The sequence below is a fragment of the Neofelis nebulosa genome, chromosome 1, assembly GCF_028018385.1.
Source record: "Neofelis nebulosa isolate mNeoNeb1 chromosome 1, mNeoNeb1.pri, whole genome shotgun sequence".
NCBI lineage: Eukaryota > Metazoa > Chordata > Mammalia > Carnivora > Felidae > Neofelis > Neofelis nebulosa.
Genome location: NC_080782.1, coordinates 43,031,062 through 43,159,682, shown reverse-complemented (window position 1 = coordinate 43,159,682; position 128,621 = coordinate 43,031,062). Strand labels below are relative to the sequence as shown.

At 45.9% G+C, this 128,621-nt stretch overlaps 4 protein-coding genes across 12 annotated transcripts; 2 read left to right on the top strand and 2 right to left on the bottom strand.

Annotated features, from left to right (window-relative positions):
• The first annotated feature begins 18,245 nt into the window (after positions 1–18,245).
• On the top strand, positions 18,246–47,926 carry CSF1R (colony stimulating factor 1 receptor). Its single transcript, XM_058719963.1, has 21 exons — positions 18,246–18,461; positions 22,320–22,577; positions 23,017–23,301; positions 24,950–25,086; positions 25,736–25,895; positions 29,683–29,869; positions 32,188–32,303; positions 32,457–32,577; positions 32,671–32,858; positions 34,594–34,709; positions 39,684–39,810; positions 39,936–40,040; positions 40,529–40,639; positions 41,235–41,397; positions 43,720–43,811; positions 43,910–44,007; positions 44,927–45,049; positions 45,130–45,241; positions 45,783–45,882; positions 46,733–46,841; positions 46,940–47,926. Exons 1-21 carry the CDS (start codon positions 18,314–18,316, stop codon positions 47,129–47,131), a joined length of 3,048 nt encoding a protein of 1,015 aa, XP_058575946.1. The 5' UTR covers positions 18,246–18,313; the 3' UTR covers positions 47,132–47,926.
• A 158-nt stretch (positions 47,927–48,084) lies between these two features.
• On the bottom strand, positions 48,085–96,322 carry HMGXB3 (HMG-box containing 3). Of its 6 annotated transcripts, none has more exons than XM_058719907.1 (21): positions 95,824–96,266; positions 93,638–93,765; positions 93,045–93,183; positions 91,995–92,169; positions 87,708–88,205; positions 86,564–86,662; positions 80,224–80,355; positions 75,422–75,843; positions 73,634–73,809; positions 73,396–73,493; positions 71,094–71,192; positions 68,594–68,743; positions 64,178–64,479; positions 63,556–63,683; positions 59,060–59,191; positions 57,968–58,152; positions 54,244–54,463; positions 53,269–53,402; positions 52,330–52,446; positions 50,497–50,706; positions 48,085–49,498 (listed from the first exon to the last, which is right to left on the bottom strand). In XM_058719907.1, exons 3-21 carry the CDS (start codon positions 93,179–93,181, stop codon positions 49,031–49,033), a joined length of 3,882 nt encoding a protein of 1,293 aa, XP_058575890.1. In that variant the 5' UTR covers positions 93,182–93,183; positions 93,638–93,765; positions 95,824–96,266; the 3' UTR covers positions 48,085–49,030. The 6 variants fall into 6 exon arrangements, with proteins under 6 accessions (XP_058575890.1, XP_058575900.1, XP_058575875.1 ...); XM_058719917.1 differs by lacking the exon at positions 93,638–93,765 and having other exon boundaries at positions 75,422–75,600; positions 75,697–75,843; positions 95,824–96,265; XM_058719892.1 differs by lacking the exon at positions 93,638–93,765 and having other exon boundaries at positions 95,824–96,322.
• Positions 96,323–96,417: 95 nt separating this feature from the next.
• Positions 96,418–101,152, top strand: TIGD6 (tigger transposable element derived 6). Its single transcript, XM_058720004.1, has 2 exons — positions 96,418–96,547; positions 99,419–101,152. The coding sequence occupies exon 2, from the start codon at positions 99,502–99,504 to the stop codon at positions 101,071–101,073; it is 1,572 nt and encodes a 523-aa protein (XP_058575987.1). The 5' UTR covers positions 96,418–96,547; positions 99,419–99,501; the 3' UTR covers positions 101,074–101,152.
• SLC26A2 (solute carrier family 26 member 2) lies at positions 96,545–128,143 on the bottom strand. 4 transcript variants are annotated; one of them, XM_058719998.1, is made up of 5 exons: positions 127,883–128,143; positions 118,084–118,261; positions 116,279–117,008; positions 103,358–103,449; positions 96,545–97,343 (listed from the first exon to the last, which is right to left on the bottom strand). In XM_058719998.1, the coding sequence occupies exons 3-5, from the start codon at positions 116,981–116,983 to the stop codon at positions 97,211–97,213; spliced, it is 930 nt and encodes a 309-aa protein (XP_058575981.1). In that variant the 5' UTR covers positions 116,984–117,008; positions 118,084–118,261; positions 127,883–128,143; the 3' UTR covers positions 96,545–97,210. The 4 variants fall into 4 exon arrangements, with proteins under 4 accessions (XP_058575981.1, XP_058575968.1, XP_058575976.1 ...); XM_058719985.1 differs by lacking the exons at positions 96,545–97,343; positions 103,358–103,449 and adding exons at positions 107,743–114,775; positions 124,651–124,799; XM_058719993.1 differs by lacking the exons at positions 96,545–97,343; positions 103,358–103,449 and adding exons at positions 107,743–114,775; positions 124,651–124,745.
• Between the last annotated feature and the right edge of the window lie 478 nt (positions 128,144–128,621).

Here is a 128,621-nt window from a genome sequence, read left to right as displayed (position 1 = left end):
TGTGCTGGCTCCTGTCTCCCAGGCTTGCCACTCAGGCAGGCCCAAGGGAACCCGTGAGCTGGAATTTTCCTCCCAGACGGATGAGCCATTTGGACTGCACAATTCTTCCTCCACCCTATTCACAGCCAGGGACCTTGTTCCTGGAAAAAGAGGGAAAGACCAAAAGGAGCTATTACTCTCGGAGCTCTGCCCCTCAGCTGAAGCAGGGCTCACACCCCCCACTGGTGGCCCTCCCCTGAACTAGGGCACTGTCTCCAAAGGCCTCTTCTATTTTATTGTTCAATGTCACAACAATTAAAAATTACCTTTATAAAAGTATTTATGTAACACACGCTTGTATTTAAAAAAATCAATTATCAAAATATATGATACATGGGGCACCTGGGTGGCCCAGTCGGTTAAGCGTCAGGCTTCAGCTCGGGTCATGATCTCAAGGTTTGTGAGTTCGAGCCCCGCGTCGGGCTCTGTGCTGACGCTTGGAGCCTGGAGCCTGCTTCCGATTCTGTGTCTCCCTCTCTCTCTGCCCCTCCCCCACTCGCGCTCTCTCTCTCAAAAATAAATAAACATTGAAAAAATTTTAAAAATAAAATAAAATTTAAAAATATCCATATAATATAGAAAGTTGTTTGTGTATTTGTACTTTAGGCTCCCAGTAACATTGTAAATGCTTATTTTCTTCATTCAGCAACTCTGTGTATAGGAATTTATCTTATGGAAGTTCTGCTTCTCACTGTTAATAGTTCAGTTATATTCTTCCATGGTTTTCTCCCCTTACATCTCTACTAATATTTGTATTCTGGAGTGCCTGGGTGACTCGGTTGAGAGTCCGACTCTTGATTTTGGTTCAGATCATGCTCCCAGGGTTGTGGGATTGAGCCCCAAGCCACGTTCAGCATGGGGCCTGCTTTGGATTCTGTCTTTCCCTCTGCCACTCTCGCAGGCTCACACTCTTTCTCTTAAAAAAAAAAATAATAAAAATTTGCATTTTTTATCTGTGTAAATATATAATTACAATTTAAAAAAAAAAACTACCACTACCGTTTTACAGCTTTGTGTTTTTTGCTTAAGAACACGTCATGCTCACACTCACAGGTCAGTGGTACATGTAGGTATTAATGCATTCATTACGAGGTGTGGCTGGGTGGTTAACTGAGTCGGTTGGTTAAGTATCCGACTTCGGCTCAGGTCATGATCTCAGGGTTTATGAGTTCCAACCCCACGTCAGGCTGTCTGCTGTCAGCATAGAGACTGCTTCAGATACTCTGTCTCCCTCTCTCTGCCTCTCTCTCTCTCTCTCTCTCTCTCTCTCTCTCTCAAAAATGAACATTTAATGCATTCATTATGAGAGTTGCACATCATTTAAAGCATGTCTATGCCATAAATTATCTGACCAATCCCCTAGTGATGGACATTTAGTGTTTCCAAGTTCTAAATTATGCTGGAATGACCACTGTTCGTTCATAAAGTACATTTATATTTGCATGTTTTTGTAAGGACCTGTTTCCATAGGTTAAATTCCTAGACACAGAGTTGCTTAGTAAAGAGAATAAACATTTAAAATGTTATTGAGTCTAAAAGTTCCCTTTAAAATATGCAAAATCATAAAGCTTCCAGGAAGCTAAGAAAATCAAACATAAAAGTGATGAAAACATCATTATTTAATTCTAGCTACGGGTTCTGGCCTCCAGAAAGAAGTCTGGAGCCTCTTCTGTTTGTTGAAAAAAGCCACAAACACGTGGGAGAACAGAGTTAAAGACAGGGTGCATGGAGTGGAGACTTTCTCCCTGGTGTAATCAGAGGGTGGGGAGACCCAACAAGGCAAGAGCTTGCCTGTGAGGCTGTGCGGGATTCCCGCAGCCTGGCCTCCAGCCCGTGTCCAGAGGGCACCCACTTGGGAAACCCAGCTTGCCCTGGCTACCTGGGCCCTGCCTGGTCCCTCACTGTTCAGAGAGTATGTTCCTAACAGTGGTCCCATGTGATGCTCACCATCCGCCTGTGAGACAAGCCAAGGGCTCAGTTCCAGATGAGGAAGGCTGAAGCCCAGAGCCACCGGGTACTGGTCCAAGGTCACACACAGAGAGGTACTTGGCCTGCCAGTCTGGGATGCTTCTACTGCCTTCCTCGGGAAATTTCTTTTTTCTTCTTTTTTGTTTTTAATGTTTATTTGTTTATTTTGAGAGAAACAGAGGGCAGCAGGGGAGGGGCAGAGAGAGAGAGAGAGAGAGAGAGAGAGAAAGAATCCCAGGCAGGTCCCGTGCTCGGCACAGCAGGAACCAGACTCAGGGATCCATCTCACAAACCTCGAGATCATGACCTGAGCCAAAATCAAGAGTCAGATGCTTAACCAACAGAGGCACTCAGCACACCCCTCAGGGAGTTTCTAAGGCCACTTCCTGGACTCAGAAGGGGCAGCAGACAGGACCCTGGTGTCAGGGTCCCGGCTGCCACTTAGGATGTGACTCCTGGATTCCCCAGGTGTGTGTGTGTGGGGGGTCTTCTTGGAGTGGGGTCCCGGGGCTTCTCTGGGCTACGACAGATTCCCACAGCTCAGAATAAAATCAGTTATGGCTGCCTCAACGGCCTGCTGAGGGGGTCCCAGCCTGGGTAGGGGGTTGGCTCTTCTTAGGAGCCAGCAGTGACTTAGGGATACCACAGAAGCCAGCCTGTCTCCCTGCGCACCCCCCCCCCCCCCACCACTGCCTCAGCCCCCCGCCCTTCTCTCTGGGCCCTGGGGATGCCTTCCTTCTCGAACAGCTCCTTATACCCTCTTATGGCTCTTCTCCTCCTGACAGGGATGGGGCAGTTCCATAGTCTCTTTCTGGTTTGGGGTTTCATGGTAATCATTGCAAGGAACTAGAAGTCACAAGCATGGGGAAGTAACAGAGCTTCTGGAAAATCAGAATTCTCAAGGGTGCTTGTTCCCCTTCTGAAGGGACAAGGTGGAAGGTTCCACGCCTGACAATTTCTCTTCTTCGTTATTGACCATCCTGAAGCAAACCGTGATCTTGCCTCTCTTTAGCTCAGACATCTTTGGTGGCTCCCCATGGCCCAACAAAGTCTGGGCATCCTAGTGTGGTCTCCAAGGCCATCCCTGACCTGGTTCCAACCTCTCCTGCTACCTCTCCCACATCTGCCCTCCAAGGCCTGTCTACCCCTAGCAGACCGCAAGCTTTTCCACCTTTCAACTGCACGTAGGGTTTCCTTTTCTCCTCATCCTCGCCAACACTCACTATCTCTTGTCTTTTTGATACTAGCCACCCTGATGGGTGTGAGCTGATACCTCGTCGTGGTTGTGACTTGCATTTCCCTGATGACGAGTGATGTTGAGCATCTTTTCATGTACTTGTTGGCCATTTATACGTTTTCTTTAGAAAAATGTCTATTCATGGGGCACCTGGGTGGCTCAGTCAGTTAAGCGTCTGACTTTGTCTCAGGTCATGATCTCACGGTTCGTGGGTTTGAGCCCCACGTCAGGCTCTGTGCTGACAGCTCAGAGCCTGGAGCCTGCTTTGGGTTCTGTGTCTCCCTCTCTCTCTGCCCCTCCCCTGCTCATGCTTTGTCTCTCTCTGTCTCAAAAATATATAAAAACATTTAAAATAAACAAACATTTAAAAAATTAAAAAAAGAAAGATGTCTATTCAGTTCTTCTGTCCATTTTTTAAAAAGATTTTAGTTTTCGGTAATCTCTATACCCAATGTAGGGCCCGAACTCACAACCCGGAGATCAAGGGTCACATGCTTCCCCTACTGAGCCCTGCTTCTACCCGTTTTTAAATCAGATTCTCGGGGCGCCTGGGTGGCGCAGTCGGTTGAGCGTCCGACTTCAGCCAGGTCACGATCTCGCGGTCCGTGAGTTCGAGCCCCGCGTCAGGCTCTGGGCTGATGGCTCAGAGCCTGGAGCCTGTTTCCGATTCTGTGTCTCCCTCTCTCTCTGCCCCTCCCCCGTTCATGCTCTGTCTCTCTCTGTCCCAAAAATAAAAATAAAAAACGTTGAAAAAAAATTAAAAAAAAAAAAAAATAAATCAGATTCTCTGTTTTCTTTGCTGTTGAGTTATATGAGGTCCTCATACATTTTGGTTGTCAACCCCTTATCAGATTTATGATTCACAGGTATTTTCTCTCATTTGGTAGGTTGCTCTTTCGTTTGGTCGACTGTTTCTTTTGCTGTGCAGAAGCCTGACCTCTGCACCTTTATTGGTGCTGTCCTTACCACTGAAGATGCCCAGCCCTCAACGGCTGAAGGGCAAAGTCTTGCATGAAGTTCTGGCACAGATCAAAGTGACCTCCTCCAAGAAGCCTTCCTGATCATTCAGTTGGAAGTGGCTTTTCTTCCCAGTCTTTTGTTTGTTTGACAGCCTCAGTCTCTGGATGTCTTATGCACTCTCTCACCTCTGGGCCTGCACCTGCTGTCTCTCCCTCCTGGAATATTCCCTACTCTTCCCTGAACCCACCCTCAACTCCTAGTCAGCTTAGGCAGACTCCTTCTTGACTCCCTTCTTCAGTGCTCCCAGGAAGTCCTACAACCCCCTGAGCTTCTGGTTCCTTTCCTGGCTCTGCCAACAGGCTGTGAGCTCCAGAGGGAGGTGGAAGATGACCTCCATGGTCACCACTGTGTCCCTAGGTCCAGGCGCAGAGGGAACTCTAGATCAATAGTTGTTGAGGACACTAACCTGCATTATGGTCTCACTGGATCTGAGTTAATAACCTCTCCCCCACTTTACCTGTGAAGAAATTGAGGCCCAGGACCTGGCTGTGGTCATGCAGCTAAGAGTGGAGAATGTGATTCGCCATCTCTCTGGCTTTAAAGCCCAGGTTATCTCCTTCTAGCCTTGACCCTTTTGAGAGCCCCAGCTATTGCTGAAGGCAGGTGGTTACAAGTTTCTGGATTCAAATGCAGTTCTGCCATTTATCGGCTGTGTGACCCTGGGCAGGTCACTTACCATCTCTGAGCCTGTCTTTTCTCATCTGCGACATGGGATAATTATAGCTATCCCCAAATGTGGTTATGGGGATAAGACGAGATCATCTGTGCAGAGAATGGCACAAAGGGAGTGCCCAATGGACAGGGTGATGGAGAATGAGCCCTCTTCATGCCCCTGTGTTAGTGCAATTATTTATAGCAAATAATTTTTGGGCTCAAAGGTCCCCAGTTGGATGATGGATCGTGTCAATACAGATCAATGTTAGCACTGTCGCCTGCAGGACAGTACTGCTGCTTAGAGACGACATCTCCCAAGAAGTTGAGGGCCCTGCAGGGAGGGCGGAGCTCTGCGCCTTCTCCTTCCTGGGCCTACAGCAGGGCCAGATGCATGACGCACTCACCCAGTGAAGTGGGTTCTGAGAGTGGAGAACCCCCTCCACTCTTCACTTGTTCACCCGCTTCCTCTTTCATTCACACATCCAGCACTGACTGGGCTCCCCATCTGCTGGGCGTCAGCCAAACGCAGGACATAAACAAGACCTGGAGAAGCCCAGGCCCTGCCAGGGAGCTTGCGTTGGGGCTGGAGGTCTCGGGACAAAGTCAGTCAGTAACCTGCTTAGAACAGCACTTGTGCTGGCCAGGAGAGGGGCTGCGAACTCAAGGGCCAGAGAGAGGGTGAGACAGGCTGACAGCAGAGTGGTGAGCTCAGTCCAGACGGAGACAGAGGCAGAGCCACGTGTAGCAGTAAGAAGGGGCCAGGTGAGTTCAGCACCTGCAAGCCCAGCATGCAGTGCAGGGGGAGGGTGGGTGGAGAGAGGCAGGGAGAACGGCAGCAGATAGATCCCAGGGGTCCCATGAGCCCTGCTAGAATAGGGACCTGACCTGCACTGCCATGTTGGAATAGTGCCCCACAGTGTCGTACCCTGGATGCCGGAGCCCGTTGAATCCTCTGGTGTAGGGGTTGGGGCGGTCGAACCTCTCTGGCCTGGGGTTGTAGCACGACCAGTAGACAACTGTCCTGGGTCCCTGGCTCCTGGAGTGGGCTTCTCCACCCTGAGATGGGGGAACTTCCTAAATCCCAGGGCATGGGTTGGGGTTGAGTGGTCAGGAGGGCGGGGGACAAGTTGTACCTGCCATGAGGTCTGGAGGTGCCAGGAGCCAGGAGCCAGGTGGGGAGATGAGCTTTTGGCCCTTAGTATGTGCAAAAGTGTGACACAGCCCACACAGTGACTTCGGGATTTCCTAATCCTTGGGCTGACATGCAAACCCTTTTCAAAGTTCCTCTGCTACAGGAAGGAGTGATGTCAATCCAAGATTCCTGCCCTTCATCCTCCCGGCCGCATCACCGCAGCTTCCTGGGCATTGCCTCACTGAATCCCAGGCCAGTTTCACCCCATGTCCACTGATAGCACGTTTGCAGCTGAGGAGGCCCGGGATCACTCTGTGCAGTGTGGTGGTCATTAGCACAGGCTCTGTGGCCCAGCTGCCTGGTCCCAACCCCAGCTGTGCCGTCTGCTGGCTCTGGGACCTTGGGCAAGTGACCTAACCTCTCTGAGCCTTAGTTTCCTCCCCTGCAAAATGGGAATAATTAATAGAACCAGCCTCACGGTTGAGAGGATTAAATGAGATAAATATGCAAAGAGCCTGACATGGTGCCTGGCACATAAACAACACTCAGAAAATGTTAGGGGTCTAAATGCCATATTCCCAGGAGGGGAGAGTACTTTCCTGCTTGCAAAGTTTTGGAACACAGCGTGTATTCACTGATTCATTCATTCTTCAAACACCTAAAGTCAATGGATCATAATGGTCATGTACACGATAGGCTCAAGAAGCAGAAATACTGCACACCCCCCCCCCCCCACCGGCTGTGTGATCTTGGGAAAGTAACTTAACTTCTCTGAACTTCGGGATACTAACAACACCTACCTCTAGGGTTGAGGATTCAATGAGAAAACTTCAAAGAGCGCTTGACATGCTGCTGACACATAGTTAGCACCTTTGCTAAATCTGCTCTGCCAAATGAGGAAAGTACTAGAAAGGCCTGGGAGGCACAGGAAGGACACTTGCCTGTCTGTCAGGGATAGGGAGGCCTTCTGGAGCTAGGGAGTAGGAGGAGCCAAGGGAGTTTGCTGCATGGACAGAAACAGCAGAGCAAGCAGTTTCTTGGGATCTGGGAAAGAGGTAGGTTCTGCTGAAGTGGACTAGGTCACCCCTCGGGGCCACCCTTCTAATCCTTGGGCTGACATGCAAACCCTTTTCTTTTAAAAAAATTTTTTTTCAACGTTTTTTATTTATTTTTGGGACAGAGAGAGACAGAGCATGAACAGGGGAGGGGCAGAGAGAGAGGGAGACACAGAATCGGAAACAGGCTCCAGGCTCTGAGCCATCAGCCCAGAGCCTGACGCGGGGCTCGAACTCACGGACCGCGAGATCATGACCTGGCTGAAGTCGGACGCTTAACCGACTGCGCCACCCAGGCGCCCCTGCAAACCCTTTTCAAAGTTCCTCTGCTACAGGAAGGAGTGATGTCAATCCAAGATTCCTGCCTTTCATCCTCCCGGCCGCATCACCGCGGCTTCCTGGGCATTGCCTCACTGAATCCCAGGCCAGTTTCACCCCATGTCCACTGACAGCATGTTTGCAGGTGGGGAGGCCCGGGATCACTCTGTGCAGTGTGGTGGTCATTAGCACAGGCTCTGTGGCCCAGCTGCCTGGTCCCAACCCCAGCTGTGCCGTCTGCTGGCTCTGGGACCTTGGACAAGTGACCTAACCTCTCTGAGCCTTAGTTTCCTCCCCTGGGGCAGATCCCTTGCGGGGCCACATCCCTTCTCTACCTCAACACCCTTCACCAGAGAGGGGTCTCTGGCAGACTTGGTCAAGGGCTTTGTGAAAATGGTATGGAAGCTGGGCACCCTACCCTGAGATTAGACACAAACTTTACCGACATGTTAGGGGTTCTCAGGTTTTCTTGAGGCCATCCGTGGACTTCTGAGGGCAGTGGCCTCCGCCATGAGTGAGCATCGGAATCCCCCAAGGAGCATATTTCCTGGGCAGGTTTGTACCTCTCGTCCCTAATTCAGCAGGCCTGGGATGACCTCAGATTCTGCATTTCAACAGGCACCTCTACGATTCTGAGGCTGGAGTCCCCAGACTATACATACTTGGTGGTGCCCATCTAGAGGCTCCCATGAAGAGCCCATGGACTACAGGATGAAGTCTGGGCTGGGTTGTCAGGGGCTCTTTTCACCTGGACCTCACCCTTTCCTACTTCCACCTCTGTTCCATCCCTCTGGCTCACCCTGAGTTTTCGTCCTCTCCGCCCCCACACCAGTCCTTCTCGTGGATTCTCTTTCTGTCTGGAGGACTCCTCCAAGGCCCATTCCCCCCATGATATATGTAGCCCTTTGTACCCCTGTCACTACATGAAGGGACTCCCTCCAAACGTGTTGGACTTGAGAAAGTTAATGTCATATTGATGACCCCACATATGTTGAAGATCTGACGAGAGTGAGGACGACTGGATGTGTTTGGAGACAAGGTCCAAGGAGGAGTGCGAAAGGACCGGAGTGCTCAGCCTGGAGGAGTGGTGCCTCCAGGGAGCACGGGGCTGCCTCCACATCATGGGAGGCCGATCGAGAGACAAGGAACAAAGTTGTCTGGGGGTCCAGAAAGCAGCACCAAAAGTGACAGGAGATGCCCCCAGGAGGCAGTCTGTTCCCTGATAGGGAAGCACGGGCTATACTTTCCAACAACAGGAGGCGTGCAGGTGACCTACCAGTGGGGGTGAGGGGAATGCTATTGAGCCAGTGGCCCCAGTAGCAGAAAGCGGTGACCTTGGCTTCAGACCCTGAGAATCCCAAATCTGTCTCTGAGTCTTCCCAAAAGTAACTGTGTGATCAGAGATAAGTCACTTACCGTCTCTGACCTTCCCGCTTCTCATCTCTACAGTGGAGAACGTATGTACTTTGCTGCATCCCCGTGGCCCAAGCCTGTATGAGAAAATGGAAATGAAAGTGCCCTGTAAACAATAAATGGCCCACCCTGCCCAAGCAAGACATGAAACCCAGAAGCCAGAAATGAAAAGACCAACAGATTTTACTACGTATCAAGTAAACACTTCTGTGTACAGAGACACCAAAAAAGAAAGTTAAAACAGAAGTGGTAGACTAGTGGGAAATACTTTCAACATGAACGAGAACAGGGTTAGTAGACATCATACAGAATAAAAACAGTCCCAACAAGTCAATAAAAGACAAGAGCAAATAGAAACACGGACAAAGGATCTCTGTAGAAGAAATACACTTCAAAAAGCGTGAACGTAGCCAATTACCTCATCCGTGTCTTGGAAAGACTGTGTGTTTCCCCTCCCCCCCCCAATCTTGCAGGGTCACCTCTATCATTTATCAAGTGCCTGTAGATAGAGATCTATTTCTAGGATCTTTACTTTGTACCATTTGTCCGTCTGTGAGTCAATATCAACCTCAACATAGTGTCTTCATAGCATGTGTTGATACATAGTAGAACAAGACTTTCCATTTTTCTTTTTCATCTTCTTCGAGATTGTCTTGGCTATTCTCAGTCCTATGCTTTTATTCCCCATTTGTTTTGTTAAGGTTTAAGTAACACAGAGTAGAATCCATCTTTTCAAATCTACATTTCCTTATAGTAGTCCATTTTATTTTGTTTTGTTTGTGTTATCTCTACACCCATCCTAGGGCTCAAACTCGATTCCTGGAGATCAAGAGTTGCATTGCTCTTTGAACTGGGCCAGCGAGGCAGCCCTGTAGTGCTCCATTTGACAATGTATATAGTCATGTTACCACTACCACAATTAAGATATAGTTCCATCAGGGGTGTCTGGGTGGCTCAGATGGTTAAGTGATTGACTCTTGGTTTCCGCTTAGGTCATGATCCCAGGGTGGTGAATTCGAGCCCCGAGTCGGGTTCCTTAGCTGGCAGTTGTGGAGCCTACTTGGGATTCTCTCTCTCTCTCCCTTTCTCTCTGCGTGCCCACCTCTCCCCCCCCCCCCACTTATGCTGTCTCTGTCTCTCCCAAAATAAATAAACTTAAAAAAAAAAGATATAGTTCCATCACCCCTTATCAGATATGTCATGTGCCAATATCTTCTCCCATTCAGTAGGTTGTATTTTCGTTTTGTTGATGGTTTCCTTCTCTGGCAAAAGCTTTTTATTTTGGTGTAGTCCCAATAGTTTACTTTTGCTTCCTTTGCCCGAGGAGATGTTTCTAGAAAAATCTTTCTATGGCTGATGTCAAAGAAGTTACTGCTTGTGTTTTCTTCTAGGACTTCTATGGTTTCAGATCTCACATTTGAGGTCTTTAATCCATTTCGAGTTTATTTTCGTGTATGATGTAAGAAAATGGTCCAGTTTCATTCTTTTGCATGTTGCTGTCCAGTTTTCCCAACACCATTTGTTGAAGGACTGTCATTTCCCCATTGGATATTCTTGCCTCCTTTGTCATAGATTAATTGACGATATAAGCATGGGTTTCTTTTTGTGGCTCTCTATTCTGTTCCATTGTTCTGTGTGTCTGTTTAGTGCCAGTGCCATACTGTTTTGATAACTACAGCTTTCTAGTCTGTCTTGAATTCTGGGATTGTGATACCTCCAGCTTCATTCTTCTTTCTCACGATTGCTTTGCCTATTCAGGGTCTTTGTGGGTTCCATACAAGTTTCAATATTGTTTGCTTTAGTTCTGTTTAAAAAAATGTTGTTGGTATTCTGATAAGGGTTGCATTAAATCTGTAGAATGCTTTGGGTAGTGTGGACATTTTAACAATATTGGTTCTTCGAGTCTATGAGCATGGAATGTCTTTCCATTTGTGTCATTTTCTATTTCTTTCATCAGTGCTTTATAGTTTTCAGGGTTCATGTCTTTCACCTCCTTGCTTAGGTTTATTCCTAGGTATGTTATTATTTTTGGTGCAATTATAAGTGGGAGTGCTTTCTTGACTTCCCCTTCTGCTACTTCATTGTTAGTGTACAGAAATGCTACAGATTTCTGTCCATTAATTTTGTATCCTGTGACTTCGTGGACTTCATTTATCAGTTCTAATAATTTTTTGGTAGAGTCTTTAGGGTGTTCTATATATAATATCATGTCATCTGCAAATAGTGAAAGTTTATTTCTTCCTTACCAATCTGGATGTGTCTTATTTCTCTTTCTACTCTGACTACTGGGGCTAGGACTTGCACTACTATGTTGAATAAAAGTAATGAGAGTGACATCCTTGTCTTGTTCCTGATCTTAGAGGAAAAGCTCTCACCATTGAATATGATGCTAGCTATGGGTTTTTCATATATGGCCTTTATTATGTTGAGGTATGTTCCCACTAAACCTACTGTGTTTTTTTTTATCATGAACAGACATTGTGCATTGTCAAATGCTTTTTCTGTATCTATTGAGAGGATCATATGGTTTTTGTCTTTTCTCTTGTTAGTGTGACAGACATAGCACGTTTATTGATGTGCAAATACTGAACCACTTGTATCCTGGGAATAAATTCCACTTGATCGTGGTGAATAATTTTTTTAATGTATTGTCGGATTTGGTTTGCTAATATTTTGTTGAGGATTTTTTGCATCTGTGTTCATTAAAGACATTGGTCTGTAGTTTTATTTTCTTGTAATGTCTTTGTATAGTTATGATATTAGGGTAGTGCTGGCATAATACAATGTGTTGGAAAGTGTTCTCTCCTTTGCTACATTGTGGAAAAGTTTGTATAGAATTGGTATTATCTCTTCCTTGTTTTGTAGAATTTGCCAGCAAAAACAGCTGGTCCTAGAATTTGGTTTTTGTTTTCTAGGGGTTTGTTTTTTTTCATTGGAAAGATTTTTTTTTTTTAATTTTTTTTTTCAATGTTTTTTATTTATTTTTGGGACAGAGAGAGACAGAGCATGAACGGGGGAGGGGCAGAGAGAGAGGGAGACACAGAATCGGAAACAGGCTCCAGGCTCCGAGCCATCAGCCCAGAGCCTGACGCGGGGCTCGAACTCACGGACCGCGAGATCGTGACCTGGCTGAAGTCGGACGCTTAACCGACTGCGCCACCCAGGCGCCCCTCATTGGAAAGATTTAAATCAATACGGGGCCATTCATGTGAGATTTGGAACTTTGTGTCTTTCAAGGGATTAGTCTATTTTACATATTTATCTATTTTATCTAACCTGATGAATCTATGGGCCTAGGGTTGTTTATGCGATTTTCTTGTAACCCTGTCCATAGGGTTGGTAGTAACGTCCCGTTTTCATTCTTGATGTTAGTAATTTGTGTCTTTCTTGTTTTGTTTTGTTTTTCCCTTGTATATTTTATTGATTTTTTTCAATGGTTTTACTGCTTTTTCTCCAACAGTTTTGTTCTGGATATCACTGATTTCTGATGGTATCTTTAGTTTCTTCCTCACAGTTGCTTTGGATTTAATTTGTTCTTCTCTCTCTAGTTTCTTAAGGTAGAAGTTCAGATCACTGATTATTTTTTCATTCAATTCAAAATATTTTCTAGTTATCCTGGTGATTTCCTCTTTGATTCAAGGGTTGTTAATAAGTGTGTTACTCAATTTCCAATATTTGGGATTTCCCTGATATCTTTCTGTTAATAAATTCAAGTTAATTAATTATTTTATTTTAGAGAGAGCAAAAGAGAGCACATGTGTGAGTTGGAGAGAGAGAGAGAATTCAAGATGTGGGGCTTGATCCCAGGACCCTGGGATCACGACCTGAAATGAAATCAAGAGTTGGACGTTCAACTGGCTGAGCCACCCATACGTCCCAAAGAATTCAAGTTTAATTCTGTTATAATGCAAGAAATAATTTGTAAAGTTTAGGTATTTGTGCTTTTTTATTATTTTCTTTTTATGGCCCAGAATATAGTAATCTTGGTGAATGTTTCATGTGCCTTGAATAAGAATGTGGATTCTGCACCGGTTCAGTGGATTGTGCTATAAATATCAATTAGGTCAAATTGTTTTATAGTTTTGTTCGGGTCTATATTCTTACTATTTTTTCTCTACTTGTATTATTTATTATTGAGAGAGAAGTGTTTACCAGAGATTTGTGTATCTGTTCTCTCAGTTCTATTGGTTTTGTTTCCTCTATTTTGAAGCTCTGTTCTAAGGTGCATATACATTTAGAATTGTTATGTCATTTTGGATAATTGACTCCTTTGTCATTATGTAATGTCCTTCATTATCCTTAGAAGTATTCCTTGTTCGGAAGTCTACTTTGTCTGATATCAATACAGCACCCCAGCACTTTTGATTATTGTTTGTATGCATATCTTTTTCCATTTACTTTTATCCTACCTGTGTCTTTATATTTAAAGTGGGTTTCTTATAGAAAGCAAATAGCTGGAGTTTGCATTTTTGTCCAATCAGACAACCTAAGTCTTCAGTTTGTATATTTAGGCTGCTTACATATATGATAATAGCTTGCATGTAAGATAATAAGACAAATCTACTATCTTGTTAGATGTTTCTATTTGTTTCACCTGGTCTCTCCTTTGTACTCTTTTTCTTTCTTTGGATTAACTGAGTATATTTTATGACTCTATTATGACCCTATTTTATCTCCATATTGGCTTATAACTCACACCTTTTAAAAAATTTTAGTGGTTATCCTGGGTTTTAAAATATATACTTTTAGGGGCGTGTGGGTGGCTTAGTCAGTCTAGCCGCTGACTCTTGATGTCGGCTCAGATCATGATCTCACGGTTTGTGAGTTTGAGCCCCGCATCAGGTTCTGTGCTGACAGCGCAGAGCCTGCTTGAGATTCTCTCTCCCTCTCTCTGCCCCTCCCCTGCTCATGCTTTCTCTTTCCCTCTCAAAAATAAAATAAATAAACTGAAAAATATATATATCTTTAATTAATCACAATCTACTCTAAAATAATATTATACTGCTCCAAACATAGTATAAACATCTTACAAGAGCACATAGCATATCCTTCCCACCCATCTTTTTGTAATATTGTTGTCATACATTGCACTTTTACATATGCTATGAACATATAATACACGGCTGCTATTTTTGCTTTAAGTCAGGGGTTGGCAAACTACAGCCCAAACCTAGCCTGCCACTTGTTTTTGTAAATAAGGTATCATTGGAACACAGCTACACTCAACAGCATAGTAGGTGTTGGCTGTGGCTGCTTCTGCGTGACAATGGCAGCCTTAAGCAGTTATCACACAACCTTTATGACCCACAGAACCTAAAACATAGGCCATCTGGTTCTTTACAAAAAATTTTGCCCATGTCTGCTTTAGACAGTCTGTTATCTTTCAAGCAATTAAAAGTAAGATTAAAGTATTCTTTATGTTTACCTTTATTTTTTCATCTCCAGCACTCTTTATTTTCGTGTGCATAGCTGAGCTCTGTTTGGTATCGTATTCTTGTGGCCTGAAGAGCTTCCCTCAACATTTTCTTCTTTTGCAGCGCGGTCTCCCGGCAATGAATTCCGTTTTTGCTTTTCTAAGAAAGTCTGCATTCTTTCTTCTTCTTCCTCTTTTGTTTTAAATTGAGGTAAAATTCACATAACTTAAACATCGACTATTTCAGGGTACAATCCAGTGACGTCTCATACCCTCACAATGTTGGGCAGCCATCTCCTTTATCTAGTTCTAAGACATTCTCATCACCCTGAAAGGAAATGCTGTGCCCATCGAGCAGTCACTCCCTGTTCCCCCTGCCTCCAGTTCCTGGCAACCACCAGTCAGCGTTCTGCCTCTGTGGACTTAGGTATTCTGGATGTTCCATCTAAATATAGTCATGCAATATGCGATTTTGCGTCTGGCTTTCTTCACTGAGCATAGCGTTTGGAGATGCATTCGTGTTGTGACACGTATCAGTGCTTCATTCTCTTTTTATGGCTGAATAACCCTCCGTTGTATGGCTGTGCCTCATTTTTGTCTACCTATGAATCAACTGTTTCCACCTTTTAGTTATTACGAATAGTGCTGCATTAAACATTCGTGTGCAAGTATTATTTCCAGTACCTGTTTTTCATTCTTCTGGATCCATCTAGGACTGGGGTTGCTGGCTCATATGGTAGGTAATTCCGTGGAACTTCTTGAGGAATTATCAAACCATTGCCACAAGCAGCTGCACCATTTTGCATTCTCACCGGCAATGTGCAAGGGCTCACGTTTTTCCCCATCGTCCATTTGTTATTTTCTGATTTTTAAATTATGGACAACCTGGTTGGTGTGTGGTACTATCTCACTGCAGTTTTGATTTGCATTTCCCTTATGACTAATGATGTTGAGCATCTTTTCATGTGCTTGTTGGTCCTTTGTAGGTCTTTTTTGAAGAAATATCTACTCAACTTTTTTGCTCACTTTTAATTGAGTTGTTTGTCTTTTTGTTGATGAGTTAGAAGACATACATATATATTCTGGAAACCTAATTCTTATCATATATATAATTTGTAAATATTTTCTCCCAATCTGTGTGTTGTCTTTTTATTCTCTTAAATTTTTTTTATTAGTTTTCTTTATTTTTTGAGAGGCAGAGAGAGACAGAGTGTGAGTGAGGGAGGGGCAGAGAGAGAGGGAGACACAGAATCCAAACCAGGCTCCAGGCTCTGAGCTGTCAGCCCAGAGCCCAATGTGGAGCCTGAACTCACGAGCCGTGAGATCATGACCTGAGCCGAAGTCGGACGCTCAACGGACTGAGCCGCCCAGGTGCCTCATTTGTTCTCTTGATAATGTCCTTTGATGACCAAAATGTTTCATTTCGCTGAAGCCCAACTTACTGAATTTTTCTCTGGTTGCTTGCACATCTGACATATCTAAGAAACCATTTCCATGCTCAGGCCATGCATATTTACCCCTAGGTTTTCTTCTAAGAGTTTCATAGCTTTAGCTTTTGTATTTAAATCTTTGATCCTTTATAATTTTTCTATATGGTGCGAAGGGTCTAACTCCATTCCTTTGTATGTGGATATCCAGTTCTCTTGACACAATCTGTTGAAAAGATTGTCTTTTCCACATTAATGGCCTGGGCACCCTTGTTGAAAATCAATTAACCATAGATGTAAAGGTTTATTTCTGGACTTTCAACGTTATTCTGTTGACCTATATGCCTCTCCTTATGTCGATACTACACTGTTTTGATATCTGTAGCTTTGTAGTAAGTTTTGAAACTGGGAAGTGTGACTCCTCCAGCTTTGTTCTTTTTTAATATTGTTTTATCTACTTGGAGTCCCTTGAAATTCCACATGAATTTGAGAATCAGCTTTTCCGTTTCTGAAAAAATAGCCACTGGGCTTTCAATAGGGACTGCATTGAATTTACAGATCACTCAGGGGAGTGCTGCCACTGGAATATTAAATATTCCAATTCATGAACACAGGATGTCTTTCCATTTGTTTAGTCTTGTTTATTTCTTTCAGCAGTGTTTTGTGGTTTTCAGGGTATATGTCTTGCATCTTTTTGGTTAACGTTATTCTCAAGTATTTTTATTCATTTTGGTGTTATTCCAAATACAATTGTTTTCTAAACTTCTTTTTTAGATTGCTCACGGTTAGTGTATAGAAATACGACTGAGTTTTGGGTGTTGATCTTGTACCCTGCAACTTTGCTGAATGTATTAGTGCTAAGAGGGTTTTTTTTTTTCCTCGTAGATCCTTTAGGATTTTTCTATGCATAGGATTATGTATTTTCTATACATAGGGTTTTTCTTATAGACTCATTAGGCTTTTTCAATACATAGGATTATGTCAAATACTTCTTCCTTTTGAATTTGGATATTTATTTTTCCTTGTGATTGTTCTGCCTAGAACGTCCAGTACAGTGTTAAATGGAAGCAGTGAAAGTGGTATCCTTGTCTTGTTCCTGATTTAAAGGGAGAAGTTTTCAATCTTTCACCATTGAGTTAGCTGCGAGTTTTTCACCCATGGTTTTAATTAATCATGTTAAAGATGTTGCCTTATGTTCCTAGTTTTTTGTGTGTGTTTTTTTTAAACATAAATTTTGTCAAAGGTTTTCTTCCGCATCAATTGGGATGATAATGTGGGTTTTGTTTACTCTATCAAGGTGGTGTATTAGATCAATTTTCATGTGTTGAACTATCTTTGTATTTCTGGGATCCCACTTTAATGTGCTATTATATTTGGTTTCCTAGTATTTTGCTGAAGATGTTTGCATCTGTATTCATCAGAGATATGGGTCTGTAGTTTTTTTTTCTTGTGATGTCTTTGTCTGGCTTTAGTATAAAGGTCCTCAATGAATGAGTTGAGAAGTGTTCCTTCCTCTTCTATTTTGTGAATGAATTTGAGAAGAATTGGGGTTAATTCTTTAAATATTTTGTAGAATTCACCAGTGAATCCATCTAATCGAGGGTTTTTCTTTGTTGGGGAGTTTTTGTTTACAGATTTAGTCTCTTTGCTAGTTATAAGTCTATTCAGATTTTCTATTTCTTCTTGAGTCAGTTTTGTTTAGTATTCATGACTACTTGAGGTTCAGAACACTTTCCTGGAAAAAAAAAAGTATATATGAAATATATTACATATACCCGAGTACATGGAAAGAATGATCACTTTCCTGGATCAATGTTGTATTGGAATTTTTTTACTTTCAAGAATTAACTCTAGAACCATGTTACTTAGAAATAAGAAGGAAAATACTACAGGAATCAATTAAAAGGAGTAAAAGCAATTGACTCCAGGAAAGAAAGGGGCAGAGGAATGTTATTTTTCTGAAGAAATATAGCAACACAATTCGACTCTTTGTAAAAATAAACAAATAAACAAACAAATAATTAAGCAACGTAAAGGGAGTTCTACAACCAGGCTGCCTAGATCAAAATCCCACCTCTGCCATTCGGTAGCCATGTAACTATGGAGAAGTTTAAGATGCTTGATCTCTCCGAGCCTCAGTCTTTCCATTTGCAAAATGGGAATGGCAATACCCATCACATAAAGGTTCTACAGGAACCAGAGGAATCAGTGAATGTAAAGGGCTCAGCTGGGGAGTGTCCTGTAAATAGAAGTTTCCTGCTTCTATCATGAAGCTCTCCCAGACCAACCTAACTTTCCTTCTGGCTAAGCCAGAGCTGCCTGGCCACTCTGGAGACCCCTCCCTTTGTGCTACTGACTGTCTGCTTGACCTCGGGCATGTCTCTTCTGCCAGGATACTTGGAAGGTGGTTTCAGAAGGGCCCTAAACTTAACCAGCTCCCCCAGGCTCAGACTGGCCCTGTCCTAGACTCCAACCCCTCCCCCTGGGGGTCATGGCTTTGTTTTCTTCTAAAGACCCAAGATTTCCAAACTCTGTGGTTGCCTTGCCTAGCTAAAAGGGGAAGAAGGGGATCAGCCCAAGGAGGAGGAGGAGGAAGAGGAAAACAAGAGAAACAGCCAGTACAGCAGAGAGGAACGTATGCCCAGTGGTCCTGGTCACTACGGAGCTAGCGCTGAGACTCCAGGGCCTTGCCCACCCCTCTGCCTTGCATCATCCTGCTGCCTCCCCACTGAGGCCATGGGCCCAAGGGCTCTGCTGGTCCTGCTGGTGGCCACAGCTTGGCATGGTAAGACCAGGGACTCTGGGGGTTGGGGGGGGGGGGCAGAAATGAGTGACACAGGCGGCCCCTGTGCAAGGACTCTGTAAACCCCTGCTCCTCACGGGTGTCCCCACTCTGTGCCTGCATCTCTCCCAGCCTGGACTACAGGTTTGCAGGTATCTGCTTTGGAAAGGCAGCGGAGGAAAAGAGGGTATGGGTGGGGTGGAACCAGCCCAGCCAGGGCTGTGGATCCATTCCAGCTAAGATGTTGGCTCACCATGTGTCCTGAACAAGCCCCTGATGCTCTCAGGGCTGCTGTGTCCTCATCTATCCAAAGGCAGGTGTTGGGGGCAGTGGTGAACTAGACTAAAACGATGCTTTTCAAACTTTGCTATGCATACAGATTACCTGGGGATCTTGTCACAATGCATATCCTGACTCAGTGGGTCCCAGGTACAACGTGAGATTCTGCACTTCTAACAAGCTCCTAGGAGAGGCCAAAGCTGCTGGTCCAGACCTATGCCTAGTAGGGAGGCCCTAGAGAGCTCCTGATGGCTCTGCCAATTCTGCCAGCCCATGAGCCATGAGAGTAGGCAGGACCCAACTTGGAAAGGCCAGAGGGGGGAGGGTCATTCCTCCAGAGGCTTGGGGAAGGGGCTGGAAGGAGAGATAAGAGGTTACCCTCTCTGGCCCAGGGCTCAGGTGAGGTGAATTTGGGAGGAGATGAGGGAGGGCCTGGGTGGGGGAGGGCAGTGAGGGACTCCCTGGCCAGAACCCTCCCAGACATAGGCTGCTACCTTGCCTCCAACTCACTGGTAGAGCCACACTGGTAAGAATCTCCTTCCCAGGAGGGTGCCTAACTGGAGGCGAGGGACTGGCGGCCTGGCTTGTAGCTACAGTTCTATTTGATCACATGCTTATTTGGAGGTATCTTGGGCCAGGATAGGGCTGGAGTAGGGTGGGAAGGCAGCATCAGCTCTGGCCTCCTCACAGTTCTGGGGCTGCAGGATCCTGGGGAGGAGGTACGTCTAGTCCCCGATGAGGAGATGGCTCACCCCACTGAAGGTCTTTTTCTGGCCCAACGTCTCTGGGCTTGAGTGTGTCTGGTTGTTTTTGTTTTTTTTTAATTGAGATGTAAATTACTTGTAGTAGAATGTACAGATTCTTAAATATACAGCCTGATGAGGTTTGACAAACATATACGTTTGTGTACCCACCATCCCAATTAAGATAAAACTATTCCCCTCTCTCTAGAAATTTCCATGGGTTTTATTTCACTGCCTTGTCCTGTCTTCATGCCAAGAATTTGTCCGTGGAACCCTGTTGGGGGTGGGGAGGTTGTCCAGCCTCCAGACCCAGAAGAAGGAAAAGATGGGAGGCAGCAAGCTGGAAGCCTCAGCTTTTAGCCCAACAGACCAGTCATGAGTGAGTGGCGGGTGAGGGCTGCTGTGAGGGAGTCAAGGGCCAGGCTCTGAACACCCTAGAGATGGTTAGAGGCTCCTTAAGATCCCGGTCTGATGAGGGGGCTACGTGCCAGGCCTTGGAGTGCCATGTGTGTGTGGGTTGAGGGAGAGGAATGGAAGTTGGGGGACACCCTGGGAGCTGAGATGAGAGACAGGCACAGAAGGGGACCTTGGTCAGTGTCTGCCAAGCCCCAGCCCCCAGCCCAAGGAGGACTGGCCTGAGCAGGCTCTCCCCACTGGCCAAGCCAGCAGGGGGAAGTTAGGGACAGAAGTTGAGGGTGTCAGCCTTGCTCTGCATGAATATCCAGGACAACAGGACAAGACAAAACAGGACACATTTCTCTGACCACATTTCCAGGAAGCCGAGACAGCCACTAGAGAGACAGGGCAGGGGAGGGGAAGGGAGAAGGTGCCTATGAGACCAGGCGGGTGCAGAAGGGGACCACAGCAAGAATCACAGAATCCGAGATCGCCGATGGTACGGTCACAGACTGTGACCTTTAAAGGTTCAAAACGTTAGATATAGAGTGTCAGGACCAGAAGGGGGGTTAGAAATGTCTCCACTGAAGCAGTAGTCCAGGCCACCAGCAGTTGACTGAGACAAGGACTGTGTATTACCTCATCGAATCCTCCCAAGACCTCAGAGGTGGAAACGGACTAATCCCATTGGATGGAACAGTAGCTGAGGGTCAGAGAAGATAAGTGACCCACCCAGCATCAGGGAGAACCAAGTTTCAGACCAAGGGGGTGTGACCCCATAGTCCAAGCTCTCACCTGCAGTAAAACCCCGGGGTGGGGGTCGCCGCACTGCTGTGGCTGGAATGGGGCAGCACCAGCTCTGTTGGGATTTGGGGATACCCTGCCAGAAATGGCACCTGCCCCTCTCCCTGGTGGTCACATGGCCCAGGAGGGATAAAATACCCCCGGGTGTTGGGCTTGGCAGAATTCACCAGTTCGCTCAATTCTTCATGCTGATCAGAGGCTCAGGCAGAGAGGCAACCCGCGCCTCTGATGGGTATAAAATCAAAACAGAACTTGAGTCATCCTGAAATAATTTGACAGAGAAGATCTTTCCAATTCTGAAGTCTGTGGTGGGGATGGGGTGGAAATAACCATGTGAGGGACTTTCATGCAGGACAGTGAGACACCCTGAATTCAGCCAATTCCCTGGGGGGAGGAGTGTCCCTGTCCCTGTCCCTGTCACTAGAGTAGAGGGGTCAGATTCATGGGGAGCACCCAGTTGGTCAGTGGGAGAGCCAGGCCCTGCAACCCAGAATGTTCCAGTGTGCGGCAGGCGGCACTCCCTCTCCTGGGGGTCTCGCCCCTGGAGAGGGGACAGTAGCCAGGAGGGCCAGGAAACAGAAGTGAGAGCGTCCGTGGGGGGAAGGGCTGCAGGCTGAGCGGAAACCGGGGGCCGGGCTGGACGCCAGCAATGTGCTTCCGCCCACACAGGCTCAGGGGCGCCTGGCAGCCCCCCCAAGGCCTTGAATCAGCTCTCACTTCCCTCCTTTGCCCCTATTTTCAGCCCTGGAAAAATGCTGACACTGCAGAGGCAGAGGGCCTTCTTCCCGGAGGGCCTGATATGGGCTGCAAGTTCTCTTTTCTCCTTCAAGCAAATTTTCCTTAAAAGAGATTGGCTTCCTAGTAAACAGAGCAGTGCTGGGGTGCTGGGCTGGACTGCTGACCAATCCTTACTATTTATTTGGTGACAGGTGAGGTCCCAAAGGCTTTCCATGCATTTAAACTTCCCGGCATCCCAATAAATGGGTACAAAGTACTGCCTCCATTTTATAGGCGGGGCAACTGAGGCACAGAGCCTCTGAACCATCCCCCTGTGCTGCAGACCAGATGTCCAATGGTGGGAGCGGGCATGACAGAAGACTCTCAGAACCCTTCTAACACTGCTGGGCTGAGATCCTATGACCCTTTTCTTCTTTCCCATATAGATTAAGTCGGAGGACTTTGCCATGAACATTCCATCCGTTTGTCTTTTCCTTTGCTTGTTTGAGTCCCCTGCTTGGAGCCAGGTCCTGGGCTTGGCACAAGGGATACGGCCCGCTTTGTCCATGGGGCCGAAGGGGTCAACCCCTGGGGAGGCTGGGAAGACTGAGGCAGGAGTCTGGGGGAGACCCCGTGGGACAGCAGGTGACTAGAAGCTGAGAAAGCTCCCAGTCTCCATTTCTCAGAGGAGGGGGCTGCTGGACATCAAGCCATCCCCAAGCAGGTTTGAGGTGGGGGGGGGGGGGCTGAGCACATGACAGAGGGGACAGGGACTTGTGTAAGGTGATTCCAAATCACAGCTGAATGCTAGCACTCGCACCACCCCTGCCAGGGCACTCCCCATCTCAGAGGCCAGGATCATCAGACCAGGAAGCGTCTCCTCAGGCCTCACTTCTGTCTATTTGCCACCCCCCAACCCCAGCTCAAGGGGTCCCAGTGATACAGCCCAGCGGCCCTGAGCTGGTCGTGGAGCCAGGCACAACAGTGACCCTGCGATGTGTGGGCAACGGCAGTGTGGAATGGGACGGCCCCATCTCCCCGCACTGGAACCTGGACCTCGATCCCCCCAGCAGCATCCTGACCACGAATAATGCCACCTTCCAAAACACGGGGACCTATCACTGCACTGAGCCTGGAAACCCCCAGGGGGGCAATGCCACCATCCACCTCTATGTCAAAGGTGAGGACTCTGAACCCACCCCCAAGAGGCCTGGCCCAACAGGTCCCACTGGGAATGGGTGGGAGGGCTGGGCCCTAATATTCACAGCCATAAGAAGCCAGTTCCACGTGTACTGAGTGCCTGCCATTAACAAAAACCTGTGCAGTCCTTCCAGTTTGATGTAGTCCTCATAATAACCCTGTGAGGTAGGCTCCATGATTACAGCCATTTTCCAGAGGCTGGTGGGGTTGAGTCATTTGCCCACAGTCGCACAGCATCAAGTAATAGGGCTGAACCTGGCTCCAGTGTCCCCACTCTAAAGCACCGGCTGAGCTTCTCTGGTATTGTGTGACCTCAGGCAAACGATCAGCTTCTCTGAGCCTCCCTGTCCCCAGGGTTCAGGGACCACTCGGCCTGGTGGAGGGAGGACAGTTGTAACCCTGTATCCCCTCTGCCCCAGACCCTGCTCGGCCTTGGAAGGTGCTGGCCCAGGAAGTGACAGTGTTGGAAGGTCAGGATGCGTTGCTGCCCTGCCTGCTTACTGACCCAGCATTGGAGGCAGGCGTCTCACTGGTGCGGGTGCGTGGCCGGCCCGTCTTGCGCCAAACCAACTATTCCTTCTCGCCCTGGCATGGCTTCACCATCCACAAGGCCAAGTTCATTGAGAATCACGTCTACCAATGCAGCGCGCAAGTAGACGGCAGGACGGTAACATCGATGGGCATCTGGCTTAAAGTGCAGAAAGGTGCGTGGGGCCGGGAGGGCCAGAGAGCCGGCAGATGTACGAGCTGCGACAGGGCCCGGGCATGATGGAGAGTAACGGGGTGCCCCCTTCTTGGGCTTCTTCCTTCCAATTGTACCATGGTCGCCCATGGGGCACCTGCTGGGAAGTGACCTCAGCTCATGAGACACGCTATGCAGATGGTCTCACAAGGTGATGGAGGAGAGGGTGTGTGTGGGAGGGGAGGCTCTCTGAGAGGGTGCCATTTTATTCGAGCTGAACTATGAATGATGGGGAGCAGGTGGCTGTGCGAAGCTGTGCCTTGGCAGAGGAAACAGCAGGTACAAAGCCATGAGGTGGGAACAGGCCCTGAATGTTCCAGGAACAGAAGGAGGGCCCAAAGCGGCCCCACACCCTCAGACATGGATTTCCCACTCGGTGCCGGCCTGGTGCCAGGTGCTGGGCACATGCAGGAAGGGTGGGGAGCTGAGTGCTGGGGAGGTGGGCGTGGGCACACAGGAAGGCTCTCACTGTGGGGGTGACACTGGTGTGGTGAAATTTCACTCCTTTCCCCCTTGCCCTGGCTAGGCTGATGGACTGGATTCTGGTTTCTGGAACGACTGGTGTGAGTAACAGGCTCGACACCTGGGCTTGAGACAGGAATCAGGTCCCTGCAATGAGGGCCAGGGTAAGAGTGGCATGGTTGGCCCAAAGCCCTGGGGTTTTAAGGCCATGAAACCTGTTCAGGAAGTCACAGAACCCCACTATGTGGACAGAGGAAGTCCTTAGGTCTCTTTCCCTGCACTCCATCTGGCAGAGCCCTGGAGCCTGGTGACCTTGGATGAGTCCCTTAGTGTCTCTGGACCTTGCGAAACTGGATTCGATCTTCTTCCAATGACAGCAATAGCCATGAACTTTAATTCAACACCTGCTCTATATCAGGCACTGTCCTGGCCGCTGGGGATGTCACCTTTGGGGATTTGACATCTTTCCAGGAGAAACAGACTAGAGAGCAAATAACGTTTCAACTGGGATGAACAAGAAACCAAGCCGGAGAAAGCTGGATGTGTGTGGGGTGGGGTGAGGTGAATTCAGCTGACTGGTCACAGACGGCTTCTCTGAGCGAAAGATCTGAAGGAAGAGAGCGGCCACCCACTCGCAGCGTTGAAGGGAAAGCTCCAGGAGGGCGGGCGAGTGTACAGTGTGTGAGGTGGGAAGGCCGGTGCGGCTGCAGGGTGGTGAGCACCAGGCGGCAGGCGCTCAGCGGTCAGTAATGGGCCCGGGCTTGTATCCCGAGAGTAGTGGGAAGCCGCCCGATACTGGCCCAGGACACAGACGTGACGCAATCTACATTCTTAAGAGCTCACTTGGGCTGCTGTGAGGCATCTGGGTTGTACAGGGGTCAGAGGGGGAGTGGGGGCCTTCCAAGTGGCTGTTGCAGGAATCCAAAGCAGAAAACGGGGTGACACTGGGGAGAGGTGAGGTGATGAAGGGAAGTGGACTTCAGAGAGTCTGTACAAAAGACAGGATTTGCTCTCTGGGGCCTCAAGGCTGATCCCCCACCCCCAGGATTTGGGATGGGAGCATGGTGGGGGCCCCAGCCAGTAGCCTGGCCCTGAGCAGAGCAAAGGCTCAGGCCTGGGTGTTCATGGGTTGCTTCCCTTGGCCTCAGACATCTCCGGACCTGCGACCTTGACGTTGGAGCCTGCAGAGCTGGTGCGGATTCAAGGAGAGGCTGCCCAGATCGTGTGCTCAGCCAGCAACATTGATGTTAACTTTGACGTCTCCCTCCGTCATGGAGACACCAAGGTCAGTCCCTGGGGAGACAGCAGGGTGAAGTGTGCCCACCCTGCCAGCACACCAGGCCTGGCAGGACCGAGCCCAGCCTGGTTGGGAGCTGGCTCTCTAGACTGAGGGCATGGGCCAGGCCCAGAGAGGGGAGTGCACCCGTTGCTCATCAACAGCTGATTCAGGACCAGGATTCAGGCTCATGTCATTGAATCTTGTAGGGGAAGGGAGGTGGTACTTTACCCCCTTGACCCATGACCTTTGCCCCAGCCTGTTGACAAGAGTCAGAGGTCAGTTCATTTCTGACTTAGCAAGGGGTTCCTAGGCCACCTTGAAGCCCAGGAATATAAAGGTGAGAGGGAAGCAGAGGGAGTAAAAGGGAATGGTTTGGGGCTGCATCTAAGAGCCCCTTCCTGTCTCACTGTGCCTATATTGTGCCAAGCACAACTCTACCCCCATTTACGTGTAATAGTTCATTGTTCTTCACTACAACCCTAGGAGCAGGGGCCAGTGTTAGTGCCATTTTACAGATGAAGAAACTGAGGCTCAGAGTTCAGTCCCTTGCCCAAGAAAAAGCAGATAGTAATCTTTAAAGGCTGAGGATTTGAACCTAGAGTTTTCTAATCCCTCAACAACCCTGGTATAGCATTTCTATTCCTTCTGGCTACAGCTCACAATCTCTCAACAATCCGACTTCCATGATAACCGTTACCAAAAAGTCCTGACCCTCAACCTCGATCACGTGAGCTTCCAAGATGCTGGCAACTACTCCTGCACGGCCACCAATGCCTGGGGCAACCACTCCGCCTCCATGGTCTTCCAGGTGGTAGGTGAGCATTAGGGTGATGGGGGAGGGTTGACGGGGATCCTGAGGTGAGGGGGTGTATAAGGGGATTGGGAAGGAGGGGGCTGATGGTGGAGAATGAGGAGACGCTGTTAAGAACACCTGCGCTAGATTTCCCTTATCTTGGGCCTGGCTAGGGAGCCACACCTCTGGAGTCCTTCCCAGATCCTCCCCCAGAATCCCTCGCTTCCTCCCTGGAGCTCCTACAGCGCATTACTGCATTTTGTTTTGTGATCGGTGTCCAGGAGGGACCTACTTTGCGGCTCACTCCCTCATTCATTCCTTCATGCCTGCAACACTCACGTCAGATGGACACAGGAGCAGACAATGCTCACCCAGTGTGATCAGGCAGGAAGTACGGGGTGTCCTGGGAACACCAAGGGGGTCCCCCAATCCTGGCTTGGACAGTGTGGCCTAAGCTAGGCCCAAAAGAATGGAGGTAGGTTAGCTAGGTAGAAGGGTGGGAAAGGAAGAGGAACCACACCGCCTATGTCAGGCCCAAAGGGAAAGGGAGCGGAGGGCATTTCAGGCATCAAAAGAAGTTGACAATGGCAGGGATGTGGAGGTGTGTGACAAGTGGCCAAGGAGGCGCAGAGATGGAGGCAGTATCCAGCCAGTAAAATGGGTGGGTAGTTTGCATCATATCCGGTTGGAAGTCATTGAGAGCTTTAGAGGAGAATGGCGGGATCAGGCTGCGTGGTGGGGTGCTTCATGGCGGCCGGGAGTCCACACTCCCAGGCAGCACTCCAAGCTGACCCTGCTAACAACCAGCAGCTTGCTCCACTGCAAAATGGGATACTAACGGTATGAGCAGGAACTGCCTCAGAGGTTTGTTGTGAGAATTAAGTGAATCTGTATATATACCCTGGTACAGAGTAAATGCTGCCTAAGTGTGCACAGGAGATGTTATCTGACAAGGCCAGTCTGACGCCTTGTGCACTGGATGGGAGATCAGAGGCTGGAGAAGCAAAGGTCAAGACAGGCTGAGTCATTTGGGTCTGGCCATGACTCGTGTATTAAACGAGGGATGGAGGGGAGAGAAGCATGACAGTCACCACCATGATGGCACCTGCACTAGGCTAGATGCACAGTAGACACGACCTCTGCTGTGGACCCCACTCTGTGCTGGGAGCTGTGGGGGGTAAAGGAGGAGAGGAGCACAAAGAATTGTTCCCCAGTTAAGAGTTCTAATCCTATGTGTTTTCTAGTGTACGTCTATAGTAGTCACTCAATAAACGTTTGTGTCCATGAACACTTCTGGTCAGACAGTGTTCTGGATGCTGAGGATACAGTTGCAAAGACACAGAGACCCTTGCCCACATGAAGTTTGTGCTTTAGTTGGGAAAAGACAGCAATGAGCAAAATAAATCCTGAAAACCAAATCAATTCTATAGGGTTGCTATTTAAAATCAGGTGGTCACCCCCTCTCTCTCTGCCCCTCCCCCACTTGCGCTCTCTCAAAAATGAATAAACGTGAAAAATAATAATAAAAAAAGGGGCACCTGGGCGGCTCAGTCGGTTAAGTGTCCGGCTTTGGCTCAGGTCATGATCTCACAGTTTGTGGGTTTGAGCCCCGTGTCGGGCTCTGTGCTGACAGCTCGGAGCCTGGAGGCTGCTTCGGATTCTGTGTCTCCCTCTGTCTCTTCCTCTCCCCGACTCATGCTCTATCTCTGTCTCTCAAAAATGAATAAATGTTAAAAAATAATTTTAAATTGGGTAGTCATCAAGGAAGGTCTCACTGGGAAGCTGACACTTGAGCAATGACTTGAAGTTGGGGAAGGGGTAAGCCATGCAGATATCCTGCAGAACAGAGCTCCAGGCAGACGGCAAGCACTGTCCTTAAGGCAGGACTGTGCTCACCACGCGCAAGGCACAGGTCAGCCGGTGTGGCTGGCACAGAGTTTGGGAGGAAGAGTGGCACAAGGTGAAGTCAAAGAGGGAGGGGGCAAGGTGGCAGATTCCACAGGGCTCGGCTCGGTAAGCCAATGTAAGGACTTGGGCTTTTCCCCTTGAGAAAGATGGGGTGCCCATTGGTGGGTTTGAGTAAAGGAATGTGACACTTACTCTCACCCACTTTGTTGAGGGTGGAAATGGAGGGGGGGTGGGCAGTTAGGAGGCTACTGCAGTCACCGAAGCTAGGGGTTACGGTGGCTTGATAAGGGTGGTGCTGAAGGAGGTGAGAGGATGGATGCAGGATGGATAGATAGATGTTCTCTGTAGGAGAGAGAAGACAAAAGCCTCACCCAGGAAGCTCACAGATTAGTTGGATAGAAAAGATGACCAACCGAAGGGAGAAGCAGATGCGCAAAGCAGTGTTGATGTGGTACGTCATGAATGTGTCGTCTAGAAGGGTGGCAGGAGTCCAGAGGAGGGAGAGCTCCCTGTGGCCTGGAGTGGTGGGTGGAGACCCCCTGATGGGGAGGAGCCTTGAAGGATGAGAAGGATCTAAATAAAAAAAAGGAAGAGGACAGTGTTCCTGGTGGAGAAAGTGGCTTGAACAAATCCTCCAAGCTTGGCTGGAATGACTGCGGTGTGGTGTGTTCATGGGATGTTAGGAGACCCAGATGGGTGGGGTGGAGCATTGTGTGTGTGAGTGTGTGTGTGTGTGTGTGTGTGTGTGTGTGTGTGTAGGAAGAGGGGAGACAGCTAGATGGGCCTGAGGAGGAGAATTGATTGAAGAGAGACTTAAACGCATATCTGTATAGTGGAGGTGATGGGACCCATAGGGGCTTTGGAGCAGGTACATCACAGGGTAGAAGAGTGAATATTAGATTTCACGGAGCTGAGTAAGGAGAGGAGCCCCTGTATTTCATCTAGTCCAGAGCTTTTTGCAAAGTCTTGGGAGATTCAAGAAAGCATTTCAGGGGCTTCCATTAGAGGCATGGAGAAGCTGAGTACATGGGGATTCTTGCCATAGCTCCTCTGCCTGAGATTCAACCACGGCAACTTGATTTTAATTCACGCAAGATTTAATTAGAAGAAACTAGTCAGGACTCTTTCAGGCACAGGTAACAGAAACCAACTTAAGCTGGCCTAATCACAGGGGGATTTTCATCAGCCTTATAGCTAAAAAGCCCATGGATATGAGCTTCGGGTAAATTGGATCTAGTTGCTTCTAGTTGTCTCTCAACTCTCAGCTGTACATTTTTCTTGTGGGACCCCTAGCAGCATCAGGCTTGACAACCCGAGTGGAATTAGGGCTTCTCCTTTCTCAGAGCTCCAACAAAACTCATGGAAATAAGTGTCATGGACCCATGGGCACAAGTGCCTACCCCAAACCACTCACTGGTGTAAAGGGGGCATCACCTTGACTGGCTGGCCTGAGTCACATGCCCGCTTAGAGCTGGATGTGGAAGCCTCACTGCCTGAACTATTACCAGGAGAAGGGGAAATAGGTGAGGGCATCTGAAAAAAACAGCAGATTTTTATGTTTTTGCTACTGAAAAAGTTTCAAAAAGTTACAACAACACAAATATCGTCAATCTCTTTGTTATACAAATAAGGAGGCAGAGGTAGCAAGGAGAATAGACATTTGCCCAGGTTCTCCCAGGGACTCAGTGAAGAGAAGAGTTTGGGCTTCTATGGGGCAGTGGTAAGAAGGAAGATGTCAGAGGGAAAGTTTTGGTTAGAGGTGGGGGCTATGTGCCTGGCACATAGTAGGCACTCAGGAAGGGTCCAACTGAATGGCTGAATGAATGGGTAGATCACCAGTGAACAAACCAACTGAGACATCTTCCCACTAATGCCAGATCTTTATGTGTTACGCTTTCCAGAGAGTGCCTACTTGAACTTGACCTCTGAGCAGAGTCTCCTCCAGGAGGTGACTGTGGGTGAGAAGGTTGATCTCCAAGTCAAGGTGGAGGCCTACCCAGGCCTAGAAAGTTTTAACTGGACCTATCTGGGACCCTTCTCTGACTACCAGGACAAGCTCGATTTTGTCACCATCAAGGACACATACAGGTACCACCTATCAGCTCCCATCTGGAGAGCCCCACATCCAGAAGGGGAATGCTTCCGCCAGGAGGCAGGACACTGACTGGGTCACGTCTCAACCTTGCTGGTGACCTTGAGTAAACCCCTTCCCCTTTCTCTGTCTCACTTTCCCTGATCTTAGAACCTCAATATCGATCATCTGTGTTTGAGATTGAAATCAAATTGGCTTGCCCCTCTGTCCCACATCCTTGGGAGATCCAATGCCCTCCTCAAGAGCTCTACCATTTCTTGGGGGTGTGTACTCTCCTGCTCACTCAAGAACTCTTAATCTCATTCTCTTCTTTTGCGGCCGATCCAAATACAGAAGACCACTGCTCCATGATTTCTACTAAACACACTCGTAATAAGGACTGCACAGGGACTCTGCCACATACATGGGTTTGGGGGGTAGAGAGAATTCACATCACATGATCACGTATACATCAAAAGTTCTTGAAAGGCCTGTGGTGGCCCACTTCTGAGAATTTCTCACTAGCTATTCTTGTCCACAGGCTCAAAACTCTTCTCACAAAGTGCCATCTCACTGTATCTCCTCTTTTCTCCCATCTCTCCATTTCCAGACTCTTGCTTCTCCCGCAAACACAACATGTTAGAAGTCCCTTTTTCCTGTCTCCTTACGTCCTCAGGGTGTTACTTTCCCATCCAAAGTGGCCTCACCAGCATAGACTTCTACACAAGAGAGTCTCCTCCACGGGAGAAACACCATGGCACGTGTTAAGACGATAGCTGCTTCACCCGCTTCTGTTTGAACGAGAGTCCAGCGTTCAAGGACAGCAAGCATGCGCTGTGCGTGCAACCGCTTCCCCTCCCACACTCTTGATAGATATCTCTAATTCTAATCCATTTTTGAACTCTTTCCCTCAGGGTCCAAATGCAGCCTCGGAGTCTTTCTTGACTCAGTCCCAAACAGTATTTTTATTATAACTGACTCAGGCAAGGAAATGTTTTTACCATCCCCTGGGGTAGATAATCCTTCAGCCGTCTTCCAACTCCAGAACTCTCTGGGGTTCTCTTTCTAGCTGCTGAAGCCCAGACCTCATTAAATCCTGGACTCCTGCTTTCCAGTTGTCAGAATCAGCACAGAACGAAATGTTCAACAGAACAAAAATGTTTCCTTGTCCTTTTTCTCTTCTCAGTTTCCTTCTCATCCATTCTGGTCAGGATTTCGAGCCTCCCCTTGTCTAAAGCAGAAGTTCTGAATCTGGAGCCTATAGACCCCTGGGAGGGGGACAGTCCAGGGACAAGTGAAACACTGGTCCATAAGCAACAGGGACATTGTGGAAAGAATCCATGGAGCTCCCCCAAAACGCAGTAGCGTGGGGCCATCCAGCACAGGGCAGATAACCCGGGGCACCAAACAGCCACCAAACTTAGCTCATGTGATGGATATGTTCATAACGGTGACTTTGAGTCCGGCAAAAAGAAGTTAAATTCTTTCAGCTTACCAAGCAGATGAGTACAGGGGTTCTGGACACCAAAGTTCTGGCTGCAAGAGATTGCCCTTTGCATACCATGGGTTTTAGTCTAGTATGATTTATAATTAGATGCTATAACGTATTTTTAAACAACTTATTTATTATCTAAATTATGCATGTCCATTGCGGACAAATGCCAAAATAGGGCTTAAGAAAAGAATAAAACAAAAAATTACCTGGAATCAGCTGAGGATAACTGACATTCTTCTCATTTGCTTCCAGGTTTTTTTCTGCAGCAAAGGGCACCATTAAACTGCGTACCTACAATGACTCGGGCTCTGTGTCAAGCACCCTGAATACATGTCCCTTTAATCCTCAGGCCAAATCTGTGCATTAATTACCATCAGTGTTGCCCTCACAGAAAAGGAAACGGAGGGTCAGAGAGGGCGAGTACTTCTCTAAGATCACACAGCTAAGAAATAACAGCCCCAGGACTTGAGCCCTGGTTGCTGTAGCCCCATGGCTACATCCTGCCTCTCGTCCCTCTCACGGTCCCTCCTGGCAGGGCTGGTGCTTTAGAGATAGCAGCTAATGTGCCTTCCAGGGTCGGCACCTCACAGACATCATTTCTACTAAACCTCAGAACAAAACCACTTCATAAACGAGAGAAGAAATTAAGGGAATTGGGTTGGTTTTCCCATGTCTCAACGGCACTCAGCCTGGGGACCTGGCTCAGCCAAGGCCTTTGTGCCCTGGACGCTTTACGAAAAATAAAACAAAGCCCTTTAGGGAGGTTGTCTGAGCCCACTGTCCTGCAGGGGCCATACCAGGACTGGGGTTCATGCCAGACAGCCTGCCCCTTTCGTGCAGGTACACCTCGACCCTCTCCCTGCCTCGCCTGAAGCGCTCGGAGGCCGGTCGCTACTCCTTCTTGGCCCGAAACGCTGGAGGCCAGAATGCCCTGACCTTTGAGCTCACCCTGCGATGTGAGTGATGGAGCGGGGGCTGGGCACTAAGGTCCCTGGGGCTTGCAGGTGGGGGTGATGGAGGGATAGCAGCTCAGTGCAGGGTGGTCACACAGGGGAGTTGGGGCCTCTGGGGCTGATCCCTCCCTCTACCGCTCCTCTCTTTCTCCTCAGACCCCCCGGAGGTAAGGGTCACGATGACTCTCATCAATGGCTCAGACACACTGCTCTGTGAAGCCTCCGGGTACCCCCAGCCCAGTGTGACGTGGCTGCAGTGCAGGAGCCACACCGATAGGTAAGTGGCTCTGCTTACCTTCTTCACCCCGGGCTGCGGAGCCAAGGGGGGCTGGGCATCCCAAAGCTCTAAGCCACACTCTGCTCTTGCCAGGTGTGATGAGTCTGCAGGGCTGGTCCTAGAGGACTCACACTCTGAGGTCCTGAGCCAAGTGCCCTTCCGTGAGGTGATCGTCCATAGCCTGCTGGCCATCGGGACCTTGGAACACAACAGGACATATGAGTGTAGAGCCTTCAACAGCGTGGGGAACAGCTCCCAGACCTTCTGGCCCATCTCTATAGGTGAGCCTTTGCCCCTCCCAGCCCATGGTGGGAGGTGGGCTCGGGAAACTGCCCCAGCCCCCTGGAGGCCAGGGCCAGAGTGCCAGAGTGGAGTAGATCCCAGCCCCATCGTGTTCCACCTCTTGGGGTCTGATTCCAGGTGCCTCCTGACCAAAGGTCTCCTGAAGAGGCCAGGTGGAGGAGTCTGGACCGCATGGGACTAGACACAGGGAGGAGAAGGGCAAAGGGCAGCAAGCTGTGAGGCCCAGAAAGAAAGCAGCCTGGAGCGTGGCCTCATCTGGCCCCTCCGCTCATCTTCCAACTCACTCACTAATTCACAAGTATGGATATTTGGCATCTGCTATGTGCCCAGCACTCACTCGGGTGAGCAGTGCCTCCATGGGGCTTAGAGCCTGGTGACAGAGACAGGCAACAAGTGAACACAGTCCATCCCCACCCCAGGGCCAGCCTTGACAGCCTTCTCCATCCCTTTTTGACTCTTCTCCCTCCAGAGACACAGCCCCGTCCATTCAGGGCCACTGTCGGAGGGTGGGGCTGATGGCCAGCACTGGGCACAGACGCAGGCTGTGTCCGTTTAGAGGAAGGGGTGCCTTTCTCTGTGTCGCACAAAGGCTCCAGGTGTCTGGGTCTGAGAGGCCCAGAGCCTTAGAGACCCACAGCACCTTCCGACTTCCTACAGCCAGGTTTCAGCACCACTGTGTGGCAAGCCCCGGCGAGACCCTCTGGGCAGACGGACAGAGTTGGAGCCTCGGACTGGCTCAGAGGTGGCCCCTCAGGTGCCTTGGGGCAACTGCGACCAGGGCCAGATTCCGCGTGCAGCTGCCCGTGGCTGCTCTGTCTCACTGCTGGTGGTCATATATTAAAAAGACCATACTGACATTTCACTGAATGCTTACCCTGTGCCAGGCATTGTGCTAAGCACCTTACAGTCATTATCTCAGCGAGCTCACATGACCCCAGGAGGTTGGCACTATTTTCCTTCCCACTTGGGAGATGATGAACCTGAGGCTTAGGGAGAAGTCACACACGTTCAATGTCACACACCTCCTAAGTGGCAGAGGTGAGATCTGGCCTCAGAACCACGCTGGTGTTGATGTGGAAAATGGAAGTTACGTCCTTCAAACGCATTGAAAGAACTAAGGTTATTGGTCTGGGAAGAAGAGAGCCAGTGGCCACGAGCCAGGCTTTCAGACCCTTAGAAGGGCTGTGTGGTTCCAAAGGGCCCTCGAGGAAGCAGCAGGGAAATGCTGGGAAGGCAGAGTTCAGTCTAACCTCCAGGTCTGTCTGTCTGAGCTGCCCAAAGGCGTAGGAGCTGAACACCCATCACTAGTGTGTGTGTGTGTGTGTGTGTGTGTGTGTGTGCGCGCGCGTGCGTGCGCGTGTGGAAGCCACAGCCAGTACTAAGCCAGCCTGCTGCAGAGGCTCCTTGCACTGGCAGGAGTGGGTACTGCACGACCTGAGGGGTTCCCCAGCCACAGACGCTGTGACTTCGGGCAGGGTTTGGGGCGAGGCATGAGCAGAACTGGAGAGGCCGTCCTCCCCGCCCCTGGCTGGGGGAGGGTCTACAGGAAGGCTTTGCGAGGGTCTGGGGCTTCTGGGGGAGAAGACTGTTCAGTCAACAGGAATTTACTGAGCACCTACTGTGCTCCAGGCAGTGCAGTGGCCTGCTCTCAGTGGTGGCGGAGGGTCCTGAAGGCCCCCTCTGCCAGCTCCCTCCTCTGCTCTCCCCTTCCAGGAGCCCACACGCAGCTCCCCGACGAGCTGCTCTTCACGCCCGTGCTGCTCACTTGCATGTCCATCATGGCCTTGTTGCTGCTGCTGCTCTTGCTGCTTTTGTACAAGTATAAGCAGGTGAGCCTGGGCAGGGTGGCGGGGTGGGGAGCCAGGCCCCTGGTGGCCTGGGGGAGTGTCACCGGGTTGCAAGGATCTAACCTTTAGCCCCCGCACACCCAGTCGTTCTGTCACCCATTCAGCCAGCCGCTCTTCAGCGGGCGCCAACTGTATGCGAACGTGAGTGGCTTGGTGCCAAGTGAGCCCAAACTCAGAGCCTCTGAGGCTCTTGCCTCGTAGGGTTGACCGTCTAAAGCAAGAGATGGCTGCAAGTCAAATAACCGGAAAAGACAGGGTATGGATTACAGAGCTTAATGCCCTCAACAATGGCAGCATGTAGATAGCATCACTAACCCAATCTTACAGAGTTGGAAGCTGAGGTTCTGAGAGGTTTAGACAGTCCTCTAGTCTACAGCCAGTCAGTGGCAGAGGCTGGGTTTTAAAAAAAAAACATGTTTTTTAACCATCATGTGAAACACTGAATCATCTTATCTTTCCCTCGCAACAACCTGGAAGCAGGGAGTGTAGCAGCCAGCATTTTACAGTAAGGAAACTGGGGGTTGGCAAGGTTGAAGAATCTGCCCGAGGGTCCCAGGTGCCTCCCACATGCCAGCCCGAGGCCTCTGCCACCTTGTCTAGCTGCCTTCCTACACAAAAGATGGTGGCTGCTGCAATAGATACTGAGGCCTGTGGGAGGTCAGAGGTAGAAGGATCTCTTCTGTTGGTGAGGAAGGGAGCCTGCTTGGAGGAGGTGGTTGGCATGGGTGGGACAGACCTTGGAGAATGGGGGTGGGGGGTGTGCGGCAGGAGGAGACAAGGCTCAGGGAAAGGGTATCTCCAGGGAAGGGTAATGTGTGCAAAGGGGAGGGAGGGGGGAAAGACAAAGGCGAGTTCTGAAAATACTGGTCCCTGGAAGAGGGAGGAGGCAGGTGGGGCAGGTTGAGGGGTCCAAGAAGTTGGACCCCATCCTGTAGGCTCAGAGCCATCCGTGGGTTTGAACAAGGGAGCAATGTGATTTAGGGGTGAATAACCACCTGGTGGGCCTCCTCTGCTGCCTTCTCTTCCCCACCTCAGGGGTTTTAGTATGAGAAGAGGGCTTGGAGTAGGCAGTGTGGACAGGATATTGGGGTACCCTGGGGGCCATGGGGTCAGCTCTCATGCTCATGCCAGCACCCAGCAAATGAAGGCCTCAGGTTAAGACTTCAGGGATCTGCGTCCAGCTCCAAAACTGTTTTGCCATGAGATCTTGGCTGACTCACTGCCCACTCTGGTCCTCAGTTTCCCCACCTGTACCATGGTAATGTCTTCTTCCTTTGACATTCCAAGAGCCTCCTGAGAGTCTGGGGTTGGGAGTTGGATAGATGTGGGTCCTGTCTCTGCCAGTCTCCAGCTATTACAACTCTGGGGAAGTTGGGAGTGTCTCTGTCTCTGTTTCTCCAATGTGAAATGGGGTTAATAATGGTGGCCACCCTACCAGGCTGTGGTGAGGATTCAACAACAGAATGTAGGTAGGGGACTTAGCACGGTGCTGGGCACAGACAGAGCTCAGGACGGAGGCTGCCCGCCCTCGTCCCAGGAGGAAGCTGACTGGGGAACCTGAGTTAGCTCACGCATCTTGGGACTGGAGGGGTGTCTGAGGTTGGGCATCTCCTTGACTACACACACAGCAGGCCCTGCTCGCCCACCTCTATGGACAGGACTTAACTCACTCTTGTGGCTGCCTGTTCCTTCTCTGAGCAGCTCTGATTATTGCCAACTTCTTCCTTATATGGAGCTGAAAACTGCTCCCAGTGCCCCACAGAGCTGCCTCCTCAGCCCATGACACCCCTGCTGAGATTCCAGAGAAGGGTCCAGTTCCCTCTCCAGCCCTTTCTACCTTGAGCTGTCCAGCGCCCTTGGCCAGTGTTGGTTTGAGGGCACCTTATCTTCTCTCCATGGAACCATTTTTGGAATGTGGAAACACCTCATTTCCCATCCAGGAAACTCAGCTGCCCCCTGAGCCCATCCAAGGCCAAGAAAAGGAGGGCATCCCGTGAGACAAGACCTTGAGGGGTCAAGATGGCCTTGGCTTTGCCTCAGGGCCTTCCACCCAATTCCCCTCTGCTTTGCCCCATGGGGTTCTGAGATTTGCCTCTGCACTGAGAATTCAGCCTGGACTAAGGGGTGGCTCTAGCTGGGGGTGGGGGGAAGGGCTGTTTCTGCCTCAGGGCTGAGTCATCGCCTTTCTGGCCCCAGCCAGACCACAGGGGGGCCAAAGGGGGAGGAGGAAAGGTCAGGAGTCAGCAGGCTGGTAGGAGGGACTCAAAGAGGAAAGGATGAGGTAGGGAGGAGTGCAAGCTGGGATTCTGGAGTCAGAACCGACCTCTGGGGACTGGAGGCCTATTGGGGCCGGACAGGAGGGTCTCTAAGGTTTCCAGTGGGACATGTTGAGGTCACTACCTTCCTAAGACAGAGACCATCCACCAGCCCAGAAACAGCAGGCCTAGACAGGGAGGGCCACAGGACTTTGATGTCTCCCTGCCTATCTCAGTCGCCGCCGAGGGGCAGTGGGGGTGAGCCTGGCTTGGGCCCACCGCAAGGAATAAGAAATATGGAGCACACTGAGTGTTCAGCTTGGCTCAACGCAGCTTACAGGGGTGCTCAAGGAGCACTCCCTACTCTCTTTGGAACTACTCCCGTTAGCAAACCTGGTTGAGGCGGCCCATCCCACCTTCCCTGTAAGGGCTCTCCCTCCGAGGAGACCCTCTACATAGAAGCCCTGGGGAGCCAAGGTGGCACAGAAGCAGAGGAAGGGATAGGGATGCCTGAGGTGTGGCGGAGAGAGAGCTGTGTCTTCCTCCTGGTAGAGTCTGGGATCCAGAGATCTGTGAGATCCAGCCAGACAACCTCTTCCTCCTGTGATCCCCCTCCCTTTCCCCAGTATCCCCTGCCTGGCTGGGGGTGGGGAAGGGAGAGCAGCTCTGGGGAGGGGGCTGACTCAGGCCCAGCTGCATGGGCCAGAAGAAGGAGAAGTGGTGAGGAGGAAAAACAGCTTTGGCCACAGAAGCCCCCTGGGGACGGAAGTGGCCAGGGGAGGTCAAAGAATCCCTTCCCGGCTTTCTCTCCATGTTTTGGTTTGGGGAGGCACCCACACGCAGGGCCTGAATCCTCTGTACCTCAGGAGGTTCCTCCTTTTGTCCCGTTTCAGACTCTCCTCCCAAGTCACAGCATGGATGTTAAGTTTAGCTATAGTCTCTCTCCTGAATCAGAACCTGGAAGTTCTTCCTTATGTCTAACTGCAGTCTCGTCTCCTAAACTACCATCTGGAAGCTCTCCCTTACAGCTATCTGGAGTCTTTTCTCTTAACCTGATGCAACTTGCAGCCACAGGCTGCCTTCCTCCCCAACACCCACTCACATACCCTTTAGCTCCCCTGGGCTGGGTGACCCGAGAAGGAGTCCAGCGGCTAAGCACAGCCCAGCTGGTCCTTGTCGCCTAGGGCTGACCGGAAAGAGGTGGACTGCTGACCCAAGGCCTCAGTGTCCTCCACCGCCCAAGCCCAGCTTCCACTTTCCACCTAAAGCCCATCTTCCATCAGCACTTCTCCTGGGCACCACCCCCTGGCATGATGCCCCCAAGCAGCTGCCACCCTGGGCAGGAAAGAGAGAGGCAGTCACTCCTCCTCCTAGATCTGGCTCTGCCCTCTCCCTCTCCCTCTAGCTTAAAACAAACGCAGTGCAAAGTCTGTGTAAAGACCTGCGTCAAGCCCTCGAGGGCTTCTCATTGCAGCTAGGAGGGAATCCGCTCATCCCAGAGCTCAAGACCTTCCTGTCTCTGGAACAGCCCTCACCTCCCTCCAGCCACACGGGCACCGGCCAGTCCCTCGGACTTGCCAGGACTTTGCCCACCTGCAGGCCAATGCATCTGCTATTGACTTTACCTGCAAAGTGCTTCGTCTGCCAGTCACCTGTCTGGTTCTTCCTCAGGCCTTCCCTGCCCTACACCTTCAGTTGCACTTGGCTCTCTCTGTTCCATCACTTTGCTTTATTTTCTTCACGGCACTAGTTGAAAATGTCCTCTCTTTATTTATTTATTTATTTGTCTATTTATCTATTTATCTATTTATCTATTTATCTATTTAATTTGAGTTGAATGCCTGTCTTAGCCCCCTGAATGCAAACGCCACGGGGGCAGGGCTTTCTCTTCTTTAATTCTGAATCCGTGGCGTCTGGCACAAATAGGAGTTTGGTGAAATATTTGTCTGGAAATGTTATTCAGCCTTAGAAAGGCAGGAAATTCTGACATACGGGGGAGCCTTGAAGACATTATACTAAGTGAAATAAGCCAGTCACAAAAGGACACATACTGTGTGATTCCAACTAAATGAGGTACCTAGAGTAGGCAGATTCAAGGGATACGTGGCCCGGGGCTCAGGGGAGGTAGGAAAGGGGAGCTGCTTAATGAGTAAGGAGTTTTAGTTGTGCAAGGTGAAAAGAATTCTGGAGACTGGTTGCATAACAATGGGAATGAACATTACTGAAATGTACACTCAAATAATGAGAATGAGAAATTTGAGATGATAAATTTTCTGTTGTATGCATCTTGCCACAATTAAAAATAAACCCAGACACTATTTGGATGGGAGGATGGGGGGATGGATGCATGGACGGACGGACATACCTCAAGGTCCTCCCACCCTCCTGGCTCAAGAATTACCAAGTTATCAAAGCTGTCAAGGCTCTCAGAGGTGACCCTGATCACATCTTTCAGTACACAGGTGGGGAAAACCAAGGCTTAGAGAAAGGCAGGTCACATGGTGAGGCCAAACCAGTCAAGGACGGGGCTCTCAGTGCCTTGGACATGGGATGACCCGGGCCCTCTCACCACATCTCAGGCCACCCCTGCCTCCTCCCACCATGCCTTGGGACTGTCCACACCCCCTGCTCTTGGGGGTAAGGGATGAGATCCCACATCTGCCTGCAGGCCTGGTTGACTTTCCCCCCTCTTCCTCTGCAGAAGCCCAAGTACCAGGTGCGCTGGAAGATCATCGAGAGCTACGAGGGCAACAGCTACACCTTCATCGACCCCACCCAGCTGCCCTACAATGAGAAGTGGGAGTTCCCCCGAAACAACCTGCAGTTTGGTGAGATGAGGTCTTGGCACCCATCACGCATACATTGCAGGAGCCTATGAGCCCTTTGTCGGCGGGGACCTAAGGAGACTGTGTGTGTGTGTGTGTGTGTACATGTGTGTGTGTGTGTGTGGCAGGTAAGACTCTTGGAGCCGGTGCCTTCGGGAAGGTGGTAGAGGCCACAGCCTTTGGTCTGGGCAAGGAAGATGCCGTCCTGAAGGTGGCTGTGAAGATGCTGAAGTGTGAGTAAGGGGCAGGGGCTTTGGGAATCTGGGGGAGCGGGTAGGAGCCCATGTACCTTGGGGAGGGGCTGCCCTGCCATGAGAGACACATTTTTGGCCTATGACAGCCTGGGGGACAGGGCCTGGGATTGAGGGCAAGGACTCTTGGCTTCTTGAGTGAGCCCCAGCCTCCCCTTAGCTCCTGGGTGTGGAGGGGCTCTTTGGAGCCCCAAAGAGGCTAGGGTGCACAGAGGCCACCCTGGGCCACGGCCTGGCCACAGCTTGGCTGCCTGCCACTCGAGAGCAGCTCAGTGACAGGCCATCTCTCCTCTCTCCCTCCCTAACTCCTATCTGTGTGCCCGCATTTCTCCTCTTCCCTCTTTCGGTCACTGGTCACTCTGGGGCCCTGGGTACGCCCTGCTTGCTCTCCTGGGTGTCTCCCATCTGTCCGTGTGGCTCTGTATGTCCTGCCCTTCCCCATCTATGGGACCTGTGGCTCCATCTCCCAGCCACTGCTCATGCAGATGAGAAGGAGGCCCTCATGTCAGAACTGAAGATCATGAGTCACCTGGGCCAACACGAGAACATAGTCAACCTTCTGGGAGCCTGTACCCACGGAGGTGAGGGGTCCTGGCAGGCATCGGGGCCCATGGCCACCCCACCCCATCTTCCCATCTCCCCCAAGTTCTGGAAGGATCCCTATCTATCTCAGCATTCCTCAAATCCCCACACCAGGTGCCTGGATGGGTCAGAAGCTGTTTACGAATGATAGATAGTTCTGGGAGCTCTGATCAGTGGCTCCCAGACTTTGGTGGGTATCAGAGTCAGCCAGAGAGGGGAATAAGAGTGCAGGTCCCCAGGCCCTGCTGCAGGGAGTCTGATTCCGGGGGTCCGGAGGGAAGATCCCACCCAAAGACACTTGGACATTCACCACAGGGTCCACAGAGGTGCCCCAGGGCCTTGACCTCTACGGAACTGTCACAGATATCCTTTGAAGAAGGAATTCTACTACGGTTTTTTGAGATTCCTCTGCTTTAGACAGATGGGGTTACTGAGGCACAGGAAGCAGAAAAAGCTGCTCACAGTCAGTCAGGATTAGAACTCAGGGCTCTTGAATCCCCATTCCAGGGTGTCCTGTTGCCCTACCCCATGTCTGTTCACACGGGGGTGGGGAGGATAAGGAGTGCACTTACCCCACTCTTTTGGCTGCTCTAGGCCCTGTTCTGGTCATCACTGAGTACTGTTGCTACGGCGACCTGCTCAACTTCCTGCGAAGGCAGGCTGAGGCCATGCTGGGCCCCAGCCTGAGTGTGGGCCAGGACCCCGAGGCAGGCGCTGGCTACAAGAACATCCACCTGGAGAAGAAATATGTTCGCAGGTAGTACCCTGGCAAAGGACAGGAAAGAGGCTGGGACTGGGAGGAAGCCCCAGGGTCTGTCCCTAAAGTGAACTCAGGCTTCGGTGGCTGTGTGGCCCTCACGTTCCACGGGGAGTAGTCACCCCAGCTTCTGTGGGCTAACTCAGTTTTTCTACTACTTATTTCTGTCACCCAACAAATAATTGAGGACCTACTATGTTCTAGGAGCATGTTGGGCAAAGATGGGTGACTCATAGTCTGGTGGAGACAGGCGTTAATGGTATCGTCACTTGAATGTACGTAAAAGGTCAGCCAAGATCCGTTCAGGGCTCTAGCAAGAGATGGGCAGATCTTGGGGGTAATGGCCCTGTTTTTCCCATGCCATCAGGGGCTGCAGAGCACCTGGACAGAGTCTGTTCGTTGTTGGCTGAGAAGGGGCAAAACAGTCTGTGGCTAGGTCCCTGATCTACTTGGGCCTCGGTTTCTCCAGGCAAGCCATTGGGGGATTGAGCCTCTCAGAGACTTTCTGTCTCCGTTATTCTGTACTGCTGTGATTCCTGGAAGCCACTCGGAGACAAATGGACAAAGCCACATGGGGAACCAGAGAGAGGAAGTGGCCAGTTTCATGTCACACATGAGTCAGGGGCAGAGGCGGAGCCTGGGCTCGGATTCTGCTCCCTTGACTCCTGGTCCAGTGCTTACCTGAGCCACAGTGGTGTCCTGGAAGTCTCAGTCTTGGGGGTTGTGGGGCCTCAGGGCCAGGCTGCTGAGACAGGATCAGAACAAGAAGGGTGTACAATGAACCCCTATTTTAGCCACTTTCAGCTGCCAAGCCTGGGGAGGCAAAAGGGGAAGGAGGCCATTTAACTCCATCCAGAATCCTCGAATAGGAGGGCTGGCAGGATCTGCTTCCTCTTCTGATTCTCTGACACCCCTCTGAAAGGGCGGCTCACACTGGGCCTCTGCAGGCTGGAACCTCAGGCCAGGTCAAATAAAAATGAGAACTAAAGTGAAGTATTAACTTCTTATCTTCAAATGTGCAGATGGGGAAAGGATTCATACAGTGGGGTCACTTCAAGGGCAAATGGCATGGGAACCAATCCTGCCAACGGGTTCCCAGGCTAGAAGTATAGTTTCTAGACCAGGGGAGGGGATGGTTTTGCCACGGTCAGAGCATAGATAAGACACTCCCTGGGGCGCCTGGGTGGCGCAGTCGGTTAAGCGTCCGACTTCAGCCAGGTCACGATCTCGCGGTCCGTGAGTTCGAGCCCCGCGTCAGGCTCTGGGCTGATGGCTCGGAGCCTGGAGCCTGTTTCCGATTCTGTGTCTCCCTCTCTCTCTGCCCCTCCCCCGTTCATGCTCTGTCTCTCTCTCTGTCCCAAAAATAAATAAAAAAACGTTGAAAAAAAAAATTAAAAAAAAAAAAGACACTCCCTTCTCTTTCTGGGAACACTAGAGTATGGGCATGGTCAAGGTGCGCATCTCCATCGCAGAGGGGACAGGAAAGGGAGACGGCCAGAAATCACACCTGTTAGAATACTAGAAACAGTAGTGGCTATTCAATCTAGAGAAGTGCTTCTTCAACCTACCTACGACTGAAAGCCTATGCTCACAGCCATCACCTAAGAGCTGTTAGAGACACAGCTCGGGCCCGCCAGACCTGCTGAATCAGAATCAGCATTTAGATGAGACTGCCCAGGTGACTCCTACACTCATGAATTACAGTTTAGGAAGCCCTCCTCTAGACCAGAGGCCTCCGCTCAGGCTGCACACAGGAACTGCCTGGAGAGGTTTCAAAGTGTGAATGACTGGGTTTCACCCCTAATTTCTGAGGTGTTCTGGGCATGGGGAGAGTTGACAACTCCCCAGGTGGTTGAATGTGAAGCTGGCCAGTGGTGAGAGCCACTGTCCAGGCGGGGAAGGCTCAAAGAAGGGGCCCTAGAATATCCTCAAATCCCTGCAGGGCTGTTATGGGAAAAGGGAGCCTACTTCTGTGTGGCCCTTAAGGGCAGAGCAAGGACCAGCAGGAGGAAAATCCCAGGGGCAGACTGGCATTAGGAAAAGTGCAGAACTTTGTAATAGGCAGAGAGCTGCCCAAAGACAGAACAAATTGTAAGCTTCCTCCCTGGGATGGCCAAGCAGGGATCAATGATCGCTTACACAGAATGTGGTGGCAGTTGGGGTTGGGGGGGTTCCTTGTCAGAAAGGGATGTTCGAGTTGACCTTGAGGTCCCTGCCCTTCCCTGCTGATTGGAGAGGACACGGGGAGCTGGAGGCCAAGGCCCGTGGTGGTTAGTATAGCAATGGGGACCTACCCACCCCCACATCCTTTTTCCTATATAGAGACAGCGGTTTCTCCAGTCAGGGTGTAGACACCTATGTGGAGATGAGGCCTGTCTCCACTTCTTCTTCAAACGACTCCTTCTCTGAAGAAGGTGAGGAGGCGCTGGGTGGCAGGTGCGGAGGGCGGAGGACAGGGGCCGCTGGGGACTGGGGTGTGGTGGGGCTGCCCTGACACCTCTCCCCACACCAGACCTGGGCAAGGAAGACGGGAGGCCACTGGAGCTACGGGACCTGCTCCACTTCTCGAGCCAGGTGGCCCAGGGGATGGCCTTCCTTGCCTCTAAGAACGTGAGTTGGAAACTGGGTCCAAATGTGGTCATCCAGGGAGGTGGGAGGTGGCTGAACCCCCACATCTCCCGTGAGGCTGGTGATTAAGGATGAAGGGGAGGAAAGGGGAGCACGTGGTGAAGACAAGGAGGAGCCAGGGTGCCAGAGAGCAAGTGGGCAGCGGCCACACAGCCTCTAGGGGTGAGTGGGAGAAACCCATGCCTGAAGAGTTCCTCAAACTCAGGACAGTGAGGGCCCCAGCCTGAGCAGACCTGTTTCCCTGGGGTGCAGCAGGCCACGGAGGACCCCGTTTCCAAGAACAGGCCTTATTCCTTCAGTTTTGGTCAACAGCGTGAACAAGACGACTATGTCCTCTTGTGAAGCACACGGTCTCATGGGGCCGATAAAGGAAGCTCCCTGAGTTGTCGTGAGGGTAGGAGATGATGTGTACAATATGCCCAACTCAGGTGGTTCCCAGCAGGTGGGGGCTGTGACCGCCCCCCTCACAGCAGATTTGGGAGGGCAAAACAGGGTTACGGTGTGTGCAGATGCTTAGGGAAGAGCCTGGCACGGTCGGGCCCTGAAGGGGCAGCTGCTATTATCAGCAGCCGGTGGGGTCAGAGGCTGTTTCCAGCACCAGGGCTCATAGCTGCTGAGCACAAGCGGGTCGCCTGGCTCTGAGTCAGCTCCCACTGCTCAGGCCCAGTGGGCCACAGTGATGGTGGTTTCTAAACACCCAACTTTCCAGCCATATGAAACTTCCTCAGACCTGGATCTTGGTAGCAGGTAGGGATGGGAGCCAGGGTACAGGACCAAAACTGATGCTCACTCCCTCCACGAGGAGCCCAAGGCATTCTGGGGGGACCCTGGCTGTTCCCCCTGCACCTCAGGCTCAAGTGGGGGATGGGCCGAGACTAACTCTGCAAGTACTTTCTGTCAGTGCATCCACCGGGACGTGGCGGCCCGAAACGTCCTGCTGACCAGTGGGCGTGTGGCCAAGATTGGGGACTTCGGGCTGGCTAGGGACATCATGAATGACTCCAACTACATCGTCAAGGGCAATGTGAGTGCTGGGGAGGGTGGGCCGGGCTGGGGAGGGGGCAGCGAGCCGGGGTCCGAGGTGACCGGGGTCTTCCGTGCCAGGCCCGCCTGCCTGTGAAGTGGATGGCTCCGGAGAGCATCTTCGACTGTGTCTACACGGTTCAGAGCGACGTCTGGTCCTATGGCATCTTGCTCTGGGAAATCTTCTCACTCGGTAAGCCACTGGGCCAGTGCAGGCTCAGCCTGGGGCTGACCCGTGTTTGGTTACCATGGTGTCCTATACCTCACGAAGGATGCCAGCCAAGAGTGTTTGCTGCCCAGGGCAGAGGAAAGGCTGGTGGGAGTGAAGTGACGGGCAAAGCGTCTGAAAACCAAGCAGTGCAGCTCCCGTGTGGGCCGGGCAGATGCTCCTGCTGCCAGGCATTCCTTCTGGGCTGTTCCTTCATCTGCCTGCCGGTGCAGTTGCTGCTTCCTCAGATGAAGTTTTCCCTCCTTGTCTTAAGTGTGCACATCTCACTTCTGGAGTGCTAGGCACAGAGACTTGGGCTAAGCCCTTCAGCGAGCTCCTGTAACCTTTTATTCCAAGCCTGTGCTGGAATTCTTTGTGTGGTGTGATGAGGCCGGGGTGAATTTCACTGAAATTCCCAAATTTCACTGAAGCCTATGCCTACTGTAACTCTTAGGTAGGTGTGGGTGTGGGGGCAGGTGAACGTGAGCCCCGAGCATGGGCTCCTACGTGCTCTTGGCCTTTGCAGGGCTGAACCCCTACCCTGGCATCCTGGTGAACAGCAAGTTCTACAAACTGGTGAAGGATGGATACCAAATGGCCCAGCCTGCATTCGCCCCAAAGAACATGTAAGTGAGGGACCCCAGGGAGAAGAGAGGACTCCCCAGGCTTTGGCTGAAGGGGATGGAAAGGTGTGTGGTCCTAAGTCTCTCCCTGTCCACAGTGTTCCAGGGCCAGGCTTCATCTCCCCCACAGTGGGCCAAAACAAGCCCATTTTAGGGAGTGCAGGATTTCCGCTGGTTTCCAAGTAGCTGTTCTCAGAGGTCTCTTAAATGGGACTGGTGCTAACTCAAATGATAGACTTTGAAGTCAGACTCTATTATTATGTCGAGGCAGACTCTTCTCATTTCTTATCTTGGCTCTCTGTGGTGTCAGCCACTCCTTCACTGTGTAACCAGCCAGCCTGCAATGCAGCCTCCTAACCACCTCGCTACAGCTGGCCCACCAAGAATTGCCGCCTCCCTACCATCGCCACGGCCTTTCCGTGGGCCGGCAGGCCGTGAACTCGCCCAGCACACCTTTCCCCAGCCACTGTCGACACAGCCGCTCCCGCGTCTGGCCAGGCACTTGTGGCCGGCTCACTGCCATGTTCGTCTTTTGTTACAGTCATCTCAGCCCACCTCTCAGACCTACCTTCAGGCAGCGGGAGTGCCCCTTCTCAGTTCTAGGAGCCTGGGCAAGATAGCATCTCTGAGCTTTTTCTCCCCTCAGCTGTCAAATGGGCGTGATGAAAATAGCTTCCAAGGGTTACTGGGGAGATTAAATGAGATAATGCATATCAAGGACTTAGCACAGGCCTTGTGTCAGGCACACTTTTCACTAGGTTTCAGGACCTCTGCTGGGCAAGACCGTAAGGGTGTGTGTGCATGTGTGCATATTGGATCCCCAGACCCACGGGCAGCTTCTGTCCTACCTTAGATATAGCATCATGCAGGCCTGCTGGGCCCTGGAGCCCACCCGCAGACCCACGTTCCAGCAGATCTGCTCCCTCCTCCAGAAGCAGGCCCAAGAGGACAGGAGAGTGCCGGTGAGTGGGGCCGGCCTCAGGATGGGTGGCTGGCTCCAGCAGGGCCGGGCTGGGCCTGAGAGGTCAGGACTGACCACCCCTGACTCTCCCACCCTCAGAACTACACCAACTTGCCAAGCAGCAGCAGCAGCAGCAGCAGCAGCAGCAGCAGCAGCAGCTGCCGCACTGGCAGTGGCGGTGGCAGCAGTAGTGAGCCCGAGGAGGAGAGCTCTAGCGAGCACCTGGCCTGCTGTGAGCAGGGGGATATCGCCCAGCCCCTGCTGCAGCCCAACAACTACCAGTTCTGCTGAGGGGACAACAGGGAAGCGCCGCTTTCCCCTTCCTCCAAGCTTCAACTCCTCCGTGGATGGGGCACCACGGGGAGAACCTACAGACTCTGCCCTTGGTCATTTCACTCAACAGCCCAGCCCAGCTCTGAAACTCAGGAACGTGAGATCCACGGGGGTCTCGGGAGGACCCCGCTTCCAGGGCCTGGGCCATCACTGCCAATCAGGGGCTAGGGCTGAGCCCCCCACCCCGCCCACTGTTCTCAATGCTGTGGCCTCATGTTTGCTATGCCGACTGGGAGAACCCCCAGCTCACTCTCTTAACCTTGTTCTGACTTCCAGGAACCCCTTTCCCTAACTCCCCTGTCTCACTGGAAATGGACTGATTTTATGGCCATGAAGTGCCCTAACATTGAGAAGACAAGGCTCCTTAGGCCTTGGCAGAGGACCCCCCCTGAAGCCAAGTGAAACGGCAAGAGCAGACAGGTGCTCAGAGACTGTGCCTGGCCCAGTGCCTCAGAGCAGGGGGGCGGGGGGGGGGCTCTTTTGTAAGAATGAACTGTACCTCCTAGTCCCTGCCCTTTGGCCTTCTCTCTACAGCCCCACCCTCCCTGGATCTGGTCCCTAGAATGAGCCAGGTGGCAGCTAAAAGTTCGGGGTTCTGCACCCCCCCCCACCCTGTCATTCTGAGCTGGAAGGCAGGGGACCCGTGTGGCTGGCCACACCAAGCAAGCAGCACACACTCCGACAAGCTGACTCCTCTTAACTAACAGTCACGCTGGGGGACATCTCTGTCATTAAACTAACAGCATTAACACAGCTGGCCTCTGGTTCTTTGTGCCACACGAGGGCCTGAGGATTCCCTGGGACCTCTTTCCATCCTTCATGTCCAGTGACCAGCTCAGCACCTTGGTCGTTCAACCACACTGTGCCCCACACAAGGAGCGTGGAATTGATTCTTGCTTCACCAAAACAGATAATTTAATAAATTTTATTCTTGGCAGGGGAAGGAGGGGAAAAAAGCCACCTACTCCACTCCTCTCAATAAATTAAATAACACACGGCCAATTCCCGTGCCCTAAGCAAACCTTAGGCACTTGAGCCAGTCCCGCTGTTTCCTTATGGCCCAGTCTGCTTCCCCTTCACAGAAGGGAGTTTTTCCTACTGCCGCCAGGTTATGTCATGCCAGTGGGCCACATCCCTTCTGTGGTGAGGATCCAGGGCCCAGAAAGGATGTGGGGTGCAGCAGCAGTGGCCAGGGAAAGGAGGAAGGGGGTCCTCTTCCTTAAAGCTCAGGGCAGAGAAGACAGTCCTGGAAGAGAGCGGTGGCTGTTTCTCCTTCCTCAGCTTCCCCCAAATCTGGGTGCAGGAAGAGTAGGAAGGAAATGCATCCCTCCTCTGGGAAAATCAAGAGCCCAAAGGGACCCCTAGAGCTAATGAGGCCCCAAAGGCCCCCAAGTCAAAGGCAACAGGCTAAAAGGAAGTTGTGTGGCCACAGGGGCTGGAAAGAGCGTTCCCTGGGGTGGGAAGAGCTACCTCAGTGGCCTTCCCCCCCGGAAGGCCGGACTCCGCTTCAGCCCACCCCAGGACCTCGACCCAGACCCGCAGCAGGCCCCAGGGAAGCCATCCGCTACCAGCATTCCCTCAGCCTCCGTTCCCCTCTGTTGAACATCCTAGTCCCCTAAGTGCTCTCTGGGGCTAGTAAGGAGTGTCCTGGTGCTTCTCCTGACCCCCAGGAGATTGAGAACCATGGCTCCCGTGCCCCACCATGCTCAGGAAAGGGAAGCTCTTTGGTCAGTCCCAGCATCAGAGGCCTCCCCAAAGGTGAACATTCCCGCCGATTCCCTGGATGGATCTGCCTCGGGCAAGGGCCTCACTATGGCTTGAGATGGTGCAGTCCCAGTCCCGGTGCAAGAGCCTGGCTTATACTGTCACTGCAGCCACCTCCTCTTCCTCACCCTCTTCCTCAGCCTCTGTCTTGATCTGAGCAACCCCAAGGCGGTAGAGGGTGTCGCGGATGACCACCTCGCCAGGCTGGCAGCTCTGCACGATGTCATGGATCTGCCGGTTGACGATTTCGCGGCTGGTGAGGAAGTCCATGAGGCGGTTATAGAGGTAATAGTGGGTGGCATTGTCAAAGGCAATGGGCCGCTGGCGGACACTGTTTGGTTTGCTGTCTGCAATGGAGGCCAGGATGGCTGCGTAGGGTGCTAACTCAGGGCATAGGGCTGAAGAGTGGTGCCCGGTACTGGGGTCACCAAGACTGGACTGTGTGTCTATATGGACGATGTGCCGTGCGGCAGTCTTGGTGGCTGGGTGCTGGACAGAGTGCTCAGCCTCCATCACGTCCACAGTATAATGCTGGTCCAAGAGCTCTGGGCAGGATACGCTCTAGAGGAGAGAGAAGAAACCACTCTGACATGAGGGAATGACTGAGGCAGAAGCTGTGTGGTGGGGGAGAATGAAGGCTGTGGGGTCAGTCAGCCCAGTAAACCCTCACGTCTCCACGTGAGGCAAGTCCCCTCTCTTCATCCTCAGTGCCTCTGTCTCCTCGTGAGGACGGGGACAGCAACAGAGGCCACCTCCCAGAACAGATGTTGGATTACCTGAGCTGTTATCACTTACTACTGTGCCTAGTCAATTCAGGCTGGGGCTGCGGGGAGTGGGGAGAAGGGGGCCCTTGCTGAGGCTCAGTCGCCTTTCGGCAGTGCCCAGCACAAGCTCGCAGAGCCAGTGAGTCCCAGGGAATAAGGAAAAGATGAATGATGACAATGATGTCCCCCTTTTTCCTGTTGCCGGTCCTAACATGTCTTCCAGCAAAGGGCACATGTGTCTGGTAAGAATCACTGCCTGGTTCAAAGCACCAAGAAGCAGAGACAAGGGCTCTGCCTCTAATCTGCTTTTGTGACACTGGATAAGTCCACCTCCCCTCTCTGGACCTTACTCTACCCTTTTAGTAAGAAGAGTAGATTGGATACAACCGGTGTTTTCTAAGCCTCTGTACCTCTAGATCATAACAGGTATGCCATGCGGTATATTCGTGGTCAAATCCAACACCTGGCTGGTCTGGGTCTTTAGTACACCAACACGCATGATGTCTCCAAAAAGCGGCAATTTTCTAGGCTTATCTGGAGGGCAACTCCTTTGACTCCAAAATATCTGTGTTTGGGACATCCTGGGCACTCCTCAGTGACATGCTGTGGCCTCACATGTACAGGGGTTGGTCAGTAAAAATTTGTGGAGTACATGCTGGTTCAGAGCATCAAGACAAAATAGTAGTGGAGACAAAGGATGCCGGAGACGGTTCCCGTAAGGCCTTCCCAAAGAACCAGGAGGTGAAACATAGTGAGTCTGCGGGATTTATTCCAGTTCCTCAGAAGGGAACTCACCACAGGTGGCTCCGCAGGACTAGAGAAGCAGCCCTGGTTCCTCCCCCACATCTGGTTGGTCAGCTCTGGGTAGCAGAGGTCAGCACACAGGGCCACTGGTGTGGCCATGTCTACCACGTAGACAGGTGGCCAATGGCGGGAAGAGACCAGCAGATCCACATGGTCGCGGGCACTTTCACCCCGCACGAGATACTTGGAGCCACAGATCACCTGGGCAGGGAGATGGGAGGACACAGCACAGCCAATCAGCAGACAGACTGAGTTGAGTCTTCACTGCCTTCTTCCCAGGAATAATCAGGTTTTGTGACTAAAGCCATGGCCGTCCTGCCAGAGCCCGTCACATCCTGCTTCCTACTTCTGTCCCTAATTGAAGTTGTTAGTTCGTCCCCGACTTCCTGAGAGAATAGCTGGAACCATTTGGTCTTCAACTGAGGCTGAGAGGCCCCAAGGGCATCTGCTCTAAACCCCACCCTCCACACTAAGCACTAAGCACACTAAGCACTGTCGAGTCCAGTGGCTCCGATTCCCAGCCACACAGCACCAGCAGCTAACAGCTGGTTCAAGATGGAGGTTCCAGGGCCCCACTCCAAACCTAAGGAATTAACTTCTGGGGGTGGGGCCTGAGCATCTGTATTTTGAGCAGCTCTCCAGCAGACCCGGATATGCTGCGCAATGTTAACCAGGAAACATCTCCACCAACAGGGCCCCCCGCCCCCAGATGCCATTTCATTGCTGAAGAGCTCTGTGTACAGTGGGGAATCCTACATCTGCCTCCACCTCCCTACCTTCATCCCTACCAGTCCTGGCTATCACCTCCTAGTAACCCTGCTCGCCTATCACAGCCCTGAGCTCTGCAGCTCTCACAGCCCTGTGTGGTCAAATGCTTCCCACGAGACAGTCCCCAGTCACATGAGCACAGTCCTCTGAGCAGGCTCTGTTCTGCCAGGGAGAGGCATCAAGTCTGCCCTTCAGACGCAGCTTTTGTCAAAGAAGCTGATAATCGGATTCTCTTTGGCTAGCCAGTTGCCACGTCCGCTCACACACCTGAATTAACTGAAGGCTGTGCTGGCAATCTCTGCCCTGTTTAAGTACTTGTTCAAGGGGTTTTCAACCCCAGCGTCTTACTTGGCCTGCTTTGTCATATGGCGCGCAACCTTCCCAGAGTCATCCCAGTGTCTACCCTGTTCAGGCTCTACAGACATAAGGCGTGCTCTTCTTAAACCAAAATCTGAACTACGGCCTCCCCAGTTCCCACTCAGAACTGTCCAGTGGGCCCTTCATCACTCTCAGAAGGAAACCCAGACTGCTGCTGTGGCCTACAAAGCTCTACATGATCTGGCCTCTGGTGACCCTTCCAACCTTCCTCCTCTGGGCTCACTAGGCTTCCCCACTCAGGAGTTAGCGGTCAACCCCTCCCTCTGCTGGAACATTACTTCCACAGCTTATCACTGGCTGCTCCAGACAGCAGGTCCCTCTCTGTTATCTTCTATCTCAGGTCTCGTCTAGTTCCTTCAGAGCTAGCGCCATAAGCCATGGTGGCTTTATTTCCCCTCTAGAATGAGGTCATCTAGTGGAGGAATGACATCTTCGGCGCTCACCTCTGAATCCTCAACAGCTATGCAGGGCCAGCATGTGGAAAGGGGATTAATCCTCATTGGTGACGATGCAGGCTCCCTTCCTAGTGCAAATGCTGGCACTGACCCCTAAGGAGCTACTCCGCGGGCTGCCCAGTGACCTAAGCGCCAGCTCCCACAGGATGAGCTGGATCAACCAGATTCCCTGTGTGGACAATCTGGTGTGGACAAATTCACAGTATCTTTCTTATCCTCTTACCTGATGGGGGCACACCTTGTAGATTTTACCCCCTGTGAGATGAGGTGGGGGCTGTCTAACTCTGGTTCCATTCTGTACAGATTCATAGAGGGCCAACAAGGAGAAGCAGAGCTGTTCCTGGAGCAAGACAAGATTAAAAACAGAGCAGTAAATGCTAAGGGACCAGGCCTGGTGTGCAGCACCAAATGCTCACTTCAATATCCAAAGCAAAAGAATAAACTGTCAAGGTCAGAGTGGGCCTTGGAGCCTCACTAGCCCAAAGTCCTCTGAGGGCCGTGAAAGGACCAGGTCACAGACAGAGCCAGCCAGAATGACCAAAGTGCCAGACTCTTGAAGCCTGGGGTCTTCCTACTTTTTACAGGGCAGGGAATGCTTCAAAAAAAGCTAATATTTGAGTCTGAACTTGAAGAAAGCGTAACATTTTCAACAGCATATTAGTATAAAAAAAAGGAAATAATACATGCATAAAACACACACATTCACATATACGTGTGCACGCATGCACACATGCATACACACACTGTCTCTCTTCATGCATGTAACAGCATTCATTTTCTAAGAGCCAGGAGAGGTGATAACCACATACTGCAAAGTGCCTCCCTTACAACAATTTCATGGGTTGGTAGTTTGGTTATTTCCACTTTGTAAACCAGGAAAATGAGGCTGAGAAACGTAGGGGAGCTTATCCAAGATCACGCCCAGTAAGTGGGAGAGCCAGGATTCCTGACCCCAGAGTCTGGGCCCACAGAGGAACTGACTGGAGGCAAAGGCCTCCCATTCCTGTTATGCTCTGGCTGTGGACCACATCCCAGGCCTCCCTGACTGCCCGCACCTTCTGTCCGGTGAAGGCACTTGTCACGGGTGCTCATCTCCTTGCCCAGAAAGGGCAGCCAGCCTGCTCGCAAAGTCCCTATCTGCACTGCCACCCCCGACACTCACCTTGGAGTCTTCTGTCCCAAAGGGGATGCCACACTGCCTCAGCAGGTGCCGTAGCTCCTCCTCACTGTAGGAGCCAATCTCCTCAAGCTTGCAGGTGCCCTCGTGGAGTAGCCTCACCAAGGCACTGCCATGGCCTGCAAGAGACAGCCCTGTTGAAGGGGGGGTAGGGGGGCTGCTGCCAGCCAACAGAGGTCACGGGTAGCCCCTCATGTGTGAGGATGAGAAGCGGGGCGGGGGAGACGAGGCCTAAGTACAGCAGGCAGTGGAAGCAGGCTCTACCCCGAGCACTGCCCCGGTGCTGGAGGAGGTGGACTCAAAGAAGGTCTTATAACTTCTGCAGATATTTGAAGTCTCTCAGAACCGGCTTTCGACCCTTGAACATGTAGGGAAGAGATTCAGTAGAGTGCCCTCAAAGAACCCCAAAATGGGTATTTAAGAATCAAGATCTCAGATGCTTACCACGAGGGCAGCAGCAGATGAGCAGTAGCGCTCATTTCAAGAACACTCTCTGTACATTGTGTTCCTGAACTGCCTGGCCAACAGAGAACTATGTGGAGGTCTTAGAAAAGAAAACCAGTTTCTGGGTCTTGAAACAGTAAACATGAGGTGAGACCTCAGCAACTAATGTTAGGAAGCACTGTTTGACAACCAGCCGATCACAACGTATTAAAATACTTTTAAGATCATCTGAGGTCACGTCCAGAATTTAAAAAATGAAATAAAATAGGAAATGTATTCCACTTGGTAAGGAAAAGTACTGTTTTGTGAAAGTTGGCTGGCAGCTCTCCAAAATTCTGCACCATGACTTTAATCTCTAGGGAATTTTGTCACAGATTGTCACTATCTTTCTCCAAAGAGCCCTCTAGGCGAGCCTGCCCATCGCACCGCCCCCGCCCCCCACTTATGCTGTCTGGCCATGAAAATGTACCAGACTCTGGACTGGGCCCTCCCCTGACCTGAGTCAGGTGATCTCACCAGGTACTGGCTGCACATCCAGGTTTTTGTCTTTCTCAGTGTTGACGACCACAGCTCCTCTCATGAGCGGTGGAAAGAAGGGGGCAATAACAGACGCATCAAACTTGGTGATAGGGATGCTGGCAGGGAAGGCCACCTGCTCAATCACCTCTGTCTCCATTGTGGCCCAAAAGTCCTCCACGTTTACCTCACTAGGGCCCAAGAACTCGGGCCAGGTGAACTAAAAGATAAGGATAAAAATGATCAAACTGTAGGAGCCACAGAGTATTAGCAACAGAACAGCCCCCCTTCTTGATACACTCCGGACAACAAAAGTGGGGGGGGGGGTGCATCTGACGGCCATGCATGGCCAGGGGACCCCCAGATCTGACATCTTAGTACCCAACTGCCTTTTGGCTGCATTCCTCTCTCCCATACTACAGCACTCCCCAAAACCCGAACAATCCTATGTCCCTTCTGCATCCATCTATAGTCCAGTCCTCTCCCTGACTCGCAAGGAAAGGGGGACTACCACTGACTACCCGCTATGTGCTGGACACTGATTACTGCTCTGTAAGTCTGGGAGTCTGTCTGAGGTGACACTAGTGCAGTAAGGGGCAGAGTAAGAATGCGAACAAAGGTCCAGTTCCAAAGCCTAAGCCTTGTGTTCCTGCCACCCAGGGCGCTAGTGCACGCTGCGAGCAAAGAGCACAGATGTCCCACCACACTTTACAGCTACTGAGCCCACCCTCTCCACAAAACTAGGGGATGAGAAATGCCAGCTGACTGTGCTGCTGTGTGTGCAAACTGATGTGGTGACTGTCATCAGTCCAGACGGTCTTCCTCTATACAGTCCCTGAGGGGAGAGGCCACCAGACAGTCTCCTCAGGGACAAATGCAAATTTAAGTTCTGTTCAGTAACTTCTTGTTCCACTTCCCTGACATCAGAAGAGCCTCCACCTGCTTCCCCCACACATCCGTCACACCACCCTGCACACACAAAAGGGAGAATAAAGGAAGTCCTGGTCTCTAGAAAGAAATACCCAGTACCACAGAAGAGAAGAGATGCCTATACTGAGAGTGAAGGGAATTCTACACCATTCTCTGAGAAAAAGCCTTGATCTGACAAAGCAGGTACCAGGCAGGTCTACGAAACTTAAGCTCTGCAGGGAGGTGGGCATCTGTTTACTTCTGGAAACCAAATGGTCTCTGAAGCCAGATGTGTTTAAAAACAAAAAACAACAACAACAACAACAACAACAACAACAAAAATTGGAGCTCAGGGTCCCAGGAGTGAGCACAGCAGTGCTTACAAACTCAGACTCCGGAGCCAGACAGCCAACACCAAAGTCCAGTTCTACCCCTCCTGGCAGGGTGAGCTTGGACAAAACCCCTGGGCTTCGGTCCCTTCATCTATAAAAATCTCACAGGCTTGGAGAAGTAAGTCCTATAATAAAGCACTGAGCAGAGCCAAAGAACTTGGCAAACGCAGTAACATGCTCAATAAACCCTAGCTGCATTACTATTAACACTACACTATAATACCATGAGATGAACAGATCCGAGGAAGTTTGGCAATAGCCTCTTGATGACATAACACACAACAGCAAAATTTTTTTTATAGTTTACTTTATCTACAAACAACACTTACAGGACTCCAGGAAGCACTATGCTTACATTCATATGTCTTGTTATGTACCACCATCCTTCAAAGGAATACGTAATCAAAATATATGCTTTTTTTTTTTTTTTTTAAATTGGGAAGAAACAGAGGCATGTGCATTAAATCCCTAATAGGCTCAGCTGGCCATGCCAAAATGCACCCAAGCTTTTCTCGAGAGGGCCCGCACCCACCCCTGGTAGAGAACAGATGAGCTGAAGGTCCAGTGCCTCAACAGACACTTCACGTTGCAAGTTCAGGGATGGGGAGCTCACACCCCACCACTACGCTACTGCTAGCCTACTCACAGGCATGCAGACCAGACCTCTCAGCATGATCGTGGGAGAGAGTTCAGGAACCTATGGGATTTTTTGAAACACCACGTAACTAGGTTAAGAAAAATTCCTATTCTTCTCAGTTTACTAAGAGTTTTATCAGAAATTGGGGTTGGGGCGCCTGGGTGGCTCAGTCAGTTAAGCGGCTGACTTTGGTTCAGGTCATGATCTCGCGGTGTGTGGGTTCGAGCCCCGCATCGGGCTCTGTGCTGACAGCTCAGAGCCTGGAGCCTGCTTCAGATTCTGTATCACCCTCTCTCTCTGCCCCTCCCCCACTCATGCTCTGTCTCTCTCTCAAAAATAAACAAACATTAAAAAATATAAAAAAAAAAGAAACTGGTGTTAAATAATAATGAAAGCCTTTTTTACATCTAATGAAATAATCATATGGGTTTCTACCTTTTACCTGTACGGCAGCAAATTACATTAGCATATTTTCTAACGTTGAAAGAATCTTGGTTTCCCGGGATAAGCTTAGTCATGATGTGTTAGTCTACTCACTGTTATTATCCTATAGAGAGCACTGTGTCATCTATATTCATGAATACAATCAGCTCCGATTTGTTCTTATAGTAAATGGCTGGTTTTATTTTCAAGGTTATTTGGTCTTATACAATGAGGTGGAGAAATACATCTGCTTTTACCATTCTCTGATCAGAATCATAGATTTCTTGGAGATGTTAGAATTAAGGTATAAAACCCATCTGAGTTTGGTATTACCTCTGCGAACGCTTTTTATTTAAGGACCTAAGTCCCCGATCAGGTCATTCTTTTTTTTCAACGTTTTTTTTTTTTTTTTAATTTATTTTTGGGACAGAGAGAGACAGAGCATGAACGGGGGAGGGGCAGAGAGAGAGGGAGACACAGAATCGGAAACAGGCTCCAGGCTCCGAGCCATCAGCCCAGAGCCCGACGCGGGGCTCGAACTCACGGACCGCGAGATCGTGACCTGGCTGAAGTCGGACGCTCAACCGACTGCGCCACCCAGGCGCCCCCCCGATCAGGTCATTCTTTTCCACACTTTCTTTCCATGGCTCTCCATCTCACTTGGTTTAAGTCCTCATAGGGGCCCATGTGCCCCCGTGGAGTCTGGCCTCCAGCAGCCTCTTGAACTCACACATCCCACCACTCTCTCCACCGCTCTCCACCAGCCTCCTTGCCATTCCTCAACCAGGCAGAGGAAGCCCACCTCAGACCATGTTTTGCTGCTCTCTCTGCCTGGAATATTCCTCCCCTGAGAGCTACGTGGGCTTCAGATCTCTCCTCAAATGCCACCATATCAGAGACGCCTCCCCCTACTACCCTCTAGAAAACAGGAATCCCGCTCTCCACCAAACTGCTCTCTTCTCCTCACCTGCTTTACTGTCACTATGCTACTTTTAATTACTACTTACTACATATAATATAGACATTGATATAACATACAATTATTAACAATGTTTGTTTCCTGTTAAATTCTCAAATTTGGGGATTTCCCACATTCCCAAAGCAGGATTCGAGCCCCATGAGCACAGGAACTTTATAGGTTTTTTTACTGCCATGTCCCAAGTGTCTAAAAAGTGTACCTGGTTCATGTTTAATAAGTTTGTTGGCAAGTAACAAATGCCATAATTTCCATCCAGCCTTCCTTAGATAAAAAAGCCACTCCCCTCTCTCAGGCAGGACTGGAGCCATCTGTTCCTGGGACAGCATGAAGGAAGGTGGCTGCCGAAGTGTGAGGACAGTTCTAAAGGCGGCAGGAGATACTTACTTCCACACTCTTCAGTGCCAACACATTTTCTTCATTCCTCTGGGCCATTTCCACTTTGGGAGCCACACCACAGATGCCACAGATCATGTCATTGTAGTCTCGGACAGTGAGGCACTCGAAAGCCCAATAGCCATTGCACAGCAGCTCCTGCAGCTGGCTCAGCTCCTCCAAGGTCAGGGTCTTTTCTGCAAGGAGAGCAAGAGTTCTGAGAAGTCACAGCAAAAGACCGTGAGGCCACTGGGCATGAGCCAATGGCCAGCAAGAACAGCAACTCTGCAAGACTGCTTCTCCCCTAAGAACACCCCGGGGTCAAGCACCCTGGCCCTAAGGGCTCGGGTGGCAACCCCAAAAGGCAATTCCAATCAGAGTTGTAACCACCTCGCACTAAGTACCTACTAGGCACTAAACACAGTGCAAACAACTTCAAATACGTTACTCATTTAACTCTCACATCTTTATGAAATAAAAGCTATTCTCATCCTCATTTTACAACTGGAGAAACTGAGGCACAGAGAATAACTTGCTCAAAAATACACTGCCACTAAGTAGCAGTGCCAAGACTCAAACACAAGCCTGTTTGACCCCAGAACCTCTGCAGTACTCTATCTGACCTCCTAGCAAGCAAGGTGCAAGGGAACGGAAACCTGCAGGGATAGGAAGGGAAAAGCAACAACAGAGAGAAGGAAAGCAAGGGGGAAAATAATTGCTAATAATAAGGAGGGTGGTCACCACCCTCAGGTCTCAACATGAGCCCTGGGAATGGTAGCAGACCTCCAGAAGCTATGTACTCAGAGTGAGTCTGATCAACATGCAGTGAGGCCTTGTCTACCCATATGATCAGAGGATGAACTCCTAAAGAGTCAGCTTAACCTCGTGCTGGGGGTCCCTGGCTGGATGGAAAGACTCATTCTTCCCAAAGTTAATTTGGCATTCGCAAAATTCAAAAGGAGGAGAGTTCCAGGGAAGTCAAGAACGTCTCCTTTCCGAACTATCAGATTCTTCTGCAAGATGATTCTTTCAACCGAAGCCCAGTGCTGAAAATTCCCAGGGAACTCAGAACTAGCATGGAAAAGGGAGAACGACAACCTGTACCTGTCTGCTCCTGCACTGACTTCAGAACAGTGCTGATGGACACCCTGGGGTCCTCCCCCAACTTGATCTGGTTTCGGATTGCAAATAGCAAGTCCAGGCTCACTAGTAGCTTGTTCCCCACATTAAAGAGACCTGCAGAGTTAAAAAGAAGCAACAGAGAAACTCATGTTAAAACATCTACAACGGCAAAAAATTAGAAACAAACTAAATGTCCGGCAATAGCATAAGAGCTAAATTAATTATGGTACATTTCTCAAATAGAAAATTATGCATTAGAAGGAATAAGGTAAACCTAAATGCTCTGACATGGGAGCCATCCATAATACACAGTTAAATGAAAAAAGCACGCAATTAAATGTGCAGAGAATGTTTTCATAAAAACAGAAACCCCTCCCTGTGGCCCAGCTCAGTCTTCATTACCAGCGGGGCTGCCCTTCCTCTACTTCTCAACAGCCACACTGTGGGGGAAGGCCAGGAATACCCTCTAGCCCAGGGATGTAACAAAAACTATAAAATCACCCCTAACAAAATCCGAAGATGAAAGACTCAGAAAAATTTAAATGCAATCAATTGAAGACAAATAAAAGAGGGTGATTTTATATTTGCACAAAACATAAAGCAAAAATTTGCACAAAAGCAAGTTCTAGAATATGTGTTCTCATTACAGAAGGGTATAAAGGAGTGGGGAAGGCTTTTCCGAGCATGATACCAAAGGCTGAAACCATAAAGGAGAATACCAAATCTGGTTACATAAAAATTAAAACAAAAAGAAAAAAAACCAAAAAACCAAAAAACACCTTTGTGTCCCAAAACAAAACAAAACCCAAAAAACCACAAATTTAACCACAATTAAAAGACAACTGATAAACTGGGGAATAACTCTGTCAACAACAAAACATTCAAATGAAGGATGGAAACAAAAGAAATTCACAAAAGAGATTTAAGAAAAAACAACATACAATCCTCTTAAGAATCAAAGAAATGCAACAAATTAGGAAATGATACACCAGTTTTTACCTATCAAATTGGCAAAACTTTAAAAAATTATAATACCAATCTGCAAAAAGTTCCTAAAGCTGATAAGGAAATTTAGCAAGGTCACTGGGTAAAAACTCAATAGACAAAACCCAACGGTATTTCTACACTAACACTGAACAGTCAGAAATTGAAACCATGTCATTCAGAATTGAACAAAATGAAATACTTAACAAAATATGTGCAGGATCTACATGCTGAAAACTACAAAACACTGATGAAAGAAATAAAAGAAACCCTAATAAGACAGATTGACATGTTTACGGATTGGAAGACTCAATATTTTTAAGCGTGTTAAACTTTCAAATTGATCTATAGATTCAATGTAATGCCAATTAAAATTCCAGTAGGACTCTGCAGATACTGAGAAGCTGATTCTAAAATTTACATGGAAATGCAAAGGAGGGGCACCTGGGTGGCTCAGTCTGTTGCGTGTCCAACTCTTCATTTCGGCTCAGGTCATGATCTCATGGTAAGTGGGTTTGAGCCCAGAGCTCTGTGCTGACAGTGCGGAGCCTGCTTCGAATTCTCCCTCCCTCTGCCCCTCCCCAACTGGCACGCGCTCTCTCTCAAAATAAAAATTAAAAAAATAATTAAAAAAAAAAAAGAAAAAAAAGGAAATGCAAAGGAACTAAAATAGCCAAAACAACTAGAAAGAACAAGGTTGGAGGACTCACACTAACTGATTTTAAGACCTACTATCCAGCTGTAGTAATCAAGACCAGTGCGGTAATGGCAAAGGGACAGACAACATAAAACAATGAAAGAGAACAGAGAACAGAAATAAACCCACACATATGATCAACTGTTTTTCAACAAAGAAGCAAAGGCAATTCAATGGAGAAAAGACTACCTTTCAAGAAATGGTGGTACAACTGGATGTCCACAGGCAAAAAAAAAAAAAAAAAAAAAAGGAAGAACTCAATCTGGGCCTCACACGTTATACTCACACTTTATATAAAAATTAACTCAAAATGAATTACAAACTTAAATGTAATCCATAAACTTATAAAAATTAGAAGAAAACACAGAAAAATATATATGGTCTTCACTGACGTAGAGAGACCGTAGACTGCGAAAAGCGTAATCCCTAAAAGAAACAACTGATGAAGTAGTCTTTGTCATAATTAAGAACTTCTGCTCTGTGGATGATTTCTTTAAAAGAATGAAAAATCAAGCCAAAAACCATGAGAAAACACTTGTAAATCACTTATCTGACAAAGGACTTATGGGTCCAGAATTATAAAGAATTTAACAGTAAGAAAACAAACAATCTACTCCAACAGACCAAAGATGGAACAGATACTTCACCAAAGACATGTGGATGGCAAATAAACCCATGAAAAGATGCTCAACATCACTAGTCATTGAGGAGACACAAATTAAAACCACGAAGAAATACCACTACACACAGCCATCAGAACGGCTAGAAAAACACGAACAAAAAAACCCTCTCATTCCCTGTTGGACATAATGCAAAATGGTACAAACATTTAAGTAAAAACAGTTTGGCAATTCCTTTACAAAAATAAAGATACACTTAGCATACGGCCCAGCAGTCTGACTCCTCGGTATTCATCCAAAAGATGAAAATTTGTTTACACAAAAGCCCGTACATGAGTGTTCATAGCAGCTCTATTCAAAAGTGCCCAAAACTGGTAACAACACAAATGTCCTTCAAAAAGTGAACAGATAAACTAACTGTGGTACTTCACACAATGCAAAACTACTCAACAAGAAGGAGGAACAAACTGCCGATACATGCAACAATGTGGATGACTTTCAAAGGCATGATGTTTAACGAAAGAAGCCAGACTCGCTTAAAATACTGCATACATTGTGTATCAACTACACTGAAAAGAATTTTAATCTTTGAAACATATTTTTAAAAAATACTACATACTATGATTGGATTAAATGACATTCTAGAAAGATGGAGCTATAGGAATGAAGAAGAGATCAGATGGCTGCTAGAGGTCAGGGGTGATTACACACAGGAGGAATGTTTTAGGCCATGGAACTGTCCTATATACGGATTGTGGTGGCAGGTACACAACTCGGTGCACCTGTCAGAACTCATGTGACTGTACGACAATGAAGTAAATGTTATTGTTGATGTAAATTTAAAATTAAAGCTAAAATCAAAAATATATATAATCCTAGGTACTACTGACCCAGATAGACTGCAGGGAAATGGCACTCTCATTATCTACTCGCAAAAGCATAAAATAATACAAACTCAGCTGGGCAATTCAAGACATTGAGAGCGTGAATACAAAACAAGGCAGTGTAAGGCTCTGAAGACGAGGAGAATAAATCACAAATACTCTAATCTTTGGCACTCAAGTGTATGTATGAAATTCAAATTCCAAATTCTTACAACGGTGGTACATGGTGAATGTTTCCACAAATGTCTGATGCTGATGAACATACAGGGAGAATGGGTGAACACGCAGCAATTCTGTTTTGAGCACTTGTCCAAAGGAAATAATTAAGGCTATACACAAAGAGTTAATTATAAAGAGAATTCTAAAATGGAGTCCCATACACTCTCTAAAAAGGGTCATGTATTTCCCCACTTGCTGGCACAGGAAGGTGCCCATGGTACACTGCCAAACTTAAAAAGAATATTCCGGGGCATGTGGGTGGCTCAGTCGGTTAAGCATCTAACTCTTTTTTAAAAAAATTGTTTTTTAATGTTTTTAATTATTTATTTTTGAGAGAGACAGAGACAGAATGCGAGTGGGTTGGGGCAGAGAGAGGGAGACACAGAATCGGAAGCAGGCTCCAGGCTCTAAGCTGTCAGCACAGAGCCCGACGCGGGGCTCGAAGTCACGAGCCATGAGATCATGACCTGAACCGAAGTCAGACGCTCAACCGACTGAGCCACGCAGGCGCCCCAAGCATCTAACTCTTGATTTTGGTTCACGTCACAATCTCATGGTCATGAGATCAAGCCCCGTGTGAAGCTTGCTTGGGATTCTTTCACCCCCTCTGTTCCTCTCCCCCACTCAGGCTCACGCTTTCTCGCTCTCAAAATAAGTAAACATAAAAAAAATAAAAAGAATATCCCAAAACAATATCCAGCACGACCCCACTTTTGCTGAAAGAAAAACCATAAACCCATAAATCCCATATTCCCTTTTATTTTCTTCTTTGTACCTGTCAGCATTTTCTATTTTTTTCTGTTATTTAAAAATTAACTTTGTCTAAAGATCCAAGATACAAGAGCCCTAATATAAGAGCCCAGAAGTAATCTTCTGGCACCAAGACATCCACGAGAAAAAATCCCCTCTTTCTCAGAAGCCACATCTGAGGGAAGGTGCAGTGCTCAAAGAACCAGAGGTCTGACCAACAGAGGCTGTTCCCAAGCCTGTTTTGGGGCCCTTTGAAGGAAGAAAGGCTGATACCACCTGCATAGATGTCCATGAAGCTGTGCAGGGCCAGACAATGACACCCACCTGCATAGATGTCCGTGAAGCTGTGCAGGGCCAGACAATGAGGGTTCAGACACATCTTCACCTGGGCAGTCACCACCTGTAGCCGGCTGGCTGTCAGCAGCCAGCACTCCTGGGGCCCGGCCAGGGAGCTAGTACCAAAACATCACCGACAGAAAAACATAAAGGAAATCAACTTATGCAGTTCCAGGGCTCAGTGATCAACGGCAAAGTTCTCAAGATTTTAATGAAGTAGGCAAATGAAGATGCTGGAGCTCGTGTTCCAAGGTTTTCTAGGTGGGTGTCTGCTCTGGTGGCATGTGGTCTGTGGAATCACCCCTTAAGTTAATACTACCCTGGATTCATTACCTACTTTAACCAATGCCCCTGAACTCCCAAATCCAAGCACTGTGCCGGGCAGTCCAGATGTAAATGAAATCCTAACTTGGTGACAACAACTTTCAGGCATTTTCAATAGAAATAATGGATAATTACTAATCACTATGCTTTTACTTTAGGCAATTGAAAAAGCAAAGGAAACCTAAGAGAAGCAGATATAGCTTTACAGAAGTTTGGAAAAAGGGGCAAGATGGGCCAAGTAAGATATGGCAGCTAGGGACAGGGTAAATCTGAAAGGGGTGCTTACTTTTGTCCCCCTTTGAATAATGGGCTGCTACAGAGTAGGCACTGCGTGGACGGAGACTCATAATAATTCGACCAAGAGGTCTGCTCGATGGTGACCGTCTCTTCACTCACGTTGGACAGAATGAGTCGAGAGCTGTTGAGTTCGTGAATCAAGGCGAAGACCTCAGCCAGCTCAGACTCGTTCTCAGGAATCTGCAGGACTTTGCGCAGCAGCTGCAGAGTGGACTGGCGCTGGACCTCCCTCTGGGCCAGGCTCAGGGGCTCTGTGGCACTCAGCACATCTGGGAGCGGTGAGCTGACCTCCTGGGAGAGGAGCAGATTGAATGATCAGCAAACAGCCAGGGCACCGCCAGCCTTGGTCTAAAATGCTGAGAGGCTGCAAGCGGCAGAGGGATGGGCCCATCCGTGGCTGAGGGTAGGAAACCTAGTTTCCAAACCACCTCAGTTAGTAACTTGCTGCGTGACTCGAGGCAGGTGTTCTCTCTCTGGCACAAAGTTCTCTACCAGTAAAAGGAGAGGATTATACACATCACTCAGAAATGGTTTCAGAGGTAAGCTCCCATTCACCAGGTTTGGAGAATAACAGACCCGGGTCTCAATCCTGGATATGCCACTTAATAGCCATACATTTGTGACCCAAAGCAATCTACTGAATCTTTCTGAGCCTCAATTTTCTTATCCATGAAATGAAGGATGAAGTACTAGTAATCTCCTAGAGTTATCATGCAGAGTAAACAAAATATTGCAAGTAAAGCACTTAGCATAGTACCTGGTAGACAATGAAAGCTCTACAAATGGTAGTTTTGATATGTCACCAAATATCTGTACTATTTAAGGTATTTGTCTTTAACACTTTTATCTTCTGGGTACAAGGGAACTATTTCATATATCAATCAAAGGCTTTCAGGACTAAGGTCCTGAAATGCTCATTAAAAAATGGAGGTTCCTCCAAGATCCCTTGTATAAATGCAACAGCAATCACTCCCTCCCTCATGTTTCCAGAGTCCATCCTTTTACTGCAGAATTCATGTCTCACAGCTGGTGAGACTGTTCCCCTATTTTCGGTGAGTATAAGGTTCCTGTTTATTTGCTGATTCCCAAAACCAGCATGAGAGCACACTAAAGATTCTAATTCCTATTTGCTGGACATATAATATGTTGCTTTGCAGAAGTTAATTGCCTAATAACACGAAGGAACTTTCTATGAACTCTGCACACCTATAGCTCTCATCTCATTTATCTGTAGTTTGGCTACTTACCTTTCTCCCCCACGAGACTGTGTGTTCCTCAAGGGAAGGGACCATGTTCTATTTATCTTTGTATCTCCACAGGCCTGACCTACAGTAGGCATTCAATGCATGCTTGCTGGAAGAAAAAGAACAACTGCAGAGAGCTGACTGACACTAGAATGAGTTGCCCTGGGAGAAAGTGTGTTCCCAGCCCTGTCTATGTTGAACTATGGGCTGGAAGAGTAGCTGGCAGGGATACTATCCTTCTACTCTGAGCCACAGTGAAAGACAGGAATGAAGACCATTCCAGCCCAGAGTTGCTGCAGTCTTAATTACAGCCACCAATACAAACTGCGCAGGAAGCATATGGCCACCAGGGGGCTCCAGAGAGCATTACACACTAAGGTCCTTGGGTCTCAGACCAGTGTTTTAGTTTACAGAAAAACAGTAATTACATTTTATTTCTCTAAAACTTAGGAAGTTGAAAGGTGACAGAATGTCAGAAGGATACTGGAGGTAAGCAGCTATCAACCAAAGACAAAAGAATATAAAATTCCAAGAGTAGGATTTGAAATCAATTGGCTAGAAGTCCCTGAACAATTCCTGTCTGACTTTGAAAGTTAGGTCACCTCATCATCCTCGATCCAGGGAACCAACATCCATTTCCACACTGCAAACCACACCAATTGCTACAATCAAATAGGAGAAGGGAATATTCAGAGCATCTACTTATACAGGACTCAATTCCATTCCATGATCATGATCAATACATTGAGTATGCACACTCTAAGGTCAGAAGGCATGGGGGAACAGATACACCTGTCTAAAAGAGATTACGGTGTCACAGGGAGCTAAGACAGAGTCAAGGCAGAATATGGTCAACACTAAGTGAAGACCTCCTCTTTCTTCCCATTAAAGGCATAGAAGATCCAGGAAGCTCATTGCCAGCAGAGAGCAGCCAATGGAACAGAATGTGATGGAAGCTATGGACCCATTTTACATGCTATTTCAGGGATTTACAGATTATCTGAAGCTCAATTCTGAGTCTTCTCTGGGGTTCACGGCCCTGAAAATAAAACGTCCAGATACAATCTACCTGGCCCGCTTTTGTCACTAGAGAAACTAAAACTCCGAAGAGGGATGGCATCCAGCTGAGGGTCCTCCCAGCTGTCTCTCTATTCCCAGTCCCCATGTGTTTTCCACTAAGCCATCAGTGCCCACATACTTTAGTTCTATTTCCCTTTCTCACAAGGATAACCTCAGAACACCACCTCAAGTATGGAAACAAACCTGGGACCAGGGGGTGAGATTTATCTGCCAGGAGCTCCCCTGCCCTGCCCGCCATATCCATAGAAAACTTAGCTTGAAATGGTTCTCACCACCTGGGTAGTCCTGTCCATTCCCAAACCCCCATATGCCTCCTTCCTGACACAACCTTCTAGCCCTCACAATGAATGAAGGACATTCAATGTGACCTCATCGCCTAAAAAACAAATTGTCTGGTCTAATGTTAAACATCTTCCACAATATGGCCACAATATGCCTTTCAAGCAGCTTATTTTGCATACTTCTCCATATATATATATATATATATATATATATATATATATATATATATATATATATATACATACACATACATACACCTTTCTTTTCTAGGTGATTAGAGCACCAGACTCCCTAGCGCTTCGCTTGTACCCATGCTTATCCTGGAGTATGGCATGCCTTCCTCTTCCATCCAAATCGTTTCCACCCTGCAAAGTCCAGCTTAGATCTGGAGTGGCCAGACTCCACCTTGGATCCTGACCTGTTCTGTACGCCATCCTCTTTCCTCCCAAGGCAGATCAGGGAGATCTATCTTCTTACCTTCAACCCAGTCATTCCATCTGCTGCCTGAGGTACTGTACGTTCTGTACACTTAAAGAAATTCACACGTGGAGGGGCGCCTGGATGGCTCAGTTGGTTAAGCGCCCGACTCTTGATTTCAACTCAGGTCATAATCTCACAGTTTGTGGGATCGAGCGTCATGCTGGACTCTGCTTCATGCTGGGCTCTGCGCTGACAGTGTGGACCCTGCTTGGGATTCTCTCTCCCTTTCCCTGACTAGAACATGCATGTACACACTCTCAAAATAAACATTAAAAAAAAAAAAAATTCACGTGTAAAGTCTGAGGACCTCTAAAAATACCCATTTTTTTCCTGGTTCTAATAAATAAAAAATGAGCCCTAATGGGGCAAATGGAATGTGTTTTACACTCCAAACAGTTTGGTCCAACTTCAGAGATTTGCCAAAACTGCTAGAAGTGAAGCTCTGTATTGAGCCAAAAGCTCTATAAGGAACCTGAGAGGCAGTGATCTAATCTACAAAGTCTTAGGACTGGCATTCTCTGTTTACCAAAATACTATTTACCAGTGCTCCACCAGGTCTCAGAACTAAAAGAATGTAACCCTTCCGTCCCTCTCTTCAAAATCCTATTTAAAGAAAAAACTTTTTTTTTTTTTTTTTAAATTTTTTTTTCAACGTTTTTTATTTATTTTTGGGACAGAGAGAGACAGAGCATGAACGGGGGAGGGGCAGAGAGAGAGGGAGACACAGAGTCGGAAACAGGCTCCCGGCTCCGAGCCATCAGCCCAGAGCCTGACGCGGGGCTCAAACTCACGGACCGCGAGATCGTGACCTGGCTGAAGTCGGACGCTTAACCGACTGCGCCACCCAGGCGCCCCAGAAAAAACTTTTTTAAGTTTATTTAGTTTTTAGAGACAGGAGAGGGAGGGAGGGAGAGAGGCAGAAAGAGAGGGCGCGGAAGAATCCTAAGCAGGCTCCGTGCAACCAGCAGGGGTCGAACTCATAAACTGTGAGATCATGACCTGACCTGAAATCAAGAGGGGATGCTTAACCAACTGAGCCACGAGGCACCCCTTAAGAATCCTCTGTAAAGCCTGTATTCCCATTCTCTTTGGTGAATGAACTCTTGATCCACTGGGCTAGAACGTTTTCCAATTCTCTCAACTTAATAATGAGGACAAGGAAGCCCAAAGAGAAGGGTAGGTCCAGAATTTAAAACTGGTTCCAGTTCTGGTGTTCTAATTATGATCATGTACCAAGAAATCATTTTATTTCTACCAAAACAGGTCCACTAACAAAGCCCAACACAAGGCTAGGGGATGTGTTTAGGGGAGGAACTCACAAGAGCCTTGGTGGTTTTCTCAGTCCGGTCTTTAGCAAGGTTAAAACCACAGCTGGGACAAATCCGCGGTTTATGTCGGTTGGTGTAGACGTAGTTACAAGAGGGATTCTTGCACTTTCCCCGGCCTCTTGAAGTAGCGAGGCCCAAATCCTAAAAAAGTAAAACCAGTATTCAATTCCACAAAAGTTACACCTGGGCAGAGTCAAAAACCAGGATGACCAGCTATCAGTAAATCAGAGAAGAAAGTGACAATAGCAAAACCAGATTTAGACTAACTTCCAAAGAGCCTTGATGCAAGATCCTTACTCTGCGGTTACCTCCTTTCAATCTTAATACAGCCTGTATAATTTTGGCAAGTCCCTCCCCATCTGTGAAACAAGTGAGCTGACTCTTTAGTGTCAGAAATTCAAATGCCATGGAACACCTGGGTGGCTCAGTCAGCTAAGCGTCTGACTCCCGGTTTCAGTTCAGGTCATGATCTCATGGTTTGTGAGTTCAAGCCCCGGAACCAGCTCTGTGCTGTCAGTGCCGAGCCTGCTTGGGGCTGATTTCTCTTTCTCTCTCCCTCCCTTTCTCTTTCTCTCCCCCCCGCCCCCCACACACAATTTCACACATGCTCCTATACGTTCACTCACTCTCTCAAAAAAATAAATAAATATTTGTAAAAAATGTTAGAAATTCAAATGCCCTCAGGGTCCAGGCTACTGGCAGAGAGAAGCAGGCCTATTCTAGCAGAAGGCTGAAGACTGTGGTGAACAAGCATCCACACCCTTCCTGAAGACAATCAGGACCTGTGGACTACCTAAGCTCAAATCTCTGGCATCTAGGCTCCTGTGACATGCTGCTATCTAATCAAAATAGAGAAGGTCCTGGGAAGCTCCCCCAGATAGTAACACTAGTGGCCTTCTGTAGTCAAAGGGACAGGGAGGTGATGGTATAGATGGCATGGAGAAGGTAGTAATTAGTCTCTGAGAAAAGAAACCTGAGCAGATATTCAGGATAAAGGAGATATTCTCCTTAAGGATCAGGCCAGTCTATGCACTAGTCCACCATACTGTCCTGTCTTGTTACTACAGAATCCCTAACAGAGGGTCTGGCCAGAGCAGGCTCTCAGTAAATATTTTCTGAATGAAGGAATGAATGGTTCTGTACCTGCCTGCCTTTATCAGGTAAGAGTTTTTAAAAATCCAGCTGCTCTCTCAAAATCTGTGTATCTTACTCAATTCAGGCAGAGAACCTGCCAAAAGTTACCTGGCTAATCGGTATCTAAGGATCAATAAAATTAGAGAATGCTAGAAGCAAAAAAAGAGCCCCAACGTGATATCTAAACTGATGCAGCATTTTACAGACGGTGAAAACTGAGGACCAGAGAAGCAAAGATGCCTGCTTGCCCCAAGTCATGTGCATGCTGGCAGCAGAGCCAGAACCACTTTGGGACTAAGTCCTTTGAGTGCTTATTCCACTGCTTCATGTGGCTTCCCCTGTAAAAGGATGACCCCAGAGTCCCACTCTGTTTGTTTACTGGGATGTTTATTGGGATGTTAATATATGCTGTGTTAAAAATAAAAGGTGATGAGGTGCCTGGGTCGCTCAGACGGTTAGGTGTCCAACTTCGGCTCAGGTCATGATCTCGCAGTCCGTGAGTTCGAGCCCCTGCAGTGCTGTGCTGACAGCTCAGAGCCTGGAGCCTGCTTGGGATTCTCTATCTCTCCCTCTCTCTGCCCCTCCCCCACTCCTGCTTTGTCTCTCTCAAAAACAAACAAACATTAAAAGATATATAAGGGGTGCCTGGGTGGCTCAGTCGGTTAAGCGGCCGACTTCGGCTTGGGTCATGGTCTCGTGGTCCGTGAATTCGAGCCCCGCGTCGGGCTCTGTGCTGACAGCTCAGAGCCTGGAGCCTGTTTCGGATTCTGTGTCTCCCTCTCTCTGACCCTCCCCTGTTATGCTTTGTCTGTCTCAAAAATAAATAAACGTTAAAAAAAAATTTTTTTTTAAAAAAGATATATAAAATAAGTAAATAAGGATAAAAATAAAAGGTGGGTGGGGAGGGAAAAGGTTTGTGGCAAACGCGAGGCTAAACAAAGATGCTTTACCAAAGCACTTCTCAAATCCTTTAAGAGGCCAGTACTGACTGTGACTCTATTTTAAGGGGGAAAAATAGACCTTTCTCACACTTACCAGTGGATAACAGACTTTTGAGGCTAAAAGGTCCAAAGACTGTTGAATGCTACAGCTGGACTGGATTCTCATGTCCAATTACTCCAAGAAACATCCAGGTCTCAGCTGGCCTACACGCTATAGATCTCGCCTGCAAAACACCTAGCTAATTCACCCAGCAGCTACCATCTGGATCAGTGAAGGGATCTTCAGAACCAATGATCTATCCCTGACCCTACTCTCACTCCTAACTACCACTCCCCACCTCCCTCAGACTTCTACTCGCCCTCCACCTAAAACCAAAACCCATGTCCTTGTCAACCCATCACCTGGCCACACTTACCAGCGTTACAGTGCAGCTGTACTTGTATGGAGGAAACAGATCAGGCTTGACTTCTACAACTTTTACTTGTGACGTCCGACTGCCCGGGCCATTTGTTAGCTGTGGATCAGAACCAGTGATTTAGTGCTTTTCTATAAAACCTCACACTCCTGAGGGCCTGTGTCCTGAAAGAGCTTGAGGAAATAGTTTCCCAGGGAATTTGTAGAGCCACACTCCATGTGAGCTCTAGGATGCTAGTCAGCAGTCACCAGCCCGCCAAAAGTTTAAATGTCATTTTCAAGCCTAGGGTTGCCACATTCTTCTGTGCAGCTTCTAACACTGCATACCAGAAACACTGTCAATCAGATTTACAACTGCTACCAAGTGGGAAAAACTTATAATAGTCATATACCACACAAATATGTGGTTGAGTAATGTTGGCATAGAAAGAACTCGAAAAGATTGTTCACTAAAATGTCACAGGTTGAGAGGAAGATCGTGACTTTTTCCCCTTTCACCACTATCTATGAACTTTTCAAATGTTCTATACTATTAAAGAAAAAAAAGATAAAGACAGCATTAGTAATTATTCTGTAATACTGAATTTAAGTTGATATTCAGAACATATAATTTCATGTAACTTAACTGGCCTAAGACTAGCAAAAGGACTTGCAACTTTTAACAAATACCCAATGTTACCAGTCAAAAGGAAACTATTTACAGAGAAGACCGGGAGTTTACCCAAGTAAAGGGACTCTAAAGGCTGGAAATCTACAAAGCAGAAAAGCAGACTAGATCCTTCTAGATCTAAATCACACATGCATCCAGTGCTGACACCACATCTGGGTGACAGATCAGCCTTCAAAGTAAAAGCCAGTTGATACTCTATTTGGGGCAAATTTGGAACAAAGGGAGTTGCCTGGCAGAGCACCCTGCAAGGGAGAAGGCAGCCCGAGTTTCCTATTCCATTTTGGTCTAACAGGGTTTTTGAACTACAGGCCACAAAATCCACTGACAGGTCATGAAATTAATTTAATGAGTTGAAACCATTTCCATTTGCAAAATGGAAAATACCAAAATAACCACATATAGTAAGGGCATAGCTTCCTTATTCTTTTTATGTATACAGGTATGGATGTCTACTGGGCTGTGATGTAAAAATGTGTTATTGAGGGTCATGGCCCAAAAAAAGAGGTCTAGTAAAAAAATGCTCATTTAGGGAATTTTGATAGTAACTATTCTGGTCACATATGGATAAAAAACCAAAAAAAACCTCTATCATCAATATGAATGGACTGTACTGGCTACAAACTAGAACGTGAAGAGCCATGATTTTTGGTTTTAAAAAATTATATTAAAAAAATGCCCACAAACCTAGGAAAAGCCTCAGAGGCTGAATGGGCACAGAATGCCAATAGCAGTTAGTTCTGGGTGGCAGGATTACAAGAGACTGACTTTCTTTCTGCCTTACTGAATTCTCTGTATTTTCTACAACAACCGCGCGTTCATTTTTTCAAGAGGCTAAAGAAACAAGACAACTAAATTCAGTATCTAATCCTACAATGAACCCTGTACTGGAGTGCAAAAACGCTATAAAGAACATAACTGGGTAAAATTGTCGAAACTGGAATACAAATGACAGACTGAAGTATTGTATCAATGTTTCAGTAACAGAATATCCTTATTCTTAGAAAATGCACACTGAAATATTAAGAAGCAAAAGGCCATGTAACTTTCCCTTAAATTACATGTACTTTAGAAACATACATGAGCACAAATGATGAAACAAAATGGGTGATACCTTACCAATAAGCAACTATGAGTGAAAAGTACATGGGTACTTTCTTTGTACTGTCTTCACTCTTGCAATTATTTTCCTAAATTTTAAATTGTTTCTAAATTAAGGGACGCCTGGGTGGCTCAGTGGGTTAAGTACCCAACTTCAACTCAGGTCATGATCTCACAGTTCATGAGTTAGAGCCTTACATCGGACTCCTTGCTGAGGGTGCAGAGCCTGCTTGGGATTCTCTCTCTCCCCCTCTCTCTCTGTCCTTCTCTTTCTATCCCTTCTGCACACTCTCTCACAAAATAAATAAACTTAAAAAAATTATTTCCAAGTCAAAAGTTTAAACATGCATTCGTTTTATAATAAGAAAAAAAGTAAGTAAAAATAAGTAACTCATTCATGCTCAACTTCATTCCAGAGGTCACTTTCCAATGTAATAGGCTTCTGCCTATGGCTCTGAGACACTAAATAGAAGCCCTGTTCTCGGAGCAGCAGGCCTGTCCCCAGGATGCCCTACCTCTGAAGAACGGGTCTTACCTTCACTTCGCTGCTGTGTGATGACTGTTGGATCGGCTGGCCCAGCTGCTTCAGCGTGCTTGGCTTCAGGCCACAAGTCCTCACAGAGGGGGTTTTATCTGAGACAATCAGAAGTCAAACTGGTGACTTAAATGCATTCAGAGTCCCCCTCATTCTCTCATCTCCATTCTCAACAACCCCACTGCTGTCCCCTTCCTATCTGACAGCTCCCCGCTCCCGGGTTTGTCCCAGCCCTTACCACTCAGGGGAAAGGCCTGCCTGGCCCTGGACAGTCCCATGCTGTTGCCTCGGCCCACATTAGATGGGGCTGGGAGAATTGCTCTCATGGGTCTTGCCGCAGCCAGTAATGAGGGCTTGCCCCGAGCTTTGCCCTTAAGCTCAGGGGCTCTGAGCCCAGGGGTGAGCGGGTCAACTCTGGAGAAAAAAAAAAAAAAAAAAAAAAAAAAAAAGAAGGGAAACCTAAAAATTCTGGACCAAGTGGAAGAAACCAAAGCACAATCTCCAAATAGCATTTTAGCAGAAGGATAGTGTAGAAAACTCAGGGTAGATATTTCAGGGGTCATTACGAAGATAAATACAAAATAGTGCCCACTGTGAGGAATACAAACAGCTAGTGTAGTTATAATATCTGATCTGCCTCTAATTAGTATTTAAAGTATATCAGTCTCCCAGATGAGGGAGGCTAAAACACCCGCAGAACAAAATCCACATTTTCTTGTAGCTCCAATGCTGAGCACAGAGCCTACATCACAGAAGGCTCTTGTCGAGTGACACGCTTGCCTAAAACGAACAGTCAAAACTACACAGCTTCATGCTCTAAAGATACAGAACCATCCCAAAGTATACTATAAATAAAAACAGGCAAGATATAGAGATACATAAGTTATGCTACCATTTGTATAAAAAAAGATAGGAAAAAATATATATACACATACACATATTTGTAGTATATGTCTAAAATTATCTCTGAAAACAGAAATTTGAGAAAACTGTCTGGAAAACGGAAATGGATGACTTAAGGATAGACTAGAAGAGATTTTTTTCAGTGTATATTCCTTATACCCTTTGAGTCTGAATCATGTGCATATATCTCCTAGTCAACAATAAACAATTTTAAATCAAATAATAGAAACCAGAATTTCTAAGCCTTGGCACTATTGACATTTTGGGCTGGGTAATTCTTTGTAGGAGCCTGTCCTGTGAATGTTTAGCAGTATCTCTGGCCTCTACCAACTAGATGCCTGCAGCACCCTTCTCCCCCACAGTTGTTAACAACCAAAAATGTCTCTAAACATTGCCACAATGTCCCCTGGGGACAAACTGCTCTCCATTGAGAACCACTAATATAAACAAATAAGGGCCTTTAGTTACAAGACCACAACTGCCTCTGGGAAGGGGCCACATGAAAAATGCAGTCAAGCCTTTAGGGAGGGCATGGGGAGGAAAAATAGCCCATATTTATGGACCACCTCCTATCTGCAATGCACTGGGCTATGCATGCTTCACACACAATCTAAAGTCTATGAGGTCAGCCATTAAGGATTAGATTTTTCTAATATCCAACTCAAGATTTTTCAGAGGAAAGAACGGGCATGAGGTGACTATGCACAAGGTCAAACAGAAGTCAGAGACAGATTACAACCAGAACTGAATTCTCTGATCACCAGGACAAGAATCTTTCTATACCTTAATAAGGCTTCTCTTTCCAAATCTACTATCCAGGATTGGATACTAGCTTCTAACACTGGCCTCAGGCTGTACCAACAGGATCCTAGCAAGTGCTTCTGGGAAAATGACAAGAAGGGATGCACAGGAACATGCCAGCAACGCACAGACAGCAGAGTGTAAGAGGAAAGGCAAATCATTCTGTGGCTCTGGGCCTTAGTTTCCATATCTCTAAAATAGGAAACATTAATTGGGCTCTGCTGCCTCTCTCAGTAATGCTAATAACGACATAAAACAAAACAAGGAACATTTCCCAAACTGCTATTCTAAAAACAATCCTATAACATATAAACACATTTACCCTGCAGGCTTTTTGGGAGCAGGGAGAGGACTGGAGGTGCTGGTCCTCTCAGCTGGTGGTGGTATGTCTGGTCCTGGACTGTCATCATTCTCAGTTGTCCCCAGAGAGACCTCAGGAGGCACACCATTCTTGGCCACCGGCGTCTTCGTGGCTGCCGTACCACGATTCCCAGGAGCTTCCTTGACCAAAACATGGGCATCTGAGATGATCACTTCCTCCCACTCATTCTCCTCACCCACTTCTCTCGGAGGAGCTACACTTAGGAGCTGGCTTACAGCTTCTGAGTTCTCCAGAGTCAGTTTGGAGGCATTTTCCTTAGAGGAGTTTTGCTCAGTGGTGACAGGCTGCTGATTTCTTTTAACCACCGAACCTTTGGAGGAGACACCAGGAGCCAATTCCACTTTGACTTTGGCTGGCTTTTCCTAAAAAAAATAAGAATGCCTGTAGGCATTTGGCATTTTACAGTGGACAACACATCACAAATCTTTTCTCGTTCGTTCCTCACAACAACAACGTATGGGCAACAGACTAGGAAACTGAGACCCAGAGGCAGGAACAGGCTAATGTCAGGTGTCAAGACAAAGCTGGCCAGAATCCAAGTCTTCAGACTTCAGGTCCCCTTCACTACAATATTCAACACCCAGGTTAGCATACAGCTGTTCTAACAAATTTCTTATTGATAGCCTCTTTAGGTTTCAGCAAATGAAGCTGGCATTTTGAACCTGACCTTTGTTCAAAGCCTGCTTCTCTAGGTCTAGAAAGAAGCTGATACGTTGCCATATTTGGGCCCAGAAGTCCCAAGCTCTTTATCTTGGTGTTCCCTTTATCCCAATGCAGTCACATCTCACATGATGAGCCTCAAAAATTCCAATTCTGTTAGGGAAAACTCTATCTTTTGTCCCAGATTCTTTCAGGTGAGCCTTAAGGCTGGCTTACACACACGCCACAAACTTCTCACTCAGTCAAATTAACTCATATGTATATTAATTACTTACTAGAAAATATTCAAACTCACTATAAATCCCAGCCACTATTTCAGGTCAGCCTACTTGAAAAATTCCTTGGTGCCTTAGCTTTTATGCTGTGGAAATATACTATTATTTATACACACACATACATACATACACATACATTTACCTACATACACAAGCAATTTTTTTAAAACCGTGGTTGTCTCAGGAAGGTTCTTTTAACTCCATGTGAATAGTGAAAAGTGCTATAAATGAAGCGATATAAACATAGAAGCTGGGTTCTATCTAGGTTGTGCTCCACATCTAATGACTTATGTCACCTCAGACAACCTTCACCTGAACTCTCTCACTTTGCTACCATGAAACAAGAGGGTCGGCCTCTCACCATTCGTCAACAGCAGTACAACAGTCTTTCGGGGGGCTCAATTCATGGTGCAGGATTCCCCTGCATGCTGCAGAAGTCTAGCATCTGTGGCTGATGTTATTACCGTTTAGTATTCTCTCCCAGTCACAGACTACCAAAACCCCTTCCACTTCCAAAGGGGCCTGGGCAGCACACTGCCTCTGGTTAAGAACCAACATAGATGACCTAAGAAATCTCCTGTAAAGCATTCTCCGATTCTAACACACAGTAAGCGTGACTTTATTAGACTTATTAGACTTTAATAAGTCCGTGAAGACAAGTTAAATACAGAGAAAAATTCCTAGTAAACTGCACTGAGCTTACTGACTGCTGGAGAGGGAAAAGTTGGTAGAAAAACAGGAGACAAGCTAAATCTCTGCAATGAAATCTCTGAGCAAAACACTGCCCACTAAGTAGGCTGTTGCAGATAAAAATTCTCTTCAGGGAGACTGAATAATTTAAGGAATCAGAGCAAAATAACTAGCTAATGAGCTCACATTTCCTTAACTCAGCCTACCCTTTTAAGATTTCACTTTCTTTCCAGATAGAAGGTAAATACCACCAGTTGCCTGCTCAGAGACCTCAATTACCACCATCAGAGAGCCAAAGGAGTGAGGCCTTGGGCTACAGAGCTTTATATACTATCTTTTGTTCCATCCAACTCATTGGGAACTGTGCCAAACGTTTCTTGGGCTAATTTTAGCCAGTATGAAACTCTGGAACAATACAAGAAAAGGTGAGTCATTTCCTGACAGGCATGAACACATTTGGAGCTTTTAGAAACTATTTATACTTGCAGCTTCAAAAATCAGAACTCCAGAAATCTTAAAATTCTGCAGCTAAACAGCATAGCAATGCCTGAGAAGTGTGATTTAGTGGAAAAGCACTGACATAATTAGCTACATGAACTTAACAAGTCACTTCTCTTGAATCTATCTTTCCTCAACTAGAGACTTGGAATTGAACTGCCTGATGACCAAAGTCACTTTTTTCCCTAAAATTCCAAGTGCACTGATGCTAAAATGTTACCCTTTTTCTTCTTACACTCACTCACTCTGATCCTATGAAATTCTGAAATCACAGTATTTACTCTTTACATGGCAATTCTATAAAAACCTCTGGAGAAAAGAATCTGACTTAACAAATCAACATGGGGGACAAGTACCTATGGGCGCCTGGGTGGCTCAATCAGTTAAGCGTCCAACTTCGACTCAGGTCGTGATTTCACAGTTCGTGGGTTTGAGCCCTGCATCAGGCTCTGTACTGATGGTTCAGAGCCTGAAACCTGCTTCAGATTCTGAGTCTCCCTTTCTCTCTGCTCCTCCCCTGCTCGCACTCTGTCTCTGTCTCTCTCTCTCAAAAATAACCATTAAAAAAAAATTTTTTTTAAAAGATGGGGGACAAGTAGCTAATAAAAAAAATTTGATTTCACAATGTGAATTTGCTCTCAGAAAGAGAACCATGGCTCAAGTTATTTCAATCAAAGGAGGGAAAAAGACATAAATGAAAAAGAAAAAAAGAAAGCCAAACTAAAAACAGAACCTGAAGGAGACAAGGCTACAGGATGAGTTAGACTCTTCCATAAAAAAGCATCAGAAATAAGGTCATGTGACAAACCTGCTGTGCATCTGTGAAGAAGGGTCAAGGAGGAGTCCAACTACCCTATTCAATCTCCCTACTGCAGATGAGGAAGTACATTTTGGGGAGGATAATTAGGATGGGAGGAAACTGAATGGCTGCACAGCAGCACAAGACAGATGGTGAGCACAAGAAACTCAACAAAATCTGAAACACACAAGCACTGGGCCCTTCCTGCCCTGAGAACTGATAGTGTAAAAAGCAGTAATAGAGACTGTAATTCTATTACTGCCAATAATGATAGCAGTGACCTCTTGCTGAGGATTTAATCTATACTAGGAATGCACCATCCACTTTACAGGGATAATCTCATTTGATCCATCCAAAAACCCTAATGAGGTAGGCACTATTGTTAATCTCCATTTACAAATGAAAGAAAAACCAAATCAAGAATAGACATAAAATGACTTGCCCAAGATTATATAGCCAAAATCCTTGAGAGACAGAAGTTCAAACAGAGAAAAGCAGACTCCAGAAGTGTACTTTTTTTTCTTATCCTCCCAAAGACACTCTTCTCTCTCCTAACACTGGAAATTTCTAGGGTTTTAGGAACTCAGTGCCAGAAATCCGGTACAGAGATCAAATGCCTCTTTCTTTCTTTCCCTTTAAAAGTTTATGTATTTATGCGTTTACTTATGTATTTATGTATGTATGTACATACATATATGGTCTCCACCCCCAATGTAGGGCTCAAACTCACGACCCCGAGATCAAGAGTCTCATGCTCTCCCAAATGAGCCAGCCAGGCACCCCCAGAAGTGTATTTTTAAGTATTAACTTATTCTGTCTCCTGGAATTAGTGATGCCCTGGACTCTCAACATTCAGCCAGAGGGCAAAAGTCACCATCCCAGTATTTTTCAGAGATGTTCTATGGAAACTGCCCCCAAGGAACTTAAAAGGTATGGCACTATAGAAGTTTTCTCTCTACAGATAAATGTGGACCCTGCTGAGCTAGACACCTAACAAACACAAACCTAGCCTAAGTTATTGTCACAAAAACAATGCTCTCTCTTTCCTTTTCTACCTACCCAAATTCCACTGATCCTTCAAGACCATCTCCTCTATATCCCATCCCGGACGATTCTAGTTCTTTTGACCCTAAACGATTTACAGTCTCATACAAAAATGTGACAAGTTATGTATGATTTATATAGTCAATGTGAAGTATAAAACAAGTAACAAAGCAATGTGTTGAACTGAACTTCACAGGGGCATAGCTCTGATGCTCATTTATTTATCAAGCATCAATTACTTAGAAACAGAGACAGAAGTATACATTTGGAGGGTTAACTATGAAAGACCTAGATATCTGGTTAAGGACCTTTACTTTTAATAGCAGCTATAGGATACTGAAAGGACTTTGAGCTAAAAAGTGAGCAGATGTGAGCTACGCATCTGAGTAAGCAGTCAGTGTGGAGGGTAGATTGTTAAAAATTTAACAGGAAATGAATAAACTGACATAGTGTAGTCATTCATAGGAAGTTATAAAGCAATTAAAGATAATGGTCTTGAATATTTAATGGCATGATATGTGAAGTAAAAAAAAAAAAAGGTCAAGCTACAGAACTTGTGTATTCACAGAAAAAAGACTAGAAGAAGATACAACAAAATGTTAATAATGACTTTTCTTTGGATGGTGTAAGATTATGGATGACATTTTATGAAAATGACTTACTTGTATAGTCAGAAAGTAAAAACAAATATTTATTTTTTAAGTCCTTTGCTCTAAAGGGGAACAGGGAGCCTACTTTATGGGGTTTCCAAAGCAGCAATGGCCAATGGACCTTACCTTCGGGATCCACTTCCCTCCTAGGAAGTTACCACAGATAGGGCACTTAGGTGGTTTGTGCCTGGTGACATAGGTAAAGGAGCAACCTGGGCTGGTGCATGTCCCATGGCCCCGGCGGGTGTATGTAGTGGTCTGTAAGGAAAAGAGTGGGTCAGAATCAACACCACAGTGCAAGCCCTCTCAGATCCTGAAGACCATTATAAGCACAAAACTGCCAGGAGGATACCAGTTTGTAGAAGAATAGCCAATTCGTGGTATCTTAAAAGGTCAGAATTGGAAAGGTTCTAAGATACAATTAGTTCACTTTTGAGAAATGAAGAAAAGAAACTGGGTTCAAATGAGGAAAGACAGCTGCCTAGGATTACACAGGTATCAGAAGAATAGACACAGCAATAACTGCTACTAATTAATGAAGCACCACACAGCGCTGAACGCTTTACCAATATCTCATTTAACACTTTCCGCAATTCTATGAAGTAGATATTTGTAACTACTGAGGTTCAGAGCAGTTAAATGCTTTACCTCAAGTTGTATAGTGAATCTAGGGCACACCTAGACTTAGAACCCAGAGGTCTTTGATTCTTGGTCCTAGATTCCTTCCACGCACTTGGCTGCACACTACAGCCCTAAATACTTCGAAGAATTTGCTTCCTCTTCAATTCCTGTTAGTTAAAAATCAGAGAACCTAGGACTTAGGGTTCAGAGATATAAAAATAGAGTATGGCCACTTAAAAAAAAAAAAAGGGAATTTCAACAGAAATCAAGTCCTTTGATATGCAACTGAATTTAATTATCGGCATACGAATATATTCAGCTACTGGCTCTCACCATCTCCAATGATTTCCCTTTGAACACAATGATTACAATGGGTTTTTATTTTCGGCTACAAATAGAAATTAGCCAAGCTCCATTTCTTGATTAATGCCGCAAAGGAGACATTTTCCTGTCAGATTTGTTGTGTCTTACAGATGTTTACTCAGATATTAATCCCATTTTTCCTAGCCTGGCCAAAAAGCAAAAACCTCCCTTGGAGAAACACCAAGCTGCCACTAGGCTACCTGTGCCAGAATGCCTAGGGAAAAGGTGATTCTAATAGTAGCAAGTCAAGGTTGAGGGTGAAGTAGTGTGGTAAGAGGGAAAGAGGTCGGGTTTCAAGTTCCAACTCCACTACTGACACACGGGATGACATGGGGGTAAGTCACCTTATCCCCTCTTCTGTAAAATCACCCGCCCTTCCTATTCTTCCTGTTTCATGGATATCTCTTGAAAAACAAATGAGGTAAGAAATAAGGAAACATGTCACTCAGTAAACCGTAGAAGATTCTATAGGTTTGTGAGAAATTATTATTACTGGGATATAAAACTTCTCTGATCTTCACTCCGACTGTGGCTCCATACAGAATATTCATTCTGAATACCACCAGAAAGCAGAGTAAAAATTTAAGTTAGGTCAGTTCTATAAATAAATTCCCATGAACTTGGAAAGACTCCTAAACAGCAGCTTATAGAAAGAACTTTAGGGAAAAAATGCTAGTTTTCAAGGCTGGTGTTTCATTCTTAAGTATTATCTATAAAAGCTTTTCTGGAAGAGTCTGGCTGACACTTATTAAATTATGAGAGAATAACAATTTCCAGGAGAGCAAAGGCTCAGGCCTTTGAATTGGGTTGCAGGGGTTGTTCCTGTTTAAGATACAACTTTCTCATCTAAAAATATATTGTTTATCCAAGGTTTTAGAAGATAGACCGTGATAAGTTAAAATGTACAATATTAATCCTAAAAAGCCACCATAATAACTAATACAAAGTTAACGGCTAGTAAGCCAATAAAGGAGACAAAATGGATTCATCAAAAACATCCAATTCAAAATAAAGCAAAATACAACAGAATAAAAAAACAGTAAAATGACAAATTTAAACTTATATAATTAATCACATTAAATGTATATGGCCCAAATACCACAATTAAAAAATAGAAGGTTGTCATAAAGTCTTGCTCTTAGAGCCAAACTATATACTGCTGCAAAAAAAAAAAGTACTTTAAATACAAGATAAATAGGTTAAAAGTAAAATGCTGGAAAAAGATAAAACTTGCTAATAACAACAATGCAAAGAAAGCTCAATATTCAAATTTCAGACTGACAAGGCATCTGAGTGGCTCAGTTAAGCATCTGACTCTTGATTTCAGCTCAGGTCATGACCTCATGGTTCCTGAGATCGAGCCCTCTGTCAGGCTTCACGCTGACAGTGTGGGGCCTGCTTGGGATTCTCTCTCTCCCCCTCTTCCTCCCTACCCACCACTGCTCATGTGTGCACACACACACTCTCTCTCTCTCAAAATAAACATTAAAAAAAAGTAAATTTCATAGCAGACAATATTGCCAGAGATAAAGAAGGTCATTTCATAATGATGAAGGGGTCAATTTACCAAGAAGACATAACAATCCTAAAGGTTTAAGTACTTAATAAAAAAAAGAGTCAACATATGACACAAAAATTAATAAAGATGGAAAAAGAAATAAATACTATTTATAGTGATAGGTGGATGTCTTTTCTTAATAACTGATAAAACAAGGCAACAGAAAATCATTAAGGATGTAAGAGTTGAATACTATCAATCAACGTGACCTAATCTGATATGTGTATAATATTCCACTCAAAAGCAAAATACGCATTCTTTTTCAAGTGCACACAGAACATTTATCAAGACAAACCATAACCTGGGCCATAAAATAAATCTCAATAAATTTAAAAGGATTCAGGTCTTACAAACTACAAAGTTCTGACTATAATGGAATGAAATCAGAAATCAATAAAAGACAAGATATCTGAAAACTCCCAAGTATTTGGAAAGCAAATAATATACTTTTAAATAACTTCTGGGTCAGGGCACCTGGGTCGCTCAGTCGGTTGAGCGTCTGACTTCGGCTCAGGTCATGATCTCGCAGTTGGCGAGTTTGAGCCCCGCGTCGGGCTCTGTGTTGACAGCTCGGAGCCTGGAGCCTGCTTCAGATTCTGTGTCGCCCTTTCTCTGCCCCTCCCCCGCTCATGCTCTGTCTCTGTCTCAAAAATAAATAAACATTAAAAAAACTTTTAAGTAACTTCTGGGTCAAAGAATAAGTTAGAAGTATTTTGAACAAAATGAAAATGAAAGTATATCAAAATTTGTGGGATGCCACTAAAGTAGTCTTAGAGGGAAACTTATAGCACTAAGCACCTATATTAGAAAAAAAAGGTCTCAAATCAATGACCTCAGCTTCTATCTTAAGAAACTAAAAAAGGGGCGCCTGGGTGGCGCAGTCGGTTAAGCGTCCGACTTCAGCCAGGTCACGATCTCGCGGTCCGTGAGTTCGAGCCCCGCGTCAGGCTCTGGGCTGATGGCTCGGAGCCTGGAGCCTGTTTCCAATTCTGTGTCTCCCTCTCTCTCTGCCCCTCCCCCGTTCATGCTCTGTCTCTCTCTGTCCCAAAAATAAATAAAAAACGTTGAAAAAAAAATTAAAAAAAAAAAAAAAAAAAAAAAAAAGAAACTAAAAAAGAATAAATGAAGCCCAAAGTAAGAAGAAAGATAATAAAGACCTGGGCAAAAATCAGCGAAACAGAACATAGAAAAAACAATAGAGAAAATCAATGAAACTAAAAGCTGGTTCTTTGAAAGTCAATAAAATTGATAACCTCTAGTCAGGCTTGGGGGGGGGGGAGGCCGGGCGGAGAGAGAGAGAGAGAGACCCAAATTTATGCTACCAGCGATGAGAGAAGTAAAAGCAGTAGAATCTATAGATATTAGAAGGATAAGCATTCTTCAGCATTTTGAACACAGAATTACCACATGATCCAGCAATTCCACTCTTAGGTATATACCCAAAACAACTGAAATCAAGGACTCAAGCAGACACTTATCCACTAAAGTTCATAGGAGCAATATTCACAACAGCGGAAAGGTGAAAACACACTAGATGTCCATCAATGTTTAAGAATGGATAAAGAAAATATAGCGTATACACACAATGGAATATCATTCAGCCATAAAAAAGAATGAAATTCTGATACACAGTATAAGATAGGTGAACCTTGACAACATTATGCTAAGTGAAAAAAGGAGAGACCATGAGGACAATATTTGCATGACTCCAATTATATGAGGTACCTAAACCATGCAAATTCAGAGACAGAAAGTAAAACGGAGGTTACCAGGGGTCGTGGGAGGGAAGAAAGGAGAGTTATAGTTTAATAGGTACAAGGTTTCTGTTTGGGATGATGAAACTTCTGGAAATAGATACTGGTAATGACTCCACAACAATGTCAATATACTTAATGACACCGAATTATACCCTTAAAAATGGATAAAATGATAAATTTTATGTTATGCCTACTTTACCACAGTTTAAAAAAAAAAATAAAGGAATGTTTCGAACAATTTTACATCAATAAATTTCACAACTTATATGAGATGAACAAATTCCCTGAAAGACAAACTACCAAAGCTCACTCAAAAACAGATAATTTAGGGGTGCCTGGGTGGCTCAGTCGGGTGAGCATCTGACTCTTGATTTCCGCTCAGGTCATGATCTCAGAGCCCAAATCAGACTCTGCACTGAGCATGGGGCCTGTTTGGGATTCTCTCTCTTCCTCTCTCTCTCTCTGCCCCTCTTCCCCACTCATGGACGCGCTATCAAAATAAACAAACATTTAAAAAAATAATCGAAATAGTCCTATACATATTTTAAAAATTGGACTTGCAGTTAAAAATCTTCCCACAAAGAAGTCTCCAGGTCCAGAATGACTTCACCAGCAATTACCAAATGTTTAAAGAAGAAATAATGCCAATACTATACAAACTCTTCTAGAAAAATGAAGAGGAAAAAGTACTTCCTAGCTCTATTAGGTAAGCATTACCCTGATACTAAAGCCAGATAAGCAATATACAAGAAAATTAGAGACCAACATCCTTCGTGAATATAGACACAAAATTTCTGCGCAAAACTTCAGCAAAACAAATCCAACAATATGCTGGAAGAATAACACCTCAATGCCAAGTGGGGTTTATTCCAGGAATGTAGGGTTGGTTTAACATTTGAAAAACAATGAAATTAACCACGTTAACAAACTAAAAAAGAAAATTCCTACAACCATCTCAACAAACATAGGAAAAACATTTGACACAATCCAACATCCATTCCTGATAAAAGCTCCCAGCAAATTAGGAATATAAGAGAACTTCTTAAATTTGATTAGGGTATCTTTGAAAAACCTGTAACTAATATTACACCTAGTGGTGAAAGACTGAATGCTTTCCTCCTAAGACAAGGAACAAGACAAAGATATCTGCTCTCACAATTTCTATTCAATTGTACTGGAGATCCTAGACAGGGTGATAAGAAATAAGGAATCCAGATCAGAAAGGAGGAAATAAAACTGTCCTTATTCACAGACAACATGATCATCTATGTAGAAAATGCAACAGAGACTACAAAAAGGCTACCAGGAAACATGAGTTTAACAAAGTTGCAAAATACAAATTTAATATACAAAAAAATCAATTATATTATCATATACTAGTAGTGAACAATCAGATACTGAAAACAGTTTTGGAGTGCCTGGGTGGCTCAGTCAGTTAAGTGTCTGACTCTTGATTTCGGCTCAGGTCATGATCTTGCAGTTTTGTGAGCTTGAACCCCACGTTGGGCTCTGTGCTGACAGCACAGAGCCTGCTTGGGATTCTCTCTCTCCTTCTCTCTGCTCCTCCCTCACTCTCGCTGTCTCTCTCAAAATAAATAGGTAAACTTTTAAAAAAAAAAAAAAAGAAAGAAAAAAGCTTTGGAATAACATTACAATAGCATAAAAAAACATGAAATATTTAGGGCTAAATCTCAGCCCATATGCTGCAGTATGTGATGGAAAATAACATTAACTGAGAATCAAAAGACTAGGGTCCTGGTTCTGGCTTGTTTTGCAGCCCAGTGGTTTTGAATACTTAGGAGAACAAGTCCTTTCTCTTCTCTGGCCCTTTTTTCTAATCGGCACAGTAATAAGATTGAATCAGATCAGTGGCCCCTCAATTTTTCTATATCATGTATGCTTCTGAGAATTTGGAAAGAGGTACTGAACCTATCCTAGGTAAATGCTCCTAAGAAGAAAAGTTCGTATGTAACTTGAGGAGTTTAAGGGTCCTACAGCACCCCATTCACAGACCCTCCCCATACCCCTCTGCCCAGTAAATACCTGGACCAGATAATTTGAGTTTGCCAGTGGTACTACTGTCTTAACGTTACTAGGACTTTTACAAAACTACCTGGAAGAGAATTCTTATGGAGCGCTAATCTCCATCAGCTCCCCACATACTGACCAGTTTGATGGAGGTGGGGTTCTCCACAACTGAGTAGGCAGGAAGAGGCAACATGATGAACTGCGTGGCTGGCGCAGAGGAGCTACTCTCACTGGGATCCTGTGGGCACATGGAGAGAAGGACGGTTTTACTGAGATGGAATAAAGAACAAACACCCAGGGCCACCCACGACACTGAAAGACTGATCAAGTCCAATAACAACAATGTGCTTGCCCAAAAAAACGAATCTATGATCATCTCAAAACTTTAATTTAGAATAAAGAGAAAACTGTTACTGCAGAGAATGTGCTATCCTCATTTCACAGATGAGAAAACTGAGGTTCTAACAGACTTAGGATTCCTAAAATCACATAAGCACTTAGTGAAAGAATCCAACTCTTCTGATCCTGTCACATGTTCTTAACACCCTATCAATCTGCCTTAAGCAGGCAGGTGGCATGCTTCATTATCATAAATAGCACTGAGGCAACAAACAAAATGGACTTAGGCCTACCACAGATTCCTCCGCAAGGGGGTACCTGCTCTCCTCTCATACATGTAGGCCATCCTACATTCCTCTCAGCCTAAGCAGAACTCCTACTCTCTAAGGATGCCACACTACCCAGGGTAATAGGGGGGAGCCACACAGTGGGATCACTGAAGCTGCTCTTTCCCCTCAGCTGGGCATGACACTTATGCCACTGGAGAGACTCCTCTGAACTGTAAGTCCTATTGATCTGGCCTTAAGTAGAGCTTCCTTTTTCCTACACACTCTATGCCCAGGAAGACCATCTGAAAACTCTCCTCAACAGTTCAAGGTACTATTGTGTTTGCCAAAACAATCTTCAGGGAACATAAAATCCTAACAGCTTGACAGATCCTGGCTTCGATTCATGGATAGCCCATATCATTTAAATGCTGTTAATGTACCTCTGGACTATCTCATGTGAAGAAAACCCTAGCTATCATGGGCAAGAGGAGTTGGTAAGAGTGCCTAAGAAACTGAAGAGAACTTTAGAGTAAGCCCAGGGGCAAAAAGGTTCAAGAGGACTGTAGTCCTACTAGAAGTCCACACCAGTACTCTTAATTACCACTGCATGGCACTTACTGCCTTTGTAGGAATTTCAGATAAAGCAAAAGAGACATCAGTACCAAAGTCACTTACCCTCATGACAGTTACCACTGACATGCTCTCCCCAACCTGGGGGTGGGGCACAGCCAGGCTTCCGGTGGGGAGGTCTGGTGAGCCGTTCACTAAGGTCTCTTCAATCACCAGGCTTGTCTGGTACGGTTGGTGGCTCTCTCCTACCTCCAGGGAAGCCTCCTCCAGGAGCACATCCTGGCTGAGGATCTCTGAGGTAGCGATCTCTTGTACAGCACCTGGCTGGGCAAGGGCTCCCACCTCCTCAGCTAGGGCCTCCACAGCCAGGCACTGCTCTGCCATGCCTGCATGGCTGGGCACTGCCTCCGGGGCAGCACTGGACACAAGAGATGGCCCTTTAGGGGATATCTGGTTCTGGGCCACACAAAGCTCTAGCTGAGGGCAGTTCCGATCCTCCTGTAGGCTGCTCTTGGGGATGATGATGTAATCTGAGCGGGGGAGGATCTTGCGGAAACCTGGGATGTCCGGAACCACAGCAGTCAGTGCAGAGAGCTTAGAGTTCTGAGGATGAGTAAGCCAGGAAGGGGAAGACAAGCAGAGATAAATGGCATGAGACCGCATGGACATACATGTATGATGATTTTTTCCCCCCCTGTAAAAGGGTACCAGAAAGACTCCTCTCTTGACCCCAAGACTTAGTTAGGGTCACCCTCATCTGAATCACAGTTTCACCAATGTAGCTTACTTGCTCAGTCACACAGGAGACAGATAGATAAAATAGATCAGACTCTGAAAGGGCACTGATCTTGGCATATGAAACTGTGAGCTGGAATCCCAGATCTGTATAGTTTTGAGCAAATACTTTCCACTTTTTAGGTCTTGCTGCCCCATCTATAAAATGAAGAAGCTGAATTTAGCTATTTATGAGTTCTTCCCAGCTCTGGTACTTTAGGATTCCAAAGTGGCAGAAGATTGAAACATGAGAATGTACAATGTTCAGTAAAATCCCAAAAAGCCTAAAATACAAGTCAACAGGTCAAACTGGAACTCAAGGCAGCAAGCAAGGATTCTGATAACACTGGTTTCTCCCAGACTTACAAAGATGAACTGATCACATCATGAGACAAAGTGATGGGGATATCTGACAAGGACCTGACTATACTGGTGGGGGTGGGGGAGTGGGCCAGATAGAAATATGAACACTGACTAGGATCTTAAAGTTTAGAAAACACTTTCCCGACCTTAAAAACAACACTATTAAGTTGGGTATTATTATTATTCCTACCAAAACTTAGGGAGGTAAATTTTCTTAAAATACAAAATTAGAAAGTAACAAAGCTAGGACTCTAAGCCAGCTCTTCTAAGGAGCAAGGAAACCAGGTATTAAAAGTACAACCCTTCATGGCTAATTGGTACCCAAGAAAAAGGTGCTTTTGTTTTCTTTTTTCAAATTAAACTGAAAGTTACCCAATAAGTAAAACAGAAAAGTTCAAAGTCAACAGTTAAGTGAGAACTGAAATTAAATGGAAATAATTTCAGATGCATCTTTTAAAAGGAACACTAAGTCCATTACAAAAGGATCCTTAAATAAATCAAAAGCAAGAAGTCGATGAGACTACTTAAGGTACAAAGGAAGCACTCAGAGATGAAAGTTAAAAGAAGCACTCAGATGAAACATAAAAGCAGACAGGCCAAATCCTTTATGGAGCCTTTACTGGAGAGATAATGGAGAAATGACATTCTCAAGTCACCCTTTGAAGCAGACAGGTCAGGAGAACAAGATTAAGTCGTAGCAAATGCAAAGAATGATCTGGACTTAATCAACAAATCCGAGCACAGAGAAACCAGGCCGGCCTGAATGACGCTGGAACCACGGGTCTTGCCACTTGGCAAGACACTGGAAGGGCTGCCGAGACGCCGAGCTGCCACAAAGTCTCTGACAGGCTTTCAAAGTATGCAGGCAGGAGGGTCTCACCTTCACACCAGGCAACATGGGAGAGTTCAAACACAGCACCTAAAGCCTTCCCCAGTCTTGGCACGTTCAGATGCTCATGAAATACCACCTTTTCTTATTATGTGGCCACTGGACACTTAACCTAGTAAAGATTGATATTTATTGACCAAGGCAGTGTGTGCCAAGGACTCAGCTAGATGCTTTATGTTATATATTTTAAACACTGTAAGCAGTTACTATTACTCCCCACTTTATAAATGAGGAAACTAAGACTCAAAGATTAAGTGATTCTTCCCAGGTCACAGCTAGTTAGTATCAGAGATAATCTATTCATGTTCTTGGCAGTAGTGGCAGAGATGACGGTAAATATATAAAATCCCATGTGGATACTGCAGATGATTTACTTAAAAAAAAAAAATTTAAAGTCTTAATAAGGACAAGGGGTGCCTGGATGGCTCAGTCCAACTCTTGATTTCAGCTCAGGTCATGATCTCACAGTTCGTGAGTTTGAGCCCCACGTTAGGCTCTGCCCTGACAGTGCAGAACCTGCTTCGGATTCTGTTTCCTTCTCTCTGTGGCTCTGCCCTGCTCGCTCTCCCTCTCTCTCTCTCTCAAAATAAATAAATACATCTCTCTCTCTCTCTCAAAATAAATAAACATTTAAAAACAAATTTTTTTTTAAAGTCTTAATAAGGACCTATATTACTGTCTACCTTTAAATGCTATTATCACTCTGGGAATAGGGAAAATTTTCTCGTATCAGGGCAAAAGGTTGCTGAATTTATAATGGGGAAACCACAGGGGTATATGCACTTAATTCCTAAATTCCACTTTCCATCTCCAACAGGAATTGTCTCCCAGATTATTTATAAACAAATCATCTAAAGGAGGGGATACAAAGTGGTATCTCCAAGACCATAGATAGCACAAAACTCTTCCAGAAGAGGAATGCCAAGCCAATAAGGACAACATAATCTAAATGGCATTGGCAGACGGCTCCACTAAGGGAAAACACAACCTCTTCTGCTGTAACACAGTTGTTGCATTCCTGAAGAACCTTTGCTCTATATTATCGAAAAAGAAAGTAGAGACAATGTTTCAACTGAAAAAAAGAGTTAAGGTTAACCCTGCAGTAACAAGAATATTTTTCCTGCAGGAATTTGTTAAAAACAAACAGAACAAAAAACAGCCCTGGGGCACCCGGGTGGCTCAGATGGTTGAACATCCAGACTCTTTAATTTTGGCATAGGTCATGGGATCAAGCCCCACACTGGGCTCCACACTGAGCATGGAGCTTGCTTAAGATTTTCTCTTTTCTTTTCTTTTGAGCCTGCTTAAGATTTTCTCTTTCCTTTCTTTCTTTCTTTCTCCCTTTGCCCCTCTCACCTACTTGTGCTCTCTAGCTCTTTCTCTTAAAAAAGAGTAAAAACAAACAAAAATAAGCCAGCCCTATTAATAGTTGCCAGTGTGTTTTGTTACTGTGAACTAGAAATACACAATGGCTGATAGGCACAAACTGGAAGGCACTCTAGAATATTCTTTAATTCAAGCCTCAGTCTCCTCCATCATCTTCAGCTTTAACCTTGCATTTCTGCTTCTGGCACAGTGCACAACCACCAGCGGGTAACAGAAGAATGTGACATTATACAAAGCAGCTACATCTACTTCTAAACTCTGCAAGCCCAACTGCTGATTATGTTATAACTGATAGCAACCAGCACGACACATATTCATTACGTTCAATGAGTAACATGAACACTGTGCAGGAGAAATGCCTATATAAGCTACTACATGAAGACAAAACTTGGGGCACCTGGGTGGCTCAGTCAGTTAAGCATCCAACTCTTGGTTTCAGCTCAGGTCTTGATCTCACTGTTCGTGGGACTGAGCCCTGTGCTGAGCTCTGCGCTGACAGCACAAAGTCTGCTTGGGATTCATTCCCTACCCCCCCAGCCCCTCCCTTGCACGTGCATGCTCTCTCTCTCAAAATAAATGAATAGACCTTAAAAAAGATAAACTGTGGGGCGCCTGGGTGGCGCAGTCGGTTAAGCGTCCGACTTCAGCCAGGTCACGATCTCGCGGTCCGTGAGTTCGAGCCCCGCGTCAGGCTCTGGGCTGATGGCTCGGAGCCTGGAGCCTGTTTCCGATTCTGTGTCTCCCTCTCTCTCTGCCCCTCCCCCGTTCATGCTCTGTCTCTCTCTGTCCCAAAAATAAAAAAATAAAAAACGTTGAAAAAAAAAATTTAAAAAAAAAAAAAAAAAAAGATAAACTGAAAAAAGATAAAACGGACTCAAAGTTTTCCCAAGAAAAGGAAACAGGAGAATAGGAGGCTGGTCTTCCCAAGGCCTTCACCATTAACCCAGTGGAGAAATTAGTTGGAAAACAAAATTACTTACAGGATCCAAACCTTCTTTCTCTAGTTTGGCTTTCTCCAGATAATAACTCCTCTCAGCCACACTCAGGAGCCTCCAACTTTCACTAATCTTCTTATTGATCTCGGATTGAGGGAGGTGGGGGAGCTCCTGCTGCACTTTCAAGTAGATGTCGTAATAGTAGAGAAGATAAGCCGACCTAAAGGAAGCAGTGACTTCTTCAGATTTTCCCTCATTCAACCAGTAAATACTGCAGTGTTAGGGTTTGACAGTAAAGAGGCAAAAACCCAGCTTTTTATTTCAAAGGATTTAACCAAACAGGGACTGAAGCAAACAAACATTTAAGTAACAGCCCCAGATGGTGTACAGGTTTCTCCCTCCAGAAAGCTGGAAGCAGAAGCTTGTCTGATTCACTTTTCAATGGACCGCATTTTCTACAGGAATGACTGGCTTTAAAGGCCAGTATGAGCAAAGATATACAAGTGCCCTGTCACTCCTCTCTCAGGGAAAGGTTACTTAGGGGGCTGATCGCAATCTGGTTATCACTCACATGCTTTACTCCTCTACACAGCCTCTGGCCATCTCTCTGGTGAACAGCACCTCCCCAGAGTTGAGAAAGGGAAGTAAATTAACTACCAAAGTAACCTGAAACTGGTACCTTCAGCAAGAAGTTTGGAGTGTTTAGTTAAGAGGGAGATTAGAGCTACAGTATGGATAGTCTTTATAGACATCGCTGATACTGTTTATGATTCTGTATTTTTATTAATGCCCGATTTTAAATGCTTCAGTATCGACAATGACAATAATAAATAACACAGTTCATTTGTACATAGCTTCCACCATTTGTATGGTACAATTTCCAGTGACAGGAAAACATGATCATAATCTGGCCAGGAATGGCAACTGCTGGTATCACTTCCTACTTCCCATCCCCTTCTCCCCACAACACCACACCCGTTCAATAACAGACATGGCACTCTCAAAGAATCTGGACACAGCCCAAGGTCTTCCTCAACACAGTTTTCCAAGCAGCTTGTGTTTATAAATGTCAGCTACCTAAAGGTGTTGGCTAACCTGGGTTTCTTGGCCTTTTCTCCATGTATTTTATACTTTTTCTTCTTCTTGGGTGGCCCAGGAGAGGTATAACAGTAGGCTTCCTCAATTTCCTCCATCACGACAGTTACCTCAGTACCATCATATGATGCATCCATGGCTAGAGCAAAGGCAAACACAAACAAGTTTCAAGAATCTATCCTAAAAAGGACAGCAGGCACTTGATCCAATGATCCCCTATCTCTGCCAGGCCCTTAAGGTTCAGTCATTTCCCAAACTCAGCAGATCCTAGGAAGCACTGGGAGGAGGAGGGGGGGGCGGAGTACTTAACAAGCATACAGATTCCAGGGTTCCACCTCAGCTTTTCAGAATCCGAAATCTCCAGAGGGTATGGAAATCTGCATGCTTAACAAGTGTCCCAGGTGATTCCTTTGACTAGGCAAAATTAGGATCACTAGCTTAGACAGCCCATTTGCTTATAATCATTCATGGGACGTAATAATTCTTCAACTCAAAGAATAGCCCCCACATTATAAGAATTCCTTATGGTAACAGGTAAAAAGAATACTTAGCCAGGAGTCAGAAGTTCTGGACCCTCTCTCATGTTTCATTACCTTAAGCAAACTGCTTCAATGATTCATTCAGACACGCAGTAAGTGGCTGTATGTAATAGATTTCTTTACACTCTGCCAGCTTGTGTGACTTTGAGCAGGTAGGTCCTTCAGCTAGTTCAGGTTCGAGTCTTTCACATATAAAAAGAAAGATGTCTCATCCACCTTTGCTACAGATTTACAGTGATAAGGCTCAAAGGATACCATAGAAGTAAGTCTATTTGAGAATAGTCAAGTGCTACACAAAATAAAGGGTTCATTAGTAAAGATTAATAATCTGTGGTTTCATGACATGCCTAAGGCCACCACACCCAAATAGGGACTTAAGAGATTTTTTTTTTTTAATTGAAAAAGCCAAGTCTCTGAGCCTTCTTTCATTATACTACACTGCTCCCCATCTCCACTGGCAATCCTCTAAACCAGCACTGTTCAATACACTTTCTGCAAATGATGGGAATGTTCTGTATCTGTGCTCTCCAATCCGGCTACTAAGCACCTGAAATATGACTAGTATGATTGAGGAACCAAATTAATTTGGTTTTGTTTAACTGTAATGAATTTAAATTAGCCACATATATGGCTAGAGTATTGGACAGCTTAGGTTTAAACGGCAATCTGACAGACCAACATTACCGTCCCGCCTAAGAAACAGAAAATCTATGAACAGATTTTGCTAGAAAAAGAAAGGCACAAAAAAACCTGAATGACGAGTTCAAGAAGAGCTAGTATATTTGTGGCCACAAGAGCTAGTATATCTGTGGCCACGTTCTTAGTAGGAGTTTTACCCAAAAGACTCCATCCTTAGAGGGAGAAAGGTTTCCAGAAACCACTTCAATTTTATGAGACAGAAATGATACACTGTTGTTGCTCCTGAAAATCTGTCAGAAGAGAACTTAGGTTTCTGGGAGGAGGGAGTCGGAGCAGAAAACACAGGAGACATCTGTGTATTACAAAGCCCACTCACATCTCATTTAAACCTCACTCCACAAATGACGAGGTTACCTGGTTAAGGTATAACGAGAAAAAGAGCACTGCATGTTGAGCAGCGCACGAAGACCTGGCTTCAAGGCTCAACTCTAACCATGTGATCTCAGACAAGTCGATACTCCACCCCGAATTTCAGTTGTTCCTTATGTGAGATGAAAAAGCTGAAACAGGTAAGCTGCTAAATTTGGGGAAGGCAAGAATACCTTTGAGAATGCTATGAAAGCTAAAAACCCTCCCCTAGAAAATGCAGACAATGTGTCACCTATAACTTTAAAGACACCCCCAGTCAAAAACACATTATTCCCAAGGTTCTTTCTCATTCTGTGTCACTTTAATGATTTCCCTTCCCATTAAAACAAATAAACCCTGCATTCTGTCACAGTGCAACCCAGGAAGAGAATATAACCCACAACCTGGTTGGGTAAGTTAACAGGCCAGTGCCTTCACAGGATAAGGGTAGCTAGAATTCAAATCAAGGCTATGTAGGTACTGTCCTTTTTTTGCCCTTAATCAATCGACTTTTCAGCCCTTGAGAGTCTTGCAAAGAAAAGCAGTAACTGCAGGAAAGTATCTGTAAAGAATGCCATATAAGGTTTTAGCACCCAGAGCAAAAACAATTTAGGAAACAGAGTCATTACAACCACCTTGGGGTGGGGGCAGGAATAGATTGCCCTGGGTTTTTGCTTGTTTGACTACCCCATTTTAACCTGGGTCCAAGATGATTTTCAGACCCTAGGCCTCAATACACCAGTGCAAAAAAAGACAGGATAATATAAAGGTTAAAACCAAGGGCTCTAGAAGGCAAAAGATCAGGATTCTAAGTTACCCATTTTAACGGCATCCACACACAGAGCTCTATGACCTTGAGAAACCTACTTACTCTCTCAGCCTCGCTGTTCTCATCCGTAAAACAGGATTAAGGGCAATACGTGAAATCTGAGACACTTTGTTCTTTCAGATGCTCCTCATAACCTCACGAGATGGCCTTTGACGGTTCGACTAGGGGCCATGGCTTGCCTTTGAGCTAGTTCTTTCCCCTCTCGGGGTCTCAGACGTCCCTTCCGAATGCGGAAGAACACTAAGGCTTACTGCTCCTATTCTGTGGAAGTGGCAACAGGGCTCAGAGAGCCGCAGGACCCGACTCGAGGTGGCCCAGCGGGTCGGTGGCACAGTGCAGCGAGGTGCTCGAGGGCGGGACTTACCCGGAGGAGCGTGCACGCCGCGCGGCTCACATTCCCGGAGGCGTCCGGCCCGAGGGCTCGACGAGGGGGCTGGCCGGCGCACTCGCGCTCCCCGCTGTCGGCGAGAAGCGGCTCCAGTCGTGACAGCGGCAACAAGGAAGTGGAGGCGAGGGCTCGCGCGCGCATCCCGGGGGCTGGAGGAGCCCCGGCCCCGCGGCCCCGCCCGGCGACACACGGCGCGGAGTCGCGACAGGTCCTCTCGCTCCCCCTCCTCGGAGTCGCGATATGAGTTCGTGGAAGGCGGGTACGGGAGCACAGGTTCGCTCCGCAGGCTCTTCACCGACGCCTGCCGAGGGCCCCGGGGGTCAAGCCCCGGGGAACCCGAGGAAGACAGCAGGGACGCGGGCGTCGCCGCAGCACCGGTTCCGCGACGGCGGCGGCGGCGGCGGCGGCAGCAGCGGCAGCAGCACACCTCGGATCGCCAGGGAGACCCTTCCCGGCGGCCCTCGCGGCGCGCCGGAAGCGGCCACCTGCGCGTGACTGCGTGCGGCCCTTTGCGCAAGCGCAACAGTCCAGCCCTAGTCGAGAGGCGGGCCCATAGGAACTCCTTAGAGGCTTAGAGGGGGCTTGGTAAGGCGGACGGACTGCTTCCGGCTAGAAGTTCCGGGAGGAGGAGGAAGCTGCGGCCGCCCGCGGTGGGACGCCGGGGCCGCTTAGCCCTCGGGCGTTGCCGTAGGGCGCTCAGGTAACTGGGGCGGGGCTGTGCCGAGCGTGAGAGGTCGAGGCCACGCCTCACCTCCCAAAGCCACGTCGGGCCCTCCGGAGCCCCAGCACCTCCCTTTCAGCACGGTGTTCAAGGCCTGACCCCAGCCTTGCCCAGTCTGTCCCTGCTTTTTCAGGATAGGATTCTTACTTGTTAGTGCCGCATCAAGCTGGCCTTCTCACCCGGGTGATCTCCCCCAATCCGTCCTTCCGCCCCACACACAGTTATGATAGTGAATTCCTGAAGTGAAACCTAGCCGAATGACCCAAGTGGAGACGGTCTGGAATCAGACAAGAATGATATACTATTTTCCCGCCCGTGTCACAGAATGTTCCACATTTGTACAAGTCCCTGCACGACCCTCACTGTCTTGCAAATGTATTTCCAATCTGCATACTTTTCTCCATGTACCACTGTCACCAACATCCTGGTCACCATTGTTTCCTCCTGGACTGATGCAGTCTCTTCCCACCTCCTCTCCTGTAGCTCTGCCATCTGCTCTCCACACAACAGGCGGAGTGATCTTTTTGCACTGTTAAGTCTGATTCGGTCACTTTCTGCTTAAGATCACTTAGTGTCTTTTCATTCACTTAGAATAAAATTCAAACTTAGCTTGACCTACGAGACTTTGGCTTGGCTCTTGCTTCATTCTCTTTGCGTGTCTCCTCTCAATACTGGTAGTTCCCAGAACAGGGTATGTAGCACTCTACAAGTGTTCAGAACACTGACTTCGCGCTGAGTCTCCCAGGAGTTGAATCCCAGTCCTGTCGTGTGTAAGCTGTGTAAAGCATGCAAAGTAACAAGTTACGTTTATGAAGTAGATCGTCAGTAATTGGTTTCCATCTCCTCGGTAATCAGTTCTCATCTCAGTAAATGGTACCACCATCCATGGGATTGCTCAGTGCTCCAGCCAGAAATCTGGGAGTTACCTTTTGACTCCCCCTGCGCCTCACATGCAGTCCATCAGCAAGATCTACAAAAACATAGACCCAAACTGACTATTTCTCACCATATCCACTATTCTTGTAATCCCAGTCACCATTCTCTCACTTTAGGACTCACACAGCAGCCTCCTAACTAGTCTCCCCTGCTTTTTCTCTGACCCCCTTCAGTTCCATTCTTTACCTAACAGTCATCTTTCTCCTCACTTAAAATCCTCCAGTAGCTTCCCTTTACATTCAAATTAACATATCCCAACCATCTGTGGCCTATTAGGCTAGCTTGCTTTCATCTTCAGAGTTAGGGACACCTCTTGGGGAAATGATTTTAATCATCAGGTTCTCCACTTTGCAACCAAAGGACTCTCTAAAGCGCAAATCTGGGGCACCTGGGTGGCTCAGCCGGTTAAGCGTCTGACTCTTGATTTTGGCTCAGGTCATGATCTCACAGTTTGTGGGATCAAGCCCTGCGTAGGGCTCTGTGCTGACAGCGTGGAGCCTGCTTGGGATTCTCTCTCTCTCTCTCTCTCTCTCTCTCTCTCTCTCTTTCTGCCATCCCCCGCTCACACTGGCTCTCTCTCTCTCTCAAAATAAATAAACATTTAAAAAATGCAAATATGATCATGTCATTCAAATAAACAGACCTCTCTGGCCTCTTATTGTCCCAGGATCAAGCTAGAATTTCTATGATTTGGCTCTTGCTTTCTTCTCCAGAGACTTTTTTTCCTGACCATGCCATCTTGTTTTATATAGTACTTTATTGCCTTTCCACCCATTTCCTTCTATTTCATGAATTCCTAGTTGTTTATACTTTAAGACCCAACATCAGTGGTTTCCTCTTTGAAGTGCACTGCCCATGCCCCACCCAGTTGATCATCTCCACTTCTGTGTTCTAGCTCATAGTACTCTGTAACCTCTTTTATAGTTTTCCATACACTGTAGTGCTTGTCTTCTCTGAGTCCCTGGTGCGCTCCTCAATGGTGAGCACTGTGTTCCATCCATCTCTGTATGGCTGGCATCGAGCACAGTGCTTAGCACGTAGAGGATGCCAAGAATGAATAGATAAGTGTGGAGGTGGTGATAGAAGTCAGCGCTTGGAAAGTTGCAGTCACAGTAGAAGGTCACAGCCCCCTGTCTTGTGAGGACTCTCATGATAAACTGTCTGCACAGGCAATTAGCAAAACTGCTACTGCCTGATCATGTTTATTTTTTTCATAGCCATATCACACTCTATCATTCTCTTGCTTATCTGTTCAGTTACTGTTGATCTTCCTCCACCATACTGTATATTCCATAAGGGCGGGGACCTTGACTGTGTTGTTCATCACGATATCCTTGCCACTTGGCACCGATAAATATTCACTAAATGAATGTGTGGCTACCACAAACATCCCCACAGTGAAAATCCTTCCAAGCCAAATAGGGGTAGAGCTTTGAAGATCTCATTTTGTTGGCATTTCAAGCAGGACTGTGGAGTAGAAGAAATGCCACGAATTCGAAATCAAGAAATCTGAGCTGTATGAACTTGGGTAGGCCCTTCTCTTGGCCTTAGTTTCTGTTTTTAAAATGAGTCAGAAAATAATCCCTTGAATTTATACAGCACACTGCTATTTACAAACCTCTTCACCGTCTATTGTTTCAATCTACTCACATATCAGAGCAGACATTATTATTATTTCTACAGAGGCTCGTAAAGTGTAAATGAACTAGATCCTCTGTAAGATCTCTTCTATTTCAAACACGCTACGAGTCTAAATAAGTAATCCCTACCAAAAGCAGTAGTATGAATCCCGTTTTCTCTTGATTTGGGCCTTATGTTATCATTTCCTAGTAGGATTTTGAAAAATCTGACCCATCGTTTAGGGGGATTCTGTGATCTTTGGTTCCCGACAGGTCCTCCATTTTGTCTCCTCAGCTTTCTACACTTGTGACAAAACAAGCCAGGAGGAGGGACACACACAGCCCTGGTAATCGTGGCCCGGCCCTCATTCTGCGGACATGGCAAACAAGGGGAACAAGAAACGTCGGCAGTTCTCCCTGGAGGAGAAAATGAAAGTCGTGGAAGCTGTAGACTCGGGAAAGAGGAAAGGCGATGTGGCAAAAGAATTCGGTATCACTCCTTCCACCTTGTCTACATTCTTAAAGGACCGCGCCAAGTTTGAAGAGAAGGTCCGGGAGGCATCCGTAGGACCCCAGCGGAAAAGGATGAGAAACGCTCTCTATGACGACATCGATAAGGCTGTTTTTGCTTGGTTTCGAGAAATCCATGCCAAAAACATTCTTGTGACTGGTTCTGTCATTCGGAAAAAAGCACTAAACTTGGCCAACATGCTTGGCTATGACAACTTTCAAGCAAGTGTGGGCTGGCTGAACAGATTTAGGGATCGCCACGGAATTGCTTTGAAAGCAGTCTGTAGAGAGGATAGTGACAGATTAATGAATGGTCTAGGAATAGATAAGGTTAACGAGTGGCATGCAGGGGAAATTATAAAACTGATTGCTGACTACAGCCCAGATGATATCTTTAATGCTGACGAGACAGGAGTGTTTTTCCAGTTGCTTCCCCAGCACACGCTTGCTGCTAAAGGGGACCATTGTAGAGGGGGCAAGAAAGCAAAGCAGCGGTTGACAGCACTCTTTTGTTGCAATGCTTCGGGGACTGAAAAAATGAGACCATTGATTGTTGGTAGGTCAGCCAACCCACGCTGTCTCAAGAATGTCCATTCCCTCCCATGTGATTACCGAGCCAACCGGTGGGCATGGATGACGCAGGACCTGTTTAACGAGTGGCTGATGCAAGTGGATGCCAGGATGAAGCGGGCAGAACGCCGCATCCTCCTGCTGATTGACAACTGCTCGGCTCACAACATGCTGCCACGCTTGGAAAGGATTCAGGTGGGGTACCTGCCCTCCAACTGTACTGCCGTTCTGCAGCCCCTGAATCTTGGCATAATTCACACCATGAAAGTGCTATATAGAAGCCACCTCCTGAAACAGATCCTCCTCAAGCGCCACAGCAGTGAGGATCAAGAAAAAGTGGACATGAGGCAGGCCATTGACATGATCGCTGCAGCATGGTGGTCAGTCAAGCAATCCACGGTGGTGAGATGCTGGCAGAAGGCGGGCATCATCCCTATGGAACTGACAGATTCCGGCCCAGAAGCAGCAGCCAGTGAACCAGAGATAGCCACTGAAGAGTTGTGGCACTCCGTGGCTATTGCCACCTGTGTCCCAAATGAAATAAATTTCCAGGACTTTGTCACTGCAGACGATGACCTTATCATCTCTCAAGATCTGATGGACACAGAGGTCATCCAGGGCACGGAGGCTGGTGAAAATACAGATGAAGCTGGAAGTGAGGATGAGGGAGAGGTATCTTCACCACAGCAGCCAAAAATCACCATCACAGAGGCCATCTCAAGTGTGCAGAAACTCAGACAGTTCCTTTCCACTTGTGCAGGTGTTCCTGATGCCGTTTTTGGACAACTAAATGGCATAGATGAATATTTAATGAGAAAAGTGACACAAACTCTTGTTGAGTCCAAAATTACAGATTTTCTCCAAACATAATAATGTAGGAATTAACTGTCCCTTTTAAGTTAGAAAATGTAGTTTACAAGAATAAAGTGAGTTTGGGTTTTTTTTTAAAGATAGGATACGGAACTTAAATTTTAAGATTTTGATGACAACGTTCCAGTCCTCTGAAATAATCAGGAAACTTCCTTGAACGGTATTTGGAAATGAAATTTGACTACTATGTGTGTTATCTTTTGATTCATCAGATGGTTCCCCAAGTTGTCTGCACCTTAGGGTCTCTTGAAGATCTTCAAAAAAATTTGCAAAGCCCAGGCCTTATCCCAAACCAATTAAATCACCATCACTGGTGTTGGGTCACAGGCATTAGTTTGTGGAGCTCCCCAGGTAATTCCGATGTGCAGAAAAGATTATTGGATTGGCCACAGGAAAGTCAAACACGCTGTGGGGCTAGAGCCAACTTTTTCCCAGTAAGTCTAGCTCAGTGTTTTCCAAATGTTAGCTCCCTTTAGAATCACTTGGAAGGCTTGCTAAAACCCAGATTGCTGGGTTCCACCTCCTTATTTTCTGATTCAGTGGGTCTTAGGTGGGGCCCCCAAATTTGCAATCCTAACAAGTTCCTAGGTTATGCTGATATTGCTGTGGTCCAGGATCCATACTTTGAGAACCACTGGTTTAGCTGGATTCTAGTACTTCTCTCTTCGTTTGGCCATCTGAAAACTCCCACTCACTAACTAGCAAAAAAGAAAAGAAAAAAGAAAAGCCTTAGCTGTTTTTATTCCAGATCTGTTGACTCCTTTCTGCTGATTTGGTAATCTACAACCTTCCTAGCTTTTCTCCTATATGCCCCACCAGTTAGCCAGGTATTCAGTAGAGGTACATCTGTCTGTGCCCAAAGAATTAACAGGAGTCACCTAGCATATTGACACACCTTGTAATACTTGAAGCTTATTGCTTATAGGGAGCTGGGGCACAGGGGAATACGAGGTGCATTAAAGAGGAGATACAATACAAAGCAGGAGGCATGGTATAATATCAGAAAATCCTGCTGATCAGGATCACGGGAGAGAACATACGGCCCAGTGTACCTCTCACTTTCCAGACAAAGTGAGAGGGAAGTTTGTGGGAGTGAGGACATGTGTGACAGGGTTTGGCTCATTCTCTATTTGGATTATTTGCACTGTTCTCCACACCTGTGGATAATCCAGCCTGGACTTTATGATTAAGATGAAGGCACACTATGTTTACCTTTACTGAAATTACTTCACTTTCATTCCTTTATGTTTGTTCTTCGGAGATATCTGCTAGAGCTGAGTTGATTTTAAGTTATTTAGGACTGTATAAACTTATGACCACATTTATAATATTAAAGTTGCTTTCCCATAAAGAAGGATATTATTAATATCCTTGATAACCTTTATAACCCTGGTATCTATTCCTAATATGTGAGACATCTGTTTCATTTTTAGAAGGTATGTACAATACCTGTCAGTGTTGTCGGGTAGATTCCCCCCGTGCCCACCCCCTCCCCCGGCCTACACACACAGCTTAATTTTGTGGTTATTTCAAAAACCCATGGCAATTCAGTAATTTTTATTTCTGTAGTCATTTTAATTGAAACACATATAAAGCAGATTAATTATAGAAAGTATTGCTTCCATGTTGAACAAAACAACAACAATCACAAAAAAATGCTTAAATGGATTTTTAAAACCTTGTTTTGGAAAGTTTTCAACAAACTAGTATAATTAAAAGTACTATACATACTTAAAAATTTTTTAAATGTTTATTTATTTTTGAGAAAGACAGAGACAGAGTGTGAATGGGGAAGCGGCAGAAAGAAAGGGAGACAGAATCTGGAGCAGGCTCTAGGCTCCGAGCTGTCAGCACAGAGCCTGTTGCGGGGCTTGAACTCACAAACTGCGAGATCATGACCTGAGCCGAAGTTGGACGCTTAACCAACTGAACCACCCAGGTGCCCTGTTATTTAAAATTTTTTAAAATTTATTTATTTTTAGAGACAGAGGGAGAGAGAATCCCCATGCAGGTCCATGCTGTCAGAACAGAGCCTGACATGGGGCTCAGTCACATGAACCATGAGATCATGACCTGAGCCAAGACCAGGAGTTGGACGCTTAACCAACTGAACCATCCAGGAGCCCCAAAAGCACTATACATATTTTTTAAATCCTTAATACTTAGGAGAGGAAAACGGTGCCCTCTGGCTGAGTCCTGGGGTTCCATCTCACTGTCAGCACCTTACCTGTGGTCACCATTTTGTGTCAGGGTTACTGACATGATTTTGAGTTTCTTCCCTCACCTTTCTTCTCCTGAAGTCCACTTTGCACATGTCAGATCTATTGACATCATGCGATGGCCCCTGCCCACGTGTCTTTGGTGTCTCCTAAATGCCTTAAAAAAAAAAAAAAAAAAATAGATCATTCAATTGAGTTTTAGCACCCTCTAGAGTTAGCTACAACCTACATTTCTAGCTTGCTTGTTCCCTACAATTCAGTGTATGTGCTGCTCCTGGATAGGCCGTTTTCTTCCACTCCAACCCTATGTCTGCTGGTGTGCCTTTACCTGAATGCCTTGCCTTGCTCCCTACCTAGGTAGGCCCTGAACATAAGGCCCTTCAAGAACTAACTGGAGTCCTCTTTCTCCCAGCCTTTCTTGAGGAATTAAGCACCCTTCTGTCTCTCAAGTCCTTGGCACTTTTTGTCTCTAGCACTCAAACACTTAAATGTTTATCAGTGTTCTGTGGCTCTTTGACTAGACTGTAAGCTCCATGGGAGCAGGGACCCTTGTAACCTTAATGGTGCCTAGCACTGCGCTGGGCATTCATAGGCACTTCAATAAACATTTGTGTATAAATTGATATACACGTGTAATGTGTCAATGCCACCTTTTAAAAAAGCTGTTTGAAGCATTGATTCTACCAGAAAATGACTTGAAGATAGGGCAGGGCTGTCCTGTATTTAAAAGAATTTGCAAAGGTTTTCCATGAGTATCTTTGCCTCAAATATACTATTCCAGGTTATCATCTGTTCTTTGATAATGAAGAATTTCAACTGTTTCCTTCCATATAAAGGTATTGCAGAATTTACACACACAAGACTTTGGTATGAAAGGCTTTTTTTTTTTAAATTTTTTTTTAATGTTTATTTATTTTTGAGACAGAGAGAGACAGAGCATGAACGGGGGAGGGTCAGACAGAGAGGGAGACACAGAATCTGAAGCAGGCTCCGGGCTCTGAGCTGTCAGCACAGAGCCCGACGCGGGGCTCGAACCCACGGACCGTGAGATCATGACCTGAGCGAAGTCGGACGCTTAACCGACTGAGCCACCCAGGCGCCCCTGAAAGGCTTTAAGTGCCTTGCATATAGTAGTATTGAGTAAATATGTGCTTAAACTTGTTTTAAAAAATAAGAAGAGAGAGAGGGGGCACCTGGGTGGCTCAACTGGTTAAGTGTCTGACTTCAGATCAGTCATGATCTCATGGTTTATGGGTTCAAACACCACATCGGCTTTCTGCTGTCAGTGTAGAGCCTGCTTTGGATCCTCTGTCTCCCTCTCTCTCTGCCTCTCCCCCACTCTCTCTCTCTCAAAAATAAACATTTTTTTTTAAATCTCACATTCTTGACTCTAATGTATCACATGAATTAGATCCTATTAGATAGAAATCATACCTAAAGCAGAACTTTTGCTGTCTGGTTTACACTGGATAAACCTTTGATCCTGTTGGACATTAGGGTTTTTGTTTGATGCTTTGCTTTTTAAACTAAAAGAATCTAATATTATCCCTTTTGAGTCTGCTGTCTTCATCAGGCCATGATTTCTCCCTGACCCTCCTGTCCCTCGTCCCCAACTTGAGGATTTATTTTACCCCAGTTGACCAATCCACTCTGTAGGCCAATATTCTGAAACTAGGCACCTACCTCAGCCGAGCTGTTAAGAGGATAAAGTATACCTGGCCCAGACTATGTATTTTATAAATGCTATCTATGGTCATTAGTTTCCATCCCTATTCGGAACTTTACAGGTACTTTCTAGAGGCAGGGACCTCCCTTGCCAGACCTTTTTTTCACTAACAGATCTTGGGGTTTAGTGTTCTGGAACCACCCAGCCTAATCATTAGATAAAATTCAAGTTTTCTTTGTCCTGTTCTTAAGATGGGTTCTTTCATTAAAACGGAAAGAAGCTAAGAATTATTGCCTATTATATGCCAAGAACCGTTTTACTCCTTATCATTTAATCTTTCCAGAAAATTGCAATGCAAAAGGACAAATAGGCTCAGATAATGTATTCCAGAGTTGCATACCTCTTAAACAATTGTTCCTACTACCAGAGGCCATAGTTCTTTGAAGTGGAATGTTGTGGCATATTCTGGCCACCAGAGGGCAGAGGAAGACTACATAATGGAAAAATTTGGCCAATCGAAGCATCCTTAGAAGCGGCCATGTGTAATTTCTCTGACATGGCAGAGATTGAAAAGGACGACAAGGAGAGAAAAGACACAGGATGTGAGACTTGTTCGGGCAACTAAGAAATAACTGTGACTTGGACCACATTGTGATCCACCCCATTGCACATCTACCCCTTCACCAGGGACTTTTTCCAACCATTGATAACCACAGGCCATGTAATTGACCCTGGACAGATAGACATGCTCTGCAAATGAGGCAATGTTAGAGAATTGACTATCCAACAAACATATCCATGCTTGTAATAGTCATACATTGGACCTTATACCCACTGCTGGCCATGAAGTCTCTAAGGATGAAATACATGGCCCTATCTTCAAGGAGTCCAGTTAGGAGAGGAGAGAGGAAAAAACAACAGAATGGTAAATGCCATTTTAGAGGATATACAGAGATGAAGCCCAAAGGGAGACCCTGCATGAGAGAAGAGGAATTCAATGGGAAATTTTGCCAAGAGCAAGGGACATTTAGTAAGAAGTATTTGGAAAGACTAGTAAAAAGCTAGGCCTATGGGGCTGGGAGGCAACTCCTGGTGGAAGGAACAGCATAACAAAAGCGTATATAACAGTATTTTTAAACGGCCCATTTGGGATCACCTAAGGTCAGAGGTTATGTCAAGCAAAGGGATGTATGGCAGGACAAGAGGTTGAAGATGTAAGCAAGGGCAAAGTTTTGGTTTTTTTTTTTTTTAATGTTTATTTTTGAGAGAGAGAGACAGAGCATGAGTGGGGAAGGGCCAGAGAGAGAGGGAGACACAGAATCTGAAGCAGGCTCTAGGCTCTGAGCTGTCAGCACGGAGCACGATGTGGAGCTTGAACCCATGAGCCATGAGATCATGACCTGAGCGATAGATACTTAATGGACTGAACCACCCAGGTGCCCCAAGGGCAAAGTTTTTAAGGCCTTGTTGGCTACAGCATTAGTTCTGAACTTATTCTGAAAACACTAGAGAACCACTTAGAAATAGCAAAGGTCCTTTCTTTCTTTCTTTCTTTTTTTTTTTTTTAAGAAAATAATTGATAACTAGTGTGGAGGCTGAGTGGTGGAGAAACAGATTAGCTAGTCAGGCTGTGGCATAGTCCTGAAGATAAATGAACATTCAGGGCAAGAAAGAGATGTTGAAAGAGATGGATTTGTTGATTGAATTGAAGAGGAATATTCTAGGATTTCCCAGGTTTCTGGCTTGAGTTGCTGGGTCATGCCATGATCAAGCTAGGTCAACGGGAAAAGAGGAGTTTGAGGAGGTGTTGCATGTGACGTGCCTCTGGGCTCCCAGGCACAGTTGTCCAATAACAGCTCTGGAGATTTATATATAGACAGGCTGATTGGTGTTCTATCTAGAAAGGCTGGAAATCGTGTTTGGCTGCCACGAGCATGCAGATAATAAAGCAACGGAAGCCATAGACGTGGATGTAGTCATCTGGAGTTTATAATGCAAAATGGTCATGACGTGGGGTCTGTGAACCAACCTTTTTAATAATGTGGATATTTTTACATGCACATGTGGTATTTCTCCAAGAGTCATACTTTCATCGGTCTCAATCAGATCTGAAAATTAAAAACGAGCAATGATGCTAAATGAGGAGAGAAGAGACCAAGAACATGAGCACTGAAAGGACAGATGGGGAAGCAGAGCCCTCCAAGGCACCTGCAGAGATGCTACAGAGTGTGTGAGGCACTTCACAAGGCTCTGCATGCCAGGTGCTGCGTGCAGACAGGGTGAGTACACAGGACAGCAAGATTGGAAGGGCCCTTAGACGACCATTCAGTCCAACTCCTTCATTCTGTGTATAAGGTTTTAGCCTCCACTTACTGACGGGGAAAATGTGGCGCAAAATTCACTTACTGAAATTCAGAGTTAGGACTAGCGAGACATTAGCCAGTTTGGGATTTTTGGATTCCAACATGGTACAGAGTAGTCGTCAGGCAACATGAGAACTGGAAGAAGGTTCCTCAAGCAATCTAGTGCTCCTCCCCTCTTCACTGATGAAAAAATTGAGTCCCCAAAGGGTTAATGTACTCAGGATCGCAAAGCAAAGACAAAAGAACTGGGTTTCTTTATGCATTATGGCTTTCTGTAAGGACAGATCCTCTTGTCATAGTTGGGAAAAATTAATGACCGGATGGATCCCTCTCCAAATGTAAAGAGATGGTATTTTAAAGATCACTGGTGACCTAAATGTATTTCTTAGTGAAGCAGTTAAATAATTTAGACACAGAGTAATATTTTATTAGCATTAACAATTTATTAGCAGAATGAAATGACACCTCTAGATCTCAACACGTACAGGATCTTACATAATAAACAACATGAACATATCGTTCCAGAAGAAAAACATCTGCTATTAACCAACTACCCGCCCCCCCCTCCTGCAATAGACTGCAATCCATCAACTCATTCTCATCCCATAGAGGGTTAAGCATGATTTATATAGAATGGCATCAAGGCACTTGCTTTAATTAAAAACAGATATATGTGGTATAAAACATGTTCCCAAAAGTCATTAGCCTTGAACAATTGGGGAAAAAAAGGGCAGTATACTTTTTTAGGGAATAGACAAAACTGAGAATTTACGTTCATTCACCTGTCATCCTGATATTGTCTTGATTTGTATATAACATTGCAAAGGAGACAAAAAAAGGTAGCGTTGTATATAGATTGATTTGTTCCCACTAATTTTTGAGAAATCATGGTAGCATCAGAATTCAAATACTAATTCCCCAACTGATTTGAATGGAAAAGGCAAGAGCTTTTTGATTCCTAGCATCTTATTATTTTAGGGGTGAGGGACGGGAGGATGGGAGATGGGGAAAAGGGGGTGTGAACTTCCCTAAAATAAGTTAATGTAAAAAATTTTTTTCTAAGTTTATTTGAGAGACAGAAAGATTGTGAGTGGGGGGAGGGGCAGAGAGAGAGGGAGAGAGAGAGAGAATCCCAAGCAGGCTCTGTGCTGTCAGTGCAGAGCCCAATGCAGGGCTCGATCCCACAAACCATGAGATCATGACCTGAGCCGAAATCAAAAGTCAGAGCTTAACTGACTGAGCTACCCACGTGCCCCGTAAAATAAGTCCATTAAAGCTGCAGTTAAAAATCCTTTCTGGCTAAGTCTGCTTGTCTATTTGCCAACTAAAAAACCTTCAGTTAGAAATTTTGCCGTTGGTATTTTGTTTATATTGGATTAGATTATATTAATTACATTGTAAGTATTTGGCCTTTTTAAGAGCTATAATTCAAGTCCAAAAAAGGTACAATGCTCCAGTGCAGACTTGCAAACATTGTACCTCCAATGAACGCATTTGGTGTCCTTCATTATTCTAGTTTTCATAATTCAGGATCTCCTTATCTTGTGTCATTAAGAGAAAAATAAAATTCATATAAAAAAAATTCACTCTTTAGTATATTGCTCATTTAACTTTCCCAACTGTATTGAATATGTTCACTTAAAAATTTTAGGTGCAAAACACTTTTCAAAAATAGTCCTTGTCAGGATAAAAATTACCTTATAAAAATAAATCTTCTCCTACTCCCACATCTAAATTCTCCATCCCTAAAGTTACTAATGTTTGTTTTTTAAAAACTAAAATGTACCTTTAACTTACAATATTTCAATAGTGTTTTACTTTAATCATAGGCTGTGATAACAAACCAGTAGGCTTATTATTTGGGCCTGTTCCATTATAATTTTCATTCTTGTTATTAGCACCTGATGATTCCAATCATGATTATCTAATAAAATCTTAGTACAAAAGGAAAAAAAAGCCAAATTAGTTCAAAGGCTAAAAGCTTTCTAGATCTGATTTCCTCTTCTTTGCAGTTTTTTAAACCCAGCTTCAAATTAAGGCATCACTAAAATAGAGAAAGAAAACAGATGCAAAAAATGAAAAACATCAAAGAACAGAAAAACTAAACGAAGTCTAAATCCTATTCATGGGATTTTTACCATGTCACTGGAATCATTCCCTGAATAGACCAGGAGTGTTCATGCCTCCTTGTTTGCCTCAGTTGCCGGTCTTCTGCTCAGACCTCAGTCCAGGCTCAGCTTAGCCCCTCCATAAACCCCTCCAAGTGTCCTGGGTGTTATCCTAGGAGGGTGACCATTATAGCCCATCTGCGAGATTTAGTACCATAGTTCTAGTACTTGGTGCAGGACCCTAGACTCCAGCACGGATCCTCAGTAAGTACTGAGATATTATCTACATTGCTGAAAAAACAAAACAAAACCCTATAGCTCATCTGTAGCAATACACAAAGGAAAACAATCCTTAAGAACAATAACAAGCATCACAAAGCTCAAATTTATCATTGTAACTTCTAGACTAATTTAAGTTCCCAAGAAATTCATGGTGTTTTTCTCAGTTTCATATTAAGATCAGGGCTAAAAGCCACACAATGCATTCTTCAGTGACCAACTGCTAAGAAAAATCCCCTTACAGAGAATTATTGTTCTGGTTAAAACATTTTCATTAGCATTAGACTAGTCTAATGAACTCATCTAACTTCTTGATACATGTTTAAAGATTACCATGTACCATACTGTAAATTTACCAACAAATTTGGCTTCAATGACTACTACTGTTTAAAAGCTAAGTCAGACTATCAAAATTTGTTTTCCTTTGGTCCTATTAAACAAAACTTGTCAACTAGACATCTGTCACTTCTACCACCATCAGAGGCTATAGTCACTCAGTCTAGTGCTCCGGAGCAGGTCCACTGGGCCTTTGCCCCAGCCCTAGGGTACCACATGCTCCTCAGCTCTTTCTGCTTTGGTGAATCTACCCTCCCTTTCTCGTAACAGAACCCAGTTCCGACCTTGCTGTCAAAACTAAGGTGTGGCTCCTAATCCTGATCTCCCAAGGTCAGGACCAACCAGGGATTGGACTCCATTCAACCGAGTCCCTCTCCTTTCTCCCCCATTTGGTCAGAGATCGTCTTTTTTCGATGGTGTATTCCCTTCACTCCTCTTGACAGTTATCCTTACTCTTTCGGTTTTTAGCATACTCCCCCCTTCCAGTTTTTACTATCAAGAATGTACACATTACGTTTCAATTACATGACCATTTTAAGATATTTAGAATTTTATACATTTGTCAATAAGCAATGAGAAAACACTTCATTTAGACTCTAAAGTTTAAGGTATGCAAGATATTTTTGTATCAATAAAGTATGTAAAGTATCAGTTATTGAACTCAAGGTCTCAGCCCTTGAGCAAGAAAGAAAATGAAAACAATAGTTTTGTTGGTGAACTAGATTTTGGTTTCGGATTTGATTTTTTTAAACACTAGCAATCAACAATGTGTAAGTATAGGTGGGCCTCAACCAAAGCAGAGGATGGAGCTATAAATTCTAGTGAAATCTTAAGTGTTTTTGTAAGTAGCTACCAAAAGCAGAATCTGTTTGTTTGTTTGTTTGTTTGTTTGGGTAGGAGAGGAACAAACCAGAACACAATTCGAGAATTTGCTAATTGCATACAGCTCCATTAATTGTTTATATCCACATGTGGACAGAAATGCCAGGTAAAAATCAGACCCTGTTATTCCTAAGGGATTCTCCAAATTCCGTGGACACTTTTCTTTGCTGTGCTAGTGTTTGCTAAATTACAGACAGGGTCGTCTTGAACATGTACTTATTTACTCTCTCACATGACATTAGACATCTATAATGGTCGGGATTCAAACCTGCCTTGAGGGAGGGAGAACAGGGATTAAAAACAAATAACCAACCAAGACACTGGAATTTTACTATTTCTATCCCTAAAACTGGGTAGAAAGGGCAAATATTGGCTGAAAGCAAACCAAAAAACCCCACGAATACAAACGGTAGTTAACATTTCTGAAATTCTAGACTTAAGTTCTAAAGGGATGTCAAAATTTAGTACTATTATATTTAATCATGAAATCAATCACCTCAAAGACTGAAATCCAACTTTTTACTGAGAAACTGCTTTGTTTTAACAACTGAAAGGCATTTTCCATGCAAATAGATGGACAGAGCTCCACCAATAGAAAAGCAATACTTGAAATTTATGGAGCCCAAAAGAAAGCTAAATATGTTTTAAAGTGTCCCACTCTAATAGATGCCCTACCCATAGGGTTTGGGTCTCACATTTAAATTGTTTAGAATGTAGTGCAGGTTAAAAAATGATTTGCGTTTTTGCAATTATTTTTCTTGCTTTAAGTACTGTAGCTAAATGTTTTAACATCCTCTAAATTAGTCTCCTCATCCTAACTTTGGAAAACCCGTATTTTTTCTTGTCTATCAAGGTCCACATACAGGACAATAAGCTTTCAATGCCAGACATTCTTGCTTTTCAAAAGGAACTATTCCTGGAGCCACAACCTGTGGCCAGCTGTCATAAATAATACACCCACAGAATCTGGGATGTTTCTAAATCCTCTTGCATAACAGCTTTAGGTGGCCCAAAGAGTTAAAAGCTGTCACTGTCATCCATATTTACTGGACATCAATAGGGTGCCTGACAGTGAGCATTAGCTTTGTTTTCACTAAAACATCCACCAATTAATTATTGATGTTCTTCTGGAAGCACGCTATCACTTCCATGCATTCTTTTCCATTGGTTACAATAAAATATTCTTGCAGAGTAAAGATGAACAGTACCTCCTACTTGAGAAAGACTGTCAATCCGCAGTGGACCCTCACTAAAATGCCAAGGGAAGAGGAAAAAAATTCACTGCTAAGTATACAAATTCCTAAGGGAAACTGTCAATCATTCCTTTTTGCAATCCATCCAACAGTTTGCCTCAAGCTCATTAAAAATGCCTTCTAGACTTGTGGAGTCGGCATTCTGCCTTCTACCTGGCAAGCTAGTTGCTGGTAATCCACGACAGTGTAAGACAGATTCCATGGGAAACAATGGATGAATGAAAGCTACACCAGAGCTTAACGGTAGAGAAATACTCAGAAACAGGGATTGATTGAGGTCACAGAAAAGACAGGGCAGATTCCTATTATTTTGGCTGATTATGAGCAAGAGCCCTTTGCTTATCCACTTACCCTAAACAAAAAGGCATGAATAAAAACATCAAGTGTATTACAGAGAATGCTGTAAGTAATATGAGGCTGGCTGGTAGGATTTCACAAGCCTGCCCAGCCATCCAGCTCCTAATAAGATAGTGCCCGTGGTTCCTTGCCTTAAGGCAAGGAATGGCGCTCTCGTATTAAAAGCCAGAGATCTTACTGCTGTCTAGGGAGTAGACTGGGAATGGAGAAACACAAGTAAGAACGAACCTGGTGCTCCAGAAGTCTCCCGACCTGCTGGTATAAGAGCAGGCACAACACTGTTTCCCTGCCTCCTTTCTACTCCCTCTCCAAAGAGCCATATCAACCAGGCTCCAGCACTTCTCAGAATGTCAACGACAGCTTTACTTCCTGGAGAAGGAAGAATCCAAATGCGAATCTTCTAAAACACACGATGGTAATTAAGTTTGGGGGTCACTTTACAGTTCAATTCAATAGACATTTAATTCCAAGAATACCTCATATCTGCAAGAAAGCTTGAACCCATGGTATTTTCTTCTTTTTGATTCTGGTTGACTATAAGCTCTACTCTGCTGCATATGTGTAGATATCTACAAAGGCCATCAGCTTCAAAGGAATAATACCTAATCATCAGGTTAAAATTTCAAGTGTGCAACATTTTCTGCTGCGGAACTGGAAAGTGTTACACACTTCAAACCAACCTACTGGCTAGACATAAGTATTCTTTCCATCTACTTTCTCAATCACTGGAAGGACTTAGACCATTGGGAATACATACTCCTTTCTGATTCTGATATTCTTCTGCAAAAGCCATCGCTTCATACACACTATAAAAGAGAAGGTTTTCTTCTTCCTTTTTGCAATAGTCTCCGCAGGCCAGGGAATCCCTCACAGAGGGATTGCACTGAGCCAGCAGAACCTGGATGCCAATGGCTTCATAATCTCTACGAACTTCTTTCAGGGTGTGGATCCCTGCTGTATCTAAAAACTGTATTGCACTGCAGTCAATTACTATGGTATGGAGATCCAAAGGATCATGGGAAAGTTGCAGTGAAACTTCATCCTGGATTCCACTGAAAATCACTGTCTCCTTTGTGATCTTTGCCTTGGCAGCCTTCTTCTGAGCTGCCTTTACTAAGACTGGGTTGAGAGTTTTTTTGTATAAAGCAGATTTAAAACATTCTTTGTTTATGTAGTAGAGAGGGGCTACAAAACGGAATATCTTGACGCCTGGCTTTGTCTGAAGATTCTTATAAGCAGACATGGATTCAAAGATTTCGGACTCTTCCACCCAGCCAAGCAATGAAATCTTTGGCTTCTGTGTGCGGAGAATGACACAAAACATAGAAAAGCAAACCCCAATAAGCAGGCCTATTTCAGTACTTATCAGTGCAGAGGACAGCATAGTGACAAACCAGATAACTGTATCCATTCTGCTAACCTTCCACATTTTGGGTAGATCCTTAAATTTACGTAGGGCTCCCCGGAGATTTACAATAGTGATCACACCAAGGACACTTTTCTGAAGAGAATAGAATAAAGGAGCAATTACCAGGAGGACCAACAAAAGAACCAAAGCTGTCACCACAGCAGAAAGCTGAGTTTGGCAGCCTGTTGATTCTTTAACCAAAGTCTTCGCAAGAGCCGCGCTAGTAGTAAAGCAGTGGAAGAAGGAAGGGATGATATTGCAAAAGCCAATGGCATACATTTCCTGATTAGCTCTGACTGTGTAGCCATGTTTCTTGGCAAACATCTCAGAAAGTGATACAGTGATAGCAAAACCAATGATAGAAATAGCTATTGCGTCTACAGCCAAACTGGGAATTAAGTTCCAGTCCGGTGCTTTGGGTGGCATAAACCCCGTGGGAATATGTCCAGCAATACTGCTATTGTATTTCTCGTGGAGTTTCCCAAAATGAGAAGCTAATGTGGCTGCCACGACGACAATGAGTTCGGTAGGAATTGGTGCCTTAAGCTTGGACTTGAAGTGCTCATTGAGTTCTTTGGTTGGCAAAAGAACCAAAAGGCACAAAAGGCTGGTGATGAGATCACAGATATTGGTCCTATGGATGTTTCTGAAGATATGTATCCAAGTAGTGATGAGCGAGCCCACACCATTACTCCGAGGAAGGCTGAGCCCAAGGAGGTACTTGGCCTGAGATGTAAGAATAGTGAAGGAGGCACCAGTGACAAATCCACTCAGCAAGGCATCTGAGAGGTAGACAGAAACAAAGCCCACTTGAAAGAAGCCCATCGCTACCTGGAAGGAAGGATATACAAGTGTTAAATATAAATGGAAAAGAGCTTCTAAATCCTCTAATATCCTGGCACTGCCTTGCATGGAGACATACATCAGAGCATCACAAAATGTCAGAGGTAGAAAAAAACACAATCATACATCAACCCTCTCATTTTACAAAGAGAGGGTTCATTTTACTGACACTCAGAGGGTTAAGCAACTGGTCCAAAGTCCCACTGTTCCTCAGCCTGGATAAGACAAGAACTTAGGATTCCTACCTTCTTGTACAATGTTTCTGAAATGTGAATAAAGTTCAGACCTCAAGAAAACAATTTCCACAAAAAATTACAAATTACAAAAACTCAAATTGGAAAAATTTTTCTAATGACAAGGGCATGTATTTCCATTAAATTATAAATCGTTACCATAAAAGTAAAGTTTTAATTAATAAAAAAATTTTGATTCACATCAAAATAGAATCACATTTAAATTATAGAACAGTCTTTAACCTCATGTTGAGAAACTATTCTCATTCAGTGTGTGTGTGCTTGTGCCAAACTGCTTCCCATATTAATTCTGCATCGTCAAAGATACATTTTTACTTCTTTATTTTTTTCCTCTTCCCAATAATTCCTCAGAATTTCCCTGAGCCCTTCCTCATTCTTGGTGAGACATAATAACAAAAAAGCAAAACTGGACCCTGAAGAGCACCACTCTGCACAGCAGCCCCTTCTCTTCCTCTTTCCCAGGCACCAAACTAAGTGAGCTACTCTTCCCTTTCCCATATTGGAACCAGATGCCTATAATGGAGAAGAGGTTTAATGCTGGCATCGACTCCCAGATGCTAAAAGACAGGGGTGTGATGACAATGGTAGGTTTGCGGATTCTATGGGAGACCCAAGGAGAATTTAATTTGTAATCCTGTCTTCTGGCTAATCATATGAAATAGTGGTTCTCAACTTGTTCCCTAGCAGTCCACGGAAAGTGCTGTCTTTAGTGAGAGTCACTTACTAGAGCAACGATTCTAAAGTGGGGTTGGTGGCGGGGGGGGGGGGGGCGGGGGGGAGGGGAAGGGGCATCTATAGTTTGAAACCTCCTGCACTCCTCCCTCTGCCAATCCTCATCCTGTTACCCTCCTCCTGCTTGTTAGTGCTGACTCTGCCAATAAGGAACCACACACAATCTCAAGAATACCCAGTGTTTCTCAACATGTAAAATTAAGGAGTTGTACTAGGTGATCTGAGGTCCCTTTCTGGTCTACATTTTGCAACCAAATAATTACAATCTGGCTGACTGAAATTCACTGGTTCAGAGGCAGCCTAAGGTTGAGGAAAGAGAAGCAGCCTTATCTTCCATGTGGAGTCAAACTATGGTCTGAATTTTGGCTCTATCCCTCACATATCCTAAGCATTCAGTGAATGACAGCTTGAACTACTATGATCTCTGAGATCCCTTACAGATCTGAGATTTCATGTATGGTGAATTCTTTTGGTAGAAGCAACCACCCGTTCCATTGTTTCTTACCTGATAAACTCCAGCCATAAAGGTCACAGTGCTGCCAACTGCAATTGCATAGCAACTTCTGTCACATATCCAGTCTGATGTCTGGTTTAATAATGTGCTCCCATTTGAAACCATCCCTAAAGAAGGAGCAGTATGGGCAGTGTCATAGCCGGCTTTGTGTAGTTCTCGGTCTACTACCTCACCAATCATAAGGCACAATATTCCAAAAATGCCCACAGAGATGTGACGGGAGGTACCCAATAGGAAATAAATGATGCTGGCAAAAAAAGAGGTGTACAGACCATAGATAGGTTCTTGGCCAGCCAAGAGGGAATAAGCGATGGATTGGGGTACTAATAAGATGCCCACAATCAAGCCAGACATCACATCCCCTAAAATGTTTTTCTTCAGATCATACTTTGGGAGCCATCGCAAAACAGGAAGGAAACCAAAAATCACATTTTTGGCTTTGGTTGGACTGCACTGGCAAGTCCTCCGCAATTTTTTAATGACAAATTTCTTGAAGTTAGTATTTGATTTCTCTTGAGGCTCCATATGGATCCTACGATAAGGTGTGCATTGATCATTGGCTTCAAACTGCTTGAAGTCGGTACTTGATTCATTTGCAGGCTCCGGAGGGATGTTACACAGAGGGCCGTGTTGGTCATTTCCTTCAGATAAGTCAGTGAGTGACAGATCATGTTGCTCTTTACTTTCCAAAGACATTTCTGGAGATAGATGCTTCAGCCTCCTACCCCAAAGAAAAAACCGGGATTAACTGGTTAAGTAATTCTCAGTGCTCACACATTTTAACAGTCCTACTTGTCATCCATCAGAGTGAAGACGAGTTCAGTTCGGGGGTAGGTATCTTATATTCACTTTCTTTAGTTAGTTGAGCCTCATATGTCTTGATCAGGGAAAACAAAAACAAACACAAAATATAGACCAAAAATAGCCAAGTCAGAGCAAATAATTGATTGGGTATAGGACTTCCCCAAAGTAAAAACCATCAAGGATTCTTCCCCATCTCTGCCTGGCTCCCCCTGCAGTTTTTCCCTCCAGAAAAGGTATCAGGGTGGCCTGTCTCCTACTATCACTATCTTCTTTCCAGGTTTTTCACTCCCAGGTATACTGCAAAACAGGATCTAGTCTCAAAACTTTGCTGCTACCTGCAAGTCCCTGAAGCAAAGAAGATGGTCTTTTTTTTTCTTTTTGAATACACCATAAACTGTTTACCAGATACTTCACAAGTCAGTGTCTTTGTGTTAGCTGTTTGCTTAGCTTAGAATGGCCATCAACCTCTCTGCCCATCAAGATTCTAATCATTTTTACACCCAGTTAAACAACACTACCCTTTCTACAAAGCACCGACCAATCCCCTAGCCCAAGTGAATCACTATACTTCTATATCCCATAGTATTTTTCACTTTCATTATAGTACTAGTAATACTCTTGTGTTAGTTAACTAAGAGTCTCTCCAGCTCTTGGAGGAAAGGATATCTCGCTCATCATTGTAATCACCAACAGGTGGATAGTAATTCTGAGATAGTAGGCTTACAAAATGTTTGAATGGATCAAAGAACAAATGAATACACACTTTATGACTGTGGCCAAACAGAGACAAAATATACTAGACAGAAGACTCAGAAAGTTTCCTGTTTTGGAATTGACAGAAAAATACACCCTTGCAAAGTAATCCACATTAATTTTGTTTGGATGAAGGGGCTATAGCTGATCCTCCCAATGAACAAGAGTAAAATAATAGTTACTTGATGGTCTCATTAAGTAGAAAAAGAAGAAAAGAACAGATTTAGATCACAACTTACCCTGAGCAAGTCAATCAGATTGGTGGATACACACAGCAGGTCTTCATTCCTCAATGCAACTGGTCTGTAACTCTCTTCTTACTTCCTACTCAGGTCAACCTAGTTTGAGTACATTTCTTAGGTCCTTTTATTTTGGAACAGCTCTTGGTGATTCCTGGGTCAAAGGGCTTTTCCAAACCTAAGATATGCAAAAGAGGCATAAGAAAAAAACTAAGAAAATCCAAATCTTGCCCTACACGGCTGCTATCCGGGAAGGAAAAAGATAAAAATTAATACTAGAAAGTACAAGAGTGATAGAAACTATAAGAAATAATTGAATTGAAATACTAAAAGTGAAAAAACACAGTAATAGAGATGAAGAATGCCTCTGACAGGATCATCAACAGACGCGACAGAGCCAAAGAAAGAATCCATGAAATTGAGGATAGGTCAATAGAAATTACCCAAATTAAAAAAAAAGAGAAAAACAGATTTTTTTTTTTTTAATCAGTAACAACAATGTAAGAGAACATCCAAGAGCTACGGAAGATAGTAAACAATCTAACTCATGTGTACTTGGAATCCCAAAAGGAGAGGACAAAGAATGGACAGAAGAAATATTTGAAGACATAATGGCCAAGAATTTTCCCAAATTAAAGACAGATACCAAAGTATAGATCCAAGAATCTCAGAGAATACCAAAAATGACAAATATAGAAAGAAAAACCAAACAAAATCCCACACCTACACATATCATATTCAAGCTGCTGAAAACAAAGATAACAGCCTAAAAATGGCCAAATTAAAAACACACATTACATACAGAGGAATAAAGACAAAAATTACAGTGGACTTATTAGAAACATCAGAAGGTGACTGCGTAATACCTTTATCACAGAAAAATAGCTCTCAACCCAGAATTCTATACCTAGAGAAAATATCTTTTAGAAGATGAAGGAGAAACAAAGACTTTCTCAAACACTAAGAATATCCAGCAGACCAGCACTACCATGTATACATATATACCAGACAGAAACTAGGGCTACACAAAACACAACAAAGAAATAAAGTCAAGGAATGGAACAAATGAAAATCAAGTCAAATCCATGTTTTAATTTAAAGTATCTTAAACTGCTCTAAAAGGTAAACATCTAAGCAACGGTAGGAATGTATTTTGTTTATAGCATACGCAAAATAATATTTATAAAAATAGCACAAAAAAATGGGTAATTGGGAATTGTAAAGTCTTAAACTAGATGTGAAGTGATTCATTATTATTTGAAGGTAGGCTCTGATTAACGATGTATTTGTAAACCCAAGAGGAACCACTAAATTTTTTGAAAGGCATAAACGGTGAGTTAACTGTGGAGATAAAATGAGATCGTAAAAAATTCTCAACCCAAAAGAAAACAAAAAAAGAGGGGGGGAAAAGGAGACCAAAAGTAGATGGAACACACTGAAAATAGCTGGCAGGATGTAGAGTTTAAAACAAACATAAAAATAATCACGTCAAATGTCAATGTTCTAAACATGCCAATGAAAAGGTAGCCAGTGTCAGATTAGATTAAAAATTAAGACCCAACTATATGCTATCTATAAGAAACCCACTTTAAATATAGATAGATTATAAAAGTGAAAGGACTTGTCCAATGCAGTAATTTATTTAGCTTGTAAGTGACTGAGTCAGCTAATAAAATCCAGATTTTAGGACTCTAAGTATAGCTCTTTTTGAGCAAGGCACTATTCCTATCACCTATCTAATTAGCTTTCTCTAACCTCAGATAGTTCCAAACACTTTAGAATTCAGCTGCTCGACACATCCCAGTTTCACCTACCTGCTACCCCAAATGACCTGGACTGATACCTACAAATGTGTACCCAACTCTCCTTTTACTATACTCTTGGCTGTGGCCCTTTTCCACCTCGAACTCTCAAAAACTTAGGTATTCATTCACAAACAGTCCTAGAAGTAGAACTGACACAGCCATCAGTCTGAATCCAAAAGCCACGCATAGTCTCCTTTATCTATTCTACTCACCTCCTAAAACTCTCAACACTATTTTTTTTCCTTTTTCACACAGATTTTAAAACACAAAGCAACATAAAACTACATTAAAAATTATCTTACACTAAATGGTAGGTGTGACCTTCACACACAGTAAGCTCCTTGAGAGCAAGCTCCAGTCTAATTCATCTTTGTATCCCCCAACATGTCCAGGTATATGCTTTCCAAAATAGGAGCTAAAATATTTGCTAAGCAAATAACTCAAGTACAGGAAAAGTAGAATGCAAAGCAATATTTGTTTTCAAGTGGAAATATCTCCTTTGGAACATATTTTTCAAATACCCCTTTTCGCACAAAAATCCTCTCACTTCCTTAAGCCAGTTACTGCTTTCAATTATAGTATTCATCAATTGCTTCATGGAAATTAAGACATGACAGTGTTTATCCTTGGAATAGAGCCTACAGCCAGACTTCCATTTTAAGGAGGCTGGGATACAAACTATACTTTCCATGAAGTTCAATAAAACACAAGTGTACCGTATCATCTGGGCCAGTTTCTCCCTTTATTCACATTGATAATTGAGAGTGAGAAAAGGAAAGGTTCAAGAGGAAAATACTTGAACCTTCCACATTACCTTGCAGGAATCACAGGGGAAGAAAAAAACAAAACGCTGAACAGTGCATTTACCTATGCATACATTAAAGTACAATGGTAGTTTGAGTAACACAAAAAGGAACGACATTTCTTCACTTTATTTTTTAGCTGCACACATGCAGCTGTGACACCTAGAAAGCGGTGTGATCCAGGTGGCAGACAGGCAGCATTGACACAATTCCCGTGTGAATTACTGAGAGGCTAGAGCACTGGACTAGAAGAGAGGTTACATCCTTTCTGTATGAGCCTGATAGCAGTCAGCCAACTTGTTTTTGAAGATTTGGATAGAAGCAAACCAATGTCTGCTGTTGGTAACTACAGCACATACTTTTAACTAACAATGCATGTATAACAGTTCTGTAATTTGTGAAACTGAAGTGCCTTTTCAGAGGACAATCTTTTTCTTTTTAATTTTTATTGTTTTTAATGCTTATTTTTGAGAGAGAGAGAGAGAGAGAGAGAGAGAGAGAGAGAGAGAGAGAAGGAGACACAGAATGAGAAGCAGGCTCCAGGTTCCAAGCTGTCAGCACAGAGCCCGACACAGGGCTCGAACCCACAAACCGTGAAATCATGACCTGAGCCGAAGTCGGACACTTCACCGACTGAGCCACCCAGGCGCCGCTTCTAAGCATCATAAGCTAACCACTGTGCTAGACACACTGCCTCAGAATCTAGACCCAAAACCAAGGGGTCAATCTTTCTTTCCTCTAACCTACTAATCGTATATATCATCCGTCAGTAAGTCCTGTCTGTGCTACCTCAAATATGATATCCACCTGCTCCCTACTGTCCAAAGTACCTGAACCTAATCACTTTTCACTCCCCTCCACCATCACATCTTATCTGGGCTACTCTAATGGCCTACAATACCTGAACCCTGCCTACCTCTCTACCCTCATTTCCTACTGGCCTTCTTGCTGTTCTGGAACACGCCAAGTTGATTCCCTTTCTAAGGTCTTTGCCCTTGCTCAAGTTCTCTTTGCCTGTAATAATCACTCCCAGATCTTTGCAGGCTTTTTCTCATCCTTCAGGGCTCAGCCAGTGTATCATCCCCTTAGAGAGACAGTCCTTGGCCATTCCAAATAAAATAATACTCCACTCCATCATTCTCTAAATCCTTACCTGGCTTTATTTCTTCATAGCACTTTCACAGGGACTTTTGAAATTATATAATGTATTTATACATTAAAAATACTATTATTTATAGTCTTTCTCATATCCACAGTACAAGAACAATACTTAGCACATAATAGATCAGTAAGTTCTTGCTAAAATGAATAAGAAACCCAGTTTCTACCAACAATCAAAGGACTAAGACAATTATAAACAGATAAGCTATAACACTCTACATGCCATTAACAGAGGTTTGGCGTATTCTGAGAGTGGAGGATGAGCTGTGGGCCAATGTGAACAAGTTGTAAGCAAGAAAGGAAAGGAAACTCAGGCAAGTAAAAGGTCACAGTTTAATCCAAGACCCAGGAAAAAGTCACCTAGAATGTCAATTCCTAGGGTGAAGCTGCAGGAGGTTAAGACTAGAGTGAAAGACTGGTTTCATATTTGATCCCAAGAAGCCTAGATTTCATCCTGTAAGCTATGGCTGACAAAGGCATAAACTCCAAGGCAGGGCAGGGATGGGAGAGGCTTGACATTTCAGTGGTAGAACAAGACCGGAGACACTAACGGAGATGGACAAATCCAAGACAGATCGTGAGGTGCGACACGCACAAGGAAGAATGATGTATAGGAACACGGAGGAGGAAACGAAAAGATAGGAGACAACAAAAAGTTTGACTTTAGGTTTCACAGGTTTGAAATTTCTATCAGATGTCCACATGAGGATGTCCAGTGAGCAACTGGAAATGGGGGTATCAGGCCCAAGAGAGAAGCCAAAAGTGGAAAAATAAATGGGGAGAGGAGGAACATATTGCACATAAAGGAACATACTAGCACATAAATGGTACCTCATTTTTTCTCTGAACTCCCATTGTTTAGATGTTCAATGAACATTCGTTGGGGAGATGCTTTATCTTCCCAACTAGATTAAGAATTGTTCAAGGAGATGTTTTCTACTTTTTGTGTATTCTCACAATACCTAGCATAAAATCTGGCACACAGAAGGCACCTAATAAGTTGTTTGTTAATGGGTGGATTGGTTTTTATTATTATTATTTTAATGTTTATTTGTTTTTGAGAGAGCGAGCAAGAGCATGTGCACAAGGCGGGGAGGGGCAGAGAGAGAGGGAGACACAGAATCTGAAGCAGGCTCCCGGCTCTGAGCTGTCAGTACAGAGCCCGATGTGGGGCTCAAACCTACAAACCGTGAGATCATGACCTGAGCTGAAGTGGGATGCTTAACTGACCAAGCCACCCAGGCTCCCCAGTTGGTTTTTATTTTAAAAGTTATTTTAACAAAAAGATTTCAAAAAGAACTAAATTTACTTTTAAAACCTAATTTTTGTTTCTCTGAAAGGTAATTGGTACCCTGCTGGTGGGAATGTAAAATGGTGTATCTTTTGAGGAAAACAGTTTGGTAGTTTCCTCTGTTAGAGAATCCTTATGTGACCCAGCAATTCCATTCCTAAACATATACACCCCAAAAATTAAAACCAGGGACTCAAATACTTGTATGCTACTGTTCATAACAGCATTGACTCACAACAGCCAAAAAGTGGAAATAACCTAAGTGTGCACCAACAGACGAATGGATAAACAAAGTGTGATATCAGCCATAAGATGGAATATTATCTAGCCTTTAAAATAAATGAAGTTCTGATACTCGTCACATACATCATGGATGAACTCTGAAACCACTATGAAGCCAGTCACAAAAGGACAAATACTATATAATCCCACTTACATAAAGTATCTACAACAGGCAAATTTAGAGAGACAGAAAATAGATTAGAAATTACCAGGGACTGCAGGGAAGGAGTTATCGCTTAATGGTTACAGTTTCTGTTTTAAGTTTTGTGTTTTTTTTTTTTAAGTTTATTCATTTATTTTAAAAAAGAGAGCACATGCGGGGGAGGGGCAGAGAGAGAGAGAGAGAGAGAGAGAGAGAGAATCCCAAGCAGGCTCCGCACTGTCGGTGTGCAGTTGAATGCGGGGCTCGAACTCAGGAACCTTGAGATCACGACCTGAGCTGAAGAACACCTACTGAGCCGCCCAGGTGTCCCGAGTTTTTGTTTTTTTTTTTTTAAAGTTTATTTTAAGAGAGAGAGAAAGTGCACAGGCAGAGAGAGAGAGAGGGGGAGAGAGAGAGAATCCTGAGCAGGCTCCGCACCATCAGCGCAGAGCCTGGCAAGGGGCTCGAACTCACAAATCGGGAGATAATGCCTTGAGCCGAAATCAAGAGTTGGACACTCAACTGACTGAGCCACCCAGGCACCCCTTAAGTTTTAAAAATAAAAGTCGTGACAGTTGCACAACACAGTGAATCGTACCTAATGCACTGAACTGCAAACTGAAAATGGTTAAAGTGGTCTATTTTACATGTTTAATATATATTTGAACATAAAACCAGGAGGAGAGGAAGCAGAGTATTAAAAGGCTCTTATACACAAAATGGTATAATAATGGCGAAGGTAGAGTGTGATAAATTAAGGATGCATACTATAAACCCTAATACAACTCCATTAATCACAGAGCTATGGCTAATAAACCAACAGAGGAGATAAAATGGAATCACAGAAAATAATACGAAACAATCCAAAAGAAAACAGAGAAGGGAAAATAAATCGCGACTCCATAAAATAACCGAGATCTAAAGTTTGTGGGAAACTTGAAGTCTTAACATTCACCTCATGTTAATGTGAACAAGTCACCTACCAAAAGACTCTCTCTCTTCACTTACACGGAAAAATCTCAGTTACAACTAGGCTGTAACAGGTGTGGACTGTGCGGCTGGGAATCATTTTCCTGTACTCACACTGCTGGCAAGTAGTGGAACTGTGACGGGAAGCAAAGCCTGTGTGATTCACACGCACTCTGTCTCTCGACTGCTTCTTTTGAAACTTCTCAAACCTTCAGAAAAGTTGAAAGAATGATATGTGCAGCACTGGTATATTCACAGTTCACCTATTAAACAATTTCACAATTCACCAATTGTCAACGTTTTGCTACGTCTGCACTTTTGCACCTCTCCATCCACACCAGTTGGTTGCTTTGGAGTTTTGTCCCCAGACGTACTTCAGCCTTAAACACCTAACTGAACCCGTCGTTTTTTTTTTAACCACCATGCTGTGTTGCCTCTTTTTCAAAAGAAGCATTCATTAACAAGAGATCGAACCATTTGGATCACTCTTCGAAAATCTGCAATGGCACCCCACCTCCTCCTGCATACGGTCTACAAAGTTTAGCACAGGCTTCTCTCTCTGAACGAGCTGAACCTGCCTTTCTTTTGCTTCCTTCCATGCTCTGGTGTTCTAGTCACCAATCTAGGAAAATATTAAGCATCCCTGGTTCCTCTGGGCCTTTCCTCATGTTGTTCACTCAGTCTGGAATGCCTTTCCTTTCTATCTCCATCTATCTTGGTCCTTTTCCTAATCCTTTAAGGCCCACCTCAAACGCCACTATGACGTATTGTTTCTGGTATAAAGCCCAATCAATGTAAGACGAAAAACTAAAATACCAAAGAGGAAAATAACGTCATGTAAAACCACGATCAAATAATAGTTCCTTGAAGAGTAAGTCACAGCTTTCAAAAAGATTTCATATACACCTCCCACTTGCCTCCTCAACAGATCCGAGAACAGATTATGAGTCCTCTCCTCCAATATGAGAAAAACCAAAGTTGTAGTCACTGCCTCAACTAGTAGGACCAAAGTCTCAACCCTCATTTTCCAATTTCCAAGGTTCCCTCTCTTTCCAAAATACCACCTGACCCCCCAGATTTGTTTCCTTGCTAAGAAGTCTTCGGGGCTAGTTCAAATTGCCATTTTGTGGCCAAGTGCTCAACTCATAGTTCTGAGTCTTATTAATTTTAATCAGTGAAGGTGGCAAAACTCTGGAAGCTGTTGGCACAACATTATTGAAGCAGGTTTGGCAGAGGATTAAGAATGAAATCAATTTTATCCTTCACATTACACACGTGCACTGGTAACGTTTTCATTTTCTTTTTTTCTGTCAGGAGCAACAATGTAAAATTTATCTCTGTAACTGTACTTTGGCCAGAATAATAATTCAGATCCCAGCAGAGAGTCAAACAGGCCAAGCAGGTTGTTCCTACCTCCGTCTCCTTTTGCTGGCCCTCTAACTAGAATGGTGCTCGGGGCTGTGTTCATAGCTTTCCCTCTTGCTTCTTTTAGGTTTCCGCTCAAATACTACCCTAGGCAGTTCCTTCCCAGACACAACACATAATACAGCATCACTGCCGCCACCACGCCTCCCTCCCTCATCCCTGCCCTGTACTCCTGTCCCCCTTACTTTGCTTTATTTTTCTCCATGGCCCTTCTTACCATCTCATACTTTTATTTATTTAGTTAGTTAGTTAGTTAGTTAACTTTTGGTTAATTGTCTTTCTCATCAGTGCAGTAATTTGCTCTTTGGTTCACAGCTGTTATCTCCAGGGTCTTGAACCATGCTAGCACCTAATAAGTGCTTAACAAATATTTGTTGAGTGAATGGAGAAATGACAGTTGAACAGCTATGTAGTAAAGAAAAAGGAGTGACCTCTCTCTCTCTCTCTGCCTCCATGCGCCATAACTAAGTTTATGCCATGAAATTTCACTGTGGCAAGCATCTGCTTGGGGGGGGGGGGTCTATGCTCACTAAAAGCGAAGTCAATGATCAAAATCCTCACCCCTCGTGAATCCAATCTGGACCTCTCCCCAGCCCTGAATGTGTTATCTCTAGATCTACCCCTGGGAGGCAGCATATTATAGTTCAGTGATATTCAAGTGCGGTTTCTCAGGCAAATCCAGGGATGAGATCCAAGACTGAATCCCTGGAGACTCGGAGCCAGTGAGGTAAGGGCCCTACTAGGAGAATCACTGGATATGTCCTGGAGTTGAACAGATCTCTATTCAGATCCCAGCCACACTATTCAACAACTGTATGGCACGGGTGAAAAACTTCCTTTTACTCAGCATCATTTTCTCACCTGTAAAATGGGGATAACATTATCTAACTTGCAGGGCTGTTGTAAAGCTAGCACAAGTACCCAGCACAGTGCCTGGCACATAGCATTTGTTCAATAAACGACAGTTACTAGTCTGTCCCTCGAGATTCTTGACGGGGGAAAAAAAATGGGCTTCTGTCTTCCAGTAGGTTTGGCTTTCCTTTTCTCTCTTGATTTTCAAAAACAAGAACTTCTGCTTAACCCAATACTGGATATCACACTGGTTCCAGATTTGACATAAAGAGCCCTAGAGAAAAGGAGGGGGGCGGAAAAAAAGGTACTAGAATGGGTGCCAGAAAGTTTAAGTCCTGAATGCTCCCAACTCAGGTGGTCCCCAATCCGTGCAAAAAAAAAAAAAAAAAAAGGTACTCAGCCTTATATTCTATGAGTTTGGGAGAGGTGGGTACAAGTCCCAGCTCTGCAAATGACATGCTGTATAATTTCAGGAGAGGACCTGGCCCTCCCTCTCTCTGTCCTTTCAGTGTTCCCAACTATCCAGTGAAAGATTACAACTTAGTCTATGAGTCTCGAAGTACAGTCCCTGATTTGTACTTAACCAGATGTGTGGTTTTAAAAACCAAGATAATAAGGTCCTCTCCCGTATCCAAGCCTGGTTCCCCATCTGTCCGAGGGTGGGACGCTGGGTGGTGGCGGCGGCTAGGTCTTTCTCCCAGTTTTCCGAGTTTGAGACGCCTAGACGAGGGCTCCAACACAAGAGCAGCACGGCTATCTACGAGGTGCGGGGCATCCGCGTGATGTGGGGTGGAAGGTGGGTAGCCCTGAGGCCGAGGAGTGGGGTCGGAATCGCCGCAGCGAGAGACGGGGGCTTTCACCCTGCTCCGGGTCTGCGGACCGAGGGTACAACCCTGACGCACACCCACCTACAACGGCCTGGCCACGACGCCCACGTCGACCGTTGGTCCGGGCTTCCTGCCACCACGTCTCCGGCACAGGCCAGAACGACCCTAAGAGGGGCCCGCTGACCGCGTGGAGGCCGGCACCGCCCGGTTCCCCCTTCTCGCGTCCCCTCCCCTCTTCTCACCTCTAGGTCCCTGGCCTCCCCGTGCGACGAGGCCCCGCGGCACGTCCTGCGCCGTGGCGAGGATGAGGGAACACAGCAGCGCCGGCAGAGGTAGCCCGGTCCCGGGCCGGCCTCCCTTTAACCGGCCCGTCCCCTTCCCCGCCCATCGCCCGGCCCCCGAGGAAGGCGGGGCCCCACCGGGCGGGACCGCGAAGAGCGGCCTGGAAGCACCGGCGGAGAGGTGCGGAAGACCCAGCCAGTACGACGGCCCGGACGGTGGCAGTCACGTGGCCCCGCGGGCGAGCGACGCGGCCGCCAGCCAATGACGCGGCCCGGACCGCGGGGGTGCCGCCCCCTGGCTGTTTTCCTCCTCACGATTGGCTGGCTGGCAGGGCCGCAAGTCCCTGGTTCTTCGGGAGGTTCCTTCTCCGCTGGGGGATGTGAGGAATTATCAGCGGTTTTACACCTGAACCCTGAAAGCGTAGCAAGGAAAAGGTGTCCGGAGAGACCCGGAAGCTTTCGGTCTAGAGCGGTTAAGTGTTCTGCCTTTTCGAGCTGGAAGGTCTTTATCACTGATCCCTTGGGACCCTGTCCCCTCCCACTCTCCCTTTGTAGATGCGGAATGAAGATCCTAAATGGGGAAAGGTCAGCTGGAAAGTTAGGGGCTTTACCATTAGTGTAACCTACTCTCCACTGAAGGTCCCAATTAGCCAGAGACGCCTTTTAAGATGTGAATAAAAATGTAAAAATAAATATGAGA

Bases quoted from the DNA above. Each gene is read 5' to 3' on its own strand.
- HMGXB3 (XM_058719892.1), bottom strand. From the start codon at position 93,181: ATGGATGCATCATATGATGGTACTGAGGTAACTGTCGTGATGGAGGAA. The intron at 80,356-86,563 runs GTCAGTATGTGG...TTTTCCTTACAG, and splicing joins ACCCCACCTCCATCAAACTG to ACCACTACATACACCCGCCG. The intron at 49,499-50,496 runs GTGAGTTCCCTT...TCTCTCCTCTAG, and splicing joins GTCCTGCGGAGCCACCTGTG to AGCGTATCCTGCCCAGAGCT.
- TIGD6 (XM_058720004.1), top strand. From the start codon at position 99,502: ATGGCAAACAAGGGGAACAAGAAACGTCGGCAGTTCTCCCTGGAGGAG.
- SLC26A2 (XM_058719985.1), bottom strand. From the start codon at position 116,983: ATGTCTTTGGAAAGTAAAGAGCAACATGATCTGTCACTCACTGACTTA. The intron at 114,776-116,278 runs GTAAGAAACAAT...CCTTCCTTCCAG, and splicing joins TTATGGCTGGAGTTTATCAG to GTAGCGATGGGCTTCTTTCA.
- CSF1R (XM_058719963.1), top strand. From the start codon at position 18,314: ATGCCCAGTGGTCCTGGTCACTACGGAGCTAGCGCTGAGACTCCAGGG. The intron at 45,050-45,129 runs GTGAGTGCTGGG...CTTCCGTGCCAG, and splicing joins ACTACATCGTCAAGGGCAAT to GCCCGCCTGCCTGTGAAGTG. The intron at 45,242-45,782 runs GTAAGCCACTGG...TGGCCTTTGCAG, and splicing joins CTGGGAAATCTTCTCACTCG to GGCTGAACCCCTACCCTGGC.